The sequence below is a fragment of the Danio rerio genome, chromosome 22 (assembly GCF_049306965.1).
Source record: "Danio rerio strain Tuebingen ecotype United States chromosome 22, GRCz12tu, whole genome shotgun sequence".
NCBI classification, from domain to species: domain Eukaryota; kingdom Metazoa; phylum Chordata; class Actinopteri; order Cypriniformes; family Danionidae; genus Danio; species Danio rerio.
Window position 1 is genome coordinate 21,351,376 of NC_133197.1, and position 144,179 is coordinate 21,495,554.

The window sequence follows — 144,179 nt, forward strand, 5'->3', positions numbered from 1 at the left end:
TTCTTAGCAGCTGCTAATGTGTCTTGAAGGATTATTAGCACATATTATTATTACATCACAAGGCAATTTCTGGTCCCCCTTTAAGACCAATTAGAAACCACATAATTAGAAGCTTTTTTGAGCAGCGGTTACAATGTCTTAATGGTTTATTTGCATGTTATAATCTGCATAACATAGTGCGGTATCTGTATAAAGTACTTTTTGTATCACATTTTGGTATACTAGGTCTTTGTTAAGCAGCAGCTGAGATAAAGTATTTTAAGGGATTATTGTATTAGTTTCTAATTGGGTCCATCCTTGGACTCTGTAAATATAAATAAAACTGTCATGAAGTTGGATTAATAGTCTCAATATTGCCAAACTAAACTAGAAAGGTGTTTTGAAGAGCTAGAGTCATTTTCTCTATAAAACAAACATGTACCTCAGCAAGGGAGAGCAGGGAGGAAAGTAACGTGAGACGAAAGTAACAAAGTGATTTATTTTCTCATAGCCCTGACAACATCTCCATCAAAAACCGTAGAGATGAACACCCCACACAGCAGAATTTCTTTGGCCCAGATCTGGCCCACAAAATCAGGTTTTGCTTGGCCCACATGCCGCAGTGAATTACGGTACATGACTGAGCCAAGTCTGGCTTCCAGACAAAGGCTAAACATGGACCATATCTAAGTCAAGTCTCAGCCAAGTTAAAAACTCATAACTGGGTCTGAACTGGGCCAGATAGGTTGGTGTGTCACGATTGTAATGAAATTGATAAACCCATGAAGCATTGCGCTTTAAGCACCCTATGGGCATGTTTTTCTCAAAAGTGACCTGATTGGTCAATTTTTGTCTTTACTCAAAAATAAATGTAATGTATTTTAAATGTGTGTCAAGACAGGCCAAACTTACATGGCCCACATATTTTTAGCATCTTGGCTAATATAAATATAAAAATAAATTAATATAAAAATGAAAATTAATACTACATTTTACATCTGGCCCAAATCTTGTATGCTGCCTTAAAGATGGTGTCACCTCTGCCAAACCCGGGCCATGTTTGGCCCACATGCTGTATGCTAGTGCCGGATGAATGCCTCCTGTGCCAGCTTAATGCCAAATCTGGGCCAGAATTCTTTGCTACATGGGACGGGAGGTAGGGAAAGTGTTTTATCCATTTAACATCAGCTATGAAGGGTGCATTTATATCATCAATAATTAAGGGTGCTGGTGAAAGGGGTATAAAAAACGAGACAGGAAGAGGTAATTTGTTAAAAAAAATAATAAATTTGATTGCGTTAGAGCTTAAATGAACGTAATAACACAAAAAGAACATTACATACGCATATAATACAGCTGTTCTGTGTCAGTTAAACCAGTGGACTGTTGAAATTCAAAAAATTTTACCCAACTGGTTGAATTATTAAATAAATAACCCAATAAAGGTTAAACATAACCCAACAATGCACCAAATATTTGCCCAACTGGTTGAGTTAGTAATAAATAATAATAATAATAATAATAATAATAACAATAATAAGATCAAAGTGGTTTCCAATTAGTCCATCTTTAAAATTATCTGTTTTCTGTAATTATATGGATTTATTGGATTTATATTAAATCATCCATCAGGTAGAGTAGCTTTTAAAAGTAAACATTGTGTTTTGAGTTAACTTACATGCGTGTATATCTGTGAATATAGCATGTTTACCTTAGCATAATCCTGTTTTTGTAAGAGCTCAGACAGTGTGCGTTCCTATTCTGAAAAGAAACCCAGGCTTGGTGAAACAAGCACTGGCAATTGGGATCCGATTCTAAAACACGTCACAGGAAGAGCTTCAGCCCTGCGGCAGTCTAAACTAAACAGAATAGAGGTTTAAATCCTAGTTAATCTAGATTGAAGGACGAGGTTTACTCTGGGAACTCACTGAGGGCTATCTGACCATCAGTGCTGCGTTTGTCTACAGCCCTCACGTTGGCATAAACATCCTGTTTATACTGTGAGAGAAAAAGAGTGATACATGTTAGAAAACACTTAATGTTTTTGACACTCAGTGTACTTTTACAATACAAATCACAAATGGCATCATACATATCTTTATATTTTAATAAATGTAGAACCAATACATTATATTAAAGTAAAATTCTTCTGGCTGAGTCATATGAGAAGTTTGTATTGCTCAAACACAATGCAAGGAGATCAGATGTTATCTCAAAACTTAACTTGTGATATCATCAAGCTGGACCACAAAACCTAAACCGCAGATATAGTTCTTCATTTTGTTCACAGTGACAAATCCATTCATTATTTCCCCTAAACATCAACTTTAGCAAATAACTGCTTACATGAGCCTGTGTCATTCTTAACATGTGAAGACCAAGTGAAAAGTCTATACCTGGCTGATTAAATGACAGACATCATGATGTGGGACCATCTTAATCTAGAATATCTACTTTTTTTGGAAGGCTGCTGGGAAGTCTAATGTTGTCAAGTGCTTGCTTTGTCTACTCTACTTCATGAAAGCACACTTTTAAGACGCTTTCTTTTTATGTGGTGTTGCCCCCTTCTGGTGGTTTGGTGTGAAAACACAGACGGAAATTTATGGAGTTTGCTTTGGACACAATGTAAAATACAGTTACATTTCAAAACAATTGAGACAAAAACATTAGAATATTGCACACATCAAAAAAAAAATTTATTTTGATGTTATGATAAAGTGTGTGAGAAAAAAAAGTGAAATGGCCTATATATATATATATATAGTTATAATAATTGCTTTATTATTATTAATATTATTATTATTACTATGCAAGAATGAACATTTACAGAAAGACAATATGAACAAAGAGACAAAAAGGGTTACATAAATAAAATTCCAGCAAATTAAACAAGTTTAAATGATTTACATAAGTGTTTTACATGAAATATAATTGTCAGGGTCTTTTAAGGAGTTCACATATATATCAAAATCCTTTCTGAAAATAAAAAAGGAAGGGGGTTTCATTGAGAATGTACATTTATGGACGTAAATTTTAGCCAGAAAAGGCAATAAATTAATAATAAATTTACCATAAGAAGGATCTAAGTTCAGAGTCAGCAAAGAATACAATTTTTGGGGAAATACAAAAGTTTGGAAATCAGAATTATTTATTGAAATTGAAAAAAAAGTCAGCCCAAAACACTTTACAGTATAAGTACACCAAAAATTACCAATTTAATGTTTCGTCATATTGGGTACAAAATGAGCATTTAGAGGAAATACTGTTATTAAATTTAGCTAGTTGGGTATTTATTGGGTAGCATTTTTTGATTTTGATTGAGACTTTGACAGCTTTATTAGATAAAAATATTTTTTTCCAAAGAAGTCAAAACTGTTCCCAATCGCCGAATATATTATTCCAAAAACCTATGCAAGCAGGTAAATATTCAAGAACTATTAATAACTACGTAAACATCTTTGTTTGACATAGAACTGAGAAAAGTTTGGTCAACAAAAGGTTTGTGTTGACAAAAATAATTAAAACTAAAGAACCTTTGGGTCCAGGGATTGCACCAAACACAATTGCATATTCTTTGGGGGAAAAAGGAAAAGAAAACTGATGCATACATTTTTCATATGAGAAAGGGACACCACAGTCATTTGACTAACTAAAAGTATATTTTTATTAAACCAGTTGATTTTAAAGGGCGAAGCAGTGGCGCAGTAGGTAGTGCTGTCACCTCACAGCAAGAAGGTTGCTGGTTCGAGCCTCGGCTCAGTTGGCATTTCTGTGTGGAGTTTGCATCTTCTCCCTGCGTTCGCGTGGGTTTCCTCCGGGCACTCTGGTATCCCCCACAGTCCAAAGACATGCGGTACAGGTGAATTGGGTAAGCTAAAGTGTGTGTGTGTGTGTCTGTGTGTATGTATGTTTCCCAGAGGTGGGTTGCGGCTGGAAGCATCTGCTGCGTAAAAACTTGCTGGATAAGTTAGCAGTTCATTCGATGTGGCGATAAAGGGACTAAGACGACAAGAAAATGAATGAGTTATTTTAAAAAGAGATTTATTTTCATATCTAATATTTTATTATGTGTTTATTAAATGTAAGGGACCTACACATTAAAGCATGTTTATGAAAACTAGATAAGTTTAAATGTATTTTAGAGATGTCAAAATTACAGCACAACAAAAAAAGTAAACCTCCAACTTAGATAAAAAATTTTTTATATGGAATAAAACTCAAGCATGATGTTGGGTTGTTTAAAAACGTCTCAAACCACTTATTTTAATGAATTATTAAGTGTGGAAAAATCCACTAATTCAAATACTTCCATAGCCCAATCAACTAGCATAACACTTTTTAAAATTAGGTGGGTTTTACTGTTCCAAACAAAGTCTACTATAATTTTGTCCTGTATTCGACAGATTAGCGGATAGATTACCCCGGGATAATCCATCTCCTTTAGTAGCCTTTTGTGTGTGTGTTTTTATTATTATTATTTTGTTTTAAATTGAATGCTTGAAAAATATTAACAACAAATGTCATCAATCAAACAACAATAATCCAGGGGTTTTCAGTCATTTAGTCCAAGATAAGTGCCAAGTCCTTCATCAAAGTTCTTGTTCGTATTGCTTTCAATTTTGTTGATCTCTCAATAGACTCAAAATACATTTTGATTTCAATTTTAAATTAAAAAAAAGGTTTACACTTACAAAACTTGCTCTTGTGAATCTGAAATTTGACCAACAAAAAAAATAAGGTTTATGAAATAAGTATTATTTTCCTTTTCACATTCATGGAAACCAAAGATAATATTCTTATATGTAAATTTAAAATCTGCCTTCACACAATCTTTTATAAGATCAGGAATATTACACAAAAATATAATTAAATGAGGAAAATTCCAAAATAAATGAACGGAAGTTTCAGGATTCACTAAGCAAAAAGAACAGTTGGTGTTAATGTCATTCTCAAGCCTTTTAAGATTACACTTTTCTGGATAGCATCTGAATCAGTTTAAGAAAAGGCACTGTTTAGTAGCCTTTTGTGTTCTGATTTGAGAGAGTGGCGTCAGAATTCTGAAGTGGCCTGAACCTAAATTAATATTGTTTTATGCTTGCAGACTGGAGTGTTTTGCATGATTAGTCGTGTATTCCGATATTATTTAGGCGCCTTTACTGGTTTTCATAGAAAGGAACACATTATACATTATAATCACTGTACAGTAACTGAATCACGAGAAAACCAATGTAAAATTGCCTACAACTGATATTTACCAACATGAGAGTGTCTGCTTTCGTTTTTAAAGCTTTTTAGAAAATAAAACAAGTGATATTCAGTTAAACAGAAGTGATGACTGTAGACATGTGAAGGGCACATTGTAAAAGTCGTGTGTTTGCATAAACGACATTTGTTTAACGCTAACCAGAGTTGGTTAAACTTTTTTTAGTCTATGGCAGTGGTTCTCAAACTGTGGTACGTGTACCACTAGTGGTACACAGGCTTCCTTCTAGTGGTACGTGGAGGAATGAAATATGTCATGTACATGCTACACACATTTCAAAATTTATCAAAAATGATGTATATACTATGTCATATATGACATATAGCCTATATTTCTGAGGTAATCTGCCACGTTCTTTAACTGTGCAGAGTTGTAGCCGCTATACTGGGCCTACTGTGCTACTGTATTTCAATACTGCTCATTTTGGTGGTACTTGGAGAGACAATTTTTTCTGAGGTGGTACTTGATGAAAAAAAGTTTGAGAACCACTGGTCTATGGGTTTAATCGTACTTAAAGTTAACAACGGAAAGAGATTTATCAGTGTATACAGAGCCCCCTTGTGGTTTTCGTTAGTCAGCACAAAATATTGCAGTTTTGTTCATATTATTTCTGGTGTTTAACGATACGACAGCACGTGCAGGTCATTCATGTTCATGAAGCCAAGAGTATACAAGCGTTGTGACATGGTGTATTACCTTGAAGTAGCCAATTTAAAGATGTCAATAAGTAAACAAGTTCAAGGGTGCGGTGATCTGGCTTGAGCCAGATGTGGGCCAAAAAAACACAAACATCCATCACAGCTTTACAGCATCAGTTTAACCATTAGCCTGAACACTGCAGGATGGATCTATGCTTTTTTGTATTTTGTTGGCACCAAATTTGCACCCTGCCATCTGAATTTTGCAGACTCGTTAGACCAGGCAACCTTTTTACAATTGACTATTCTTTGGTCTAATTTTCTAAAGCTCATCTGCCTCAATGTTTGATGAGCATTTAGAGAAGTTCTTCTGCAGACTTTGTAACAGGTGCTTGCTTGAGTTACTTTTGTCAAAACAAATCTGGTCATTTTTATCTGAACTCTGAAGGCATCTTCAGCACATAACTTCCACTGACTGACTTAAACTATTCTTACTAAGTCCTACACTTTGTAATACATTTGTTGCGGTCTTAGATTTTTAAGTTGAATCAAAAAAAATTTAAATGATTCACCATCAATTAAAATGATGTAACACATGATGGTGAAATTTGAAACATGATCAACTTTTTAAAATAAGTTAAAGTAACATAAACAATATACAAATATGGCAAAATATGAAAGTTATGACATACATGTTAATATATTTAAATTTGACATAAATAAAACATGTTATTTCTCAGTGATGGGTTGCAGCTGGAAGGGCATCCACTGCGTAAAACAGTGGTCATCAAACTTATTCCTGGAGGGCCGGTGTCCTGCAGATTTTTGTTCCAACCCTAATCAAACACACCTGAACAAGCTAATCAAGGTCTTACTTGGTATACTTGAAACATCCAGGCAGGTGCGTTGAGCCAAGTTGAAGCTAAACCCTGCAGGGACACCGGCCCTCCAGGACCGAGATTGGTGACCGCTGGCGTAAAACATATGCTGTATGAGTTGGCTGTACAGAATGTACACTCATTTCATTTGATAAAGTTGACTGTTGGGTTTTACAGTGTATATATAAAAATTAAATATATTAGATATAAATATAGGAGGCGACACAGTGGCTCAGTGGTTAGCAGTGTCGCCTCATAGCAAAAAGGTCACTGGTTTGAGTCCAGACTGGATCAGTTGGCATTTCTGTGTGAAGTTTGCATGTTCTCACAGTGTTCGCCTTGGTGTTCTCCAGGTGCTCCGGTTTCCCCCACTGTCCAAAGACATGCTCTAGGTGAATTAAATAAACTAAATTGGACGTAGTGTATGTATGTGGAGTGGGTATAGATGTTTCCCAGTACTGGGTTGCAGCTGGAACAGCATACACTGTGTAAAACATATGCTGGATAAGTTGGCGGTTAATTTCGCTGTGTCGACCCCTGATGAAATAATATACAGTTAAAGTCAGAATTATTAGACCCCCTGAATTATTAGCCCCCGTTTATTTTTATCCCCAATTTCTGTTTAATGGAGAGATTTTTACAGCACATTTCTAAACATAATAGTTTTAATAACTCATCTCTAGTAACTGATTTATTTTATGTTTGCCAGGATGACAGAACATAATATTTGACTAGATATTTTTCCAGACACTTCTATACAGCTTAAAGTGACACTTAAAGGCTAAAGGTTAACTAGGCATGTTAGTGTAATTAGGCAAGTTATTGTATAATGATGGTTTGTTCTGTAGACTATCAAAAAATTAGCTTAAAGGGGCTAATAATTTTGACCTTAAAATGTTTCTTAAAAAATTCAAAACTGCTTTTATTCTAGCGAAAATTAAAACAAATAAGACTTTCTCCAAAAGACAAAATATTATCAGACATACTGTGAACATTTCCTTGCTCTGTTAAACATAATTTGGGAAATATTTAAATATTAATTAATTATTAATATTTAAATATTTAAATATTATTATTAGCTAACAATTCTGACTTCAAATGTATATGTTTATATATGTCCATACAGCATATTAACAAATGTAAAATCATAGCTAATGTACTGTATGTGAACATATGTGTACATTTATGTAATTCCAACGGTATTTCTTTTGAAATATTTGTTGCATTATCTATGTCACATATGTAACTGTAATAGATCAGATCATTTTATATGGGAAAAACTTATGTTGTCATGACTTTTTGATCATGTCATTGTTTTAACAGCTCAAAACATTTTTTACACTCAAAAAATGTTTTCAAACTACTTATTTAAAATGAGTTGAAGCAACACAATTCTTTATGTTTTTTGGGGACCACTTCATTGTTTTACGTTCAATCAACTTAAAATTGTAAAAAAAAATATTAAGTAAACTTAATTGATTTGTTTTGGGACAACATAAAAGAAGTAAATTAACTTAAGTGGATTGAACATGTGAAGTTTATATCATTTCATTTTCATCCGCTTATACGGGGCTGAGTCGCGAGAGCAGCAGTCTTAGGAGAGAACTCCAGACTGCCCTCTCCCGGACACTTCCTCCAGCTCCTCAGGGGGCATCCCAAGGCATTCCCAAGTCGGCCAGGAGAAATAGTCCCTCCAGCGCGTTCTGGGTCTTCCTCGAGGCCTCCTCCCAGTGGGACATGCCTGGAACACCTTCCTAGGTAGGCGTCCTAGAGGCATCTGAAACAGATGCCTGAGACACCTCAGCTGACTTCTCTTGATGTGGAGGAGCAGCGGCTCTACTCCGAGCTCCTCCTGGGTGACAGCTCCGAGCTCCTCACCCTGTCTGTAAGGGTGCGCCCTGCCACCCTGCGAAGGAAACTCATTTTGGCTGTTTGTATCGGAGATCTTGTTCTTTCTGTCATGACCCAAAGGTTATGACCATAGGTGAGAGTAGGAATGTAGACTGACCGGTAAATGTAAATCTCTGCCTTTCGGCTCAGTTCCTTCTTCACCACAATGGACCGGTACATCGACTGCATTATTGTTGCCGTTGCACCGATCTGCCTGTCAATCTCATGCTCCATCCTTCCCACACTCGTGAGCAAATCCCTACGATACTTAAACTCCTCTGGTGTAAGGACTTTCCTCCAACCTAGAGGTGGCAAAACACCTTTTTCCAGCGAAGCACCATGGCCTCGGACTTGGAGGTGCTGACTCTCATCCCAGCCACATCACAGTCGGCAGCAAACCGCCCCAGTGCATGCTGAAGGTCCATGTTAAAGCCAACAGAACAACATCGTCTGCGAATAACAGAGATGAAATCCTGTGAGGATCACATGCTTTGTGATTGCTTGTGGCTGATCTAGCATTATCCAATTCATGATTCATCAATCAGACGATTCCTAAGCCCCTATAAATACCCTGAGTTCCATATCACAGCCATCTTCATTTTGATGAATCCCCCCTTCCACCCCTACTCCTCCTCCTTTCTTAGATGGATGGCACGGTGACCAAATGGTTAACACTGTAGCCCCATAGCAAGAACATCACTAGTTCTAGTCCTTACCAAGCCAGCTGACGTTTCTGTGCGGAGTTTACACATTCTCCACGTGCTCACGGGGGTTTCCCCCGTGTTCTCCGGTTTCCTCCCACTGTCCAAAAACATGCAACTTAAGTTAATTGACTAATCTAAATCATCACCATAGACATGCTCATAGTAAGTAGTTATCTCCTGAGAGCAATTACTATCTGTTTATTAGTAACTACAACAGGGGAGTTCTCAAGATCTGCCTGAGCTCAAACTCCTCTCTTGCCTTGCAAACGGGAGGGAGTCCTGGGCTCGAGGATCTTATAAGTTCATGGCTGTCTCCCGGAACAGCATGCCAAAACAAGCTTTATAATCAATCATCAGCTAAGTGTGAACTCTTGAAAAAACAATTAAGTGGTCCCCCAAAAAACTTAAAGAATTGTTTTGCTTCAACTCATTTTAAATAAGTAGTTTGAACAAACAACAAACGTCATTTCTTGAGTGTAGAGATTTTTACAGCATGTGTGGATTCTCTTGTCCATGTCAACATGCCTAAATGCACTGAGTTGCTGCCATGTGACTGGCTCATTAAATATTTAAGTCTTAAAAAAGCAACTGAACATGTGCTCCTTTAAGAAAGTGGCTTGTGGGTGTAAATATGAATATAAGCTGCATTACGCTTTGAAATGTAAATTTCCTTGCTTATTTCCCCACTTGTCGACACAGACCACATCCTCCAAGAAACTGATGCACAGGTGTTTGTTGCAGACTCGTTCGTTTCTAATCTGAAAGCCGCTGTGTTGTTTCTGTTACTATCGAGCTTTGGGAAGTGAAGGACTCAGCTTATATAGAATATCAGGGGCAAAAGGACAACCTGTACTGATACACACACACACACACACACACACACACACACACACACATACACACACACACACGCAGATACATGATGAGTTTATCTACAAGCAACACACTCGCCACTCCCCTTCATTCTCTCCAGTGTCGCTCCATGTGTGATTAGTACAACAGATCACAGTCTACATGCTGTCCAACGTCAAAACAATATTGTCCGTGAGCACGTGCAAGTTCCTGTTATGTGTCTTTCAGGCCTTATCAAGACCTTTTCTTTAGGTTCATGTTTGACGTGCTTGTTTAAATGCTGTTGAATTTGCATTGAACAATACTAATCAGTGTCTGTTGGTATTACAATTTAATAGTACAATGCACTCTTAAAAATAAATCTTCTTTGATGGCATTGATAGTTCCACGAAGAACATTTAACATCAGTGGAACCTTTTCATTGCACAAAAAAATGTTTATAGTGAAAAAAAGTTATTTAGACTATTAAAATGTTCTTCACTCTATGAAAACTTTGATACTTAAAGACCTCTTCACTTGAAGTTTCTTGAGGAACCAAGAAGTTATTCTATGGCATGACACTCTTAAAAATAAAGGTGCTAGGAGGAACCAAAAAGATGTTTTCACAGTGATAATGACATATGGAATACATTTTTAGGTGCAAAGACCTAAAGTAAAACATAGTAAAACGTTTTATTGTTATTATTTATTGTCTGAAGAACATTTACCTAATTTAAATAACATTTCACACTTTATATGACCTGTTGTGGAATAAAAGGGTGTCAAAGAGTCTGTTGACAACTTTTATTTATAAGAGTGCATCATAAAAACCCATTTTTGTTTCTTCCTTTATTTTTTAAGGGTATATGCAGTTGCTTATATACTTAATCTAACACAAAGCTGCATAGTCTAATTAATATGTGGTCATTTACAAGGAATGCAGGTAATAACATATTAAAATCTACCCAAAATATCTGAAACTTATTGATTTGTTTACAGATTCCAATATACCCATGTAGAAATCTGATATGTCAATATATGCCAATTACATTTATGACATACAAGCTTATATTTGGATTTGCACAGTGGTTCAGTGGTTAGGACTGTCATCTCACAGCATGAAGGTTGCTGGTTCGAGTCTCGGCTGGGCCAGATGGCATTTTTGTATGCTCCCTGACCATGTTGGCGTGGGTTTCCTCTGGGTGCTGCGGTTTCCCCCACAGTCCAAAGACATGCGGCATAGGTGAATTAAATTAAATAAACAAAATTGACCATAGTGTATGAGTGCTTGTGTAAATGTGAGACTGTATGGGTGTTTCTCAGAGCTGGGTTGTGGCTGGAAGGGCATCCACTGCATAAAACATGTTGGAATAGTTGGTGGTTCATTCCACTGTGGCGACCTCTGATAAATAAGGGACTAAGCGGAAAGAAAATAAATGAATGAATAAATGTCATATATGTCAAAATATTGCAAAAAGCTTCAATAATATATATATTTTTAATTTCTAATCATTGGAATTACAATATATGTTCAATATTATTCATTAATTTAATATATTCTGTCATTGTTTTTATATTTATATATGGCTGTTCCAGTGGCTGGAAAAAGTAAACAGATTCAATAATTTTTTTTAATATGTTGTATTCATGACATATTTTATACATGTGAAATCCAAATATGAATTTGTTATGTCATGTTATGTCATTTGCATATATTTCAATGTATCAGATTTCTATATGAGTATGAAGTATTTTTATTTTCCATTTTACTTATTGAAACAAACTTCATTTTCATTAATAATGAAGTAATAAATCCAAAACATAGGTGAAAGAATGTACTGCATTCCTACAGTTATACTTTCATCCATTCATTTTCTTTTCAGCTTAGTTCCTTTATTAATCCGGGGTCGCCACAGCGGAATGAACCGCCAACTTATCCTGCACATTTTTTATGCAGCGGATGCCCTTCCATCCGCAACCCATCTCTGGGAAATACAGTTAAACTCAAAAAACTAATAAACTAATAAAACAATAGAAAGCAGAGCTCTGTTTATTTACAAAGATTGCTACAAAATGAGTACAAATTCCACAAAAAAACAACAACAACAACATATTGTATTGATGTATGTTTCTTGAACCAAAAAAACCTGCATATTATAAAGGATCATGTGACGTTGAAAAAGTACATTGAATCACAAAAATAAATTACATTTATCACTTCAACTTTAAAATAGCAAACATTATTTCCAATTGTTGGCTAATATTAGTTCACTTTGTTTTAGCTTTCACTATAACATGTATTGGTGACCATAAAAAAAATATTTTATGAATAGATGATTATTTTTCTTTTTTTTATTAATTTTTTTAAATCAAGTCTTAAACATTTGAGCAGTACTGCGGACGTTTATTTTTTAAATATGTTATTATTATGATTAATACGAAACATATGGAGCCAAATCAGTCTCAAAAATAAGATATTTACAAAATAAAATTCATACATTTGTCACATCACATTGACAAAATTAAATTTGTAAATTCAAAACACAATTCATAAATACAACACACAATGTGTGAATTCACAAGTAAAAATCATTAATAGTTTGGTCAAATGAACTGTATTTGTGTATTTTTTAATCGAGTTTTGAATTTAAGAATTGTATTTGCGTATTTATGAATAGTGTTTTGAATTTACAAATTGGATTTGTGTATTTATAAATTGTGTTTTCAATTCACGAATTTGTATTTGTGTATTTATGAATAGTGTTTTGAATTTACGAATTGGATTTGTATATTATTTATGAATAGTGTTTTGAATTTTCGAATTTGATTTGTGTATTTATAAAGTGTGTTTTATATTTACGTATTTGATTTGAGTATTTACGAACAGTGTTTTGAATTCAAGAATTGGATTGATGTATTTACAAATGGTGTTTTGAATTTTGAAATTGCATAAATAAATTTGTGTATATATATATATATATATATATATATATATATATATATATATATRTGTGTGTGTGTGTGTGTGTGTGTGTGTGTGTGTTATAAAAGATTTGATAGACCATATACAAAATGTGTAATTTTAATCAACGATATCTACATATTTAATGGATTTTGACCCAGAAATCAGCTTTCAAAGACACAAACTGAAATTAATTGCACATCTTTACACCAAATATGTAAATATATTCACATGAATTCAAGAAAGCTGTAATTTCATACATTCTTGCTAAATTGAAATGCATTATCCATTTCAGATTTTAAAGTATATATTTCTGCCCATTTATTACAAACAGCATCCATTTCTATAAACGCATTACACATGAGTCCCTATATGATTAAATAGCCCTGCTTTGGTGACTGTCATCAGTGTTAGTTAGTCAGATGTAAGTTCAATAGGAGTTCTACACAACATCCGGGCATTCCACCGCTTGCGCAGAATCGGAATGGCGGAGGTAAGTGAGCTGCGGGGCTCGGGGGAAGAACAACACAACGATTTAATCATTCAGCCGCCCCGGTACACTTTAACGGGCAGCCACGCATTAACGGGCAGCTTAAGACCGCGGCCGTTTGATCGTCCGACTCCAAAAGCGGGAAATATACGCGGTCATTAACGAGGAGGAAGTTAAAATGGGAGCACTCCTCAGCGTTTCGCCACTCTATCTGTCTCTCTCTCTGTACGCGTTCACGAGCGTTTAATTTGCCCGATCGAGTCCCGTACGAAACAACGGGAGCACTGGTGCTGAAGTGCGTCCCAGGTGCGCGCGGAGCGGGACGGATGGCAGGTCTAAAAGTTTCAAAACTTCACATACTGTCACTTGCCTCCTCGACTTCCCTAAAACTGTTTCCTTCTCGCACCGGTTTAGTGTCACAGTGCAAATGTTCAGCACTGACTACAGGAAAGCGCCTGTGCGACGACCTGCTGCAAACTTCAGTGTTGGTCGCGTACAGATGCGTTTAACGGTCGTGAAGAGGATAAACTAAAGAAAAGACAACATAAACAAGTTTCTAATAGTAAAATTCTAGATATTTTGAGTTGTGGGCGAAGTCTGGAAGTGTTTGTGAGGTAAACACTGACAGCTTTGTACAGTTTAGTGGTGAAATAAACTTTTTTTTAAAGGGAGGCTTGTTATTTGAGACAAAGATAGGCTAGATGATGTCTTGTAGTTGTGAAATTACAAATTAGTTCAGTTTATTATCAAGTTTGATACATTACCCCTCTGCTATTTTGGTCTAAACTATGTTTACTAAAGCATGTCTTGTGCTTGTGCTTTGAAATTAGAATGTTCTTATTAACGTTACTTATCTGTTATGTATTCTCTTTGAAACAATAACTTACTTTATATTACAGCTGTGCGATTTGGGGAAAATATCTAGTTGTGTTTTAGTTTTTTTTGACAGATATTGCAATTGCGATTTGAATAATGATTAAATTTAAACTTCAAGCTGATTTTAACTTAATTCAAGCTTTAGCTCAGTAATCTGTAAGCCGTGGCAACAATTCTGTGACAGCTCTTTAAATATACCTGCTTTTGTTTGGTGTATGTGACTTTGAAACCAAAATATTCCCATATTACAAATGCTGTTTTTTTATTGATATTAATTCGTCTTTTAATGCTTCTGAAGCATCATCATCCCACTTGTTAACTTGTAGTTCAGTTGAGCAATTCTGATTGGGCAGAACGAGTGTGCTCACTCAATTGGCAAGTCATTAAGCCCCGGTCAGACCACACGATTTTGGCCTATTTGCTTGACGTAGTGTGCTGTGGGTAGTCGTAAATGACAAATGTACGCCATGACACAAGATTCAATTGTATCTCATGAAATGTGGCTCAGTTCACGACGACCGATACCATGCCTGTGATGCCTCACGACACCATCGCAGAAAGTCTAGCATGTTTAATTTTCTAATTTTCTGAAGCACAGCCGGACTGGTTTTGAAGCACTTCAACTCTGATGTTATTCGTTATTCATGCATATATATATATATATATATATATATATATATATATATATATATATATATATATATATATATATACATATACACATTTCAAATTGCGATTTGATTTTGATTAATCCCACAACTCTACATTATTACATCATTTTGAACATAGTTCATGTACTATGTTTAATATGTTAGATAGTTTGTGAAGGATGGTCAAACTCTGAGAAGTGTAATGTTAATTAATATTATGGTGCTGATGAATGATTGTGTGCAATTATTTTCAGGGAATCACACAGCTGCAGTAGTTCCAGGCAGGTCTTGACTGCATTACAGTTCCATATCACTATAGGTGCGTCCCAATTTGATTTACGCACTGTTCTAAACTATTTTGTAGTGTAAATGGTGTACGTTGTGCATTCACACAAAAAGTTCTTAAAATAATAAGTGCGCTTTAAAGCAGCTCTATGTAATGTTTTCGACGTAAAAATGTCTCTAAAAATTACATCAGTAGAATTAATTTTAATTAAATGAAGTCTGCTGCAGAGGCTACCAGACCCTCCTCTTGTTGCCTGAAATAACTCTTGTAACTTTGAGTGAGTGACCCAGTGGAGCAAGGACATATATTGAATATTAAAATCACACCTTTTGTGATGTTGTATAAAAAATTTTGTGAGGTGCATGGGCAGATGTTTCGACATGGCTAATTTATCATTGACAATCATTTTATTATCCAATCAAGATAAAACCAAACCCCTAGAAGAAACCAAGCTTGTCCTTCCTCCATTATTTCTCAATTTTAGCATCCCTCCAACATATTTAAACCTGATTTTTATTTAAATTGGAGCAGGGGAGTCTTCTGATGCTGGGCTAGACACTGCACTCTGACCCCTATCTCTCCCCTGATAAGGGGTATAACACAAGTTACGGTGTTCTGATCCCTCTCCCAGACAGCATGCCAAGCAAGCATTTTTATTATTCAGTCAAATATCTGTAACTGTGAACTTGAGAAGTAAACATACATGCAAATATGAATGGCAGAAATTTATGCTAACATACTACTATTCTTTTTGTCACTGTTACTTTAGTTATTGGGAAACAATTAACAAATAATATTATGATATTTGTGGAACATAGTGTAGTGTAATACAAGCTAATTTACCTGGTTGGTGGACATGGTTTCCAAACAAGGTGTCAGCTTTTGCTTGTTTCTCAAAATGCGATGCCCACGGGGAAGTGCAGCTGTAGTTTTGTAACACTGGTTACAGACACTTGTTCTTATCAACCACAAGGGAAAGATGCGAGAGAAAGTTGCATAGTGTTGCTTTAAAAACCTGGATAATGTACTTTTTTAACTGCCAAATAGAAGTGTGTTGAATACTTCATGCATTCAAAGGTTGCAGCTTTGCTCATGTAGAGCAGTGTTCCCTAACCTTTTTATCACCACGGACCGGTCAACGCTTAAATATTTACAGCGGACTGGGAGGGAGGGTGGCGGGGGCGATGGTTCGTAGGTTGCTAGGTGACCATCAACCGTTTTTCTCAGAGGATGACAAACTGACATAACATTGCTGTCACTCTGACAAGACCGAAATGTGTATATTCCATACAAGCTGAAGCTGATCGGTCAGTTTTTTCAATGTGACTCGAGGTGTTCTCAAAGCATCTAAAAGACGTGAGCCTGCCATGCCACAGGCCATGCAAGCCGCGCAGATCAATTGGAAATAATGAACGTGTGAACATTATAAAAGACACGATATGCGAACGGCCCCTAAAAGGCTGTCGTCATTTGCGATCTCCAGCAGTTAGTCTTCTTGCACAGACATGGTGGATTCACCTGATTTGTTGACAAATAGGTTGCGGATCCATTTCTTGGCAGTTAACAGGTCCTTCATTGGACCCTTTTCCCTTAGCTAAAAAACAACTTTCCAGAGGGGTCTGTTTCTCACTCATTTTGCTGCTTGTGGGTTAAATATTTGGGCACTCAAATGACCGAGATATAAGAGAGAGAATATGGTCATTTTTTTCAATAAAAGTTTTTTCAAAATAAAAGATTGTTCAGACAGATAATAAATAAAACTGAAATAATTAATGATTTCTTGTGCGGCCCATTACCAATTGATCCAAATACCTGTACCGGTCCGCAACCCGGTGGTTGAGGACCACTGATGTAGCGGATAGGGAAGACGTATCAGGCACTAAGCTTGGGTTACTTATCTATTTTGAATCACGCATCGATTTGGTTGTTGCTCGAAAACCTAGTACTACCTATAGAGGATATTTGAGGATGAAAACCTGACAAATGTCTTGAAATACAACTTCTAAACCATGTCTTTAGGTGTGGTAACTGAAGTATAAGGGAAAATTTGATGATGGTATGTTTAATTATTTAAAAATAATGCACATCTGAGATTTTACATTCCATTCAATTCATCTTTATTTACTTTTTTACAATGTAGATCGTGCCAAAGCAGATTAACTTAGTCGAAGAAAAGAAAAGTCCATTGCAATATTTTAGATTATGAAACATTACAGCAAATCAGGCAGGCAGGAGAGTAGTGGTAGAATACTGGTGTATTTCTACTTAGATTAAATGTCACTGTTGAAGTTCAGTTTAGCTTAGTGCAGTTGCATTTAAACTTGTGTCCAAAGCGACTTACAAATGAAGAGGTATTCAATGATGTTACATGAAACGGTTCAGTTCAGTTTTGATCCTCTGAAGAGCAGCTCCACCAGCCCTAAACAAGCAAACCAGAGGTACCAGTGGCAATGAATCTAAACTTCACCAATTGTCGGAAGTGAAGAACAAACCTTGTTAGAAATCAAACTCAGTCAGGGTGACCAGTTCTCCTCTGGCCAAATGTTGTGGGCAGAGCTGCAGTCTGGATGTTGAAGACTTGAGAATGATGAGAAACTGCAGGTCAAAGTACAAAGGTCATAGGGCGAGTGTTTAACACAGAGGTTCTGTCTCTGGGGTCTTGCAGGAATCAGGCTTGTGCTCTTGGGTCACCAGTGACCACAACATCTGCTCTGGATACAGGCTGGATCCAAGATTATGTGAACCTTGTGATAATGAGAAACAGACTAACATGAGTGTAGATGACTTTCACATTGCTGAGTTTTGTTGGGAGGAGTTCTCAACTCCAGTTTTCCTGATTAATGCAGAATAACAATCCTTTAGAGGATTTGGATTTCAGAGTTATGCATTTGTGTTTTATGTGTATGCTTGCTTGTGTAAAGCGATTTGTTTTTAGTCTAGTTTTGAACTAACAGAGTGTGTCTGCCTCCCAAACTGTGCTAGAGTTTGCAGAATTTAGGTGCCAGATATGGGAATGGTCTATCCATACAGTTGATTTTGATATTACAGACCCTTTTGTCCAAAGCAGCTTACAAGCGAAAAGGTATTCAATGATTCAACATGAAACAGTTCAGTTCAGTACAAATGTCACTGTTAAAGGCTGATCCACTGAAGAACAGCTCCACCAGCCCGAAACAAGCAAGCCAGTGGCATAGAATCAAAGCTTTACCAGTTGCCGGAAGTGAAGAACATAATTTGGAAGCAATCAAGCTCAATTGGGGTAACTGGTTCTCCTCTGGCCAAAGGTCGTGGGCAGAGTTGCAGTCTGGATTTTAAAGTCTTGAGAACAATAAGAAAGTGCTGACATGGGTCATACACTCAAAAAAATGATATGTTGGCGTTAATTAACTTTTTTTTGTCCACTGGTTCCACGTAACCGAGTTAAGTTATCTTTAAGAAAGAATATTAATTTTAGTGAACTTAAGTTAGTTACATAAAGGTAATGTAATGTTGTTTAGTTCAATCAATGTAACATTTATAGTTTAGCTTTAATCAATGTAGTTATTTAAGTTCAATTATTCTAAAATTTATATTGTTATGTTTAACCAAATAAAAAAAACTGTTTCCGTTTCATTGAGTTTATTCAATAGCATTTTTACAGTTTTACACATTTTCCAGCAATCAAATGATTATCAAAATCTAAATATTGTCTTTATCTGTACATATTACAATATGTTAAAATATTAATACTATTAAAATAATAGTAATACAAGTATGAAGTAAATTTAAAACAATAAATGATTTACAAAAATATGCTTACAAAAGCATAATAAAATACACTTTTCAAAATAATACTTTTCATATATTACAAAAAAACATTCAAAAATAATATTCTGCCTTCAAATGATTTACAAAAATATACTTCGAAAAATTAAGTCTTCTTTTGTAAACTATGCTGTACCTTCTTTACACTGAAAAAGCAGATAACACTTCAGTTGTTCAAAGAAAGATTAACATTTTCAGGCAAAGTAACACGATCAGCACTACGCCTTAAATTAGACCAACCATCACAGAACATGCAATAGCTACACACATTCATCTCTGACATTTGCAACATTTCTGCACATTTGCACCAGACACTTTCTTACAACCACTCCCTATATCTAAAAAAAAAAAAAAAACACAAAAAAAACATTGTGCATAAAGTCTGCTTCACACAGGTAAGTGGGCTTGACAAACCACATGTAAAAGCATTCTTAATTCTTAACATTCTTTGTATAATTAGCACATCTTGGGTGTACAGACTCTTCTTGTTGATTTGCTGAATGTCTTCTCAGTTGTAAGTCACTTTAGACAAAAGAGTCTGCTAAATGTTAATGTAACTACTGTAGATTCATAAGGTGGTGTTGCACATCAAGGTTTGTGCTTCATCATGCCAAGCATCCTAAAAATGTCAGATAAAAAAATAAACATTTACCAACAGATCAAAGGTGAAAGGAGGAATTGGTTTAAGAGGAAAATACAAAATGTTTTTAAAAAATAATAAAATAAAATGTAAATTGCTTACCATGTACTCCCTCACTTAGGGGCTTTGAGGATGCATTCACACCTTTTTTCCACTGGTGATGTTCTAAATGACATGAAATGACAATTAGTAATTTACTAAATAATTAGTAGTTAAAATTACTAGTAATTTTTACTGTACATCATTTTAATGTGTGTATAGGCATCTAAAGGCATAGTACCTGGATGATCCACAGTCTCCTCAGCCAGATATGGGACTTTAGAGGTTGAGTTGTAAACCTGTGAGGGAGAAAATAGATGCGAGTGAGCAAATATTTGTAATAATAAAATATAATAATATAAATATATAGCATTTAGAATAATATATTTATAATAATAAAAATGAAAAAAATAAAACACTGCAAACTACTAAACTTAAAAGTTTAAACGTGTTAGATGACCAAACAAATAAGCTTACATTAAATATGTCATCATGCTAGATGTCATCCTATTTAAGTGTCACATATGCTTGTCAAGTTTTTTTTTTTTTTTTTAAGTTAACAGGCTTGAATAATAACAATGTGCCAACACCACCTTTTAATTAATATTATGTAAGTTATCAAAACTAGCATTCAAACTTGACAAACAGCTTGACACTCATTTAAAATAGAGACTATCAAATCAAAAATCAAATCACTTTTATTGTCACATTATCAGCAGCACGGGTGCTATAAGTGAAATGCTTAGACTATTCTAACATGACTATTCCTTACTACCATTGTTTGCAACTTTATTTTAGGGGAGTTAATAGTATAAAAGCTCACAGGAATGCAAAAAAACTACAAATTTATCTGTCATTAATGTGAAAAAGAAACAGGGAACATGGCAATTTCATAACAATACTATACACAAACACAACAGAGTATTACAAGGGAGTACATTAATGACTCAAATGTTGTCACAGCCTCAATATAAATACATAAAAAGTAAATAAAATCTCACCTGTGTGTCCACATTGGGCAAAGCTTTGTGCACGTTCTCAATTTGTACTGTAATCTTCATTTTTTGATTCCCATAATATGGCGCCGAGCTGAGAGTGATCGTTGTGGTTTGAATCTTCTTACTTCCTGTGTTGTTTTGAAACTGCGCATGTGCAGATATTACTCCACCTATTGACCAAAATGCAGTACTGCAGAAGCAACACAACTCCCTTTCGTTCATGTTAATTAAGCAAGCTGTTTAAATGTGAAAACTTACTTTTTCTAATTTTTTCCAACACAACACTTTTATTTTTAATACACAAACATAAGCAAATTGTTTAATTTCAATATAGTTACATTCTTTGGACCAACTAAAGCCATAATTCATTTTTTTTTAATGTAGGCTGGGTGTTTAACACAGATTTTCTCTGTTGTGCTCTTGGGTCACAGTGACCGCAACATCTGCTCTGCATGCGGGCCGGATCCAAGATTACGTGAACCTTGTGATAAGGAGAATTAGACTTACATGAGTGTAGATGCCGTTCACATTGCAGAGTCTTGTTGGGGGCTGTTCTCAATTCCAATTGTCCTGATTAATGCAGAATAACAATCCTTTAGAGGATTTTGATTTCAATGTTATGTTTTTGCTGTGGCACAATGGTTAGCACTGTTGTCTTACATCAAGAAGGTCAGTGGTTCGAGTCCCGGCTGGGTTAGTGGGCATTAATGTGTGGAGTTTGCATGTTCTCCCTATGTTTGTGTGGGTTTCCTCCGGGTGCTTCAGTTTCCCTCACAGTCCAAAGACATGCGCTACAGGTGAATTGGATAAATTAAATTATCCGTAGAGTATGAGTGCATTTGTGAATGCGAGCGTGTATGGGTGTTTCCAAGTACTAGGTTGTGGCTTGAAGGGCATCCCCTGCGTAAAAGATGTGCTGAAATAGTTGGCGGTTCATTCCGCTGTGGATTTAGATATTCAATGAATAACCAGTTCTTAAGTATTAATTAAACGCAGTGGATGTAACATCACCACATAGTGTGCATTATTTTTCCAACAATTCAATGGCTCGTCATCAATTTTTTTCTTCCATTAGACGTCTCTCTGGGTTACTTGATTGTGATTGGTCGACCAGAAAATTCCAAGGTTTACTTTTCCCGATAACAACCGATTAGACTAATAAAATGGGCTTGTCTGTGTATTATGATTCATCTTGACCGGTTATTGATATGTTTATATACATTTATGTTTATCTGTCAGTCCTCTGTTCTTGACTGTTCGGCACCATCTTATATCTGAATAATATAAATAGGTTAGCATAGACACTATTTGTTAAGACATGTTTCTTTCTGCAAGCATTACATTTAACTAAAAACATAATATTTACAGCTCAGATCAGCAGTCTTATTTAGTTTTGGTTAAAGCAGCTGTATAATAAGTGGGATAATGTACAAACAGCGAGTTGTTCTAACACAATAAAGCCTTTCAGACTTGTACAACAGCCCCTCGCTTTTTGTGTCGGCCGCTGATAAGCCTGTTGGGCTTTATTCTGTGAGAACAACCAGCTGGATGTGCATTATCACTTCAAATGCATGGCATTAATTATCCAACATATACCTTGGTCATTTGCCAAGTATTAGTCAAGTTAAAACTAGTATTATCCCTTTGCAGTGCTATATTTGACAGAATGTGTAAAAACCATGTTAGATCTGCCCACTTTGAACCAGACGCAAGCAGACAGCGATAGAAAAAGAGACTGTGTTTTGTGTATGACATGGGCATATCTAATGGCTAGTCCAACACGGAATCTGTGCGAGCAGAAATCCACGGGTTTTCGCAGATTTTTAGCACATCGAGTCTATTTATTATTTTATTTACTTTTGTAGATGTGTGTAAATTTACATTTTTTCAGTTAATTAATTTCAGTAACATTATTGACTAATTATTATTGAGATATTTTCTGTCTTTTTGTAGAGATATTATATATGAGACTTGCTTTGTTCAACTATTAAATGAATGTAATTGGATTTGCAATGGAAAAACTATATGAAAGTTAAAAAGGTGTTATTTTTTTTATTTCATATATCAAATTTTTAGTTACGATACTCCCAAAATCATTCCGCTTAAATCCGCAGATTTTTTACAAAATTCTGCACAGATATAGCAAAAAAAAAATGTCCGCAGATTCTGTCTGGCCCAACTAATGTGTTCATTTGTGTAGAATGTGTAAACTGTGTAGATTTTGCAAATTGCTCATGGTCAAACATGGTTACTGCTACTGTTTGTATATAGTGCGTGTATTTATGACTGTGAACAAGACTGACATGAACTACCTGTGCGTTAACTGATTTTTTTGGCAGAACTTTCAGTCAATAAGAAATGCAGTGTGTGTGCGGTGTATTTTGGTTTTATAACACGCTTTTGATTCAAATCTTTATATGTTAAATGGTCCTCAAATTAATCTCTAAGCTTCTATAAAGAATAGAAGTTAACAATGATTTAATGTGGTATTTTCAGTTGGTTCTATAGTTATCCTTTAAATAATCTTGTTATCAGTTTAACTATGTAACTGCTTCTTTCCAAATGTTCAAAAGCTGGTTGTTTGGATTTTTGACATAATTTTATTTCATCAGGTCAAACTGAGATGTTGTTACTAGTGGCTGACCCACAAATACTTATTTTTTTCACATGATCTTAATAGTTTGGATTTAAAAGGTTACTTTCAAATTTTGCTTGTATTTATCAATAAAATTTTAAGTTATTCTGAGTTATTTGTTTGTTGTTTGAGTGTTGATGATTGTTGTTTTCTAACTGAATTAATTTATAGTTATACTTACTAATAGGGCTGGACGATTTGGCCTAAAATCTAAATTTCAATTAATTAACATTTTAACTCGATTATGATTATTGAACGGTTATTTTAATTATTAATTTTATTTATTTATATATCATAGTTCACTGACAAGTTTTGCACATAAATATGCTCACATATTACAAGTCAGAGATTTTTGAGCGTATGATGCATTACTTGATTTTAAAATAATTGAAGTAAACACACACTATCTATTGTCTATGATTATTTATTGAACATCAATGCTGAACAACTGAAATTAAAACACATTGCCTAAACGTGGCTCTCTGGGCCGCCTACCAACGTCACCACTACCAAATCGACCAATCAAAAAGTTTGTGAAACGCATCTTTGTGTGTAAGTACATTTTTCTGAAAGGTGCGTGGGTATGCGAAGGCTGCACCAGACTGTACGTTTGTGCTTGGCAGAACTATCATATCAGAATAATATAATAAGTATAATTCAGCCTTAACAGAGCGAGGTCACATGACTTCACACACGGTAGGGAAAATATTTGAAAAAGTTTACTTGAAAAAATTTGATTGATTATAGGTTCTGAATGTCGATTTCAATTTCTTTTCGATTAATCGTCCAGCCCTACTTACTAATTAATTTTTGTTGTGCATTAGCAGTTCGAATGGGCTCCAAAGACCAACGGCACAGTCGTGTAGACATTTTCCACCAGGGCTATGTGGGGCCACTGGAGGCCCTTCCCCGGGCAACCACGTTCCTAGAGGAGGACAGGAGCCTGGTGGCTCTGCGGAGGCAGGCGGTGAAGATGGCAACCAAGTCCCAGGCAGTGAGTGGTACAGCGTCTTGCTATGCATTGATCATTTTGATTAGATCTTTGATTAGAAAAAAATTGGATTTATTATTTTTTTTATTTCCACAGGGTGGTGAGATGTCTCTTGAGCAACTACTGGCACTTTATGGGTACAAAATGCCTGATCCTGTCCTGCAACAACAGGAGCCGAATGAGCTGGCAGCCAGTCTGCCTGAAATCACACTGGACAAGGTTAAAATTCTTCTACAGTAAACACTTATAAAATGCTGCTTATTTGCATTTTTTAAATATATATGCAAGAGTTGGACAATGAAAATGAAACACCTGGTTTTAGACCACAATAATTTATTAGTGTGGTGTCGGACCTTTTTTGTGGCCAATACAGCATCGATTCATCTTGGGAATGACAGATACACAGTGGCCAGAGGGATTTTGAGCCATTTTTCCTGCAGAATAGTGGCCAGGTCACTACATGATGCTGGTGGAAGGAAAACCCCACTCCTATTAAAACACTCTAAAATGGCTCAATAATATTTAGATCTGGTGACTGTGCAGGTCATGGGAGATGGTCTACTTCACTTTTATGTTCGTTAAACCCTTCTGTCACCAGTTTAGTTGTGTATTTTGGTGCATTCTCATTCTGATACAAGGCACCGCCTTCAGAATACAATGTTTGAACCAATGGGTGATCCAGAATGGTTCAGTAGTCATTGGCATTGACTTGCCCTTCTTGCTCAAGAATTGGGCCTAGGGAACACCTTGACATTGCAGCCCAAACCATCACTGATCCACTGCCATGCATCACTCTGGGCATGAAACAGTCTGGATGGTACGCTTCTTTCTTCCACATTGTAACTCTCCTAAATGTGGGAAAGGCAGTGAAGGTGGACTCATCCGAGAAAAAATATGTTCCCTGTTGTCCACAGCCCGAGATTTTTGCTGCTGGCACCCTTGAAACCAGCGTTTGGCACTGGGATGAGTGACCAAAGGTTTGGCTATATGTTGCATGTATGTTGACCCTGTGTGGCTCCCGATGAACAGTTTTGGTGGAAACAGGAGAGTTGAGATGCACATTTAATTCTGCAATGAGTTCGGCATCTGTGGTTGTATGTTTTTGGATACAATTCGGGTTAGTACCGGGACATCCCATTTTAGATAGTCCACAGTTACTCCTGTTGGATGTAATTCGTCCTTCTGGGTAGTATGCTGGCATTACTCTGAATACTGTGGCTCTTGATACATCACAAAGACTTGCTGTCTTGGTCACAGATGCGCAACAACAGTTTGAACTTATAAACTCTGTCACCCATAATATTGTGTGCATTGCAATATTTTTAACAAAACAGTGCGATTACTCTGCTAATTAAACCTTCACACTCTGCTCTTACTGGTGAATGTCCAATCAATGAAGAAATTTAGCCATAAAACCTCCAACACTAAATAGTGTTAAAATAATAATAAATAATAACACTAACCAGTGTTTCAGTTTTATTGTTCAACCCCTGTATATATAGAAAGAAAAGCTTATAAACCTTTTTATTGCCAGAAAATATTAATTTCTTGTATTGTTTACCTTTCAAGATCTAAAAGAATTTTAGTTGTGGTTATACTATGTTAAAAAAAAACAGAAAACCCCTTTTATGGTGATCAAAGAGAGCAGCAGTGATTGTAGCACAAAGAAAGTTTTCATCTACAATTTCTGAATGCTACAGAAGTCAAAATTTAGTACAAAGTGTACAGGACATTTAATGGAATGACCCTAACAAATGTGGCCACAGGACATCAATAGCCTCACACAGGACATCAATAGCCTCATACAGGGAAAATTTTGCCATAATTTTTTTGTGTTTTTTGCAGTTGGGTTTAGATCAAGACTCTTGAACTTTCCATTTCATTATTTTTATTTCTTTCCTGCTCGGTGAACTACTTTACCCATTTTGCTGTGTGATGGGGTTCATTGTCCTCCATGAAAACTGCTAACTGATTGGGTGATGAATGCAGCAACTGCATGATTCAGAAGGAAATTTTGATAAACATTTGCATTCACTCAGTCATATATCTTTATTAGAGGCCTCTAAATTTAATCTGTGCTCTTTTAAAAAAAAGAAAAATATACATATTTATATTTTTATTTATTTTTTATTTTTTAAATATGTCCCAAATTATGTTTAACAGATCAAGGAAATTTTCACAGTATGTTTGATATAATACTTTTTCTTCTGGAGAAAGTCTTATTTGTTTTATTTCGGCAAGAATAAAAGCAGTTTTTAATTTTTAAAAAACATTTTAAGTTCAAAATTATTAGCCCCTTTAAGCTCGTTATACAATAACCTGCCTAATTACCCTAACCTGCCTAGTTAGCCTAATTAACCTAGTTAAGCCTTTAAATGTCACTTTAAGCTGTGTAGAAGTGTCTTGAAAAATATCTAGTAAAATATTATTTACTGTCATCATGACGAAGATAAAATAAATCAGTTACTAGAAATAAGTTATTAAAACTATTATGATTAGAAATGTGTTGAAAACATCTTCTCTTTGTTAAACAGAAATTAGGAGGGCTAATAATTCAGGGGGGCTAAAAATTCTGACTTCCATCTACTATACAAAATATGCATAAAAACTGCAACTGATCTAATTTTAAATTTAAATGTTTAAATTTAAGGATGTAGAAAAACTTGGCAAATTTGCATCACTAGTTTGATCCTGTTTAGAATTCTGGCTTTTCAATATTTTTGTAGGTTCAGATACATAAAGACCTGCTCTCTGGAGGGGAGGATGTGGACAACCATTCCTCTGCTGATGACCTCACACTCACCATCAAGTCCCATGCATCTGACCTCTTACAATGTCACCTAAGAGGTAGAACATCACACTATAATGCCTTAATTGTATAAATGTACAAGATGATTTCGCCACACTGAACATACTTTGAAATATAATTCTGTTTACTTTCTGTAAACCTGTCCAGGTGATGACAAAGACACTTCAGTTAGCTGTTCCGAAGATGACTCAGAAAGCACCTCCATCCCCTCCAGTGATGGCCGCAAAGTAAAACATTTTATTGTTATACTCATCTATGCTTAAATGCTGGTGAACAATTTTAGGAGCTTATACAATAGTAACAGTACAGTCTTAACTTGCCAATTTAAAAAAAGTATAAATTTGACTGGTCCAAGTAAAGAGCCCAGTGGGACACCATATTTAAAGGCAATCCAAATTAATAGTTTTCTTATTCAACTTGTTCTTAAAAATTGTATGTAGAAAGCGCAATCTTGAGTTTTTTAGTCAGCAAGGGCACATTAATTTGAAGGATATACAAAAGATTTTGAAGGATTCTGTGACACTGAAGACTTGAGCAATGACTGCTTAAAAATAGGCTTTGCCATCAAAGAAGACGCAGTAAACAGTAGTTTTAGCTGTAATGAACTTTCATAATATTACTTTTCCCAAATTATATTTTGATAAAAATAAATGGAACCTTTGCTTCAAATCTTTTAAAATCTTACTGACCACAAACATTAAAGGTCACCTATGATGAAAATCTTCTTTTGTAAGCTGTTTAGACAGTGTGTCTGTATAGTGTGTCCACAGTCATATTGGAATGATATAAAGACAATTAGTATATTTTTTTTAAATTTCCAAATCCCTCCTTTTTTTAGGCCCACTGCAACGTGATGTAGGAGTGCGGTTTCCCCGCCCACAGAATTGATTGACATCCGCGTATTAACATGTCTCGTAGTAGCATGTATAATCATATCAAAGCAACTGGGATTAAAAGATCTTTTTAGCGCTCTGTGATCATCAATCATCAGTCAAATGTGATCAAGAATGACTTTTACAAGTTTAAAGCGTTTTTAAAACAGTGCATGCCTGTAATGAATTACAGCAATTTTAACTTCTTTGTCACCACAGCCACATGTCGGTACAATTAGAAAGGAAGATGCTTAAATCCCGGTTTGTGGATGTTAAATCAGGTTCATTTTGTACATTAACGTAACATATATCCATACAACAGTGAACATTAACGTGTATCCTGTCACGTTTTGCCGTGCACAAACAGTGCAAAGTTAAACGCGATGTGTGTCTTTGTATGTTTGTTACATTGCAACAACATTTTGCGTGACTTATTGTTGCAGAAAGGCTTGAATTAACTCCACAACAAATACATCAAATAATCATTGGGAAAGTTCTTACTGTAGTATTTCTCTCAAACGTTACATGAGACTTGCTTTCTTCACTGTGCTGTTTATCTGATGCAGCCGAGGCGGTGATTGAGGCACACTGACAGGCACATGGGAATGGTGCTCACACCAAAGGCACAGGCAACTAAAACAGCTGTAATATGTTTAGAGCAGAAAATTCTAATGTTCTGAAAGGTATAATAAATAATCTGATGGGTGTTTTGAGCTGAAACTTTACAGACACATTCTGGATACACAAAAGGGGTAAAAAGGTGCCCTTTAAGTGTAAATAGAATTTAATTTTATATTTAAAAAAATGTCTGCTTAAATGGATAAAGAAAAAAAACTCATTACAGAAATAATTTTGTGCCATGTTTTGTTATCAGGATATCATGGTGGGGCCCCAGTATCAGGCTGTAATACCTTCTCTCTGTACACAAAGTTTTTATGAAAGAGGTAAGTGTGTTCTCTTCACTGATGTCCTTTGGATTGGCTCCAATGGCCTGTTTTGCATAACCGACCTGCTGAGTGCCCTGGGACCCATACCTATTTTGTTTCTGCTATCCCCAGCTTATGAAAATGAGGACCAGTTAGTGTGGACCCCAGACGTGATGTCCAGTCTGGCTGTAGAGAAATTTTTGCTTGATGCCCAGAGAAACGGGAGCGACAGTGGACCTACAAACACTTTGACCACTGGAGATAAAGTCAAAGACAATGAGCAGGTTGGGTTCAATCACACTTGTAACACTTATAATTGTTTTACTTGATAGTATTTAGTATTTACTTAATTTTCAAATTAATTTTAGCAATTAAATATTGATTGTTTAAATCCCCGGTTAGATCACACTATTTTTAATAATGGTTACAAAAGTCACTATGTCAGATTTAGCGAGAATTTAATAAAAACAAAATTTCCCTAATAAATTCTTAACTTGTCATGGGTAATAAATGAGCCAGACTACACGTTCTTTCATAATCAGTCATCCCTTGACGTCTACATTAAGCATTATTTCCCAAAGCAGTCACAAGTGTTACTATAATATATTTCTCATCTCAATTTCATTTTTTTTTTAAATCTTATTTCAATCTCAAGAAACACTGATGCTTGCAGACAACTAATAACTACATTATTTAAGGGCATTTGTGACGAAATGCATAGGAATAAACTTATGATTCCTTTTAATATTGAGATATTTTCTTCGAAATCTAAATGTATATTTTGCTGCCAATTCCTCGTCTGATCTTGCCGTGAGTGAGCCAGAGATAATAAAAGAAGAAGCAGCAGCAAGGAAAAATCAGATGCTTAAGACAATCTTTCAAATAATTACATATTTAAAAATTAGCAAATGTATAACTGAGATTTGTGATACAATCACAGTAAAGTATTCGTTAAATCCTTATTTTCCACAGAGCGAACCAAATCATACACCCATATAGATGAGTAGAGGACAGGCACAAACAAAAATATAATTAATATATTTTTCTTGGGAAAAATATAATTTAAACAAATTTCATTTGGTATAATTTTAATTTTAATGTATCTTTTGTTGGTCAGTTATCTATAAACAAGTATAACGAATAACATTTGAGGTGATCTGCTTCAAAATAAGTCTGCTTTGTGCGCCTTGAGAATTGCCTTGAGATTGTGTTGGTTTGTTAACTGAAATAATAATCTAGCCTAAATAAAATTGAATTGTAATATTAACAGTTTCAGAGAAGCCTATATTAAACTGTTTTTAATATTAATGACATATTTGAATAAGCAGGAAATCCTTTTGCAATGTATTCGCAACACTGAAAGTGTTCCCAGATTACCTCAGAAAAAGAAACTCTGTTGGAAGGTTAAGAGAACTCTGAAACTCATTGTGAGAATGAAAATGTCTGCATATTTGTGCCAGTCTGTCAGATACCATTGCTTAAAACACTTTAATATTTTAGAAAAGTAGTTTGCATGATTGATCATATCCACCCGTGACCCACCCATAAGTAAATATGCAGCCTGTTTTTGATTACCTCACCGGCGCATTAACGACAGCACCTGCTGATATAATAAAGAAATGATGTGGTCCTATTGCATAGTGTCACCCACTTGATGAAACCTGTCATGAAGAATGAGGAAAAAACTTAAACATGCTAGACTTTCTGTGACAGTGTCGTTAGGCGTCGCAGGCATAGTATCGGTTTTCGTGAACTATGCCATACTATACGAGAAGAAACGATTCAATCTTGTGCCACGAATCACGATGCCCATTTGTAATTTACAAATCCCCGCAACACCCTACATCAAGGAAATCGTGCCAAAATCATGTGATCTGACCAAGGCTTAAAGTCATTTTAGAATTTTCATAAAGTTTTTAAATTTAGTTTACAACAATGCTTGCTAGACAGTTTTTTATGTTAATTCATTTATATGGCAGGCCATTTTATGCAGTGCTTAACATATACACCCCTCAAAAGTCTCCCATTTCACATTATACATTACATTAGTCAGTACTGAAGCCAAATCTGGAGCTAATCTAACAAAATAACTTATGAGAACAGTCCAAAACTAGTACACCAAAATTTATGTTAGAGAAATATATTAAATAAAAAACATAAAAACAGCAAAATTCAAGAGAAATAAAAAATAAATACAATTTTGTTGAAATTCTATTGTTTGTGATTTAAATGTAAAAGTTTAATCTTTCTATTTCTAAACATGTTCAGTGACTGAAATATTGTTTTAATAAATATATTCCTTTAATGAATCTGGTTTGTTCAAATACACCCAAATATATTACCCATTATCACTGAGAAATGGGGTGTACTCGTTTATGTTCTGCTCTGTATATGTTTGAAGATACAATGTTAATTTCATTTCTGTAAAATAATAATTCTAATATTTGATACATTATTAAGTAGGGATGTGATGAGATCTCAGGCTACGAGATTTCAAGAGACTAAATTGCGACGAGATTTCTTGTTGAGGTGAAAAGTTGTTTCGTGAGTTGTTATGTTATGATAGAGATGAGGGTGAATTTAGCACTGAGGATTGGAGGCAGGATTGGATTAGAACGGCACATCATGTGCTTTGCACACAATGACAGGCTGGCCTCGGAGTTGTGCATCACTTGTTTGGGGCAGGTGAATGTGATTTAACCAATTTTTTCCTTTACCGGGTTTTAAGGGGTGCTGTTACCGGCAGCTACACACATTAACCACAGCTCATACCATAAGATGGAATAGCACTTTAGATATGCTTAAAGCCATATTCGTTGTAAACACTAATTACGAATTAAGATGGATTATTAAAGTGCAGTACAGACATGTAAACGATGTAATCAAACTGTTATCGTTGAGTAGGACTTTTTGCTGCATTTTGCGACAAGATAAGCCATACACACTTAGCTGTTTGACACTTTTCTGCACCCATCGAGGCAGTAAAGGACTACAGACACACACATCTCCTCCGAGTGCAAACACACACATGCACAGTGAACTCCTGAAGACGTACACCAGGCGTAGTCATTATCATCACTGAACACACATTTATGCTGTCCGGAAAAAAACAGAAGCTGTTGCTGAATGAAAGTGAAACTGCTGAAAAATGAAAAACTAAAAATGACATGATTACATAAATTATTTTTTTAAAAGTTCAATTTGTGGAAAGCAGTTCATTTTTTATGTGAACTTTTACAGGGAATAAGTTAGTCAGTAGAGTTTATTGCTAAATATTTAGCAGTGTTTGTATGTCCTTAATGGCACAATTCATTAAATAAATGTAAAATAACATTTATTACTAGTTGATTTAAAAAAAGCACCTGAATAGTTTTGCAATTTGTGATATTTTTTTCAGTTGAATAAAATATTTTCCATTCATGTATTTTATCTTTGAAGATTTGTTAAAAATACTGTTCAAATCTCTTCTCATCTCATTCTTGTGAACCCCATCTTGTATCTCGTCTCGTGGAGTAAGCAGCTCGTCACACCCCTATTATTAAGTTGTAATGGCCTAGAATAGAGCCCAGTGGTACGCCATAGATAATAATTATTGCTGGTTGGCCATTCTATGTTTTTGCAAAATAAATATGGCTTTCTTAACCGCATTTTTATTTATTTATTTTTTTAATCAATAGGCCATTTGTTGTGTGCGAAAAATAAAGGAGTGGATGCAAAAAATTAATATTTTCTTACAAATTTGTTTGTAAATATGTATGTGCATTCTAAAATGTTACAGACCGTTTTTCATTTGCGCTCTCGTATTCTTTGTTTAGTGATCTTTAGTGATTCATGTTTTGGTCTTTCAGTGATTACACTTAGTTTTCCATCTCTTTTGTAGGCTCTTTATGAACTAGTGAAATGCAACTTTAATGCAGAAGAGGCACTAAGACGATATCGCTTTAATGTTAAGGTATTCAATGGTAAGACCTCTGTAATTTTCTAGCTTTGCATTTTTTAAGGCAGTTACAATTTGTGCATTATGATATGTATATCTGGTTAATTTCATTGTACAAATATTCCAGAGGAGCTTTGTGGCTGGAGTGAGGAGGAGCGTCGTTACTTTGAGCATGGTTTCCGTGCCCATGGGAAGAACTTCAACCTCATACAGGCCAATAAGGTTACAAAACTGTCTCATAACACACATTATATCCTAGTAGGCATTGAGTTGTTTGACTTATTTTTTTAAGATGTGCCTATTAATGTGCTGGTCTCCCTTATTCACCCTCACTCAGGTCCGCACACGCTCAGTGGGTGAGTGTGTTGAGTACTACTACATGTGGAAGAAATCAGAGCGGCATGAGTATTTCACACAGCAGGCCACCAAGCTGGGTCGAAAAAAGTGCAATCTGCCATCTGGGAATATGTGAGTTTGTTTGTTTGTTTTTTAATTGCTTGATTTTTAAAAATCTTTTTAAGTAATGTCTCAAAGATTTAAAAGTAATATTTAAGTGACCTAACATTTACTATAATTAATACTTCCTCATATAAAATTGAATTAATTACAATTTCTAAAATATGTAGTTTTTAAAAAATTAAAACAACGATCTAATGACAACAATAGTGTGTGTGCGTGTGTGTCTGTGTGTGTGTGTGTGTGTGTGTGTGTGTGTGTGTGTGTGTGTGTGTGTGTGTGTGTGTGTGTGTGTGTGTGTGTGTGTGTGTGTGTGTGTGTGTGTGTGTGTGTGTGTGTGTGTGTGTGTGTGTGTGTGTGTGTGTGTGTGTGTGTGTGTCTGTCTGTCTGTCTGTCTGTCTGTCTGTCTGTCTGTCTGTCTGTCTGTCTGTCTGTCTGTCTGTCTGTCTGTCTGTCTGTCTGTCTGTCTGTCTGTCTGTCTGTCTGTCTGTCTGTCTGTCTGTCTGTCTTGGAGAGGGTGCAGATTATAGTTTTAGTTTTTCTACTAATATAAAAACTGAAATGTGAAATTAGAATGGTCTAACAATAGAGCCCTGTGGCACCCCATACCTAAAGCTCTTATTTTAAAGTTAGGAAATCTAATTTGTTTTTAACAAATATATGACTGACAAAAGTCTTGTCGTCAATCCCACTTGTAAGAGCGACAAATAAAAACTTGACTTCTAGTTGATCATTTGGAAAAGTGGCAGAAAGTAGATTTTTCTAATGAATCATCTGTTGAACTGCATCCCAATCATCACAAATACTGCAGAAGAGCTATTGGAGCCCGCATGGACCCAAGATTCTCACAGAAATCAGTCAAGTTTGGTGAAGAAAAAATCATGGTTTGGAGTTACATTCAGTTTGGGGGTGTGTGTGAGAGTAGATGGCGACATCAACAACCTGAGGAATCAAGACATTTGTGCTGCCCATTACATTACAAACCCCAGGAGAGGACAAATTCTTCAACAGGTTAGCACTCCTTCTCATACTTCAGCCTCCACATCTAAGTTTGTGAAAGCAAACATGGGCAAGGTGCTCCAGGATTGGCCAGCCCAGTCACCAGAAATGAACATTATTAAGCATGTCTGAGATAAGATGGAGGAGGCATTGAAGATGAATCCAAAGAATCTTAATGAACTCTGGGAATCCTGCAAGAACGCTTTCTTTGCCATTCCAGATGACTTTATTAATAAGATATTTGAGTCATTGCAGAGATGTATGGATGCAGTCGTCCAAGCTTATGGGAGTCATACACAATATTAATTGTTTTTCCACTGTAGCATGACTTTATATTCTATACTGTACATTATTTCTGATAAGTTACAAGATTTTGTCTAAGCAAAGTCAGACCTTACTGTCCTAATTAAATAATTAAAAATCAAGGCATAATTATGTTTTATTTTGGTAAAATAAGCGTAATCTTGAGGTATTTGCCTTTCATAAAAGTCACTTTTGATACCAAATGATCAACTAGAAGTCAAGTTATTATTTGATGTTCCTAGAACTTGGATAAGGGACAAGATTTTGTCAGGTAGTGCATATTTTAGTTTATATAACTTTACCATTTAAACAAGGTCATATGCGTTTTTATGTATCTCAATGATAATATTTAGTCTGTTGCATTTGATGTGTGAATGAAAATGATCACGTTTAGGAATTAACAAAGTTTGACATCTTTTAAATTCTGCCCATTTTATTTGGAAATTCCATCAATGAGTGCGGAAAGACAGATTGTAAAGGAAACTTAGTTCAAACGACTGATCATTCATCCTGTTTAAAGCAAGCTATAGAATTAAATGAATGTGAAAGAACATTTCACATAAACACTCAGTATTGTGTTTTTTTTTAACAGTGGAAAGATCTCACTAAAACCACTTGTAAATGATGTGCCACATAGCATTACATTTAGCCCAAGCAAGTCATTCAGTTTCCAAATATTTGGCAGAATTGATAGCCTAAATTTTTTCCTAGCCTGTTAGAGGTGTCTAGATTATTGAATTCATATGCTTAAATAGATCTGTCACGAAAACTAGTTATGAAAGCCACTGTATCAGCAAGATATCAGAGTTGCAACCTAATTTTACAAATAGATTTAAAGATGAATGTATTTAACTGATTCTAGTACAGTTAGTAATTACAATACCAATCTTAACCAAGAGTGTAGATTATTGATGTTTGCCTGCCATTCTCTGTCTGAACTGTGTCTGTAAAGGCTGCAATAATGTAATCATTTTGAGGAATGCAATTATATATTTTGAAAGGCAGGTAGGACATAGGCCTGTCACGATATCTATTTTTGTTATATGGTATATAGCACCAAAATATATCATGATAAACGGTATTATTGACATGGTAGGAACATTTTATGCTACTCATTATATAAAGCCAGAATGACAATATAACAGCATCTCAATGCAAGTCCACTCTTCCAAAGAGCACATAATATTTCATTCATTCATTTTCTTTTCGGCTTAGTCCCTTTATTAATCCGGGGTTGCCACAGTGAAATGAGCCGCCAACTTATCCAGCATTTGTTTTACACGGCGGATGCCCCTCCAGCTGCACCTCATCACTGGGAAACATAATATAGAATATTTAATTAAGTTATAGTCATTTTAACAATCTCATTAGTAGGCATTGGAATCAGAATGTGAAAAGGTATATCCTAAATAAATGTTAACTAAAAAGTGCAAGGTAAAAAGAACAGAAAACTGCGATATCTGCTACCAGATCTATTCTCAGTTATTAGACACGCACATGAAAATATACTGTAGTAATTTATAGTCAATACTATAGTGTTTTCTTAACCATACTGACACTGACAGCTCCAATAGAGATAGAGATGTGGCACAATCAGCTAAAATTGTGATATATATTGCATCACCAAAAATGATTGAGGTCATATCCATGTGTTGTGCGATAAGTCGATATTGATCATTGTGACAGGCCTAGTAGAACCAAACATTCTGATTGGGCAACATTTAGGATTCTACACCTTCAACAGAAAATTAAAATACAGATAAATACATTTAGACCACTCAGTTTAATGATTGCCATCATAATGTTTTATAAGCATAAAAATATTGTTACTAAAGACAATCACCTCATGTACATTAAATTGCAGCCCATAACATTATAATAATGTGCAAGTACTTGGCTCCCCATTAAAATTTACTGTTAAATGTTTTTTTTTAGCTTTAGAGAGCTGTCATTAAAACAGTAGCACAAATTGTTGAGGAAAATTGAGGAATTTGATATTTAGCTTTGCCTTGATATTCTGAAAAGATACTGAACTAGGGATGCTCCGATTCCTTGTCATCATAATCGGCCAATACAGAGTACCAATTCTGATGCTACAGGCTTTATAATGCATTAAGCACATTTTGAGTCCAAGTATGATACTTAAGTGGAGATCTTGCCCTACCTCAGAGAATAAATGATAGACGTTGCATATAATCCCTAAACATGTCACTAATAACAATTTAGTGCGACATGTCATGGTTAGAAGCAACTTCACAGAACTAAATAGATAAAACATTTAAAAACTCACTAATAAAGCAAATTGGAAACATTGCAAATCATGGAAGAAAAATTCAACATGTCTCAATGAAGTTACAAGTACATGAGTTAAAATGCTCACCCATAAATCCATTACTTCTTTACTTAGAAGAAATAGGTCCATTATCTACTGCTTTTTACAATTTGTATATTACAATAATTTATATTAATAAATATTCATTCATTTTCTTTTTGGCTCAGTCCCTTTATTAATCTGGGGTCCCCACAGCGGAATAAAATGCCAACTTATCCAGCATATGTTTTATGCAGCAGATACCCTTCCAGCTGCAACCTATCACTGGGATACACTCAAACACTCTCAATCACACATATACACTACGGACAATGTAGTCTACTCAATTCACCGGTAACGCACGTCTTTTGGACTTGTGGGGGAAACCGGAGCACCCAAAGGAAACCCACATGAACACGGAGAAGACATGCAAACTCCGCACAGAAATGTTAACTGACCTAGCCGAGGCTCGAACCAGCGACCTTCTTGTTGTGAGGCGATAGCACTACTTACTGCGCCACCGCGTTGCCATTAATAATTATTCAAGTTAAAAATTATTTACATTTTTATTTTTCCTAATATTTCCAGCCTAGATTTATTGAACTTGCAATTAGAGTTGTACGGTTTACCAATACTATGGTAGTATCATGATACTATGGCTCCAAAATAGTTTGTAAATGGAAGTTTTAATTTTTGACCACTTCATATAGCATTCGTTTGTTGGTAAAATGCTCTTTTTGTAACAAATTTTGTTTGGTATAATTTGTATCTTTATTTTAATGTTTTTTTTTTTTTCGTACAAATACATTTTAGGTGAGAAGACGTGCAAATACTTTTTTTTTTAATAATAAGGGAATTAATAATTCACTTCAAGTAGACTATTGTAACAAATAAAATATAGCATTTCTGACATTTTTCTTTATTTCATGCATTTGAGTTATGAATTGCAGTACTACTTAGAATCACAATACTTCAGTTGGTATGGTATCGCAAAGTGAATTAATAGTATAGTGACAACTGTACTTGCAATATTGTTGAAAACGCAGAACATTCAGTTCTGATATTTGAAATTTCAGTTCTTATGTGTTCTCTGCTTGTAAACTCGTAAACAAACAATTGTAATTGGTTCATGAGATTGGCCACATTAGTGAGTACTGATCGAGTCATGAAATGTGACCGATACCGATCTCTGGCCGATAAATCTGAGCAGTTGAAATCAAAATTATTAAAACCCCCCCCCCCCCCCCCCCCCTTTTATTTTATATATATTTCCCAAATGCTATTTAACAGAAAAGGACATTTTCACTGTATATCTGCTAATATTTTTTCTTCCGGAAAAGTGATAATTTGTTTTATTTCGGCTAGAATAAAAGCAGCTTTTAATTTTTCAAAAAACATTTTAAAGACAAAATTATTAGCCCCTTTTAAGCTATATATTTTTACGATAGTCTACAGAACAAACCATCGTTATACAATAACTTGCCTAATTACCCTAACCTGCCAAGTTAAAATAATAAACCTAGTAAAGCCTTTAAATGTCACTTTAAGCTGTGTAGAAGTGTCTTGAAAAGTATCTAGTCAAATATTATTTACTGCCATCATGTCAAAGATAAAATAAATCAGTTATTAGAAAAGAGTTATTAAAACTATTATGATTACAAATGTTGAAAAGATCCGAAATTGGGAAAAAATAAACAGCGGGGCTAATAATTCAGACTTTAACTCTATATACATATTTGTATACATATCTCATAGAGAGGATACTGAGCCAGATGGAGATACTGGTGATGTGGAGGTTGCCACACAGGGTTTGCCAGCCAGGTCTTCCATTCAACTCCAAACTCCATCGCCACCTACAGTCATGGAGCTGAATAAACAAGGTACTCTTTTAATCCTTGGATGTGATCCATACTCCATATGCTTAACAGTTCATTGCAGACAAGTTTCAAGCAGCTTCCTCATTTACACTCATTTATGTCCTACATAAATGCATTTTTGTCTTGATTTTGATCTGGATGCTCAGAAGGTTAGAATTTGTTTCATTGCAGTTTTCCATCTGCCTGCATTTTCCCATTGTCTTTGTGTTCTTTATGTTCCATTGCCTTTCATTTGGTGGTCTGATCCAGAGGAGAGCCTGAATTGTGCAGCTCAGTTTCAGGGTCGTCCACGCCGGAAACGCACACCACGCTTCCTGTTAAAGCCCTGAGCTTGCTGCTCACTGACAGCCTAAAACTGACAGACACACAGGTAAAAGCAGTGATGTAGAGTCTCTCTGGAATTGAGGAATCAGTTTTCATGCCACTATCTTAAACTATTTTATATAATTAAATAAGTATTACACTTGTTTTTTGTTAAATAGAATATTTCACTCTAACAAATGCATTTTCTCAGATTATTTCGTCAAATATTGATTTTATTTTTAATGTACAAAACATGTTTTCTATTTTTTTTTTCTGCGTCTCCATAACTTTGCATCCTGAAAAATTCTGCACTGTTAGATGCAATTACACATATACAGTTGAAGTCAGAATTATTAGCCCCCCCTGAGTTATTAGGTACCCTATTTAATTTTTCCTTTAGTTTCTGTTTAACAGAGAAAATATTTTTTTCAACACATTTCTAATCATAATAGTTTTAATAACTCATTTCTAATAACTGATTTATTTTATGTTTGCCATGGTGACAGTAAATAGTATTTGATACTTTAAGACACTTTTATACAGCTTAAAGTGATATTTAGAGGCTTAACTAGGTTAATTAGGTTAACTAGGCAGGTTAAGGTATATAGGCAAGTTATTGTATAATGATGGTTTGTTCTGTAGACTATCAGAAAAAATATATAGCTTAAAGGCGCTAATAATTTTGACCTTAAAATATATATATATTTAAAATGTAAATCTGCTTTTATTCTAGCTGAAATAAAACAAATAAGACTTTCTCCAGAAGAACAAATATTATCAAACATACTGTGAAAATGTCCTTGCTCTGTTAAACAATATTTGGGAAATATTTAAAAAAGAAAAAAAATTAAAGGGGGGCTAATAATTCTGACTTCAACTGTATATATAATTTAAAAACTTAACTTGGCTATTTATTTACGTATCATCTTACAAATTTACTAATATAGTTTTTATAATATTTTTTTAATTTGGTTTAAAATTATTTTTAGAACTTAGTAGAGGTATACATTTCATACCAAAACTTTCATTTTATTACTTTATTTTTACTTTTATGTACTGTGATTACTTTTTTATGTTTTAGAATTAGAAATATTAACCCTTTAACTGCCCCACCTAGAAAAGAAAAGTGTTATTTATTTATTTATTTTTACTAAATTTTAAGTTTTATAACCTCTATCAAATGGTTGATATGTCGGTTTATGGTGAAAGTACTAGAATTAATTTATATACTATAAAAATCATCTGAAAATATGATGTGTAAGACTAATTTATTAAAAAATATCATCAATATAAAACATTTTCGAATATTAAATCACCTTTATTTTTTGCCATAAAATATTTCAGATTCTCTTTTCTCATTCTTATTTTATTTCAGCTGGTTGCCGAGGCAAGATTGTACATTTTTTATTTTAGTAATTTTTGTTGTATGCTTTGTCAGTTTATTAGTTTTGCATTTAGATTCATTTTTAGTTGATTTTTAAATTTAGTTATTTTATTTTAGTTAGTTTCCAACAAAACATGGCCTTTCTTCTTATTATAAATACTTGCTTTAATTCACGATCATGATATCACACTTAAATCATATCTATTGGCATCACTGAGAATGTTTACATGGACACCAATCATTTTAATACGATTAAGACAATACTCTGATTAAGAGACGACCATGTAAACAGCGTTTTTTGATTCATTTAATTTGATTAAGGTCATAAACTTAGCAGAAATAGAATTAAGACTTGGATTATGCTGATTTTAGTCGATTATTGAAGTGCAGTACAGACATGTAAACACTGCAATCAAACTATTACCATCGTTTGACACTATTCTCTGCACCTACCAAGTCATTGAAGGAACACAGACACCTGCATCTTGAAATGCTGAGTTTTCTTTTTATGCAGCGTGCGTTATCAAATTCTATTAAAACTAAACTCCTCCTGCAGTTCATACTCGCATCCAATATCTCGTTTGTCACAGGGGGCATGCATAAAATGTTTCTTAATAGAAGTAAAAGTGTCAAACTGTTGTTGAAGTCGACAAATTAAAGATGAAGTACCCGACATGTCGATAGCATGGTGAAGCAATGAGATTAATCGAATCATGTGCTACAATATGTAAAACGGGATCATGAAAGGAACATTCAATAAGAAACTCATACTAAAATCTTAATCATATTATTGTCTTAATTAGATTAAGGCCAATAATTTGATTACTGATGTCCATATCAATGTAGTCAATGATTTAAAGATTGGAAGACTAATCCCAGTTGATTCTTTAAAAAAGTTCTTAGCTAAATTTGTATTTATTTATTTTTTACAGCAGAAGCTCATCATACATCTATTCCCTTTCTGATTTTTTTTCCACAGATCTGGACCATGTTTTCTTAATATGCCCATCATTTCTTGTTTTTTTCAGCTTGTGAGCGAAACATTGGAGAGATTGACCTGTGTGCAGGTTGTTGCTCTGGCCCACAGGGGGAGCAGTTGTTCAGCCAGTTTACTCTTCCTCCAGTGCTCCAGATGCCAGACGTGGTCTCCCTATCCACCCAGCTTTACTTCTCCCAAATCTCCCGAAGACACTCCGTCCCATCATCCCACCTGACTCAGGGCTCCTGGGAGCAGGGTTTTACAAGCTTCAACTCGGGTCTTTTGCTGACGATCCTGCACCTTCCTGCTCAGAGTGTGTTGCTTCACCGAAGCTTCAGTTTGACTTTTCTTTACCTTCCTCACCATCCGTCCTAGACTTTGGTGTGATTAGTAGTCCATCTTCCTCCATCTGCTCGACACAACAATGAAGGAAAAACATTCCACATCTAAGGAAAAGTGACGACTGTCGTTCACTTGGAAAAGAAAAATGTTCACTCTTCAGGAGTTTTCAGCATCTTTGGTCATCATTTAATCAGCTTCATAATACTCCAAAGTTTGACTTCTTTCTGAGGTACACGAAATATATTTTTTAAACTACTATTGTGTGTGTACAATAGAAGTCAATGGGGTCCATAATGCTAAAGATTAAATTACATTAAGATAGCATACATTTGGCAGCATATGGATTACTTACAAGTTTTTGTGCTGTAAAAATTTCAGAAAACATTGTGGACCCCGATGACTTTAATTCTAAAAGAAACTTTTGGACCCCATCGAATTTCATTAGAAGTGTTTGGACTCCATTAACATTCAGAAAGTCATACTGGTTTGGAATGAAATAGTAAATACTTAAAGTTTTTGTGTTGGCTATCTTTTCAATCAAAGAGTGTCATCAGCATTTCCTCATGACGTCAAAATCCATGTTGTCTTCAACAACAAAACTAAAGGAATGTGACTGCTGTTGTTTCCTCTGAAATTGCACGTGTTGCTCTTCAGTAAAACCTGAATTTAATGAGATGTTTTGACAAAACCCAAACCATATTTTTTCCGTACAATAAAAGTCATCAGAGTCCAAAATGCTAGCATACATTTTCATTTTTAAAAGAATCTTTAAGACCACGTTGATTTTTAGTAAAAAAAAAAAAAGACTTTTGGACCCCGTCAGTTTTCAGGTTTGGAATGAAATAATTCTGCTTTTTTGATTTATATTTCTTTGTTCCAGGAATCTTTTAAATGTTTTTCCGCATTCAGAACTGGTTGTTTTTAACTAAACTAAGAAAACGTGACAACTGCTGCTCACCTGGAAATTTTAGTGGACCCCACTGAAGTGCAATGTAAAAGAAAGAGCTTTGGGTCCATTGACTTTAATAGTAATGGCATATATTTGGCAACATATGGATTACTTTTATTCTACCTTTATGTTTATGAAACCTTTTTTAAAGAAACTTTTGGACATCATTAACTTAATTTTTTTTTTTTATATAATCTTTTGGACCCCGTTGATTTTTAGCATAAAAAGACATCAGGTTTGGAATGAAATGAGTAAATTGATTTACTTTTCTTTTTCCCATAAATCTTTTGAATGTTTCAAATGTTTCTCCGCATTCACAACAGGTTGTTTTCAACTAAACTAAGAAAACGTGACAACTGCTTCTAAACCTGGAAATTGCAGAAAAGCCTGAGAGAGAGTTTAGCCAAATAAGATAGCTTGACCATTAAAATGGCCTTGTGTTGTCTTTAACCTGTTGAGTTGTTTTAGCAGATTTTTGTCCATTCAAACCAAGTCAATGGGGTCCAAAACGTTTAAGCTCTAACAATTAGAAAAAGATAGCATAAAAATAATCCACACTCTACCAAAAGGGTACTAGCATACTAAATACTAGAGCTTTGGACCCCACTGAAGTGCAATGTAAAATAAAAAGCTTTGGGTCCATTGACTTTAATAGTAATGGCAAATATTTGGCTGCATATGAATTACTTTTATGCTACCTTTATGTTTATGAAACCTTCTTTTTTAAAGAAACTTTTAGACATTATTAACTTAATTTTTTTTAAATAACCTTTTGGACCCCCTGATTTTTAGTATAAAAAGACACTTTCGGACCTCGTCAGTTTTCAGGTTTGGAATGAAATAATTCTGCTTTTTTGATTTACGTTTGTTTTGATTATCCCTTAAATCTTTTAAATGTTTTAAATGTTTCTCCACATTCAAATCTGGTTGTTTTTAACTAAACTAAGAAAACGTGACAACTGCTGCTCACCTGGAAATTGCAGAAAAGCCTGAGAGATAGTTCAGTCAAACACATTAAATCACCCTTGTGTTGTTTCAAACCTGTTGACTTGTATTAGCAGATTTTTGTCCATTCAATGGAAGCGAACGAGGTCCAAAACGTTTAAGCTCTAACAATTAGAAAAAGATAGCATAAAGTAATCCACACTCTACAAAAAATGTACTACCATACTAGAGCTTTGGACCCCACTGAAGTGCAATGGAAAAGAAAAACCTTTGGGTCCATTGACCTTAATAGTAATGGCTTATATTTGGCAGCATATGGATTACTTTTCTGCTACCTTTATGGTGCTCACGTTTTAACACCAATGTACTTTAATAGTAAAAGGAAGCTTTTGGACCTCACTGACTTTCAGAAAGTCCTTCAGGTTTGAAACAAAATGAGGTAAAAACGTCTTTGATTAATTTGTTTTGTGTGTTATTGATCTCAAGGAATGTGTTCAAAAGTTATTCATGTCATTTACTCCATGTAGTTTTCACCTACTCATCTAAATGGGTGTTTTAGGGAACTGACTGTCTCTGTCAGATTACTACATGCAATGAAAGTGTTAACTACCTAATTTTAGGCTTTGGAAATATGCAAGGACTTAAATCCTGCTGGGATGTTCGATGGTCTCAATAAGGATAGTTTTGGTACCTGTTTGATAATAGTTCTTCCTGTACAGTAAATAGTTTCTTTCATTGCATGTAGCACATTTAAACTCAACTCTTTTTTTTTTTTAAATGGCTTATTTTTTTCAAAGAATAAAAGGTTTTACTCGTATCATCAGGAATGAACTACTAATGCAGTCATGTTGTGCTGTCGTTTGTTGCGATACCTGTTATGAGGTTCGAGCTTTCCCATTGTAGAAAACTTCTCTGTGCAATAAACACAAAAAGAAAGAAAAAAGTACAAGTTCCTCAGGGGCTTTGATCGTTTCCCTCTCGGTCTAGTCCGTCAGTACTTCAGTACTAAGTGTTGAAGAGGGTTTTTGAATGGTTTATGCCAATAAATGTCATCCTGATATTAGTGGTTAAGTTTCTCAGGTTTTGCTGCCAATTCATTTGCGTGAAGCCACAACTTGTCAGAACCCAGAATCTTTCTTCACTGTTTGGAGAAACTGGCACTGCCAAATCTAGCGTAGTGCCTCTTTTGTGACTTGACTTTTTGTAAAGCATCACATATCATCATCATCATCATCCTGGTCACATTAATCGCTCAGCTCAGTGTGTTTGCTAATTGTTTAGTCGGCTTTAAGTTTTGTGTGTAGTTTACACAAGGTTCAGAAGATACGAAAGGGAGACAAACACTGCTTTGACTTACTTTACCCTTTTAACGCAATTTATGTATTATCGCTCCTGTTATGATGATTTATTGTCCCTGTTATTATATTTTGTAAATAATAATAAAAATTTGAAAACAAATGCTGTCTTAGTTAATGATACACATCGTATGTGATACCTACTCATAAAAAAATTACCAAAATGTATGACTTTTGTATGTATCTTTGTATGGTTGGTAGCCTCATTTTAATACATTTTCTAAAATTTTTCATTTTCATTTTGTGTCTTTTCCAGTAAGTCAATGACAGATGACGTCAGAGATGACAGCTTGCCATGTCTCAGTACTGAAGCTTGAATATATTCTCTGTTTTATTTGTTATCAGATCATCAAGTGATGTAAATATAGGTAGATAATCATAATTATATTATCAATTTATTCGAGCTCCCGTAACATTTTAATGTGCAGTCTTGTCAGTGTCCACTAGAGGGCAGATGCTACTGTCAAAGCATCTTTCATTACCTTCAGTGTAATCAGCAACAGCCCACTAGCCTATATTAAGCATAGTATAGCCTTTCCAAACGTTATGGACTGGGTGTGCAAGCTAAGTTTGTATTGTGACATTTAAAATAGGTTAGGGTTTTCCTTAACTTCAAAAATGTAAAGCATATATTTTGTCATATCATATTCAAAGAGGTGTGCCATCTAAAAATATTCCCAAAGTACTCATGACCACAAAAAACCTACGCTGTCTACCTAACCAAAGCAGCTTTTGAACTTTAAATGATAAAACATTACTCTGAAAGTTTGAACAAACATTAAGGGGACAGAGCAATTGACAACATGAGGCAAACAATGTTATAACAATGTTCTAAAGCCTGTGTGTGCACATTTGTAAATATAACTTGTTTATTCATGGTTACCGCATTTTTATAAGCTTGATTTTTTTATTGTTGCAGTCAGCTTACGTATACACTCTAAAAAAATCAGTCATGACAGCATGTTTTTAGTTCATTGTAACTAATGAAACTAAGTTAATCATGTTCTAACTTAGTTACACAAACTGTTTAAGTCAGTTTAACATAATGTATGTTCAATAGACTCATGAGGGTAATTTGATTTAGCTTAAAAATTTAGGGCAAGCAAGATTTTTTTGTCGGTGTACATTTTCCCTGATCATCAGGCTACTTTATGAACATTTTAACAAAATATGTGGATTGTAAATTAGTGATTTAGGAGATTTTTGGAGCTTAATTAGGAGCCCCCTGGGATTTATTCTGGGACCATCAAAGTTTTGATTTGTTAGGTGTTAACATGGCAGCAGATAGATAGATAGATAGATAGATAGATAGATAGATAGATAGATAGATAGATAGATAGATAGATAGATAGATAGATAGATAGATAGATAGACAGACAGACCTAGATTACAGTTATTGTAACAGACAAATAATAAATCACAACATTTGATGTAGTAACAGATACTGATACAGATTAATGACAAATAAACGTAATTCAAATAACTGCCCGTGTTTAAATATACGGAATGATGTGCCATAAAATTATATGTGCCACATTCCATTGCCTTGCGCTTCGGCTCAAAGTACAATTTATGCGCATGCGCAACTCCACACACACTCTCACAGCTCAAGGTGTGGACACGGCGAGAGTGCGAGTGGGAACAGCTGGCGTGCTTTTGGAAAAGGAGTGGATACGTCCTCAAAAATCTACTGGAGGGGTGAACACCGGTCCGTTTTTACAAAAGCAATATGTACACCAACGTAAAACTGTTGTCACCCTTTGAAGTTTTTGATTTATAAAGACGATAAGGACTCGCGTTTCTCCGTCACCTATGAGCTGAAGAGTAAAGAGAAGTACGTACAGCGCAGGTAAAACAGCAGAGCCGGAAGAACTCGCATTACTGGTCGCGTTTGTTTTGGTTCTTCCAAGTGGATTGCGTTTGACATTATCTCATAAATGAGGTAACGTTAAAGTACTCGTTTTAAAGAGCAAACAAACTAAAGAAAACATGTCGGACATGGGGAAAAAGAAACTCTTCGTCCTGGTGGACGTGATGTGTGTTGTTGTAGGTAAGTGAGATTAACGTTTTATAAGTTTTAAAGTTCATTTCTAAACTTCCATGCAGTTATTTTAGCTTTTTGTACATACTTGATTGGCTCAAAACAAACAAAAATGTCGTTTGTTGACTATGTATTTGAATATATGGAAGTAAAATGATAACTATAACTATTTGAGATTTATTATACACTATTTATTTTATTTTGAAATGTATTGAAAATGTATTTGAATATAGGGAAGTAAAATGATAACTATTTGGGGTATAATATAAACTTTTTGTTTTATTTTGTCTTTGTTTGAAGCATGGGTGGCCAAAGTTTTTTTATGAGGGGCCAAAAAATATTATTGATAGCCGTGACCGTGAGCTGTAAATATTGCATAATATTGAATAAATATTGCAATTTGTTTTTCAATAAAGTTTCCTAATTAATTTAAAACATTACTTTGAATCATATTAACTAATGCAGTATAGCTTTTTAAAATGATACTGCAATGCAATAAAAACATAAACGGTCACATTTATAACACAATGCTGAATCTGCCCTTGCTTTGATTTGCTCACCAAGTCTCTGCATCTGTCTGGTGGCAGTTCATACATTTTAAACTAAATTACAGCATTTAAACTGAAGCATTTAATTTCAGTAAGCCTTTTTGTAGCTTAACAATAAAAAAAACTAATAAAAGGCCACATTAAATTTGAAATGACAATCTCTAAACCATCCCATCATTCCCTCTCGCTTTTCAGATGGGACGGTGGGCCAAATCAATTGAGGTAAAGTTAGTTTTATATTAGGGGCGAAGTAGTAGTGCAGTAGGTAGTGCTGTCGCCTCACAGCAAGAAGGTCGCTGGTTGGAGCCTCGGCTCAGTTGGTGTGTCTGTGTGGAGTTTGCATGTTCTCCCTGCATTTGTGTGGGTTTCCTCCGGGTGCTCCGGCTTCCCCCACAGTCCAAAGACATGCGGTACAGGTGAATTAGGTAGGGTAAATTGTCCGTAGAGGACAAGTGTGTGGATGTTTCCCAGAGATGGTTTCCGGCTGGAAGGGCATCTGCTGCGTAAAAACTTGCTGGATAAGTTGGCGGTTCATTCCACTGTGGCGACCCCGGATTAATAAAGGGACAAGAAAGCCGACAAGAAAATTAATGAATGAATAGTTTTATATTTACACAATCAGACTTTTTCATAATAATATAATTTCATAAAACTATTCTTTGCAAATTCTGAATGGGTAAATCAAATTAGCAGCTTAAATAGTGGTAATGTTGATTTGAAGTCATTCTTGCACGACCCATTCTTTCAGACTCAATATTTAAAGTTGAGAGGTAAACAATATAGGGACCGTTAAAATGAATGAATGTGTGAATATAAAACCAACTTTACCTCAATGCCAAATCAAAGGTTACCATTGGCCAACTTTGGCTCGCGGGCCCAAGTTTGAGGATCTGTCAAATAAAATTCAATTCAATTCAATTCAATTCAATTAAATTCAATCTCTGGTATAAAGCATGTCTGTGCATAAGCCCAATGAGATGAATATTTATAAAATCTTTATTATATTGTCCGTTTATTTACTCATGCAGTTACTAATTCTCTATGGTCTTTCTCTTTAGCATTATTGAAAGTCAAAATATGCATGATATAAGAAATTGCTTAATTATGGGGTCCTGCTGGGCTTTATACTGGGCCCCTTATAATTTAATTTTAATAGGTAATAACAAGTTCTAAATCCAAAAATGCCACAATAAAGTTAACAATTCATTTATTAGTTTTTTTCCTAATTTTAGTCTGTTTGTGGATTTAGGTAAAGTTTGTTTTACATTTGCACATTCAGACTTTCTCCTGTAATAATATCATTTCAGAAAAGTTCTCTTAGCCAATTTTAAATAGAGAAATCATACCTGCAGCAAATGACTCCCTACTGTAAGTACAAAATTGTTCATAGTCAATTTAATAGAGCTTATACTGTTTTTAAGTTATACATGCATGTGATTTCAGACAGAATATTCAAAGTGGCATGGCTAAAAAAATATAGGGGCTGTGTCACAATTCAAAACTGGCTGTGCGATTTTGGGAAAATATAATTGTAATTAAGATTTATTTATTTATTTATTTATTGACAAGTGATTTCATTTGCAATTGTAATTTTTAAATCAAGATTCAGCTCTATAATCTGTAAGTCGTAAGCAGGGCAGGCCCTGTACACTTTAAAAATGTATCAATATTTAAGTACTATAGCACTGTCGATGAAGATAATTGTAAAATGCAAGTAAAAACAATTTCAGCAGGGAAACTACTCAGACCACTAGCGGGTTGTGGGGGCCCCCTAGTGGCAGCGGAGTCCTAAGCGGCTGCTTAGTTCGCTTATAGGAAGCGGCCGGTTCTGGTCGTGGGAATGATTCTGAAACAGTTCCTAAAAATTAACTGTTTTTGTTCTGGGCCTGTGACTGAAACCAAAATATTTGCGTATTACCAATGCTGTTTTTAGTAATCTATTATGGTTTTAAAGACACCATCATCCCACTTGTCCATGCATTCCTCTTTGTTTTTTCTTTGTTTTTTTAATAGTCGTGAGCGTTCCGAATAGTTTGGTTGTGCAATTCTGATTGGGCAGAATGAAAGTGTGCTCGTACAGCCCTACTGTTGAAAAATGTATGAATGTGTGAAGCCACAATGATAAAGCACACCTGCTTTAGCTTTGCACCAGACCGCTAAATAAGCTTTGCATGCTGCCTCAGCCAGTCTGTTGACTAGTTTTTTTATATTTTTATGTATGTTATGTACTGGAAAAATACTTGCTTTACAATTGATTTTATTGGCAATGCTCAAACCGTCAAGTGTGTTTGTAATCATGAGTGAGAGGCCTGTCTCTTTTTTCATGTTTAAATATGTATTTAGAGGTGTGTTCTGTGTGTATACAAGCCTGGTTGCATTCGTTCTTGCTTCTTTTCCTGGATTTTGCAGGATTTGTGCACACATTCAGGAAGCTGAGTGTTTGTTTATGGAAATGTGATCCAAGCCTGTCAGTATTTCCCACAGTGTTTGGCAGCCCTTAGTCCCACAGAAATGTTCCTCTTTTGGCAGTTTTGGCTTTATTTAGGACTTTATGCTTGCAAACCAAGACAAACTCATTGACCGTGAAAGTCCTAACATAGTCGAATGTATCCATTACGGAAAGATTTGACTTGCTTCAATGCTGGAGTGAGTGTGAATCATCTTGACCAGTGCTTCCTTTAGGAAAAGTTGCATTTGAGCCTGTTTTCCTTAACCGCATGAGGTCACCGGTTGAGGATGAAGTTTCTGCACCTGCCCTTTGAAGTCCTTTATTGTGCCTGTGTTCTTCAACCTCCTGCATTGGATTTCGCAAGGGCTTGAATTTGCCCTAGGGATCATTCTTCAACTTCAGTCTCACTTCTACCATAGTGCAAGTGCCTCTATCTTTATTTGTAGTTATATACACATAATGTGTACTGGGATGGACAATAATATCTTGTCTAGTTTTAGTAGGGCTGTGTGTTAACTGAAATGAAATCGCTATCCGTAATTGTTATGCACATCTTGTCAGAGAAGCGTGGTTCTGTGATCAGTAGTAAATCTCCTCCAACAGCCAGGTGGTGCTCTTGTGCAGGAATGACAAATACCAACAAAGAAGAATCCCAGGAAATCCTCATAACAGATTTACTTCGAAGATTTTAACGCTTTTAGTGTTTGATTGTTAGTCATGTTGAATCACCATCTCGTTACTTTTGATTAAGTTGCCAATTTGTATGGATTCATACAATGTATACGATTTGCTCATCTGCCAATGATGGTTGGGTTTAGGGGCGGGGTTGGTTGCAACACCTCCTTTTAAAAATCATACATTTTTATATAACTGAATTGAATTAACTAAACAGATAAAACGTAAAAAAAAAAACATTTCCTTGTGAGATCACGCTGAATAATAACACAACCTAAATCAACTCAAATTTATTTCAAACACTTGACGGAAGTTATAAAGCGAGTTAGGTAAAAAATGTCATTATATGTGGTATTTTCACATACTTTCACCTGTAGCAAACGGTTATAACAGCTGACATTATTGTACAATTATTATCACTTAATTTATATTAATTAATTTATATTATTTGTATTATTATTATCAATTAATTTAATTATTGTCTGATTTTGAAAAAACAAACAAACAAACGATAAAAACTAAAGAAAATACAAAGAAAATATATAATTATAATTTGTACTTCAGTTTGAAATAAACCTGGTTAAGCTGCATAATAACAGCTAGAGTATCAAATATCTCTAGGTCTGGCAGGAGCACTTTTAGCTTAGCATAAAGCACTGAATCTGATTAGACCATTAGCATCTCACTCAAAAATGACAAGAGTTGACAATTTTACTATTTAAAGCTTGACCCTTTTGTTGTTACATCATGCATTAAGATCTTACTTTACATCATGTAAAGTAAGAAATAATAATAATAAAAAAACATACCACATAAAAAGATTTTTAAAACAAGTCATTACATTTTAATTGTTTCTTGGGATCCAACTGCAAATAAGTTGAAATTAATTTCACTAAATTATGTGAACAGCTAACATAATTTTAAAATATATAAGCACTTAAAAGAATTTCAAAAATTGTTAAAATGTACAGTTGTTTTAAGTTCTAAAATTCATATTGAAAACGTACATAAAAATAACATTGTACTGTAAAAGTAAAACATATCATATTTTAGATGTAAACACATACAGTTGAAATGTACAGAATTATAAGCCCCCATTTATTTTTCCCTAATTTCTGTTTAACAAAGATGTTTTTTTCAACACATTTCTAACCTAAATAGCTTTAATAACTCACTTCTAATAACTGATTTCTTTTATCTTTGTCATGATGACAGTAAATAATATTTGACTAGATACTTTTCAAGACCCTTCTATACAGCTTAAAGTGACATGTAAAGGCTTAACTAGGTTAATTAGGTTAACTAGACAGGTTAGGGTAATTAGGCAAGTTACTGTATAATGATGGTTTGTTCTGTAAGAAAAAATATAGCTTAAAGGGGCTAATAATTTTGACCTTAATGTTTTTTTTTTTTTATGAAAAACTGCTTTTATTCTAGCCGAAATAAAACAAATAAGACTTTCTCCAGAAGAAAAAAAATGTTATCAGACATTTTGTGAACATTTCTTTGCTCTGTTAAACATCTTTTGGGAAATATAAAAAAAATCAAAGGGGGGCTAATAATTGTGATTTTTAACTGTACAAAAATCAAATGATATATTTTCAGTTGTTTTGTCAAAATTTTTTTACAAATAACTTGGCTAAGTAAGATTTTGCAAAAGAAAAAGAAAAAACATGATTGTTGCTGTCTGGATGTACTCTTGGTCTTGTATATTTATCCATTGAGACTAATATACTGGACTCTTTGTCGCTTTCATTACCCTGTTTTTCAATTAACCCAGCTGTAAAGGTCAATAACATTTTATCAGTATCTTATTTTGTGTCGCCCATATTTTCATATGCTTGTGAATGGGTAATTTGGTTTCTGATTGATGCGCAAGAGATAAATGAGAGCTCAAAGTCCTGGAAATTTGACACACTTGGCCCTGAAGCAGTGAATGAAAGTTCACTCAAACACAGGTGGAATTATTTTAAATAAATATCAGCCTCTCGTATTGCTCTGTCAACAAGACAAAGTCAAAAAGCCCCAGACTCCAGCGGAGTTCAGCTACTGGAGAATTTCTCTAAATGTTTTTTGTGCAGTAATATTCTTTTCTCAGCCCTGTATTTGACATTCAATCCAGCCCAACACCCTTTGCTGCTTTTTTCCTTCAGTCTGAGTAAACTTTCCATCCTAACAAACACAGTCTGGCTTTTGGTTTATAGCTCACAGGCTAACTTTTGTTTTGCTCTTTCTATGCTGGAATTTATGATTTTTTTTCTTTTTGTATTATTAGTCATTGAATATTGACAGAACTATGAGCCACAAGTCAAAGTCAAATTTTAAGCAAGTAAAAGTGAAACTGGACTTTTTAGAGTTCGTACTTTGGCCTTAAGTTTATACACTACACCTTTTTCTCTCTCTCTTTTTTTCAGAAATTTAGTTGCAGTTTATGATAAGTGACAATAAAAGCCACAGTAATGTTGTAAGAAAAGTTCCTGCTAATCCTTTTGAACATAAGACAATGAAGTTCACAGCATGAAGGAATTGTGTTGAACCCAGCATTTGTTACAGTGTACAGGATTTTAAACTCTTCCTAAAACTTCTCTTCCCCAAAACTGTAGATTGTAGGGAAATGTTTTATATTCCAGGCCAAGTTTCGATTCATCTCAACAAAATTGTTCTAAAATTGGTCATATCATGAGCCCATTAACATAATGACGCTGTTCCATTTATCTCTGAAGCTTTTTTTATTGCTAAACACTACTAGCGCACTAGCAAACCTGTTTCCCACGCGGTGTTATAAATTTCTGTGGCTTCCAAGTGCATAAATCACGCACTAGCATTAGCGTGGGGAGGTAGAAGGCCGGGATGGATAGACTCGGGTGTATGCTAAAGAAAATCAGAAAGAAGGAGGGGACGTTTCTTCTTGAAGTAGGATTCCAGACTCTCCTGTGAGGTTGTAGGCTCAGCACATTGCTTCCAAATGAGTCAGACGGCCTTGCCAAAACTATAGCTCAGGGAGTGCTGCCGGCAGACAGACCGCCCTCAAAACTCTCACTTAAGGGGCGACTAGGTTGTATTTTCGCAACACTTATGATGGGTCTCCAAAAAAAGCCCACAAAGAAAGTCAAGAACATGTCATTTTCATCTTTAGAGGTGGAGGAACAGAACATGATCATTGTGGGTTTAGCCCGTATGAACTGACAACTGAAAACAAGCCAGAATGGAGCTGGTGTTGAAAGCTTAAAGGGATAGTTCACTGAGAAATTTGAGTTATTATTTAGCATTTTTTCCAGTGCTGTGTTCCCTTCTTTTGTATATTTTTAGTATAACTCTGTTTTTTTATGTATTAGTCAGAGATACAGTATCAAAAACAAAGAATCAACTCTTCCAATCTATCACCAGAAAACAAAATTAGTTTATTCAGTTTCTCTCTGAATCCAACAGTACAATTGTTTATTCTTCCATCAAAATAATATTTAGGGCAAAACACAAATAAAAATTTATATTATAATAATGTAAATAAAATAACATTATACTTAAAACTAACACATACTGGGCCGTACAGTACAGCAATGCAGAAAAATATATAAATACAAATATGCAAAAGGTACAGCAGTAATAAATAAATAAATGTAATTAATACAATATTTATTTAGCAATATAATATTAATAATACAATTAACAAAATTAATTAAATGTTAAATTAAAGTTGATAAAAATGTTAAATTAATTATTAATAAAATTAATTTTAAAAATTAAATTAAAAATGAAGAAGGGTAAAAAAAAACATAAAAATGCATATTTTCTCTGTGCTCTTCATTTATAAGTAAACCAGTGTGTCTTTTATATTTTTTTTTACCACAAAATGTTGAATCTCAAAAATAAAATGCCTTTGCAACCAGTAAGGGGTTAAACGATTCACAAAATTGGAAAGAGTACAGGGATACAGTTTGGTACATTTTAAATACAGCAAAAATAAAGAAATTTTTATTAAAATTAAGATCATAAAGATGACTTTTTATTTTGAACAATAATGGAGCTGTACTTGAGCCATCTTCTCTCTTCTAAGTAACATATAAAAACAAAAACAGCCAGGTCAGTCTCAAAAACAATGCACTTACAAAATAATATGTATGATGTACAAAATTCACTTTGTAAATTCAAAACACAATTCATAAATACAACACACAATTTAAAAATATCAAATTCAATATATTTTTGACAAATAAATTCAGTTAATAAATCGTGTTTTGGATTTACAATTCGGGTTTGTGTATTTTTGAATTGGATTTGGGTATTTACGAATCATTTTTTGAATTTGATTTGGATTTGTGCATTTACAAATGGTGTTTTGAATTTATGAATTGGATTCATTTATCTACTAATCAAGTTTTAAATTTTCAAATTGAATTTGTATTTTTTTAACCATTTTTAAACTTACAAAGTGGATTTGTGGATTTATGAATCGTGTTTTGAATTTACAAATTGGATTTGTGGATTTACAAATTGTGTTATGAACTTACAAACTGGATTTTGTAAATGTGAATGAGTTGTGGATGTATGAATTATATTTTGTAAATGTATTATTTCTGAGACTGATCTAACTCCATACCTTCTATTAAAAAGAAGTGTAATATTGTAGTAGTAATAAACAAATACAAAAAAAAACTATTTTTTGAATGTGGAATTTTTTTTTATTTTCCAACAATTATTCATTAATCATTCAGTTTGTAATGTGTACCAAACCAAAAGCCTCTTACTGAACAGTAGAAATACAATTACAAGCAACCAGCATCAACATTTTAACCCTTTCTTGAATGCATGAATGTTCCGTCAGTCACATTACATGTTCGTCGAATTTAGTTACCAGAACATTAGTTTCACTATGAAGATGTTTAGATTTTCAAAATTGAATGACTTTGCATGTAGTAAGTCATGTCCTAGGTTGCTAACGACACAAGGAATGCATAAAGGGTTCTAATCTGTTTCTGTCATACGCAGAATTACACAATTGAGCATTATATTAATTAACATCCTGATTCTTACCAGCTTTGTAATGACAGTAAATGGTGCCCGAGTTTTTGGAAGTTCCAACAATTCTAACATGCATCCATACATCATAAAAGTAGACCTTATTATTCCTGTTTAAGAATAATTTGTATGAAAAAAAAAAAACTGAATTATGGTCGTCAGATGACAAATACAAAAGCAACAAATACAAGAGATATATTTCATTTGATGAATTAAATCAGTTGAGACAATGAGTTGAAACTAATTGAGTGCTAACAAAGTCTCATGGAATGCACAAAAGAGCAACTGGCAAGGTCAGGATTTTTCTTAAAGAGGTAGCTCACCCAAAAATAAAAATGTCCTCTGTTACTCGCCCTCAATTGGTTCTAAACCTTTATGGATTTCTTCTGTTGAACACAAAAGAAGATATTTTGAAGAATGTTAAAAAAGCAGCCTTACATTCATAGTAGGAAAAAAGTAGGAAAGAAATCATACTATGGGTGTCAATGACTGCTGCTTTCCAAAATCTCCTTTTGATATACCGGAGTACAATTAACTATATGGATTAGAACCCAACCTGTCAATTAAAGTTAAAGGGTGTATTTCTTAATAAAAGGTGGTGAACCAATGTCAGGGTAAAGGTTTAGGCCGGCCCTTAGAAAACGGGCTACTCCCTCACAGGCTGTGGGCTAAACACAACCAAAAGCAAGATTTATAAAATGACAAGATTTTCCGTGAGGGTTTTCTTATTCTCAAGTCCTCTGCCATTGGAAATGTACCAACTCATATGTCCTTGAAACGGCAAGCAGAGCAATTCAGATTTACTGTAAATGTATGAGCTAAATGTCCTCAGAAATGAATTTCTTTGAGCCGGTTTTTTCATGGCAATGGGAAACTTTAAACTTTAGTATTATATTTTCAGTAAATATTTCATAGTAAAATGAATTTATAAGGGATTTTGTTTTATATACTGAAAGAGGTACACTACGAGGTACAGACCATCAACAGACAGTAAGGTATGTAGTAGATTGCGTACAACAGGTTTTTCAGCAAAGTTTTGATTAGGTTGGAAAATTTCGATACCTTACCACAGTAAAGCTATCAGCTCTTAAAAATGCAAATGTAGCTCTAAATTCTTTTATTATTTACTCCACTTCCTTAAACCTGTTTGAGTTTCCATCTTGTGTTCAACACAGAACAACATATTGCAAAGAACTGGAAAAAGCAGCTTTCCATAGTATTTTTTTTTTTTTTACCCTACTATATGGACATCAATGGCTGCTTTTTCCAACATTCTTCAGAATATCTTGTTTTGTGTTTACAAGAAGAATTTCAAAGTATTTTAGATTCATTTGGGTGTGAGTACATTATGGTAATTAATATTTTTTGAGGAAAACTGTGGTCCAAGAATAGCTTTGTAGTTCCTCCGGTGTTGTGAGGGGAAGGGTAAACCGTTTCAAGCAAAGATTGCCCTCAATTATCCCACATACTGTAACTGCAGCTTGAACCAAAAAAAGCAACACTGCATTTTCCCTTTCCATTTATAGTGTTTGTGAAAAAGAAGGAAGATGCTCCAAAAAAGAATTTGTGAATGAACAAGGTGGAGTCTATAGGAGAGGCAAGCTCATTTTTAACTGTGGAATGGGTACGGACAACATAAATGTCTTCATCTCTTAAGCAAACGCCAATTCTAATCTTCTACTCGCCTTTTTTAGCTTAGTCAAGTTATTTCAAGTTAGTTTTTGCGGTTCCGTTGAAATTCTGCAATGACCATCAGTATATTTCTATTATATATATAGCATCAGCTTTTAATGAGACTGAATTTCTTCTGTGGAACACAAAAGTAGATATTTAGTAGATTGTTCATGCTGTTCTTTCCCATACAATGAAAGTAAATGGTGGCCAATGCTATCTAGATGCATTTAGTGCCCTACACTCAACTTTTGCTGCTTGTTCAAACTACTTTATTTAAAAGGAGTTGAAGCACAGTTCTTCAGGGTGTTTTAGGGAACTCTTAATTATTTAATGTTCAAATTTGTACAAATGATGAAGGTAACTTAATTGGTTTATGTTGGAACAACTTGAAGGATTTGTTTGGAACCCAGAATATTTTACAATGTATGATTTACACCAGTGGTCCTCAACCACCAGGCCATGGACCAGGACTGTTTTGTGGATCAACTGATACCGGGTCTCACAAGAAATCATTAATTATTTTCATTTTATTTATTATCCGAGTCTGAATGGTCGTTTATTTTGAAAAATCTTTTATTTTGAAAAATTACTGTGTTTTTCTTGGTTACATCTCGTTCACTTGAGTGTCAAATTTAACCCACAAGCAGCAAAAACAGTACGAAACCTGCATCTTTAAAAGGTTTCTTTGCTAAGGGGAAAAGGCCCAATAGATTCGCAACCCATTTGTCAACAAATCAGGTGAATCCCCCATGTCTGTGCAAGAATATGAACTGCTGAAGCTGTAAATGTGCGTACGCAGTAAAAAATTCAGATGTATGAAACCCTGCATACGCCGAATCCCACGCATATTCTCTTTGGACTTCCGACTTAACGTAAAACTAAGCGCAACATGCACAAGCGCAAAACCCCTCCCTGCCTCCTCCCCTGTATTAATATGCTAATGACTCTACTTTGACAAAACCAAACGAAAAAGCAATGGCAAAAAGAGAAACTTTGAACAGAATGTGAATTGGAGGTGCGCCTATGTTTTGACACTATCATTCCTGAACCCGGTTCGAATCCGGGCTGTTCGTATACCGTGTCTTTTCTAGAGTTCACGCAAGTTCGTTATTTTCAATGGATGTGTGCGGCTTATGCACCCAGTTGAATAAATGTCACGAGTGCACCATGAGTCATGTGACAAGAATTGACCAATCAGCTTCATACTTTATATGGAATATACACATTTCAGGAGACTAATTATCTCAGACAAACACAGAACACGCAAACACTGCAGTGCTTTGTTATTTGCTCCATAAATTAAACTTGTATCAAAGTGACGGCAATGTTTTGTCAGCTTGTCCTCCTCTGAGAAAACGGTTGATGGTTGCCTAGCAGCCTACGAATCGAAACCACTCTACACCCTCGGTCCACATTAAAATAGTCAAGCATTGACCGATTCACAGTGATAAAATGCGATAGAATCTTGTAGTCCAGTCATAATCCAATTTGACATGTAACATGAAATGCCAAGGAATTTGGAATGTTTATGTTGACTAAATCAAATGAAATGAATCAAATCCCATCATATTGAGTACTATATTGGAAATTCCATTTTTCCTGTTAATTCTGCGTTTCTGTCTGCACGTTTCTGCATTTTGGAAATGTTATTTAAATTATGTTTCATTACAAAAACTTTGAGTAAATGACATTATTTTTTTGTTTTATTAATTTATTTTATTATTTTTTTAAATTTTGTATTCACTTGGATCTCCATTGCTCTTTCTCACATAGCATAAAGAAGAAGAAAAAAACAGTCAGTGAACTCATAAAAAAAGAGCTCATTCCAAAGCGAGGACCCTTAATGTTAAACAGGAAATTTCACTTCCTGTACCTTCAAATGGAAGTAATTTGTTTCAGGGAATGGTTGAAGGTTGACGACTGGAGGCTGTCGAGACGAGGTTCGTTTTTCAGCAGCGCAGCCTCAGTTTTTGCAGTGCGCTGGGTGTCAAATATGACTTTCTTCCAGCACATCTCACCCTCTCACTTCTAAGTGCCACTTCTGTCCCTGCAGTCCTGTTTCTTTGCGTAATTAAAATGGCCGCCAAGCTCGCACCTGCCAACCGAAGCTTTGAACTGCAGCCGTTTGAAGCTCTTCCACGCTGACCGCTTTTAATGTACCTTACACACTGACTTAATTTCTTGGACACAGAGTCTGGAAAATACATCATGAGCAATACTGATGGATTTCACTGGCGGCTGGCAGAATATACCTTTCGGCCTTTTTAAATGTAAAGTTGACAGATTTTAGACTCGCTTCTCCAGGTTTCCAGGTGTTTTAATTGTGTTTGGCATTAATCAATGACAACTTGAAATATAAAATAAAAAAACTACTACTCCTCTGGGTGAGATTTTCCATTTTTCTTTGGACCATAAAAATGTGCACATAACAAAAGCCTTTTTTATTTTCATAGTCTTGCCTATCTTTTTTGTTTCCAACATGTCTCAGGAGCTGAATAATCTGGAGAGGTAAAAGGAAAAGTGTTTTATTAGTCATTTATTCTGATGTGTTTGGAGGGTTTGCAGCTGGCGAACACACAGAAAGGGCCATCCAAGCTCAGCGCCAGATGTGAAAAGTGTCAGATTCTCAATGGAGTGCTAAAATATTAGGCATTGTTGGGGTCTCCCTCTCAACAGGATTGTCTGTATGGCTTGAGGGTAAGTTCCTTTTTCTGCATTGTTCATGAAAAATAGGGTATTCATTACTAGTTATTTTAACATTTTAAACCAGTTCGCTAGTGAATCATTTAAGGTCATGAACTATTCAACTTGTTTTTCCCCGTCAGGATTCGTTTTGTTTCGTCTTAAGTCTAAATAATGATCTAGTTTTATCATTTAGTAAATTAAATGTTTTTTTTTTATTGTATGCCCACATTCACAAAATATTAAAATCTAACTGTATAAATGTGTTACAGAGTGTACAGTAGGGTTGGGCAATATCCACCAATTTAGCATCGTATGATGTCTAATGTGAAACATTGCGATGCACGATGGTATCGTTGTCGTAGGTGGCGGTGAATTAATTATTTATGAATAAGTGATTAATTCATAACAAATTAATTATTTCTAGCCTACCATTTCAACAACCTGACCCGCATGGTCTATGTTTTACCCATAAACAAATGATAAATAAATAAAGATAAGTTACACACAAATACTTTGGCATGAACAGGCAGAGTGATCTCTGTCATTATAATGACGTCAACAAACTTGGTTGGTAAAAAAAAAAAGGTGCACAACCAACAGAAACCAACCAACCAACCAACCAACCGTATCTGAGGTTTTCACTAAAATTACAAGCGTGAAAGCGAAAGATTGAAGCAGTGTACTGACGCTGTGACACGTTACCTGATAGATTCAAAAGACCGAAGAGTCGTTAGATAGGAAAAAGATTAATTAAATATCATGTTTAACAACTAAAGTGAGACACGAACCAGCGGTACATCCTGCACTGCTCAATGCACCCGCTGAGCTGAAGCTGGAGCTCAGACGAGCGCATGACAGTGTGTGTCTGTGTTTGTGTGTGGTCACGTGGTGTTCGTTTTCAGCAAGTGGTACTCTTAAATTGTGGACGGAGGGCTGTTTAAAAATGCGAGGTGAAACGCCATTGTGGATGTGGATCGTTTTCGTTCAAAAATGCCATTTTAAAACTAAGACGTAGTGTAAACGGGGCCTGAGTGTGTATTGGGTTTGCAAAAGGAGGCGGGGTGGAGGATCGCGATTTCAGCACAGCATCGTGTTGTCTATTGGTGATGGACAATTCCATAGTCTATCGACCTAACCCTAGTGTACAGTCTTAAAAATTGAAAATAACGAAGAAAATAATATAAAAGAAATATAAATAGATAAAAATTACAATCACAATACAAAGTACAATCTCCCATTTTAGAGCAGGCTTTAAGTGGACATTAAACAAAAATTGTAAATAAATAACAAGGATCCTGTGTTAATTTAAGAGAGCTCTTTTATGTATTCCCAAAGGGGAGACCAAATTGACCAAACTCTGTCAGATTTTTTATGTTTGTCATGGGTAAGTTAATGGTAGAAAGGTTGAAAGATGGAGCCTGTGGTGTATACCAAAGTACCAAAATACATTTTTTTGTTAAATATACCAGGACATAACAGATTCAATAAATACAAAGCTGGGGTTATATCAAAATTTAGCTTGAGAGTATTTTCCAGTACCTCATGTATTTTCTTCCAAAATGGCAACATGTTGTCACAGTCCCAAAAACAATGATTTAATGTACCTTTATCTTTTTTTACATTTGAAATGCAAATATGTGGCACTGTGAAACATATTGGTGTAAGATATATCATATTAAAAAGTTTAAATTGAGCTCATGGATCCCAAGAGAGGTACGTTTTCGGGTATATATCATCACATACAATGTCCCAGTCATTCTCTTCAATGGTTTGACCAAAATCCTTCTCCCAAACAACCTCAAGTCCTAGCCAGGCAGAAATGCAATTGTTCAACAAAATGTCATATATCTTTGTTATCAATCCTTTTAAATGAGAGGCATTCAGTAAAAGGTGTTCGATCTCTGTTGTTTTAGTTCTCGGCTCTCTTTTGTCCAACTTTGGTTTTAAAAAATTGTAGATATTTATAAAAAATTAATTTTGGAACTTTGTATTGATCTGCAATCTGTTGGAAAGACTTTATGGTGCCCTCTGAAAATAAACAAGATGTTTGAGAGATGCCCAGTTGCAGCCAAGCTGAGAAACCAGTGTTTTGCAATGTTAAAGGCAAGGGTGAAGAATTGGCATGGATGAAGTGTACGTGTCCCCACCAATATCCAGCAATTACTGAAATGTCCCTACCAATAATTCAATCCACTTCAAAATAAAATAATGCTTATAATGCTTCGTTAACCCTTAGTAACCCACATGTGCACAAAGTCAAGTTCGCTACATGGTTCACCGTGAGGCTATTAACCAAGGCTGGACAATTAATCAGAATTCAGTTTAGATTTAGGCCTCCATGATGATGAAAAACAATAATCGGGATAAAAGTAGTAAAATTGTGTCACACCTCTCTAAATTTCTCTACATTCATTTCTCCTCAAAGCCCGACTGCTGTAAAATCATGTAAATTGACTTTTGCAGCATGGGACGTGATTGTTATTTTTATGATTAAGTGTTTATTTTACATTATTTAGTACTTTATTCAAGTGTTTAAAAGCACGAAACAGAATTTGTGCTGTACTGCATGCAGTAGGAATGTATGGCCTCACTAATATCATTAGCACATCTACGCTCTTGGTTAAAGGTATATCAGGGTTAAAAGGATTTTATCTTTTAAAACTCATCTTTGTTATTGAATTCTAATGTCTTGAATACATTACCTCAGTATGCATGGATTCATAAATCTTCTCATTAATCCTGCTCTTGTTTAATCATAACAGCTCTATCTGCTCCACTTACGCTCTGGTCACTCGTTTGTTTTCATTTGAGAATTATCCAGATCTATTTCTGTGTGTTTTAGCCTTTTGTCCAGACTCAATTGCTCAGTTTGGGTAGCACATGGAAAACACTCGAAACATGATGATGGAACGTGTTTGAAATGTTTTATATACGTCTATTGTACATTAAAATATGTAGCCTAGAAAACATTCTTTGTTGAATCACTGGAAAATGCTTCCTCTACTCGGTTCTTTTTACCAAGTACTGTTCTAATCAGTCAGTGAAGCTCTCTTATAGGCGTTTTACTAGGGAAATTCAATTGCAAATGTGATTTAAGCAATGATGTGATTGTCAGGGAAGCACAGTGCTGTGATTTGTAAGTAAATCTTGTTGAAGGATTCGTTTCAAACCCTCGACTGAAGTTATGTAGTGAGTTTGGAGTAAAAGCATGTTATTAAATACACACACCGGACACTTTATTAGGTACACCTTACTAGTACCGGGTTGGGCGCCCTTTTGCCTTCAGAACTGCCTTAACTCTTTTGTGGCATAGATTCAACAAGGTCCTGGAAATATTCATGCTTCATGTGCATTAAGTACACAGAGCTGTAATTCATTGAGGAGCCACACAAACAGCTGTCATTATCACAATATAAGTGTCTTGATGTTATTATTGTCAATTTGAATCAATTTTTTTTGCACCTTCTAATACACCTTTAGTGTTCTTGTGACAAATGCTTGTAGATTCATTAGTGTACATAACTGCAGTGCGTTTTCAGCGGTGAGTGGATTCTGACTAATGTGAACACCTCTGATTGGTTTCCTAAAAGCAAAGTTAAACCACTTCTGTTTTGCCAATCTATTAATATTTCACATTTCACCTTCAGCTGAATGAGCTTTGGCACATCTAACAGTACCTGTAAACCAGGCACAACATCAAACATATAAAAAACGTGTTTGTGTGTGTTTGTGTGTGTTTGTGTTTGTGTGTGTGTGTGTGTGTGTGTGTGTGTGTGTGTGTGTGTGTGTGTGTGTGTGTGTGTGTGTGTGTGTGTGTGTGTGTGTGTGTGTGTGTGTATATGTTGAAAAATACTTTTTTGTTAGGCATAAGAAAGTAGACTGCAATATTGTAGGTGCTCTAAAGAAGTGTTTCCCAACCCTGTTCCTGAAGGCACAGCAACAGAACACATTTGCAACCATTTCCTAATCAAGCCCTCCTGAATCAACTCATCAGAAAATAAGAGACTCCAAAACCTGAATTGGTCAGATTAGGAAGACATACAAAATATGTACTGTTGGTGTATCTTCAGGAACAGAGTTAGGAAACACAGCTCTAAAGTAATATTTAGTAGTAGTTGGAGATTTTTTTTTCCAGTGGGCTGCTTATGTGCATAATACTTTCACTTAATGTGCTTGTGTATCTTTAAGACGGCCCATGCAGAATAATGTTAAAGAGTGAGCCACATTTGTAAGTCTCGAGGCCCAAGTTTGATTTAATAGTTTCATTGAGTTTGATTAATTTATTAATTGAGCAGTTGTTTTTACCTGTGACTTATTTTGGCCTGGACTTTTGACCTAAATATAATTTTTAATCGTTTAAACTTTCATAATTGAGGATTCAGTAAAATCCAGCTTAAAAGTAATGGTTGTTTTCGGGCAGGTTTTAATCACTGTCCACTCTGAGGTGTGAAGTGTACTGTACGTATGTAATGTCACTGTATTTTCATACAATGTGTCTGGACAGTGTCATTTTAAGCACCATTATTCTTTGTTTTTGACTACAAAGACCCTTTTATTCGCTGGTAAGTGACTCTTAAGTGACTCTATTACTCTTTGTTATCATGACAATACAAAGCTTGATAGTGTCTCATATTTAAGCTATGATTACTTGTTTTGGATTACAAGGACGCACTATTCTGTCTGTGCCAATAGCCTCATGGGCACCTCGCTGACATATAGTTTGAGTCTATTGTTTGGATCTTGCCCAATTTCTTCCCCATTCTCCATGTTTACTTCCCGTCTACATACAAAATAATTAAACAATACTTTCAAAACAAAGGCAAAAATGCAAAATAATAAATGTATATAGACCTTTAGATTTAAAAAAAAGAATGTACAATTCTAAAACCATGTTTACGCGGCAACACTGTTTTCCAAAAAAAACAGAAAAGCTTTTGCATGACAACAGTTTACCTGAAAGTTGTACCGTTACTGAAACTAAAGTATAAAAATGAAATTTTGTCACAACAGTGAGGCCATGAGCGTGTGTATTACGTGTGTAATGTGCAAATATTTAACAACTATTGTTATTTTGTTCATCAGTTAGAGCCTTCATCTGTAAGAAAAGCAAATAATAACTTCACTAATAATTGATCATTTGGTATCCGAAGTGGCTTATATGAAAGGGAAAGGCCTTTAGATTACACTTATGTCACCACAATAAAATATGCTCATGCCTTGATTTTTTAAATAATTTAATTAGGACAGTAAGGTCTGTCTTTGCTTAGACAAATGTCTTGCCACTTAACCGAAATAATGTACAGTATAGAATATAAAGTCCTGCTACAGTGCAAAAAGACTTAATATTGTGTGTGACTCCCATGAGCAGGCATGTGCACACATAGGGCTCAACCTGTGCAGTGCACATGCCCTTTTTAGTCTTGAATAGAAAGTCCCTTGCTAAATGATCAAAAGTGCCCCCGCGACGTGACACACCCTCCGTCCCGCCCTTCATTAGGCGCGTGACAACACCGCTCTTGAGTACACGCGCTCAACCCCCCTGGCTGGCCAATCCTGGAGCACTTGGACCACCTTTGCTTTTTAGCAATTCACATTCTGCCACTTTGCCAAATGATCAACTAGACTTCGAGTTATTAATCGTCACTCTTACAACTGCGATATATGACAAGTATTTTGTCAGGTAATGTACAGTTGTGTGTGGAAAGCAAAAAAAAAAAGGAAATGTTTTTTTTTGTTGGGTGCAAATTTATAAAAATTATTGTGTTAATGCCTTATTATTTTAATTATGTGTAAGGTGAAATAACTTATTCAAATGAATGGTGCTCTCTAAACATTTATCAGTTTTTAGACTACATTATTGTAAACTTTGTACCAATAGTGAGCGAAGGACCTTTTAAACAAAAAAAAAAAAAAAAAATAAATAATTAAATGTGAAAAACAACACAATGAGTTCAGAGTTAAATACATATCAGGCTTCTCCGTCTGTCTCACTGATGTTCTAGTACAGTGGTTCTCAAACTGTGGTACGTGTACCACTAGTGGTACGCGGGCTTCCTTTTAGTGGTACGCGGAGGAATGAAGTGTACACACTCATGTACATGCTATATATATTTAAAAATTTATCAAAAATGATGTATATAATATGCCATATATAACATATAGCCTATATTAGATTACCTATATAGGTAATCTGCCACGTTTTTTAACTGTGCAGAGTTGTAGCTGCTTTACTGGGCCTACTACGCTACTGTATTTCAATACTGCTCATTTTTGTGGTACTTGGAGAGACAATTTTTTTCTGAGGTGGTACTTGATGAAAAAAATTTGAGAACCACTGGTCTAGTACATTGTAACACCACAATGGTATAAACGGCACTTGAGCAATTCTGGATTTGTGTGGGAGCATCCACATTTAGACAAACACAGTCAACCAGAAGATCCACAATCATATTTAACATTCTTGACTTGCATCTACTGGAAGAAACTAGGTCTTGAAAAAAAGTTAATAAAGATATGCAAATTAACTAGAACAATGTGCTATTATCTGCTTAAGATGTTATTGTCTGGAATATTGTTGCTGAGTCTCTTCATTTGAATTGAAAACCTGATCACAGTTACTTGTGACCACAGTGTATCATTTCACACACACACTGTCAACAATTTCCTGTAGAATCTACAGTAACTTACTGTAAATCAGTTACAGCAAAAATACTGTATTTACATTTACAGCACTATTTATTGTGTATATCTTTACTGTAAAATATAGTAATTTAAAATAAAATATACCGTAAAAATAAAATACAGTAATTTTCTTACCTAAACTTTAAAATACAGTAACATTCTGCAGAACTGCCCTACAGTAAAGCACAGTTTAAAGTACAGCACAAATACTGTGTAATTTACAAAAATTATTAACAGCATATTCATAACAAAAAGACAGTTTGTCTTGACTGATTGTGGAATCATGGGAGTTGTAGTCTTCATTATATCCAATGGGACTCCTGCAGAAATCATGTTCATTGAGCTACAGCAGTGTTTTTCAAAGTCTAAGACAGTGGGCCTCCCTTTTGACACAACTTATCCATTGGCGCCCCCCTCCTCCCAAACATGCACGCACACACACACAAAATTCTGGAGGTTTTCTTGCTATCTCATCATGCTTGGTTTCAAGGTGTCGCTGAAGTTTAGCGGGTCTCATGCTGTCATTAGCCAAAATATCTTGACAAACCACACATAAAGGTCGTGGTTCATCAGCTGGTCCTGTCCACTTAAATCCTAAACTCAAATACTGATCATCATATCGTCATCTTTTGGGTTTAAGCCCTGAACTTGAAGGCTTTGAATCAGGGGGTCTCAGAAACCGATCCATTGCATTAGCAGCATGATTAGCAGGCATATACCTTTATTGGCGGACTTGCCAAACAGAAGCGAATTCACAGCTATGGCCTTCTGGGTAAAAAAGGTTTTCTTATTTTTGATGTATTATTTTTTTAGCTTTGTTTAATTAAAACGTTTAAAATAATTAAAAATACATATAATAATTAAACTTAATAATTATATTTTTATTATATAATATTTTTTTCCCGCGCCTCCCCTGACATGCTTTGGCGCCCCCCAGGGGAGGCGTGCCTCACACTTTGAAAACCCCTGAGCTACAGAGTTCAAGACTTAATATCTCTAGATAAAATTGCTTATTTCTCTGGATATAAACATACTTTCAAACAATGGGAATAATGCAAGTACATAAGTCTGCAAAATATACACTCACTGGCCAATTTTTAGATACACCTTACTAGTACCGGGTTGGACCCGCTTTTGCCCTCAGAACTGCCTTAATCCTTCAGATTCAACCAGGTACTGGAAATATTACTCAGAGATTTTGGTCCATATTGAAATGACAGCATCACACAGTTGCTGCAGATTTGTCGGGTGCACATGCATGATGCGACTTTCCCATTCTACCACATCCCAAAGGTGCTCTATTGGATTGAGGTCTGGTGACCGTGGAGGCCATTTGAATAGAGTGAACTCATTGTCATGTTCAAGAAACCAGTCTGAGATGATTCATGCTTTGACATGGTGTTTTATTCTGCTGGAAGAAGCCATCAGAAGATGGGTAAACTGTGGTCATAAAGGGATGGATGTGGTCAGCAGCAATACTCAGGTAGGCTGTGGCATTGACATGATGCTCAATTGGCACTAATGGGCCCAAAGTGTACCAAAAAAATATCTGGTGTGGTCTTCTGCTGCTGTAGCCCATCTGCCTCACGGTTAAACGTGTTGTGAATTCAGAGATACCCTTCTGCTTTCCAGTGGTGGGAGTAACGAATTACAACTACTCACGTTACTGTAATTAAGTACATTTTTGGTGTAATTGTACTTTCATGAGTAGAATTTTAAGCCTGTAATTTTACTTGTACTTGAGTACAAATTAAGCTGAGCAATCTACTTCGTTACTTTTAAAATCACAATTCGTTACAGAGTACTGTAAATAAATTATTATTTCAGCCACGCACTGACCAGCATTTCGGTAGCCAATAAAAAAAGCTGATCTTAACGGACCAATGAAAAGCCTGGTACATTATTTGATCCGAAAAACAAGTTCAGGCTACTGCAGATTTACGTGACCGTCATCATACAGTCACAAAGTTATCAACTGACATATGGAGATTTAAGAGAGAATGAGGAAGAAATAGCAGAGGATGAATGCATGGCCACACCCGGAGGAGGTGTTCACCTACAGGTACATAGGGAAGAAAGGGGACAGATGCGCTGATGTGAATAGCTATGTTATCATCTAAAATGCTAATTAAATGTATGCCCAAAACTGGAATATCGCATAAAAGACTGCAAATAAAGCAGCTCTTCTGTCCATCAAGTCAAAGAGAACAAAATTGCCACCTTCTGATTAACTGGCGACAAATATCAAAACTAAAAACAGAATTTGCATCAGTAGGAGCAGCTGCATGAATAAATCTTCATTTAATAAGTGAATTGCGCATCAGAAGGCAATCCTGCACGCAGTGAACGCGCGCTGGCGTTTGAAGGCGCGAGACACGGAGCAGGCACTCTTGACAATTCTGGAGCTCATTATTAATATAATATAATACTGAAATGGTTGAGGTGGTTTAGAATGACCAAAACAACACTTAAGATGTTGTTAACACAAAATATATGCGCATTATAGCGTTTCCATCAACCGTTTTTATGTGCATATCCAAAAAGCGCAAAAAATAAGTGGATGAAACTGCCCTCTGCTGTGCCATCCGGCTTACACAGGGTTTCCGTGGGGTCTTAAAATGTCTAAAATATAAACATCTAAATTTTAGGCCTTAAAAAGTCTTAAATTCGCTGTTCTAGGTCTGAAATATGTTTGCACAGGTCTTATTTTTCCGATGTACATGTATCACTACTCCTAATGCTCATTTAAATTATTTTTTTGTTGTTGCTTGGTTTCGTGGTGGTGTAGTTCTTTATTTCACTAGTCCTATTGTGATTTGCAGTATTAAAACTACAAATAATACCAGCATGCAATAGCTCAGTGCGCGCGGCGAATGTGACGTCATCGACGTGTTTTTTTTTTTTTTTAATTGTAGTATTTACAAACATAGTACAATAGAATACATCTCACAACAATTATGAACATAATAAAAATAAATAAAATAAAATGAAATAAATTCTTTCATTTATACAATGCATAAACATGCCAGGGGTAGAACAAAGAATAGGTAAGATAATGATAATCATATAAAAAAAAAAAAAAAAAAAAACTTATTCAATCAAATGAAATTTACATAATGCCTCATATGTTTTTTTAGCTTTTCTGTTTTTTATGTTACATAATGTAGTACCATATTGTTTAATCTCCTTTATAAAATGAACACAATTTGGCTTAGCTTTGGCCCATTTCTTGACATGGATATGGTATTTTCCAAGTAATATTATTAGTTGTATAAGAAAACATGTTTTGGAGTCAATTCCATCTTGTACAAAAGCAAGTATGACATCATATAACCCAATTTGTATTAGTGTACCAAATGTCCTTGAAATAAAGTTAGAAACATCAATCCAAAATAATCTTGAGTATACACATTGAAAAAAAAGATGAGTAACAGATTCTTTAATAATTCCACAAAAATCGCAAAAGTTTTCTCTATCAACTCCAAATCGTTCAAATAATTCTTTTACAGGATAAATTCGGTGTAAAATTTTAAATGATACCTGTCTTACTTTATTACTTATAAAGAACTTATTTGTAAGTAACCATACTTTTTTCCACTCAATACTTCCAAATTTTGATGACCAGAAGACTGTTGAAGATGGTATTTGATTCTTTTTTAATACATTTCTAATATATTTATTACTACATTTATCTTTAAGAATGTTAATATCACCAATATATAATACATCATCACTTGTCTTTGGCTGTTGGTCCACATTGTATATTGAATTACGTAACAGTGATACAACTTTATTTGGTATTGCATCAAAAATAACAGCATAGTCTTTTGGTTTTACAGGAACTTTAAATTTTTTAAGGAATTCCGAGTATGAATAAAGCAATCCATGTTCGTCAAGTAATTGACTGACTGTACATATTCCATTGTCATACCATGATTGAATAAATATAGATTTCCTTTTGTACAAGATATCTTTATTATTCCACAGAAAATACCGATGAGGTGTAAAATTATGTTTATAGACCAACTGCCAAGCCAACAATGCCTGCTTATGAAAACTTGCCAATTTAATAGGGATTTTATCAATAGAGAAATTACATTTTAAAAGAAAATTTATGCCACCCAAAGAGTTAAATATAAAATTTGGAAAGATATGCCACAAAGTTTCTTTATTTTTAATGTATTCAATTATCCATTTTATCTTAAATACCTCATTGAGATCTGTAAAATTTAACACTTCAAGGCCTCCAAAGTCTTTGCTGTTATTTAAAATATCTTTTTTTAAATAGTGAGCCTTTTTACGCCAAATAAAATCATAAAGAATTTTATCCAATTCCTTAACAACATTTTTCGAAGTTTCCATTGACAATAATATATATACAGACCTTGAAATTCCTTCTGCTTTAGACAGCAACACACGACCATATAAGGACAGATCTCTCATTAACCACATATTATATCTGTTTTTGATCTTTTCAATGGTGGGCTTAAAATTTAATTCATTTCTTTGTTTCAAATCCTTGCTTATTATTACACCGAGGTATGTAACAGTGTCTTTTATTGGAATACCACTAACTTCTTTTAAGGGACAGTCTTTAAGAGCAAATAAAATAGATTTACTCTTATTCATCCTTAATCCAGAGACCTCAGAAAATTCCTCAATACAATTAATAACACTCTTCACTTCTTTACTATTTTTTACAAAAATTGTAGTGTCATCAGCTAATTGACTGAGTTTTATTTCTTTGTCAAACACTGAAATTCCTTGAAAATCAGCTTTTTTAATATGAGTAGCCATTACTTGTGCAACTAATAAAAAAAGAAAAGGCGATATAGGGCAACCTTGCCTTATCCCACGGCTCATTTTAAATCTTGGACAAGTCCCATGAGATAATTGGACTGAGCTATTACAACCATTATAAAGAGTTTGAATTGCATTTTGAAAAAAAATGCCAAAGCCAAAAAATTCAATAACTTTGAATATAAAAGAGTGTTCAATAGTATCAAACGCTTTATAAAAGTCGATAAATAATATTAAACTGTCCTCTAGTATAAAATGGTTATAGTCAATTAGGTCAAGAATTAATCTAATGTTATTTCCAATAAACCGTCCCTTCAGAAAGCCTGATTGTTCTTGATCAATTATCATATTTAAAGATTTTTTAATTCTTTTGGCCAACATCAGAGAGTAAATTTTTGTATCATTGTTTAGCAAACTAATTGGTCTCCAATTTTCCAAGTACAATTTGTCTTTATTAGATTTTGGTATTAGTGTAATTACTCCTTGTTTTAGTGAAGCTGGAAGCTCTCCAATTATAACTGATTCTTTATAAACAGCAAGTAAAAAAGGTGCAAGAATATTATCAAAAGTTTTATAAAATTCCCCTGTCAACCCATCACTTCCAGGAGATTTATTTTCTTTAAGGCTCTTTATACAATCTATTACTTCTACTAAATTGAAATCTTCATCACATGAATTTCTAAAATCAGAGTCAATTTTATTACTATTTTCTGATAAACTGCTAAGGAAAAGTTCTATATTAGTGGGTTGATTAAAGGAACTATATAATTTACTATAAAATTGAGATACATAGTTAGAAATCTCCTTAGGATTTTCATTGATAGAATTATTTATTATTAATTTATTAACAGATGAAATTTCCCGATTCCTTTTTTCTAGGCTAAAAAAATATTTAGTATTCTTTTCTCCGGCTTCCATCCATTGTTTTCTTGACCTAACAAATGCACCTTTTGCTTTTTCTTCATAAATATTGTCTAGATCGTTCTGCAATGTTGTAAGTTTTAATACATCATTGCTTGACATATCTTGGTTACTTCTGCACATAATAGAATAAATTTCACTAATTATCTTGTTTTCGTTTTCTTTTTTCCTCTTTGCAATAGACTTTCCATAGGATATAGCGAGTTTTCTTATTTCAAATTTAGTTTGTTCCCAGTATTTTCCATACATTTGGGTCATACATGCCTGTTTCCAATATTTAATAATTAAGGTTTTAATTTGAGCTTCAAACTCTTTACATTTCAGCAAATTATTATTTAATTTCCAGTATCCCCTCTTAACCCTGTCTGACTGATGGCCTGAAATACAAATTTTTATTGATATGCCCTTGTGATCAGTTAAAACAGATGGTTCAATATTCACATATTCTACTTTTTCTTTCATACTTTCTGATATAAGCCAAAAGTCAATACGCGATTGGAGAGATCCATCCCTATTAGACCAAGTATATGCTAAGGAATTTGTATTCTTATATCTCCAAATGTCAACTATATTTAACCTTAAACATACGTTGCTTAATTCATTTGCACTATAGTCAACTTTCGGGGGCAATCTATCTTGTTGTCCATCAAAAATAGTGTTAAAGTCACCACCCCAAATAACTTCAGCTGAAGGGAATTTTAATTGCAAGTTATTAATATGACCTTCAATATCTTGAAAAATTAATCCATTTATTTTTTTATTGTTGGTGGCATAAATATTTACAATAATAAATTGTACCTGGTTTATTTCAACAAGTAGAATGACCCAGCGGCCATTATCATCCGATTTTTGAGTTATTGTCTTCCCTAAAAACTTATCCTTTAAAATAGCGACACCTGCTGATCTATTTGAAGCGCCAAAAGAAAACCAAATGTCACAACCCCATTGACTCTTCCAAAAAGACACATCTTCTTTGCAGGCATGAGTTTCTTGAATAAAGCAAAAGTCAGCCTTTTTACTTTTACAAAACAGAAACAAAGCCTTTCTTTTTAGCAAATCTCGTATACCCCTGGCATTAACAGAAAATATTGTTATTGACATAACTCAAAAAAATATACAATCCTTAATTATAAAAAAAAAAACAATCAAGTGAACAAGTGAACAACAACCGAATAAGGTTTAAGAGTGTTGAGAGTGTATAACGGGTAAAAAATTCCCTCCGTCTTTGAAAAAACAGTCACGTTAACTTAGTCCTGAAATCCTTTTCGCTTTGATTAAAAAAAAAAAAGATAAATGACCTCCTTTGTTTTTTTGTTTTTTTTCTGTGTACCACAAAACAAAGTAACTATTTTTTATGGAAAATATGTTATTGAAATTATCAGTAACAAATATGTATACATCTAAAGAGTGAAAGGAAAATAAATTATATATATTTTAAAGAGGTCACATCATTAACAAAATTACAATGTAGCTAGAACTTTTTGTGTTACAAAAAAATCAGTGTCTAAAACCTATTTAGAGCAATTTATATCTTAATTTCTTTACCATCAACTATTGCCTTGATTCCAACAAAGAAGGCCTTTTTTCCCTCTTTCCTGGCTTTGTCGATTGACGGCCAAAGGAGATTCCGCGTAGCCCTGTCTTTGATCGTGAAGTCTTCTTTGAAGTACATCTTGTTCTTCTTGAGAAAGTCATTTCCCTTGGCTCCTTTCCATGTGAGGTCTCGCGCTGTTCTGGAAGTGAATCTTATTATCACTGGCCTTGGTTTCTTTCCTTTGCCGCCGTCTGCACTGGATCTTCCAACTCGATGAGCAATGTCCACATTACTTGCTACAAAGTCACGCTCTTGCTCGACGACCACCTCTTTGCAAATTTCCATTATTCGCGCCTTGACATTCTCATCTGGACGCTCAGGCATCCCTTCCAAACGAAGATTCCATCTCCGGCCGTAACGATCCTGCTCATTCATTCTGTCCTCCAATTCTGAGATGCGCTTCAGATTAGCTTCATTCTTGTTTTTTAACTCTTCGTTCTCCTTCCGAATGTCGAATATTTCTGAATGCACCGCCTCTAGGGCATCTTTCAATAAGTTGATGCTATTCGAATTTTCTTTAACCATGTCTTTTATTTCTTCAGATGATTGTCGAATTATTTGAATGATACTTTGCTGTACCTGGCTTAATGTGAGGTCATCCTTTTGCCACCCTTTTCGTTGGAGGTGCTTTTGATGGGGTATTCGGAGCAGAATCATTTTCTTCTCCTTCTTTGCCGTGACAACTATATGAATGAGTTTCACTAATGAGCCTTTTTTCCGTCGATCGCTGAAGTTCAATGTCCATCTTTACGGAGTCAGACGAGTCCATGGTAACTTTCAGGAGTTTTCAATACGAGTAAAAAAAATATGTAAATATGACTACTTAACTGTAACACGTTCTAACCACTGATATAAAACTTAAATATAAAGTGTGACTGATTAATTACATCGAAATCTGTAAGATACCCGCTTTTATTTTCAGAGCCAAAGCATGTGCGTCTAATCAAGCCGCCATCTTGCGCCGCCCCCACATGTGTCGTCATCGACGTGTTTGCGGAGGTTCACTTTGGATGCGCGCGACATGATTTCGGGTGAACAGTTCGCGCGGCGCCGCGCTTGATTTGAGTTGAATTTGAATCGCTTTGAAGAGATTTTGTCTGTAACAGTACGACTGCACAGACATCTTAACTATCCGACCATGCGTGATCAGCATAGAGATAACCAGATTCTTGGCTAGAAATTGCAACAGCCATGGAAAGGAAGTGTTTAGTTAAAGTTTGGAAAAACCTGGGGGATAAGTTTGTTACAACAAAAAAGAGGCCATGGCAAAAGTGGAGACCCAGGTGGTTTTAAGATTACAGAATATGTTTTTCCACCATTTATAGGTTTTACACTGATGTATCATTTTGAAGTTAAAGCAATGTAACAAAAATTAAGTAACAAATTAGGTATTTAATAACTGGACAATAATATATGAACCCATCGACTTACAGTAAACTGATGCCCAATTTCTAGGCTTTATTGGTGATGATGGACAGGATTGTTGGACCATTATTGCCTTTTCAGCTCATTAGTAGAGGACAGAAACTAGCCAGACAATAATGTATCAATTGTTGAGTGGGCAAAACATGTTTTTTTTTTTGCTATTATTCTTGCCAGAATAAAAAAAAAAAATAATTGTAGAGTAACCCATGTTCTGTTGTCATTGAAATTTAACCTTAATAGGTAGAACTGCAAGATATAAACAAAAATGAGTGATGCATCAAACTTTGATTTAAAAAATCTTGAATAGTTATAAAACTTTATAATCGTTAATTTTCTTTTTGGCTTAGTTCCTTTATTAATCTGGGGTCGCCACAATGGAATGAACCGCCAATTTATCCAGCAATTGTTTTACACAGCGGATGCCCTTCCAGCTGCTACCCATTCTCATTTATAACAGCAGACAATTTAGCTTACCTAATTCACCTAAAATGCATGTGTTTAGACTGTGGGGAAAACCGGAGCATCTTGAGCAAACCCAGGCAACACAGGGAGAACATGGAAACTCCACACAGAAATGCCAACTGACCCTGCCAAGGCTTGAACCAGCAACCTTTTTGCCTTGAGTCGAGAGCGCTACCCACTGCCCCACCCGTTACCCAACTTTGTAATCATAATAAATTATAAAATAATGAAAAATAATTATTTTTAAAATCTTGAACAATATTAAAGATATGACGTAGTCTTAAAAAGTCTTACATTTGACATTATGATATCTACAGAAACCCTTTTTTTTACAAGACTTCAGTCTATAATCTGAAAAAAAACATTATGGTAAGAAGACAACTTAATTTGTGTGATATTTAACTTATTAATAATATGTTTAGGCACTAGACAGTGTTGTTCTGTGGTTTCTGACGGTTCAGTTCGCGAATTAGGTAATTAACAAAGTTTATCCATAATTTGCAAGTGTTTTTTTAATTTATTAAATCATCTATTGATCGTACAGATAGAAAGGCATCATTTGAAATGATAAAAAGTCGTGCATTTGTGCATATTTCTGTTATCTTTATACTCAAAATAGCAAAACATTGTTTTTGTAAAATAATCATGGTGCGCAGTGGGTATTGCTATCGCCTCAAAGCAAAAAGTTTGTTGGTTCAAGCCCTGGCTGAGTCAGTTGGTGTTTCTGTGTGGAGTTTGCATGTTCTCCCCATGTTGGCGTGGGTTTCCTCTATAGGTGCTCTATAATTATAATCTATAATTAATGCTGTTTACACAGTTTTAAAAGTGTTTATAGTATCTTTAGATGTGTTATGTAAAATGTGTTTTACTGCCTGAATCTTGTCTGATTCCGCATTCAAGGATAATTGCCCCAATATCGCCAAGCTAAAAAAGTAATTTGTAATTTTGTAATTTGAGTAGTTTTTACGAAGAGTAATTTGTACTTTTACTTGAGTACTTTTTAACACCAGTACTTTTACTTGTAATTGAGTACAATTTCAGCAATGTAACAGTACTTGTAATTGAGTACAATTTTTTTGTACTCTTACCACCACTGCTGCTTTCATTGGTTGTAATGCGTGGTTATTTGGGTTACTGTTGCCTTTCTATCAGCTGGAATCAGTCTGACCATTTTTGTCTGATCTCTGGCATCAATAAGGCATTTGCACTCACAGAACTGCCGCTCACTGGATATATATATATAAATATATATATATATATATATATATATATATATATATATATATATATATATATATATATATATATATATATATATTTATTTATTTATTTATTTATTTTTATTTTTTTTTTTTTTTTTTTTTTAACCATTCTCTGTAAACCTTAGACATAGTTGTGAAAATCTCAGTAGATCAGCAGTTTCTGAAATACTCAGTCCAGCCTGTCTGGCACCAACAACCATGCCACGCTCAGTCACTTGAATCCCCTTTCTTTCCCATTCTGATGCTCGGTTTGAACTGCAGCAAATCGACTTGACCATGTCTACATGCCTAAATGCATTGAGTTGCTGCCATGTGATTGGCTGATTAGAAATTTGCGTTGACGAGCAGTTGGACGGGTGTATCTAATAAAGTGGCCTGTGAGTGTGTAAACCGCTTTTTACAGTTTATAGTCTCTGGAGTTGTTGAGTGCCAAACAACATCCTAGGTTTGGGATGAATATAAGCATTACAATCACAATTTGCAATAGTATTACAGCACACCGTGAGCATACAATAGGACCGTTTGTTGTTTGTTTGCTTTTGGCATCGGATCGAAAGGTTGAACCCGGAAACAATTGCTATTTTTGCTCGTCAGTTGCTGTGGCTTTGGATCATGTGAATTTTTTTTTTTTTTTTTTTTTTTTTTTTTTAGTCCATTTCCGAAAGTCCCAAGGACATTTTCCATTCATTAGAGGATCACGCTGTGGCTGATTCACACATGTGCATCTCCAGCCACATCAGTCCCCCAAGCAAGGCATTATGGGAGAGCTGTCTGGGCTGTGTGTTTATTGTGTGGCATGCAATGTGTTTTAGGTTAAAAGTGTGTGGTCAGGTGACTTCCTCATAGTTGTGGTATACATGTGTTTCCATGTGACTTAGGGAAAAAAACAGGTACTATAAATACTAGCTGCTACCATGGCTAAATTTCAGACAGCGTTCTGTGATTTATTAAAACAAGCTTGTATGAAAATGAGGGCTGTGTTTCATGAAACAACATGAACTGTTTCTGTATTTTATTTCACTTATTTGTTTGCTATTTAATGGCTTTGACAGTAACTACAAGATTTTAGAAAACATTTGTAATGTTAAAGTACACTATTAGTTAGTGTTATTAAATACTGCATTATGCATTTTATTTTCTTTGTTATATTTCAATGATACATTGTATTAATAGAATATAGCTTTTTTTATTTGATTAGCCTTAAAGGCAGTTACAAACATACTATTATATAATGTAGGTCAATATTATTTTAGAATTATAACAGTGTGCAAAAGTTATAAAGACACGCTTAAAAACATTAAATGGCACTTTTAATCTAGATATGGAACCTAATGTGGAAACAGCTATTTTTGATGTACCTGGATACAAAACATCATTGATCAAAAAAATGCTATTGCCTTTGCTACTTTATGAGCAAGGAGAAGAACTTGAATATTACTTGAGTAGAAATCGGCCGCCCCATCCAAAGCTTCAATGTGCGATCTGGTTTTATATTTGAAATTAGAGAAAGTTAAATATTTAATGAAGGAATTTGTCCAAAAATGTTATGAAACATGGCATGTGATCACATACTTCGAAACAAGGAAGACTCTCTTTTAACTTGTCTGTATAAACCAATTTGTGTAAACAGGTTTAAATGGGAGCACTAATATTGTTTAACTCTAAACGTATGTAGAAGACCACTGTAAACATGTCAGATTATTGATTTATTTTTATTTTTTTATATAATCGTATAGTTAATTTATTTGAATTATTTTTTAGTTAATATTGTCTGACTACAAATGTATGCAGTACTATGAAGTTTCCTTTTTTCTCTGTGTATTTTATATGAATTTAACTTGTTAGTTGATTTTATTTTGGCAGCTAGGGTTATTACGGAAAAAATGCAACCTTGATTTTACAAAATATTTTGTTACGACTTGGGAAAAAAATTACCAAAAAAATCATTTTAAAAAATAAATACATTTTAAAAAATAATAAATAAATAAATTATATATGTGTGTGTGTGTGTGTGTGTGTGTGTGTGTGTGTGTGTGTGTGTGTGTGTGTGTGTGTGTGTGTGTGTGTGTGTGTGTGTGTGTGTGTACATTTATTTTTATATTATTTGGCTATGTGTTTAAAGGGATAGTTTACCAAAAATGAAAATTACCTCCTCATTTATTCTTCCTCATGTGGTTTTAAACCTTTATGACTTTTTTTTCTTATATTGAACACAAAATATATTTTAAAGAATAGTGGCTGACTAGCATAGTAGGACAAAATTACTATTGAATTTAGTTGGTTGCCAGCCTTTTTTTATTGATTTTTTAAAAATGTATTTATATATTTTTTGTGTTCAACAGAAGAAAGAAACCGATTTAAAGAAATAGGTTTTAAACAACTGAAGGATAAGTAAATTATGACAGAATTAAAATTTTGGGGTGAACTGTCCATTTAACATTGACATTGTGTTGACAAAAAATCTCATACTTAATGTAATAGTAACACTTAAAATCAAAAAAGCGATTACTGTAAAGTTAAAAACTTTACAAAAAAAATTTATCAAAATATTTGATGACAGAATTTTTATCTTATTGTAAAAACATCAAGACATTTTCTTGTCTTGTCTTTCCTACAGCATCTCTGCCCTTTGTGGCAATGACTATTGCATCTCATCCGTATGAGCGAGGAATCTTCTGCCAGGACGAGAGCATTGGTTACCCAGTGAAAACCGACACCATCACTAATGTGACTCTGGCTGCAGTCACCATCACCTGCACCATCCTCATAGTGAGTCCCTTTTTCATTCATTCATTCATCTCCATGACCTCATAATCATCCCACACCAGTCAAATGTTGATCCTCACCAAAGTGTCCCTTCATGACTCCACACAGTGCACCAATCACAAGCCATATCTGCTCCTAAACCTCGTACCTTGTTTTCCTTTTAGATCTGTTCGGGTGAAGCATATCTGGTGTACAGCAAAAAAATCCACTCCAACTCCTCTTTTAATCAATATGTGTCAGCAATCTATAAAGTGTTGGGCGCGTTCCTGTTTGGAGGAGCTGTCAGCCAATCACTGACAGACCTGGCCAAGTACACCATTGGTCGACCACGCCCCAATTTCCTAGCAGTTTGTGCTCCCAAAGTCTGCAAAGGATTCGTGAACTTGAACAACTGCACTGGCAACCCTGCAGATGTGACCGAAGCCCGGTATGACTTCATCTTTTTTAAAGGGCTCATGAACTGACAAATCAAAAAAGTGGTATTATAAAAAGCATACTGTTAGATTCAGAACTCGCCAACTACTTGTTTGAAAACAACTTGTATTGAAGCCAATCTGCCAAAAATGGTTGTGGATAGGTGTGTGATGTGCTGCTTTATTGTAAAATAGTTTGGCTAAACTCTGTCTTCCAGATGAAGACTAACTCCTACTTTTGCATTAAAGCCCGTTTAGCTCCGCCTACAGATTTGCTGCAGTATATAATAAAACTGTGGCAAACTTTTTCAAGTAATCGATTATGAATTTTTCATAAAGCATCTGTTCTCTCATAAATTTATTCTGAGCTTTGTTTTTTACAGCAGATGGTGCTGTTAAAGGCTACATTTTACATGCGTTGTCCGAGTCGTATAAGTAGGGCTGGGTGATATGGCAAAAATGCTAACTCCAGCTTTAAAAGTTATTATCCCAACAATGACTGATGCTACAAAAATTGGACGGTTTATTTAATTACCTTTCATACTAAATTTTTTTTCTTCTTCTGTCAAATAAACTTAGCAGGGCTACCAACTCAAATCAATCGCTCCATGGAAAATACGCATTTTTAATGCTCCGCTGTAATTGCTGTATCTCAAACCTCTATCAACATTTTAATACATGTCATTATTTTAAGGTTTTGACTTAAGAATCTGATTTCACCTCAGCACTGCACTTCGTTTTTTCATCTCATTCACGGTGAGTTGAGGTGAGCGAGTGTTTTGAACTCCTCAGTTTAGTGAATAGTATCAAACTGGGACAGAAATATCAGCATAGGCTTTGCTAAATGAAGTCGTAAACACATGTCACAGCACAAAGCATAATTTATCCTTTAAATGTCCACGTTTAATCAATCATTGATGAGGTCTATTGATTAATAGGGTTACCGACAATCAATTGATCATCGAGTAAACGTTAACATCCCTAATATATTGGCTTATGCATGTGTATATTTGCGGTTAACCGACATAATGCTTGATTTCTTGCTTCATCATGGCAGTAACAAAAAATCAGTTGCCGTCACTACCCTAGTTGTCGCATAATGCTGCTGTGTGGTTGGCTCTTAGATCAATATCAATGTAAAAATGTCCATAGCTTATCATCATTATCAAAATAAATTTTATCGCAATTCGATAGGATATTGTTTATTGGCCCCTACGTGTAAATCAACTTTTATGTCACAAGATTAATGTACATACAGCTCACTATTAACACTAAATGGTTAATTATTTAATTAAAATTTGCTTAAATTAGAGGTCTGTATTCTGTATAAAGCAGATGTCATATTATTTTTTCCTCTCTGACACTTTTTCCCTGTTGTGTTGACAGAGAAAAGTTAAAAGTCAATGCAGTGGTGACTCTAGGGACTCTTTACAAGCACGTTATGACCCATTTAACGGCCATCATAATCTTAAATCCTTGAAAGTTTTTAAGATTTGGATATTTTTTTAATTTATGAACATTTATATGCATTTATGTATGTATTATATCATCTTTTGCGTCAAATTACAAAAAATGAATTACCGCTTATGCGAGGTGTTTCTAATGCACTGTCTATTGGGCTGAGAGTAAATTTGACATTATTCTCTTCTCTGGCTGCCGTCATCAGTCTCACACTATTTTATCCCTTTTCCTGAAAGCCTTGATTACACCATTGTGGAGTTTTTCTTTTATTATTTCAGCAAACAGGATTGTAAAAATTGTTTTTGTTGCACTCTGCAATTCACTGCACTCTAAGTTTACCCTGCTATGACGTCTTCTGCTATTGAGAAACTCTGTTAAAAAAAGGTCTATTGGATGCGACCATAATATCACACCACACAACTTGGAGGAACCATGTCATTACATAGTCAATCGTTTGATATGTTTTTATGTGTTTTTAATTACAATCACAGCACTGACTCACAGTGATGTTGCAGATGTTTACAGCTTTGGCCATACAGCTGTCTAAATATACATATTGTGTCAGTCATTCACACACCAGTTAGCCAGTGTGTTCCAGTGAGAGGGAAATTAGCATATTGCATCTAAATCATGATGTTATTTGGTACAAAATTCTTTGTGATATTGTAAATGGACCTCAGAAAGAGTAAATGGTAACAACAGTTACATGTCAGTGAATTTCCTCTCAAACTGGATGTGATTTTTTGTATTGTAGGTTGTCCTTCTACTCTGGTCACTCCTCCTTCGCGATGTACTGCATGCTGTTTCTGGCGGTGAGTATTATAGCAATTATGCAATGCTACCATTTTAAATAATGAGATCAAACAAACATTTGGGCTTTGGATCCTGTTTCTTCAACAAGTTGCAAATGGGGGCACATTCAGAAAACCTGTTTGAAAACTGTAAGTATTTCTGCAGTTATATTTGGTGTCACTGACATAACAAATTTAAAGATGGTCACTGTTGTTCCAACCCAATCTCACAGCAATTCATAATTTTTTCATTGAGTGGCTAATTCCTATGAATTCCTACAATCTAATTCGTACAATTGTGAACGATTTGCTTATCACCCAATGATGGTTGGTTTTAGGGGCGGATTATGATTTCACGCCTCCTTTTTAAAATCATACATTTTCAAACGAGTGATTTTTAATTCTTATTAGTTAGCCACTACACTGACAAAACGTAAAATACTTAAGTTGTCTCATGAGATCAGGCTGGTTGTTCAGCAAATTCTGCTATTTTAATACTGGGGATTAGGAATTAGGACATGGCACATCAACATGCTATTTAAAAAGTATTTTTTTCTATGTTAAAAGGATTTTTTGTCCTAACCATCTGGGACACACAAAATTTCTATTTTAGAAAGCTCTTACAATAGCATATACTACTAAGACAATGATCTCCTCAGGTACTGATTTTGTGCTTTATTTGATGTTAAATGCTACCAATGTGAGTTTATATACCATTATAGGTGCCATTTATTGCCATACTACTGAAAGCAGCAGCAGATGGTTTATTGTAGAACTTGTATGACTAGATAAAATGACCAGCAGACTGTTTGAAAATGGAAGTCAGAACTGACTCAATCAGCAAATGTCATGGTTTCCGGCTTTTCTCTTAATGAGTCAAACTCAGACTGGTGGTTATGAATATCAGAAGAGTTTACTTTATTGGAATATTTTCCAAAAAGCAGAGACGGCCTGGAGCAAACCCATCTCTAGTCTCTCCCCAGGACAATCTGATGTCCTTCAAATTTGCTGTATCCTTTATCCTTGCTTCCTCCCACCATTGTGTTTTCACAGCTCGTTTCTGGTTCAACAAGCTTCTCCAAGCTCCTGTTCCTTTACGACCCCAATTCAAAGACCCCTCTTCTTGTTGACCCTTAAAATGTACAGATCTTATGTATTCACTTTTTTTTTTTCCACATACAGTTCACATTTGGTAATCATAACTAATATATATGCTTCAAACATCTAAACTGGACTCTTTTTTTCCCACACAGTATGTGTCTTTTTAAATGTAAATGACAATTTCAACATATATTTTATACATTTCATGCTTTTCTGACACAGGTGGTTCTCATTTTATCCCCAAGTCTTCTCTCGTGCTCTTTTATGGCCCCTTTACCTTAACCTATCACCTGCTTCCAAAGACATATAATGGCAGATTCATAGGGCCCTCCACCGACCCAATAAAACATTTTTTTAATTTAAAGTTTTTACACAGGTTTAGAAAATAAAAATCTTCTTTACAAACCAACAACATCAGTCACTCAGTAGCCTATTTATAATGTTAAATTGGTTGAATATGTGTTAATTAGATTAAAAGCCTTTCGACTTGCAGTATTCGTTGAGAGTGCAGTGGCTGGTATTTAAATGTTTCTGTCATGTTGCATCTATGTTGGTGCGGACAGCCAAATTGCTTGTCGCTGGAATCTTGTTGTGTCCCATGTTGTTGGGACATGGTGTGAGGGTGAAAGATTAACACACTGGTTTTGCACTTGATTGTGAGAATGCCAAGTTTATAAACAAACCAAGAGGTTCTTTGAGCATTGCTACACTTGTTGTTGTACGTTCTGTCCTCAAAACGTATCCAAAATGTGCTACATTTGAGGAAAAGATGGAAACGATGAACAAATAGTGTAAATGTTTTGTTTTATTTATTTATTTTTTTTAATAAAAGTAGTACTAATAGGCTTTCTGTAGAGTTTGTATAGACTAGAACTGTTCATGAAACAATAAGAGAGCACAACAAAACAAACAAACAAAAAAAAATCTCTGAAATCTGCCAAAACAGGTTCATCACCATAGCGCAAAATGATTTCCTTATAAACTACAAAGCTGAACTCTTCATTTAGAGAGGCCACTAAGCTAATACTAAGCTGTTCTTAGCCTTTGTTATTTCCCTGAGGTCAAAGTCTTTTTTTCTTTTTTTTAAACTGTCCAATGTTCTTGACAAATTAAGTCTTTAATAAGTGTCTAATAAAAGAGACCTCTTTTTCTCTCTGCAGTTTTATGTCCAGGCCAGATTGAATGCGAAATGGGCTCGTCTCCTGAGGCCCACCATCCAGTTCTTCTTGGTGGCCTTTGCTGTGTATGTTGGTTACACTCGTGTGTCTGATTATAAGCATCACTGGAGCGATGTGATGGTCGGGCTCCTCCAGGGGGCACTCATTGCAATTCTAACCGTAAGTGAACTAGTTTTTGCATATTGCTTCAATATAGAATGACTTTCTGTCTTTTCTAACTAAAATGTAAAAAATTAAAAATAATTTAAACAAGACTTTTAGGGTGTGTTCACACTTACAGTATGTTATTCAGGGTTTTATTTTATTTATTTATTTATTTTTTGTCAAAAACTTAGATTCAAATAAATCGATTTTTAGTTTGGATGTGAATAGAGTCTGAGTTTGTTTGGCGTGCCCCAAAGATCAGATAGCAGTGTCCACAATTACTTAAGTCAATCACATTAATAAACCAAATGCATCAGAGTTCATTTTAAAACTGTAACTACAGAGGCATTCATATAGTGACTATATTTAGCCATTTCATTTTTTTATTGTCATTTAATAATTAAAAAATAATTAATTCTAACATTGTTATTTTATTAAAATTACAAAACACAACTGAATAGTGTTGTCACAATACTGGAATTCGATACCAAACTATACTAATGTTTTAAAAACGTCTATTTTCTGTGAACATTTAAGCGCTTTGAAGCATGTTCTCAAACAGTGCTGATTTGCCATTGTGTTCAACAGAAATGACTGAGATTTGGCTGTGAAGGTCATCAGTTCACTGAACTGAACAACGTTTACTGCATGTAACCACAGATACAGGGACACTTGAGCATTTCAAAGCCATGTCAATCAGCTGGTTTGTCTATAAGCTGACATACGAGCGATCTGCTGATGAATCGCTGCTTTAAAACAATCCAGTGTCGATGTATCTGTGGTTATACGCAGTAAACAGTGGTGAGTTCGGTGAACTGATGACCTTCATGGCCAATCACAGTCATTTCTGTTTAGCATGCGAACAGAATGGCAAATCATCGCTGTTTAAAAACGTGCTCCACAGCGCTTAAGAGTTTGTGGGAAATGGACGTTTTTGAAACTTCAGTACCAATTGGTATCAAATTTTAGTATCCTGACAACCCTAGTTTACAGCATTTCTGTCTTGGTCCTAATGGTCAATTAATTGCATGTATTTCAATACCTGCTACTTATTAGTGTGCCTTTAAATATGCGTGCCTCTATTGCCAAGTCTCTGCTAACCAGTGTTGGGTAAGTTACTTAAAGTAATGGATTACAGTTTACTGATTACTACTGAAAAATTGCAATCAGATTACATTACTAATTACATCATGTAGAAAGTAATCAGATTACTAATTACTTTACTTTAAAGTTGCTTTTAAAATACAAAATAAACTGCAGCTCTTCAATAATTTAATATTCACTGAAAAACTTTACAATGTGTTTAACACAGCAGTTTGACAAATTCAAAAGATTTAAAGAGATGGTTCGCCCCAAAATTAAAAAGTTCTCACATCATTTACTTAATCTTCACGTGTTCCAAACTTGTTTGTCCTTTTTTTTTGTTATTTTGAACACAAAAGAAGACATTTTGAAAAAAACTGGATATATGTAACCATTGACATTCATAGTAGGAAAAACACATTGCGCATTATGTCTACAATTGTGGAGACAAACTGTTAACATTGAAATGTTAAATACATGAAATCTGGAATACGTGAGCACGTCGCATCACTTGCATGCCACGTGCGCATCGCCCCAGATATCCATGCATAAGCCGCATGCCTCTGTTTTGAAACCACGAACTTGGAAACAACGCACAAAAGAAGTGATATTAGAACGACTCCTTAAGCAGCTACGCTTCTCTTTAGATTATCCGAAGTTACCTTCACTCCCGATTGTAAAAAGTAACGTCTGTATTTCCACTTGAAGAAGCAACTCCTCTCGTCAGCAGCCATTTCAGCTTGCGCTCTCCAGTAATTTAAAAGCGAATGTTTATTAGCTGACGTTGGAGCGTAACGTGATTTAAAAAAAAAAAAAGGAAAATTGTTTTCGAAAAACTATACTTGTAATGCATTTACAATGACGTTAGTTACTGTAATTAAATTACACAAATTTAAAATGTAATTCATTACTGCTTTCCCCAAAAATGTCATAAGAATACAGTAACTCATTACTGTGGAACGGGTTACACCCAACTCTGCTGCTAACAAAACAACTTTCTGATTACAAGAAACAGTGTTAATTTCATTGACAAATTTTTCATCATAATTTTAGTGACGAACATGTTTCTAACAATGAAAACGAGACAAGTGATGATGACGAAAACTGTAATAAAAATATACTGACATTTTTGTTGACTAATAAAAAGGAGACGAGAATGAGATTGAGGGACTTTTTTGGGAAATATCCAATTAGAATTAATATTGGTGTGTGTGATGCACAATGCACACGTACATTTAAAAAGTAACTGATCCACAGTACATCTTCTAAAGGGGCGTCTGTCTGATTAAAACTATGATGATGAAATTGCAACTGAGAAAAAAACAAGATTCACGTTTGATGTCAAGACGAAAAGACTGTAAATCGTATGGGGAGAAAAAAGCTGACAAAAACAACAAATCTAAAGCAACATCAGCATGCCAGGGAATCGTCTGCAGGGTAAACTTGATATGTTTTTATTTAGTATTTTTTATATTATTTAGTGTGTGCTTTTGCTTAACTGAAACAGTGTAGCCTCTCACTGACCATTCGGTTAATCTTAAATTCATGATCGTGGCATTAATTTAATGGGTATTTGTTTCCTCACGTGTTTCATTTTAGCTTTGGCTAAAAATTGGCTAATCCTGATCGCGCTGACTTGCCTGACAAAAAAAGTGTGCATCTTCGTGGACGATCTAATAACTCGTACACAATTATTCACTGTATTTTTATGGTAATGACTTAATGAAATATGACAAACTTTTAAAGCTTAATTCTAAAATCTTAGTAAAAGCTTTGAATGCAAATATGAAGTGACAAATTGACCTCCTATGTAAATGATGTATAATCTTATGTAAACTAATGTAACCGCTATGCCCATTTTAGTAGTAATGGAATTAATAGAGATCTGGTAGTTCCACTGTTAACTGAACCAATCCTGTTAAGTGTGAACTCACCATTAGTTGGAATTGTAGCATTTTCAAGTCATTCTCTCTCCTTGTCTCTTGTAGGTGCGATTTGTATCAAATTTCTTTAAGGTCAGCCCTTCCCCTGAATGCTCAAATCAAGAGAATGCGGTAAACGAAGAGCGAAAACCCAGTAACAGTTACCGCTATTCTGGACCTGTGTGAGAGAAATGAGGTTGAATACTCGCATTATGTCTCCCACAAACCACTGGACTGACGGAAGGAGGCAGAGTAAGACTGCACATGCTCGCAATGGTCCTCCTTGGAGAAAAAAAAAAAGCTTTAGTGTGTTTTACTTTGAGTGTGAAAGAACAGAACTCTTTATATCTATTTAATCAATTTATTTTAATCAAAATGATTTGCTGAGGATACCTGAAATTGGGGGACCGGATCTATTTTTAAAGTCTGTTTACTGTACAGAATCTTCTATATTGGAATCCTAAATCCTACAGCACTGTTATGTAAATAATGGTTCGCTTTTCTCATGTCATTTGACGAACTGAACCATAATCTGCGGTTGAAGATGTCGGAAATTACTGCTTGTTTGTAATTTTCCACAAACTATGCGTGCAATTAATTATGTAATAATCTGGACTGCAATTCTAGGTTAATGTCATGAAATTATTAGGATATTTTTTTTTTTTTTTGGTTCCCCTATGTTTAAAATATAAACGTCAGATACCACTACAGCATCTGCAAGCCTTTTATGCTCATTTATTTTCAAGTTTTGCATTTTAAAAAGAATTGCTTTATTGAACATTTTACTTTGTGAACTGTTGTTTACATTCCTATTAAATATTTGTAATAATCTGCTTTTTGGTTATTGCGCACCACATTGCCTTGTTTATTGAACGTTTTCAGGAATTAATGTTGGAAAGCATGCCAGAAAGACATTTTTAATGCATTTGTGTAAATAAGCAGCCTTAAATGTTTGCCTATCCAGTTAGCGTATTTTAATCCTAAGTACTGTCAATAGAACATATGTTTATGTAGGCATGAGCACACATGGGTCCAGATGTAAACCTTAATTTTACATCCTGTAAAAAACCTATCAGCCAGAAGTGGTAGAGCTCTTATCTTATTTGGTTTGCAAATGTTATTTACATTAGCCATGTTCTCTTCTAACTGCATTAGCCACTTTCCTTTTCAGTTCAGCATTGCCCTGGCCAAGCATCCAATTCTGACAGGGTATTTACACGTGACTATAAATTAGATCAATCTGTTTTCATATTGAATTAAGTTTTGAGGGTTCAATCAGACCAACAATTCCAATGTCATTGCCAAGATACTGATATTTAAACACACTTTTCTAATTACATTGTATTATGTCCATTTAAATATAATAGGGTATATGCAGAAGTATTTTAATTTGTCAGTAACATGGGTCAAAAGCTTCCTGCAAAGAGCTAAGAATGACCAAGAGGCGACACTTAATAGAATGTTCCATGGCAACAGCAGCGCCCAGCAACAGCCCCACAATATAGCCATTCTGGAGTGACCGTGATTGGCTGTCCATTGGATCTTATTTCTGTCGCGATGTCCTTTCCATTCAGACACTAGCAGAGTGCGGGTGTGCGTGGGACTGATCATGACTGAAGATGAGTGACCATTAACGTGTGAACGTTCTGGTGAATAATGCAATAATCGACCCTGCAATGGGGGATTCGTCGGCCGTTTGTTAAAGGACAGATCAGAATAGACTATTGATGTATGGGACTTTGACAGTACACAGCTCATGGATCAGTTTCTTCCTCCATTTCACAAGTGTAAGTAAGGACGTTTTGGGAACAACTGAATCGCGGAACAAATCATGACAACTGAGGCAGTTATTTTGATAGTTTTTTTTATTGTAATTAAAAAATACATTAATAAAACCCATATAATTATACTACACTGACTTTACCTAAATGTGTATCTTTCATTCTAACATTGTTATTTTATTAATATTTCAAAACTGAGATCTGAATTCTGACTAAAACAAGCAGCAGTAAGTTTCGTCACAAATTGACAAGACAAGAATACATAAAATGATATTACATATTTAATATAATTAAATTATATATGGTCTGTTCACTGTATGTTAAGAAATATTCCATCTATTCCAGCCTTGTGTTCCTAAACGTAGATAGCAAGACAAGAAAAAAAAAGTTATTCTATGGTTGAGTTTTTTTTTTTACCCTAAGTTGTTATTCTGCGGGTTTCCATCTGGCTTGACGCCTCTCTGCTCATGCAGGATTGAGCTTCAGAAGATGGCAAAGTATCAGTGAAAGCCATTCTATCATAATTCTCTTTTTTTATTGGTTTGGAGAAGATCGTAGGCTGGTTGTCATTCACAACACTGTCATTAGAGCTATTTTAGCTGTTTATTGTTGCCGTCTCCAAGAACTAATTTACAGAGCTTTTTTGTAACATTGGCTCAGTTTTTTTTTCTATCGTATTTGCTTTTTGTTTTGCACTCTCAATTATAGACATTTTGTCTTACCACAACCTTAAAATAGGCTACACAACACTGTTCAAAAGTGCAAAGTTGGACTCACCAGGATGTATCTTCAGAATTGTGTCGAGGATGTCATAATGTTTGCTTTCATTTGTAGTTGACTCTGAAGAGCTGTTGTTTTTATAAGGCGACATATGGAAGCAGTCAATACCTTTTTTTTAAGGAGCTGTGTGTAATCAACGTATTTTGTCTTTAGTCGATAACCGAGACTTAATTGTGTCTTGCGCGAATTACAGGGGGGTTTGACCACTCTAATTAACGCTTGATCCCCCCTGAAGGACATCAAAACAACACTGGTGGTTCAGCTCTTTAATACTAAGAAATAATTTACTCTGCTTTGTATTTGTAATAATAATGTTAACTATTAAAATTTATTTAAACATCTAATTAATAATATAAATATACATTTGACCACCCCTATAATGGTTCATACCACTGTAAATGAATAATCGCACCAATCAGTCTGTGAGAAAAAAACTCATTAAACAGTCAGCTAAAGTCAGTAATGAATAGTGAGACAAATACGCAGTCCTCACTCCTCCAGATCAGCTCATACACTTTTTATAGTTATGCTGTGAGCTCTGGACTCAACTCCGAGAGCTCAATTCACTTTATATATCACCATTTTCCTTCTGAAAACGGGTTTAACTGACCATTTATAGACCGTTTGTATGTGCGACCATATTGGCGATACTCAGATGTAAACAAACAACAATCTGAATGGTAAGATGAACATATTACTGAATACTCTTTCTGTTTATTTATGCTGTTTATACTATGGGGAAATATGTACAAGCTGTTCAATCATATAGGAGTTATTGATCAGGGGTGCATTTCCCAAACAACGATGTAACTCGCTGCTAAACTGTCATCGTACGATGCATCGTTTCCGAAAAGACAGATGTAGTGACGAGTGTTTCCCAAAACCTGTAGTTTCTCTGTCGCAGATCCATCATTTGAACCATGTTAGTTATAACATAAAAGGCCCATAAAGATGTTCTAAACGGGGTGGAGGAACTACTTCTTCAGAGAAAAACCTCATTATTTCTTTGTACAAATTATATTATTTTACACGCACACGCATTTAAATAAAATCCAATATTAGTTTTGGTAAAAACATGCACTCACTTTCCATATTTATTGAAATATATGTAAACAGCACATATAGGGCCTATGTTTCCTTTACAAATATTATTGAAAATATTACTCTATTCTAAAATATAAAATCACTTACAAAAGCTAACACCTATTCTAATATCATATTTAAATCATATAAATAAATAAATAATAAGGCTATTTATGAGAAAAATAAAATTTATATTTATTATTAATTAGGAAATGAACAAAATCCTACTTTAATAATAATATTAATGATGATGATGATGATTATTGTTGTTGTTGTTGTTGATGTTGTTGTTATTATTTTATAACCTCATTTAACCTACTATAATTTAAAGGTATTAACGTATGCTATATTTTTTGTTTTCTTAAGCTTTGGAGACTTAACATAAATTCCAGTTTTAAATCATAGCTTTTCAATATAGCTTTCGTTATGAGCTACGGCTGTGTTCAAAATGTCATCAATGTTTTCAAAGTGCACTGCGAAGGGAGCACAATAGTAAACATAAAGAAACATGAAAACTGAACTGTAAAAATACTTTGAAAGCAAATTTCACCCAAGAGTGATGACTTTGATGCTTTTAAAAATATATATTACAAGTTTAAATGTTCTAAATAAATAGGGCATAGGGGGCCAACTATTCTCCTGACTACAGCTCCAGATGTGTAGTTGCAAGTGCAAAAGTTTGTGACGCAGTTTGCAAATGTTCGTTGAAACGATGGATTTGGGAAACGGCTAATCAACAAACTATGTTTGTAATGACAGAACTTGCGATCTTTAAGTTGGCTAACGATGGTTTTCGGAAACGCACCCCAGAAAAGGGTGCAGTATTTTGACTAACAGCTGGTAAAAGAGCAGTATTACTGACGATATTAGTTAATATTTCACTTACTGCACTGAAATGATAAGAAAAATCCTGCTTCAGTTTGGCCACAAACACCCTTTATTCGTCCGCTTTTCTTTATTCTGCTTAATTTAAAGTTTTGGGGGTAAAGCGATATACAGTTGAAGTCAGAATTATTAGCCCCGTGAATTATTAGCCCCCTGTTTTTTTTTTTTTTTTCCTAATTCATGTTTAACTGAGAGCAGATTTTTTTTCAGCACATTTCTTAACATAATAGTTGAAATCACTCATTTCTAATAATTGATTTATTTTATCTTTGTCATGATGACAGTAAATATTAGTTGACTAGATATTTTTCAAGACACTTCTATACAGATTAAAGTGACATTTAAAGGCTTAACTAGGTTATTTAGTTTAACTTGGCAGGTTGGGGTAATTAGTCAAGTCATTGTATATCGATGATTTGTTCTGTAGACTATCGAAACAAAATTTAGCTTGATGGGGCTAATAGTTTTTTTCCTTAAAATAGTGTTTAAAAAATTAAAAATTTTCAAACTAATTTCGAGAGGAGCATGTGATATGATTGACTGCAGCTGGCCTCCCATCTACACTCATTAGTTAGCCAATCTGATCTATCCTAACTCACTATAAGTAGCCTCGCTAGATTTACTCCCTTATCTTCGTTTTCTGAAAACTATTAATATTTGAGTTCCTTTTTTAATATAATGCAGGTTATTTTTTCCCCCAAAATATATTTAATGTGTTTTGTTTAAACTACAGAACAAAATACTTAAATAAATAAATAAGTGAAAAGACAAATGTTTAACATGTGAAAATTATTATGTAAATAAGTTACATAAATTCAAATAATACCAGTACATAATTAAAAAAATAAATAAATAATAACAATGTTCAGTGCAGTTTTGTATCTTGCGTTTTACAGCTTTCTAGTGTTACTGTTTAAACAAATTTGTTAATTGTTGCTGAAATGTAAGACATCTGAACAATACTAGAAGACACCAACAAGGGTCTGAAAGCTCAAACATCTAAAAATGTTGCATGGTCCACATGGTTCAGAAAGTGTTGAAACGGGGTCCATGTTTTATAAAAATCTTGTCATTTTCCTTTAACAGTGTATGTCAGCTTCTCCAGAGCAAGATCATTTCTTTAATCCACTGGCCACAGGATGGCCCTTGATTTTATTTATTTTTTATTTTCCAATTTACAGCAATAACACACTTCACTTGGAGTAAACTAAAATCTAATAGTTTGTGTTTGCTTGTGTTTAGATCCAGGTTTACAGGGTATATATGAAATAAACATAATTTGGGATCCAGATGTACATTTTCCTCAATTAATTCACCAATCATGATAAGAATCACCCTCCAAAATGTTTGGATCTCATTGCACTCCCATAATAAGTGATAAAGTGTACCTACTTCTTCGTTGCATTTTGTACAAAGAGCAGGTTTTTAGCATAATCAAGGTTTTTTTTTTTTTTTTTTTTTTTATTTAAGTTTTTTATTGCAAAGAGAAACCATTCACAATATTTGTTAGACATTTTTACATCAAATTCTCCAAATTAAATGTCCTTATCAGGGTCAGAAAACTAAAGCAACACATCCCTTTACATGATCTTCCTTCATTACTCTGTTAAAATAGTTGGGTTAAAAATATCCCAACATATAACTCAACTATAGGTTATTATAGCACCTTCCCAACTATGGGTTATTTTAACCCAATGCATTGGATTATTTTGATTAACTGTTTTTTTTCCATTCTGGTTTACCAATGCTACTAGTACTACTATTAATATTATAAATATGACTGTGTAAAGAAATACCAGTATTCAAAAATATTGAAAATGCATTATTTCAATTTCATTTTAGTTCCAGATTCTTTTGTTCAAATAAATCAAGAATCACAAACAATGAAGAAAGAGCAGACGGTTATAAACTGTGCAAGCAGAAAATCATGTGCAGAATATGGATATCTTTGTGCTGTAGAGACCGTCCAGCAGCTGCAGCAGGCTTAGCTCAGTGTCCACAATGTACAATACATTTTAACCACATCCAAACACTTCTAAAAGATGGTCTTTGATGGTGAAACGGATATAAAAACCATGACACGAAGGTAATTTGTTAGAAAATAACAACAAAATAGTGTTGTAGCTTAAATAAACTTTATAGCGCAAAAACAACATTACGCACGCAAATTAGTACAGCTGTTTTGTGTCAATTAAATCAGTTGTTTGTTGAAATTCAAAATTTTAACCCAACTGGTTGACTTATTAATAAATAGCAAAGAAAGGTTAGAAATAACCCAACAAAGCACCAAATATTTAACTTAACTGGTTAAGTTATTAATAAATAACCTAATTAAGGTTAAAAATAACCCAACAAAGCACCAAATATGTTTAACTTAACCATTGAGTTAAATAAATAACTCAACGTTTTTTAGAAAAATTTACTACAGAAAAATTTAGTTCATCGGTTCCCCTATAGACCTTTTTCTTGGCTGCTGCATGGAGGGCGCCATAGCGACCAGCGACTTCCGGTAGAATAGTTAGAACTTCCGTTTACATCGTTTACAATAGGTAAATTGCACTCCGAAAATGGCGTTTTTAATGGATTACACAGTGTTTTTGTGACACACCACTTAGAAATGTGTATGTTAAAGCCGTTATAATCTGTCAGATGTGGTTCAAGTGTGAAAGAAAAATATTCCCCTAGTTCACGTGTCTGCCGTCAGAAATACAGTGTGTGTGTGTGTGTGTGTGTGTGTGTGTGTGTGTGTGTGTGTTTCTGGACACACACAAACACGCACGCGATACTTCATTGCATTATAGAGCAAACCAGATTACTGGCATGAAACTTAACAGGTATGTAAGTCATACCATCACGTTTGATTGGGCTGGTTTTATATTTAAAAGAAAGAGAAAATGTTGACTTTAGCGATGACGAGGCTTCATTTAAACAGCAGAAGATGCCATCTGACAACGAGGGGAAAGTGCCTCACAGCAGCTGTTTTCCATCCTATTAGATCGCATTTCTTTTAATAATCAGACCAGGAGATGATGGACAACAGTATTAGTTCAAAGATAATAAAAGCAGGTAAAATAGATTAAAACTATTGTTTCAAATCTGTCCAAATGTGACACTCATCAGCTGCCGACCGGAAGTTCCTAGCATTCTCCTTGCGCATACATGCAAAGCATAATGGGTAATTTTGCGTTCTAAGAAAAAGGTCTATAGCACATGTGTTTAGACTGTGTGGTAACTGGAGCACCCAAAAGAAACCTACGCCAACACTGGGAGAACATGCAAATTGGGTTGCATGGTTTTCCAGTACTATTTTAGCATCGCGATACTATGGCTCCAAAATACTGGCGGTGCTGCTGTAGTTTGTAAACGACAGTATCGTCATTAACAATCTATCTACAATAGATAATGTTGAATGTGGAAAAGTCACTAAAATGCTTACACATTTGTGCAACAATAAACCATTTTATTTGAATAGTTTGTGAAGCCCTTTAAGGTTGCAAAACTGCGTAGAATTCATGCCTTTTATGGTAGCCTATTGCACGTTTTCGAACCGTTCAGTTCGAAAGCACATCTGAATAACTTAATTTCTGTTCCTGTCCATATGATTTAGTAGCTACAACAACCGTGGAAATTTCTTAAAAGAACAACTCACGAAGTGGAATTTTGAATACATAATAAGACTAAAAAATTTATTTAAAAAAAACAAAATAATCCCCCTCCCCCGCCTCAGAGCACTGACAGGCGGCCCAGTCCTCGTACAGCAGTCTCTGCCACCTCCAGCCTGACAGCAGATCACCCCTCTGCGTATCGACGGCAAATGATTATTGGATTTAGCAGTGGCAGTGTGAAGGTATTTCTCTTGTACAGTCAAACCAATCTGCTTCTCCTTTATATTAACAATTTAATTTTACGGTTTATTCTTTTTTTGTTCACAATCACAGATGTTTTAAGTGAGAGTTTCAGAACTTGTTAGAGTTTATTACGTCTGAGAGATTACTGCACATTCACTGCACATCTACAATGATATACTGTATTCAAACAGCAATGAATTTAGTTAAATTGACATGCTTACATAAAGCGTAGTGCAAATATAAATACCCCTTTATTAACCATAGGCTGTCAAACAAACAGAAATGGTAAAACGTCATGACGTCAGTAATATACAAATTAACGTATGACGTAATCTAGCGACTTCTCGAGCAAAGCGTAGCGCCTTTTCATTGAAAATAGTTGGCAACAGTGAACAATCTGAAACCGGCAGATCTAGAGCACCAATAGACAACGTAACTGTTCATAAGACTGTTTCTCATCTCAGTTTCAAGTTTTCTCGTAAAATCTCTGTTTGTTTCTACAATTAGCCTAAAAGTAAAGTCAAATTAGATGCATAGTTTGACTTATAGTAACCAAGCTAATCAGGAATTGTAGGTCAGAATACACAAAATATCTATCAAAACACTGAAACATAATTACGTTTAATTAATAAATTAGATTACGCTGCGTAAAACATGTGCTGATAAGTTGCCGATTCATTCCGCTGTGGTGACCGCTGATTAATAAAGAGATAAGCCGAACAGAAAATGAATGCATGAATAGTAAATTAGATGTAATAAAATCGGCACATTTTTGACATTTGATCCTACCCAGATTATGCTGCACTGTATTGGAATGGTCCTGAGGTTGGGGTTAGGGATAAGGTAGGTTAGGGTAATCAGCTTATATAACACTACTACACATTAAAATTTACACTGGTAGCAAAATGTGATGGGTAGCATATTGCGTCATTAAAATGCGCTACCTACTTTTTGAATGGGAGGACAATCTGACAAAGTAGGACAAATCGACAGAACACTGGTTTCAGTTCCACCAGTGAACAGGCTGATAGCCTTATTGCCATGCCTTGACGGTCCAATCAGAAAAAAGTATTCTAGATATAATATTATTTTGTATTATTTAGATTATTAATATTATTTAGTAAATTAACCGGTAAATTGTATTTAATTAACGTCTACTCCAAGCCTACATCTATCCCCCAGAGTAACGTAAAAATAGTTTGTTATTGTACAGTGTCCCAAAAAAAGATGGGCATCCACAGTATCCCTTCAAAACCTTTTCCCAAATTATATGCTGACTTACTTTCCATACTATATTATGGCTATCCTAATTAAGAAAAATCTACAAACATTAAAAAAAGCTTATGAAGATATCTTGAACATTTCACCCTTTAACTGCCTGCTCTACCAAACGGTTGACCATATTTTGATTGTTTTACATAATGACTATTAAAGTCAATTAAAAAAAGACACACAGCATTGCTGGTTTACAAAAAATCAAACAAACAAATTCCTGTTGCACTACACTACTACACTTAATTTTGGTTTTATTGTAAAAAAAACAAAAAAACAATAAGAAAACATGTTAAATGAGAATCTGAACTATTTTATGGTACACTTCAATAAAAGATGATTTACTATTCAATAATGTTTTATTTTGATTATTTGGGTCTTACACTTTATATTTTTTTATTTTTCATATACACGTATTAATTCTGGTACATATCAATCATTTGGTTGATATTTTAGAAATTATGGGATGTGTTAAAAATGCATTGTGTGTTAACTAGCAACATTAGGAGTTAAGAAATGCAATCCAATTTTTTTCTTGGAGGGGCAGTTATATAGCAAATATTCATTCATTCATTTTCTTTTTGGCTTTCCGTTTAATAATCTGGGGTCGCCACAGCATAATGAACCGCTGGATAAGTTGGTGGTTCATTACGCTGTTGTTACCCCAAATTAATAAAGGGACTAAGCAGAAAAGAAAATGAATGAGTAAAATTCCAGTTGTCCAGATGGGAAATGTTAACACTGGCTTACAATGTGCCTTGCTATTATTATTAGTAGTAGAAGTAGTAAACTTTATTGTCTTTGACAGGAAATTTGTTATAGGCATCACCATATTGCTGCAGACATTCCATAAAAACAATATAAAATACAGTAGTTACAAAATGTATAATGCTAATTAAAATAGACTCTTGTAAAATAAACCCACTGAAACAGCTACAAAGGATTTCTATTCTATTATATATTATATTATTATAAATAAGCTAATCTGCATGTGACTTTAGTGATATAATTCATTTCTAAATGTATTTCTTCATCTATTTTCCCAGATTAATCAACACATGGTCTTGTATTCCCTTGCTTTATGGAATTAATAATAAAACAATAGTGTTATTTTTCACACACTGCAATCCTGAAACAAAACCATTAGACTAAAAAACACATACTTTGAAGACCATTCACACAAATCTTTTCATAAGCCATTACTCATCACTATTTCATGTTTTCTGCCCCCCTGTTTATTTTTTTCTCCAGTTTCTGTTTAATGGAGAGAAGGTTTTTTCAACACATTTCTAAACATGATAGTTTTAATAACTGATTTATTTTATCTTTGCCATGATGACAGTAAATATTATTTGATTAGATATTTTTCAAGACACTTCTATACAGCTTAAAGTGACATTTAAAGGCTTAACTAGGTTAATTAGGTTGACTAGGCAGGTTAGGGAAATTAGGCAAGTTATTGTATAACGATGGTTTGTTCTGTAGACTATTGGGAAAAAAATGCTTAATTTTGACCTTAAATGGTTTTTAAAAAATTAAAAACTGTTTTTAATCTAGCCAAAATAAAACAAATAAGACTTTCTCCAGAGGGAAAAATATTATCAAACATACTGTGAAAATGTTCTTGCTCTGTTAAACATAATTTAGGAAATATTTAAAAAATAAAAAAAAAATCAATTAGTGGGGCTAATAATTCTGACTTCAACTGTAAATATCAAATAATTATAATTGCGTTCTATATCATTCTTAATTTGCCAGAAAATGCTTCCTTCCTTTAAGGAAATGATGAAAGCAGTTTTTTTCTGACTCACATGTGGCATATATCCTGGCAAAAGCAAATAATCCTGGAGGGATCCGCCGGCTGACTTGAAATACACAGAGCTGAAGGCCTAGAGAGAGACAATACTACACTTCTTTCAGTCCAGGGGTCAGTGATGTCTGGCTCCTGGCCATACCCACCATCGGCTGGATGGGTTTATATATTTATACTCACTCACTGTTGCTGCTGTTCTCTGCGGCTCTGTGTGGAATTATTACAGGTAACACACATTGGACCGTTGTACATTTTGTGAGCTGCTGACAGCAGTGTAACAAGCCAAAGGTTTTACTTGAGTGAAAGGAAAAATATTCCAATTGTGTCTCTTTTGATTTCGTGACGACTTGAAGTAACTTTGATACACAAATGCGTGATTTAATGAACACCTGGCAACCGCAGTTTCCCTCATATTCTGAAAAATAACAACACTTTGACTGTTCATTCACACACATACTCGTAGTGGCTTAATAAATGTGGAATTTTAGACTTTTAGATCATTTACAGACACGTACGTTGTACATATAAGCCTCAAGGCCAGATTTCCGGCTAACTCTAATGGGACGTTTGGCTCCTGGTGAGGTCAAAGCATCCACTAGAGACATCTGGAATGGGCAGCAGTGGCTCAGGCCTGGAAAATACAGGGTCTGTTAACTTGCCAAATGGGCTCAGATAGGGTGAAGGGGAAAAATATGAGCACTATGGCTGGAGAGAAAAGAGAAGTTGAGTATTTTAAGATTCAGAAAGTTGGTGCTGGAGGGAATATGAAAGTAAAAAAGGACATAGAGTGCATGCGTGCAAGGAGATAAATATATACACTCACCGGCCACTTTATTAGGTACACCTGTCCAACTGCTTGTTAACGCAGATTTCTAATCAGCCAATCACATGGCAGCAACTCAATGCATTTAGGCTTGTAGACATGATCAAGACGATCTGCTGCAGTTCAAATCCAGCATCAGAATGGAGAACAAAGGTGATTTTAGTGACTTTGAACGTGGCGTGGTTGTTGGTGCCAGACAACAATTGTAGAATGGGGTTGGATGTGGTGCACAGAGAACCAATTCATCAATGGTGTGGAAACTGCATTGACATAGAGACACAGAGAGAACAGCTCAATAGCAAAGAGCAACTTCTTTAACATCAGAAGGCAATTTTAAATGCAACATCTGAAACAGTATAAAGGTTTGAGTCTAAAAATGTTTGGGGTTTATTCTGACTCCGCTGAACCCAAGGTACTGCCATGTTTTTTTGAGACTGCTATGCTGAATAAAAATCTTCATAGAGATTACTACGTCGTCCTCATTTTTTCTTACAGGCTGGTCTGAGTATTTCAGAAACTGCTGATCTCCTGGGATTTTCACGCACAACTAGGATTACAGAGAATTTAAACTAAAGTTTACAGAGAATGGTCCAAAAAAAAAAGAAAATATCCAGTGAGCGACAGTTCTTTGGGCACAAATGCCTTGTTGATGCCAGAGGTCAGAGGAGAATGGCCAGACTGGTTCGAGCTGATAGAAGGGCAACAATAAACACTCATTACAACCGAGGTATGCAGAAGAGCATCTCTGAACACACAAGCGCAAATCATCTCAGACTGGTTTCTTCTGGTTATTAGTAAGGTGTACCTAATAAAGTGGCCTGTGAGTGTATACACACACCATTCAAAAGTTTGGAACATTTCAAAAAAATGTCTTATCTGCTTATCAACTAATATTTTATATAATATATATAAATATTATGTTATTTACATTTTGAATAACTGTGAATATAATATATAATGTACATTATTTCTGTAATTTAAAGCTGATTTTTCAGCATCGATAATCTGTTTTTAGAGTCACATGATCCTTCAAAATTTCTTTAAAATGCTGATTTGCTGCTCTTTTTCGATCAGTTATTACTGGTAATCAGTCAGTTATAATGGCTCTTGTTATTACTAATGATACAAATGATACTAAAAAATGATCGGTTATGTTAAACCAATGCTGGGTCAGATATGGACAAATCCAACTGTTGGGTTAAAAAGTCACATTTTGGTTACATTTTTAAAAATGATAATAAAAAAGTGACGTTTGTCAAATTTTGACCCAATATTAGGTTACGACAACCTAGTATTTTCTAAAGTGTAATTAATAATTAATTTTTTCTCATGCTTTGAAGAATCCAAAGTTTAAAATAACAGCATTTTTATTTTCAAATATTTTAAAGGTCTTTACTGTCCCTTTTGATCATTTTAATGTATCCTTGATTAATAAAAGTTTTTTTAAATAATATTCTTTATCACATTTTTTCATCCAAATGGATGACAATCACCTTCAACGATTAATCTTCTTGATTATCAGTCATATTAGAATTACACTTAAGATTGAAATAATTATGCTGATAGTTATATTTTAAATCACATGAGTGAAATACATTTGAAGTGATAAAATAGAAAATGTTTATTTAATATGTAAAATAATTCACAGAATTTTTATGAGGTCCAAACATTTGTTAGGTGTTTCCCCCAGATTTCATATATCATATACTGACGTCTCCTGGACATTTAAAGTATAACACCTTGCTAGTCATGATAACAAGATAATGCTAATTATTATTATTTTTATTTTCCGGCGGGAGTTTTATTTTATGGATAGTTTAGGAGTCATTATTTTGTAGTCAGGCAACAAAAAGTGAATATGTATCTACTTTAAAATACAATTCAACTCTATCCGTGAGAGATCATATGCACACAATTTGCAGAACTCTGATTATAATCAGTTCTGTTTGACTATCGTAAAATATAGCAATATATGTTTTAAATGTTTTGTTAAAAAATAAATACTGCCGACTGTTTTTAATTAAATAAAAATATATTACATTTACTTTTAAATCTTCAAACTGTAGTATGGAGTATGTAGTAAGCAGTATGCTAACCCTCAAAACAACGGTGAACGGAACAGAAGCTCCTTCATGTTTACCGTTTTGCGGCTAATTTCGTTTATTTCTACCGGCTGTTTTCTGACTTTTCTTATTCGCAGGTTAATAAGAGCAAAAATATAGGTTCTACCGAGATTTGAACTCGGATCGCTGGATTCAAAGTCCAGAGTGCTAACCATTACACCATAGAACCACGTGCTTGAATAGGTGAGTCAAGGGAAAATATTTCTAAACACAGAACGTACACACATTTATAGGCAGACATTTCCCCAACAGAATTGCCTCTATGTTGTGTTCTAGAAATAGCATTTCATTAACCCTTGCTACCTCTGACAAACAAATCAGCTCAATTTTCTTAAAATGTATTCGAGATAAATAAAAATAAATAAAGACATTACAACATCTAGCGCGACACAACAAATAACCGCGAGCTAAGCTAACGTTAGCAAACTCGCTAGCTCGTTTTATACACGAGTTCTCGAGATTAAGCTGTACCAACTGTGATTAAAACGACGTGAAAATATGAAGCAAAATGTGAGAATTGCAGTTACACCCACGGAAAACATGTCAGTTCATAAAAGCCTCTTCAGTTGATTTTAATTGTACGCCCTGCTTTGCAATTCTGATATGTACCTGAAGGGGGCAGCTCGTAGCACATTTTACCGTTATTCTAGTGATTGCAATCTATATTAGAAGCAAATTAGGGCATTTGCAGTGATTAGAATTAACACACACGTGGGCGCACAAACACATTAGAAAATATCAATAAAATAATGAAACATTTGAAAAATGTAGAAAACATCAAGTGATACTGCTGTCCCTTTTGAAACAACAAACAAAAGATAATAGATCGATATCATTGATCGTATTTAATCAATGACTTTTTTAAATAACAAGACTAATTCAGGTGGTATAACATCATAATGTGATGCAATTTGTCAAAACAATATTTATTTAATAATAATTTGTGACATATGTAAAAAAAAAAAACAAGTTTATCTTGTAAGTCAAATTGAAAACATTTTTTATTCATTCATTTTCCTTCGGCTTAGTCCCTTTATTCTTCAGGAGTTGCCACAGCGGAATGAACTGCCAACTTATCCAGCATATGTTTTACACTGCAGATGCCCTTCCTGCTGCAACCCAGTACTGGGAAACACCCATACACACTCATTCACACACATATACTATGGCCAATTTAGTTTACTTAATTCACCTGTTACACATGTCTTTGGACTGTGTGGGAATCTGGAGTACCTGGAGGAAACACATGCAAACACGGAGAACATCCGTGTGCATCCTTGTGCAAACTCCACACAGTAATGCCAACTAATGATCATTTCTGTGTGGTCAACGTCTTGCTGTGAGGCGACAGTGCTAACCACTGAGCTCCATGTCACCTAAACATTTTTTTAAATATCAATTTTTTATTCACAAATAAATGTAAAATAAGTAATTAAAATGTTAACACACTAAATTGCCTACATTTTTATTCAAAATATAACCAGTTGGCTCATAAAAACTGACCACATATTTAACAAAAACAGCTTAAACCAACCTAAGCTGGTTAGCTGGTTTTAGCTGGTCACCAGCCTGGTTTTAAAGGTTGTTTTGACTTTTTCAGGTTTCCAGCCATTTCCACCCTGGTATTAGCTGGTCAGGCTGGGAGATGACCAGCTAAATCCAGATTGACCAACCTATCAGGCTGAAAGCCCAGCTATAACAAGCTATGTCTAGCTTAAACCAGGCTGGTCAAGCTCACACACACACACACACACACAAACAAATGGTTGTGTATTGGTTTTGTATTTAGAAACATTTCTTTCGTTATTTATATTAGACATCATTACATTATTTTGACACCTGTATACAGCATCTTTTATAAGTTGCAGTTTGCTGTGGTTTAGTTTTGGTAAAAACAAATTATATAATTATATAAATTATAAATTAATTAATTGTATATAAATTATAAATTATATAATATTGGTATTAGAGCTGCACAATATATCGTTTTAGCATCGATATCGCAGTGTGCACATCTGCAATAGTCACATAGCAAAGATATGCAATGTTGAGTCTGGATTATAGTTGAACATGAGCCAAAAATTAATTATTGTATTTATTTATTGTATTTATACAGAATTTATACGATTTATGCAAAAATGATTATTATTTTTTAACATTATCATTATTATATTATTATATAATATTATTATTATTATTATCCCACAGGAAGATAATTTAGCTTGTCATTTTAAAGAAAACTCTTAATTTTAGCTTATGTCTTCTGAAGTTCAAAACAAGTTCTTAATCTAAGAATCTTTAGATATTTAGTCTAGAAATGAGAAAAAGCATAAGAAAATCATATTTTGCATTGTGATTTTTTAAATTTATGTACCTGCATACTGTTAAACGTCCCAGAAAACTATTCAAACCATCTTGTGAAACTGTATTCATATCGCAACAATTATTGCAGAATAAAATATAAAATATCGCAATACCAAATATTGTGATGGTATTTTTTGGAAAATGTTTAATTTTAATAACAATATATTTAAGTATGGCAGCTCGAGAAGGTAATTAAATGAATGAATTTTCAATAGTAAAAATGTTTTAGAATTTATTTAAATAATTTTTACTACAACGTTACCTAATTGCAACCAAATTACAACATTGTAAAATGTTTCAAAGGCGATATTATGAATCCGTTAATCTGCTGACTCATAAAAACTGATCAGAAATGCAGCATTGGATACGAACGGGCTCAAATAAAGACAAAACTGACATGCATTCAACAACAAAATTAATACATCTATGATAATAGCAGACTTATCTCTATATGCAAATGCACCGTCTTGCTTTCAGGTTGAAGCATCTTTTTTTGTCAGCATGAATCATCTTAATTATGGCTTGAATAATTGCTGCGATGGAATTTCAAATTTCGAGGTTTGATATCCTGTGAAGGGTGCAAATGTGCTTGAACAATTGTTTCTGTGTGTGTGTGTGTGTGTGTTTGGATGCTGATGTGGGTCATTACCCCTTCTCTGCCCCCTGGGGAAAGCAGGAAAGAGGAGGAGGGATGGATGGATGGATGGATGGATGGGGGGAGAATTGGAGGATCCCAAGGGAGGAGAATCCAATAAATCAGCCTGCCGTCTCCGTGCTGACATGAGGCTTGTCTGTGAGGGATGTGTGTATGTGTGTGTGTGTGTGTGTGTGTGTGTGTGTGTGTGTGTGTGTGTGTGTGTGTGTGTTTGTGTGTGTGTAGAGGGGATCACAACAACAGCACAGTCTTGTCTAGCCGTCAGTCACCTCCACTCTGGCCTGGAGACACACTCTACGCTATAGACTTTCATTGTTGCTCATTCATTAGTTTTTCTATGGCTGATATATTTATTTAAAAGCTGATGAGTCATCAGTTTTATATTTATCTTGAGCACATTCATAGCAAGGTCACATTCTTTCATTAGTAGACATTGCGATAATTAGCAGATCAAGTCGAGTGCTTAGTGTCACACTTAGAGAGGTTGTTTTTCATATGTTAGAATGTGTTTTGTTTAATGTTTTTTTCCTCTGAGCATAAAATTAGTAATTAGTAATACAACTGTTTTATAGAGAAATGTCATTCAGGGAAACATTCGTTTATACACCACAATATCTTGGCAGGCAGATTTAGAACAACAAAATATTTGACGACACATTAAAAGACGCAAATTTAAAGGGGTGGTTTTTTAAAAGTGGGCCTTGGGCCAATCAATGACCTTCAGATTGCTAGGTTTTATCTATTTGCCAGCTAAATATTTAAAATATAGTAAAAATGTAATTTTCTTTGATTTATTTTGATAAATACAGGTCAAAATAAGTGTTGTTTCATTTTTACAGATTTGTTTTTCTAAAACTGAACAACACTGAACATAATTTCACTCATATTTTGATGTTTTATTGTCACAAATGAAAGTAGAAATAAATAAAATGGAAATAATTAAATGTATAAAATTATATATATATATATATATATATATATATATATATATATATATATATATATATATATATATAATTTAAAAAAATGTAAAGAGTTTGTCGTTTTTCGTTGTACATTTAAGAATTTATGTATATATATTCCACTGTGGGGACCTTGGATTAATAAAGGGACTAAGCTGACAAGAATGAATGAATGAATGAATATATTCCATAGTAAAGTGGACAAAACACTTTACTTTTTTTTGGTAAATGGTGAAAGTAGATAGAAGTAGATAGAAGTAGATAGTAGATAGAAGTAGATAGTGGTCTGGTGGTGGTCTGGTGGTGTAGTAGATAGTGCTGTCGCCTCACAGCAAGAAGGTTGCTGGTTCGAGCCTTGGCTGGTTCAGTTGGCGTTTCTGTGTGGAGTTTGCATGTTCTCCCTTGTGTTGCAGCTGGAAGGGCATCCGCTGCGTAAAAACGTGCTGGATAAGTTGGTGGTTCATTCTGCTGTGGCGCCCCCGGATTAATAAAGGGACTAACCCGAAAAGAAAATGAATTAATGGATCCCTCCTCATATAATGAGTAGACGTCAATGGGGCCTATCATTGCTGGACATTATTTGTATGGAACTTTAAACAGTGTGCACACATGAAGCTCAGTCAAAAACTGTTAAGTCTTGGATTATACTGCTTGATGTTTTCAAATCTTTTGTTTCTAACTTCTAATGTACAGCTTTTCTGTTTATGTGTACTTTATGTATCTCAATGTGTAATAGTCATTTATTTGAATGTTTTAAAACTTCTACTCTTTATTTGGTTTAACATTATTCTTGTTTTTTATAGCAATCTTCTGACTTCTGTTAATGTAGAATAAGTCTACTTGGGTGGGGGGTTTGTTTTAAGATATAGTCATATGGTGTATCCTCATTATTCATTAATTTTCTTTTCAGCTTAGTCGCTTTATTAATCTGGGGTCACCACAGTGGAATGAACCGCCAACTTATCCAGCATATGTTTTATTCAGCGGATGCCCATCCAGCTGCAACCCATCACTAAGAAACATCCATACACTCTCATTCACTACAATTTAGCTTACCCAATTCACCTGTACCACATGTCTTTGGACTGTAGGGGAAACCGGAGCACCCAGAGGAAACCCACGCAAACACAAGGAGAAAAGCCAACTGACCCAGTCGAGGCTTGAACCAGCGACCTTCTTGCTGTGAGGTGATCGTGCTACTCACTGCACCACTGTGACGTCATAAGCTGTATCCTTTCTATATTAAACAAAACTGAAGTAATAAAATCAATTGTTCACAAACCAAGTAAATGGTGAAACAGACAGCCAATCAGAATCAGTCTTAGAATTTAAAGTGATAGACAAAACTGTAGAGCACACTTCTAATTAACAGAATATATTGTCCATTGCTGTAAATGTACCCAGCAGGCACACAACTACATGAGACGTTAATATTAGTCTTGATTTGATTTATTTACTTGATTTGATTGATTTAGGTCATGACGTCAGGACGTTATTATGATGTGCAATAACGATGTAAAATGACGTTGATATTTTGTTGATTTTAGGTTGTGTTGGAAAGTGACCAAAATCCAACATCGAGCCAACATCTTAAACCAACGTCATATTGACGTCATATACTGACACTTATTCATCAGGTATGGCAACCAAAATCCAACATCTGATAGACGTCATAATGGTAACACCCACACAACGTCAAGCTGTAACATCATTAGACATTGGGTTGATTTTAGGTTGGACGTTGGCCTGATGTTGGGTTCTGACGTCAACCCAATTTTCATTTACAGACAAAATGTAACGTCCCGATGACGAGGGTACAACATCAATCTGACATCATATTGACGTCCTGTGCCTGCTGGCTATTGTCTATTGATAAAATAGTTTACTTTTCAGTTATAATTCTTATTGTAAACAGACTTTTACCCATTTTTGTTCATTAAGACCCATTAATAATTAAGAACTGTAACTATTAGCAATAAAAAAAACTGCTACTACTTTAAACGTTCAAGCTCTTAAAAAAAGGATGGAATTATTATTTTAGTATGGTTTTTACAACATCATTGTAGTCATTGTCATTGAATGGCCCTTTAGTCTTTTGGCTGTTAAGATTATTCAAAAGTGGATGTTTTTGCATCAGGTTTACATTTATATGAAGTGCTTTTCTTAGCAAGGTCACATTCTGCTAAGTGCATATATCGCGACAAATCCTTAAGCAGAGAGTCAAGTACCACAAGTGTCACGCCGAGAGCAAAGCACCAACACAAATGCAAACAAATTATCTCTCCGCCGCTGAATAAGTGACCATTTCGGGCCTAAATATAGTCCTGTAATTGGAGAAAGTGAAGACACTGCTGTCAGTTTGATATATGTGCACAGGTATGTTTGCAGTCGAGTGTGTGAAACCATATATCTAGCATGTGAACTGTTCGAGGAAAGGCGAAACTAAAAGCTTTGTGTTTGTGATAAAGAAATATTTCTGTCACTTTTTGTTTTTTAGAATATTCATCTTGTATGAAAATTTGATTGTGGTTTAAAAGCTATTATTTAATTCTTAAAGGTCCCGTGAAGTGCTCTGAAATGTGCATTTTTATTCTATGTTTGACATAATCTTAACTGGAAAACTAGAAAGGTTGGGACGTAGTGTAGCTCCTCTCCGTTAAAAAAAAAAACAGCCTATAGCATTTCGAATCATCACAGTTTTGCAAGTGAGAGTGGTTGAGCTCAAGCGCATCAAATGAAAAGCACCTGAAAGGGCGTGGGGCATGTATGATTTTAGAGAGTATTTGTTTGGTCAAGATTTTATGAGAATTGAAAAAATCGTTGATCGATTTAGGTGGAAATGACAAATTGTACATGTTTATATTTGTTTTTTATCTTCTAAACGCAAATTTTGTCACTGTTTTGGAGCACACTAGCTAATATCCAGTTAATCCTTAAAGATATCCTTAAAGATTGAAACAGACTGAAACAAAAAAAAAAATGTGAATTTTAGTGTAGTGTAAAATAGTGTAAAAATATTTTTACTGCATTTTTGACACATTTAAAAGCAATGGTATTTGTAGGGGAAACTTCTGAAAATTTTCTTCAGCTTAGTCCTTTTATTCATCAGGGGTTGCCACAGTGGAATGAACCGCCAACTTATTCTTCATCTGTTTTACACAGTTGAAACACTCATACACTATGGCCCATTTAGTTTTTTATTAATCTATTGCACAAACTGCATACAAAAATGCCAACTGATCCAGCGGAGACTCAAACCAGCGACCTTCTTGCTGTGACCGTGCTCACACAAATTTATTTTTTGAAATTTCTATCATCTCTGCATAAACTTGAAAAAAACATTTTTTTTTTGAAAATGATTGTCATTTTATGCTTTCTGTTAGTAATGGTGTGAGTACTTGACAACCAAAACAACTATGCTGGACTATTGACTTTATTCTAAAGAAGCGGAAGTGCGCTCATTTTTGCAATTGTTTTAACTTCCGATTCAGTTACCTATAAGAGAAATGACTAGAAAGAATAAACCACAGACAAGTTTGTAGTTTGCTCTACAAACAAGTGTTTGCATGACTATACAAACAAAGCAGAAAAATATTATAAGAACATATCAGTTTGCAACATCAAGCACCATAACAAACTGTTTTTAACGTCTAAAAATGAATTAAAAGTGAATGAGACCGGAAGTCTCAAGCCAAAAAGATTTAAATGGCTGCATCCTCTGGTATTTACCTTGTTCTCAGCTGTCGAGCGGGCGCTGCCATTTGAATCTTTCTGTCTCGCGACTTCCGGTCACATTCACTTCCATTCATTTTTTGACGTTAACAACAGCTCGTTACGCTGCTTGATGTTGCAATTTAATATTTTCTTATTATATTATGCTACTTGGTCTGTGTAGTCATGCAAACATTTGTTTGTTGAGCAAGTAGTTTGGCCATTTTCTGCCGTTTATTATTCCGAGTCATTTCTCCCATAGGCGACTGAATCGGAAGTTCTAAGACAATCGCGAAAACAGGCGCACTTCCGCATTTTAGAATAAGGTCAATAGGACAAATAAGGTGAATGGGATCATGTGTGTGCATATGTAGTGTTTGCTTATAAAAATGACATCGCCATCTACTGGAATGTCATGAATAGTAAACATAGCAAATGTATTACGAAATCATGACATAAAATAGGGAAATATTATGTTCTCGGAAAACCTATTATCTTATTTTGTTTTACCTTAGTACAAATTAATCCTAAAATGTGTTAGTTTTTATTTATTAGGATATTTACACTCAATTTTGTTTGTTTTTCCAACAAAAAAAAAAAAGTTTTTATGAGCTGTTTTTTTTTTTTCAAAGGATGTTTTACAAAATGTTATTAAGGGGTCGATCACACCAAACACGTTTTTTTTTTTTGCGTTAAGAGGCTCCTTTTTTTAATGCTTCACTAACAGCTGTGAGCGTTTTGCGTACTGCTTACACGCCCTGCACGTTTTAACCGGCTGCTGCCCCTCCGGTTTTTGCCATTTTGCCATTTTAAAAAAAGTGTTTGGTGTGATCGGCCCTTTATTTATTATTTCTAATTTCAATGTGATTTTATTTAAACGTTACTTTTTAAATAATTTGTACAATTTCTGAGTACTGCGAACAAAACTATCATAAACAAAAGTAGCATTTCTAAGAACTTGTCATTTTAAAGTCCACATGAACCGGAAGCTGCGACCGTGTTTTTTTTTTTCGTATTGTGAAATTTCCTAAAGAAACGTAAGATTAACTGACAAAACAGTGGCCGTGGCTTGTTTTTTCTGCTACAAGCTGAATGGATGTAGTAAAATAGGCATTTCATTCAGAAAGATCAGGAAAAGGGCTTTACAAGAGTTAATAAAACCTAACAGACACCTCCTCCTGCTAACCATTTCTTTTTCGGCTTAGTCCGTTTATTAATCAGCGGTCACCTCTGTGGAATGCCAACTTATCCAGCATATGTTTTACACAGCAGATGCTCTTCCGGCACAACCCAACACTGGGAAACACCCATACACTCTCATACACACACACTACGGCCAATTTAGCTTATTCAATTCACCCATGTCTTTGGACTTTGGGGAAAACCGAAGTGTCACCACTGTGTTGCCCCTAATTTGTATTATATGTATTTTATATCTAAATAGAAACACAAAAATTTTTAAAACACTCACACATGTGTATTTCTATGTACTTAATATATATACATAACACACACACACACGCGCACACACATTATGTATAAATATAATTTTTTTATTTTGGATGAGGATAGTTGTGATTATTTCCCAGTAATGTCCCTTTAAATATCCCCCTTTCTAGCCATCAGTTCTGAATACTAAAAGCCTATTTTCCCAGTAACATCTTGTTTTTTTTTTCTCTGGCTTTCAAAATGCTCATATCTGTGTTGTTGCAATATTGTGTGGGCTGCAAGTGAAAGTGAATTACCGGGAAAGATCATTGATCAAGTTTGCTACTTCTGAAGGACGTCTCTGGAATAAATAATGTCAAACACTTTCGAGAATAAAAACGCCTTTTGTTGGCTTTTCCTTGGCCTGAAAGGAAACATGTTTTAAGCTTCTCTCGCCTGTACGGAAAAGTGGAGATATTGACCATGACCATATACCTTATAAAAGTTCAAATGCTTATTTTTTTTCCCAAACACGCACACTGAACATCATATATCTTGCATCCTGCAGCATGACTCTAATATGTGGTTCGCTTATGACTATTTCCAATACATACGGACCGCTGTGGCCAAGAGACCTGCTCTGTGCATTAAAATTCATGGGAAAAAATGGCAATAATGACCCTCCCTCCCCCTTCCAGTCCCCATACATCCTCTAAATCTGTATCTCTCTTTTAAGCAGATCCCTCTACACTCCTCCTTCCCTCTATTTTCTCTCCTCCTCCGCATCCCTTCTTTCTGTTTTTCAGCCGCACTGCTGCCAGGTAGTGATTTCTACAGTGGGAAAATTGCTTTTTCAATATCTGCCTCTCTAATTATGAGCCCAGCTAAAGGGGTCGTGCCACTGGAATACTAATAAATGTCTCCTGCGTTTTTGCATTTCTTTACACCCAAAGGGTTTGCGAATTTATACTATTCATGTCACGACGGTGCTTGAAAACGGCTGTCGTTTATTTTAAAGATGAAATTTTGTGAATTATTTTTTATGTCGAAATGATTTAGGCTAAATCGTTGACTGAAATAGCAATGCTTACTTAGCATTTCTCAGATTTTACTGTTAAATGTGTATTTTGAACAGTTAATTAAGCGTAGATAAAGCTCCTGCATTAACATACAATAAAAAAAGCCGTGTCTCCTTAACTAACTTTACAATCTCCTCAACTTAGCCTTGGCTAGAGCTAGCAGACTAAATTTACACTAGTGTGTTTTTTAAACAGCATTTTGCAATGAAAATACAACAGCAGCATTTCCCAACTGAAAAGAGGTCATTTACAAAGCATTCAGTTTTCACAGGTCGAAGATCCCGGTGTAGTGTGTACAACTTTGTACATTTTTGTTACTTTGCAACTAACAAAATTGCAGTAGTTTAAACTTAACCGGCTTAAGCTAGCAGGCTGGTTTAGTTTTCGGTGAAAGTTAGCAAACTAGCTTAGTTTTTGGCTGTTTCTCAATATGCGTTCTTCATCGATCTTGCGTCCTCGTGTTCTCGTGTAACGTCATCATCAACTGCCAAAGTTCAGTTCCAAAACTCAAGACCTCAAAAACGGAGGATGTGTGAAAGTTCCCGGATGTGTTCCTGATATCGAGGATGCATCAATGCAGACTTGAGTGCAAAACTTGCGTGAGAAATCCTAGAAGTCATTGCGGCCGAATAAAGGAGGTGGAAAGTGCAGCATTTAATTTAGGTTGATTATTAAAGTTCAGAGATATAATTTATTTTTTCTCAGGAGTAAAGTGAAATAGTGAAAGTAAACATTACCATGAACATCATTCTAAAAGAATAAACACATTAGGGGTGTTAGTTTGCTGAAAATTGTATAAAAATCAGTTTTATTTATATTGTGCAACATATATTTGTAAGGTCTTTATGCATATTGGGAAAAGGGTAAAACAATAAATCATTGTATGAATGCTGCACTGTTGAAATAATTATCTGTTAAAAATGCGTGAAGGTCATCATGTGACCATTAGGAAGAACCAGTGAGGAACGCAGAAACTCATTTCTCACAGGTCGTATTCTGTTCTTGCGGTCTCCTGAGTTTGTTTTTCCGAGGTAATTTGGCAAGACCGGTCTTCACAAGAGCGCAAGTCTGTTCTCAGCGTTCTTGGATTTGAGAAACAGCCTACGGCTGAAACTAGCAGACTAATTTAGTTTTTGGCTTAAGTTAACAGACTAGTTTCGTTAATTCTGGCTTACGTTAGCAGACTAGATTAGTTTGTGGCTAAAGTTAGCAGACTAGTTTAGTTATTGTCTTAAGTTAGCAGAATAATTTGTTTTGGCTAAAGTTAGCAGGCTAGCTTAGTTTTAGGCTAAAGCTAGCAGACTGGTTTAGTTTTTGGCTTAAGTTAACAGACTAGCTTAGTTTTTTGCCTAAAGTTAGCAGACTAGCTTAGTTTTTTTCTGGCAAAAGGTAGTATAATAGTTTAGTTTTTGGCTTAATTTAGCACACTAGCTTAATTTGTGGCTAAAGCTAGCAGACTAATTTAGTTATTGACTTAAGTTAGCAGAATAGTTTAGGTTTTGGCTAAAGTTTGCAGACTAGTTTAGTTTTTTGCTAAAGTTAGCAGATCAACTTAGGTTTTGTCTAAAGTTAGTAAACTAGTTTTTGGCTAAACTTACTAGACAACTAGTTTGCTAATTACACACAAAAACTAGTCTGCTAAGTCGGGCTAAAGTTAGCGGACTAGTTTTTGGCTAAACTTACCAGACAACTAGTTTGCTAATTATAAAATAGAAATAGATTAGTTTAGTTTTTGGCTTAAGTTAACAGACTGGCTTAGGTTTTGGCTAGCAGAATAGTTTATTTTTGGCTGAAGTTAACAGATGTTTACTTTTTAGTTAGTAGACACTATATTTTTGAGTTTACATATAGCAACAGCTCTGGCTTTTTATTTGTTCAGTTTTTTTAAATACATATTTCATGTCAAATAAAAGTTAATGCTATTTAAAGAAATATTGAAGAGCAAAAATCACCTTTGAAGATTTTCATATAGTATATTTTATTTATCTACACTTGTGTCTCTCCTGAAATGGACTATTAAATGTATTGAATTCATATTTAGTCAAATTTAATAGGAAAAAAACAAACTTGCGATTATTCTATGCATTTGACCAAAACATTGGTATCTGTATCAGAATTGGCAGACTTTTTTAGTTGAAATTGGTATCATATCAGCCAATAAAAAGGAAAAATCATTTTGGTGCATCTGTAATGAACAGCAGAAGGTTTGCTTAAGGATATAAAAGGACTTAATGAAATCAATAAGTGTTTCGACCATGAATAAACTGCTTGTAAGATGTTGCATTTACCTCAGGAAACCTACCTAATGTGTACTGTTAGTTAGTAAAGAAAATGAATGAATACATTGTATTCATCATTTAGGGCCTACTCACACTATGCCATCCGTACCGTGCCCAGGCCCATTTCTCGGATCGTTTGATAACTGTGAGTGCGCTGAATCGGGCTTAAGCACGGTTCACTTGGGTGGCCCTGGCCCGGTTGGAAGAGGTGTGCCTGAGCCCGGTTCACTTGGAGTGCAAAACGCGCCAAAGCCCGAAACTGAAAGCGAGACGTGACTTTTAAGGGACTGTTTCATATGGATTTATTAATCATTCTTACTGTTCAGTGATCGCAAACTGCCGTAGTTTATTAAAGACGCAAACCCCTCACTGCACGACAGCTGCGCTCCTTCAGCAGACCTCCTCATTCCTGCAGCACGAGAGATTTATGATTGTTTATGAGCGCCAAAAGTGGCAAATCTGTTCAGCGAAATATCTGACTGCGTGTCCCCGCATCCCTAAGGGCTGTTTGGCGAAATATTTGACGGCATATCAAACGACTGAAACAATATAACTAGAGAAATCTCCACTGTGCTGCTGAGTGAGAGAGCGCTTCTCACTGAACAGCGCAGCAGTGATGACGTAAGCGTGCCGAAGCCCGTTTGTGGTGTGAGCGCGGGCCGTCGGGGAGATGGGAGGGGGGACAAGCGGGCTTTGGCCTGGTTCGAGTCAACTGTACCTAATGTGAGTACAGCCTTAATGTATGTTTGAATAAATCTGTCTTGAAAATCATCTTTGTACAAAGTAAAAATCGATTAATTCGGTAAATTACACTTTTTTCCCCAAAAACTTTTTAACTAAAACAATGAAAAATGCATTTTATATATATATATATATATATATATATATATATATATATATATATATATATATATATATATATATATATATATAATTATTATTTTTGTCTTCTATTTTATTCAATGAAAGTAATTTCATTTAGATTTGTGTCTTATCAGTTTTTCTCAAATGTTTTTTTTCACCCTATAATTTTTTTAGAGCATAAGTTCATCACAAGCATCAATACGTTCATCAAAAACGCCAATCCTAACACTGTATCCAAGATATTCCATGCAGCTTCCGATAAGATAATGCCTTTGTGAGCATATTAAGCTGTAGTCCCTGACCCAGAGCAAAACACACCAGAGATTTGATTTAGGTCACTCGCTGGATCTTATTGCCCCCTGAAGCATGTTATCTTTATAGCGAAGCAATGTTTCATGTGTCTTTCAGATCAAAGATCAAAAAATTAATGTCGGACTTACTATCTTAGGAATCAAGACAGATGGAAAAATCATAACAAAAAGTGATTTACATAGGAAATGGGTCTTGGTTTTAAACCACTTGCCGTGGGATTTCATTGTGGGCGCTGTAAAACAATGCAAAGCGATTTAAAGTAATAAAAAAGGAGGAGAGTAAAAAAAACTGCTTTACATCACAAAAGGAATTGAAATGTGAATTCAAATGTGTCCACCGCGCGCACCGAAAGGGTTAAATGATTTTCTTGGGCGCTCTGAGCGCATGACTGACGTTAGGGGTTCTATAATCGTGACGCGCACCAATCAGCGTTCGGTCAGCAAGCCCCACGTGGGGCGTTCTTGGCTCCGATTGGATCTCTCAGCCAGTGTTGATTGTGGCTGGGTCAAACCCCACGTGGAGATTTCATTCAATCATTGTACAGTTAGCTGCACCCTTATTTTTCAATCGAAGTCCTGTGCATAAAATTAGAGAACGTGAGAGGAACGTGTGAATAGCCGACAGAGACGAGCTGCTATATTTAAACCACATCACAAAATACGGCGTTTATATATTGTGCTCAGGAGATTTTTAGTAGTCTTGTTTAAGGTGATCATCACCTATAATTTATTACCTAAAAGCCTTTTTTTTGCATAAATCATCAGGAAAAAACATACACCACAACATAAAAGGTGAAACATAAAAACTAATATAACAAAGGTAAAAAAAAATAAACAAATATAAATAACTCCACAAAAAAAGTTTAGCATTTCTTCATCCAATGATTTAAAAAATTAACAGAGGAATCAAAAATGTGTTGTAATAAGTGATACATATCTCAGATTTTTGCTTTTTAAAAACAATTTCACAGTAGAAATAAAAAAGTTAAACTCGATACAAAATAAAAACGTTATGTGGGAAATGACTTAGCAAATTTCTGTTTGTGTATGTAATTTTTTCCCAATTAAATAAAGAAATTAACAATATATGGAAGACTTTGGTTGGATTTGTTTTCATAATAAAAATAATATAATTAAGATAAAATTAAATTTTTAAGTTTTGTCATGTTGATAATATTTTGGCTAGATCCTTCCAGAAATTGCTTACAATGTTGCATTCTAAAATAAATGACAAAGGCTCTCTTTATCTGCATTGCAGTAAACACAGATATCCTCCATTTCAATGTACTTTGATAATAACCTAATTACTGGGTAAATTGTGTGTAGTATTTTACAATGAATTTCCTTCCATTCCGTTACTAATGTGTTTGTTAGCATTTTGTTTTGCATATGACGTCATTGACGTTTGTGTTTGTGAAATTTTGTGGGCCTACCAACTTACAACAGGCAACTTGTAAACAAATGTGGATAACATGCATTGATATTCTCAGACGTTTAAAGATGTTTTAATGTCTAAATTGTGTTTGTAAAGGCTTAAAATATAAATGTTAAATTCTGAAGCCCAAACTGTAACATTTTCCTCAAAACAGAGCGTTTAAAAACACTCATATGAATATTTGAAATGCTTTATCTGCCATATCAAGTTTGGTGTTTAACAAGATGCAGGTAGCCATTTTGTTGTGATGTGACAAAAACATGTATGTGAAAGCTAAATAAGTCATTTTCATAATTCAAACACAGAATTTTTGAATATGTCCAATATTTCTCTTGAATATTTTGTGTATTTTAGTCATACAGCTTTACTTGATACTTTGCATATGTACTTGGCAGTTTTACCGTCGTCATATCAGAATATTAACATGAAATGTATGCAAACAATTCTTATACCATATTTTCTATCATTTCTCCTAATCACGTGTTTACTGTTGCCCCACATAGGGCAACATAAACAAATCAATCCATGCATTTTAGGGGTTCCTACTTCCACCGCAGCCTAAAATGAGTGTAACTTGAGAATTTAACCCTTTGCTTCTTGTTACCACAAGCCAAGCCCTCTCTCTCTCTCTCTCTTTTTTTTTTTTTTTTGCACGGGGGGGCATGCGTTTCTCTTGAAGAAAACAACTCGCATGTCCCATTGAAAAACAGCTGAGGATCCGAAAGGAAGGAGCGGATGAGGAGAGAGAGAGAGAGAGAAAGGGAGAGAGAGACAAGCAGACAAAAGAAGCTGCGGCTGCGTTGAGTGTCGCGTCTTGGGAGCACGATAGCTGGCCATCCACTTGGTTTCTTTATCATTTTCATTAGTAAAGCACATCAAGGGCGGGGGAGCTCTGAAGGCCGAGCGCGTGCATTCTGATATTTCGAGGTGCATCGTATTGAGGGACTCGATACCGGACTGGGCGCATCTTGTATCGCGCGATAAAGCAGAACAAAGGGAGTCTTGAGCGAGGAATGCGCGAGCCGAGCCTGGCGCCGCCGAAACAGGGCCAAATGTTCTTCTGAGACCTGGAGAAAGGCGCAAAGTCTCTCGAAACATCATTTAACACAGCATCGAAACAGACGATTCTCAAACCGCAACAAACCACGCTATTCACCATGTTTCCCCAGAATCGACCTCCGGTAAGTTGCCTCACTACTCAGTAAAATGACCGTCTGCTTGGTGCGCAATGCGCTTTAGTGCATATCATTGATAAAACAAAGTGTGTTTGTATCCTTTGTCTCATCATTTTGGCTAAACGTTCACGTGGATTGCAATTTGAGCAATTAAGATTGGATATAAGCGAGAGACCGTAAAATGTGCTTTTGAATTAGCCTGATTTCTGTCCCAAAAATTCAAGGTAAACAATGCATTAAATGAATTGAATTGTTGTGTTGGATACCACTTTTCCATTATGTTATTGTTGTACCACGTCATATTGTAGGCAGATCTTAGTACTGTTGTACTTCGTGATGAATTGTAGCTACTACAAGTTTTAGTAGAGCTTTTCATACATTTCATTTGAAATATCAGATTGTAGTACTACATGAACCTCCACAATGCTCGTATTGATTTGTTATTTTTACATATATATTTTTTTAACTTATGGCATGTAACATCTCCCAAAGAAGCTTGAAACTTCACAAGTATGAATAATCAAGATGCTTGGCTTATTAATAGGTGCATTAGATCTCTCATGTCTCAAAAGTTCTGTCAGAATATATAGTGTATGGTAAATAAGTGTTAGCCTGGTTTCTGTGTTCAATGTTTATATCATGTTTATGTGGTGTTATTTCGGCAACCATAGACTCTAGTTATCATATTGACGTTATTGACTGTTAAAAAAACATATTTGTTGACCACTATTTAATAAATTATTCATTTATCATTGAACACGCCTGACTGATTGAATCAAACTAAGTGTTAAAATCCTTCCTGAGATTTCCCTACAGTCACCGTGCACCCCTCCCCCAGCACCCCTAACCTTCCCCAAGAATGCTTTGACATTCATTTCCTAAGGGATGGAAATTAGATTCCACTGGGGTGTGCAATTTCGTGATCTGAAGGAGATGCACACTACATAGGTGAAGTATTTAGGATTTCCACCCCTCTTAGTTGTTGCTCTGTGGTGTCTATAGGCTGCTTGGTTCTTTTCTTATTTCTTCTTAGAATGAGCGATTGGTCCAACCTGTTTTTCCAGGGCACTCCGCTACTTCTGAATACGACCTCTTTCCACTCACCTTAAACAACCTGGGACATGAAGAGGTGGTTGGCATGTGATTCAGCCATGTTTTGACATTTTTAATAAGTGATCTTCTTCGGTCCAGATCATATCTTTATCTGTTAGTATCCATATACGGAATAAAATCTGAAGAGTGGCGTTTAATTAATTTGATTAAAAGCAAATATGTCTAAATGAAATTGGAAAAAGATCTTATGCATTAAATAAAGATGTTGAAGCAGACATAATCCACCCACACATTCCTCAACAAGTAAACAAGGTTAATATTTCAGAAAATTGTCACCTTGTTTAAAGAATCAGTATAATTCGAAACCGTTTGTTTGATGCAGGCAGAAATCTTTAACAAGGTGGCAAATTTCATGCTAATTAATCTGTCCAGCAGTATTTAAAAGTGTTTTTATTATTGAAAAGAAGAGTAAGTGGTTGCTGTCCACCATATAACTTAAGGCTGATAGGGAGAGTCATATCTAAAAACATAAGGACTTTTGTATTCGGGTAAAAGAGAAACAGAATGTTTGCACTTTTATTGCAGAATACAGCCTGGATTATTAGCATCTGATACTGGTCGTCTTGGCTAAAACAAGGCTGAAATTGGACTGTCAGTGAAAATCTAATAGACATCTAAGAATAGGTTAAAACTAGACTAGTCGTCAAATAAAAAAAAAATGAATGACTACACGCATAAAGTCCGTCTATTTGACTAGTCTAGTCTAGTTTTGGGCTATTCTTGGATGTCTGTTTACATTTAGATGTCTATTAAACACAAAATTGTTTGCTGGGCTGCATTACTACTTTCTTTATTATTAAATTGTGTGTAACTGAACTACCAAATGGAACATCTTAATTGCCAGTTTGAAATAGTGGGCAGTTCCTACTGCTGATTGGTCCTAATTCTGGCTTCTGGAGGGATCCGCTCCAGCTAAGATATCAATAAACAGTAAAGCACCAACATCCTTCCTGACACTCTTGCTCTCCTCCAGCCTACTGTTTTCAGAGGAATCCGAGTAAAATCAAGGCATGGCCCGTTCCGGCCATGGCACATGCCTTGGCACCCTCAGCCATGAATCGAAGCATTCTGGACAAGGTTTGCAAAAGTCATTGGAAGAAAGTGCGGAATTCCTTGAAACTGAAAGAACAAACAGGCTGCGGGTTACCTCATAAAGGAAGCACCTAGAGCAATTACCACAGCTGACAAGCCAACGTCGCGGCACCGCTAATGTATCCTGACAGCGGGGAAATTTGAATAACGAGCTTGCGGAGAGGGTAGAGAAAAGATGTGTGATGTTAATGAAACAGGTGCCTGGCACCATACTACACCCCACATCCCCTCCCCCGTCTAAGTAAGGGATTACTGGGGCATTCCTTAAAGCTCCATGCTGCCGTAGAGTATGGAATCAATGAAACAAGGCCGCGCCTAGGTCAGATTCCCTGGGTGGTTCTTTTAAATGCAAATGGATGCTAGTTGTTGACACTGTAGTCGAAAGATTTTATATGCAATCCCTGAACTTCAAATGTTGCAGCAGAAAGCATGGCCTGGTTGCTTGATTTTGTGTACACCTAAAGAGGTTTTTCATATCGACATCATATGGTTCAGAGATACAGAAAGTGCTTTCAGTTATTTTTAGCCTCAGTCTAATTTCTCTTGGTGAAGATGTTTGTGTGAATTCTTAACTTTTTGTTTTTTTAACAAAAGCATGATGATTAACAGACTCGCTGATTCTCAAACGCTTCGCTTGGTGACTACCAAGAAAACACACTTTAAGACAGGGGTGCTCAATACTTTTCCTGGAGACCAACCTGCCTGTAGATTTCTGTTGCAACCCATATCAAACACACCTATCTGAAGTGCTGTTCAGGTCCTAATTAATTGGTTCATGTGTGTTTCATCAGGGATGGAGCTGAACTCTGCAGGAAAGTTGATCTCCAGGAACAGGGTTGAGCACCCCTGAAAGAGAAAATACAGCTGTTTTTAAAGCACAGTTATAATTTACACAATGATCTCAGCAACAAGTTAAAAACTTTGGCAAATTCTAAACTGGGCTGTGTAGCTTTTCTCTGGGAATGGAAACGTCAAAGCTGTGGTCAGATCTTTTCAAGTGATTTGTGTGTGAAAAGAGAAACAGCTTTATCAAAGGTTAGGCCACTGTGTTGACAGGTTTTGGGATGTCGGTCATCATGGCTGGCCACAGCATTTCACAGACTATGTAGCAATTCTCGGATGTAGGCCATGTGGGAGTCTTGTAGGTCCCTCAGCCAGACCTCTGACAGAAAGAAAGAAGCTGTGGTTTGGATAGCTCAGTGGACATAGAAGCAGCAGTTCTCTCAGTGTGTATGGTTTTTGGAGTGTTTAGCAGTGTCTTCTTCATTTTGTGTCTGAATAAGTGGGTGGGCAGGGGATTTGGGAGATCATTATGGTTTGATGCAACATAACATGTAATTAGTGGGAAAGAAATGAAAACATTGCACACTCACACTTTCCAAGAGTCATTGTAAGTGTGGTAAAGAAATGTATTTGGACATGACTATAATGTATATACCGGGCTTTTCATAGTATCTAGACAGCTCAAGCTATAATTTTCAACAGACTCCAACTTTATCCTGAGCTGTTTCTCACTAAAGGTCATGTGAGAACTTCTTAGTAATTCGTTTATATTTAAAGTCCAAAATGACAGATTTAGCATAAGTTTGAAAGCATTACTCCCTTTTTCTTGTGTGACTTGTCAGCATCGCATAATGAGAGATGTAAAAAGTTCAGTCAACTTGAGTGTTCAAAGTTTTGCTATAATACAGATTACGGTTATTGTGTTTACGGTCATTGCCAAGACAAGAGTGGCCCACAGTACTGATAATGCCGGGTTAAAACCTAGTTGTGAAACTGTCGAGGTGAAGTGAACCGTTTATTGTGACAATCATCAAAGAAAGATGCACAGAATTTACAGCCGATTTAGTTTGGGAAGTGTGTTAGAAGAGCACTGAATCAAAATGGCTGCTGTATTGAGACTGGACACATGGAAAGAACCACAATAAAGGCCTCTAAGGTGATGACACTTTGTGGTTTCGGAAACCTGAATGTCTAATTAATGAACATTCAGTCTCCAAGAAGCTCCATGCGACTGGCCCTTTGGTCTCAGTCTTTTAGTAAAGGCCCGCTCTTTGTCAATTCTTTTTTTTTTCTTTTTTTTCCCCGGAAGTCTCTTTGCACCTGTACGCAAAATTCAATAAAAAGAGGTGAATATCAGAGTGAGAGACTGGGTGGGGTAGAGAGAGAGGAGATAAAGAGGAAGAAGGGAATAGAGCCAAGTGTCATTCCCCCTTCTTCCCGCCTCCCCCCGTCAAATGGCCTTCCTCCTCTTGTTCTCCAGACTCTTTTCTTTGGCCTGTGAGAAGTAATTGTAGTGTGTGTGTGCTCCCTGCTAGGCTGGAGCTGTGAGAGCCTGGGGATCTGGACAGCAGATTGAAATGCAGGGCTGGAGAGAGGAGCTCGTTAGAGACTCTAACAATGCGCTGTGTCTCCCATGAGCCACAGGCCGAGAGGCTCCATTCTCCCTCTGTAGTTTGGTCCACCCCCACCCCACCAAACATCTCCCCCCTAGTATTCCAAACCTCCTGCCCGACACAGGGTGACCCCTTTTACCCGCAGACACCCTACACGCCCACCCCCCATTGGATATTTGCTGCTACATCTGTCCCCATCCCTCGAAGACGAGCTTTAAGCTTAAACTGTCCATGTACTGTTTTAATTCTTTCAGTAATTCCTGGTTGGGTTAAAACCTTTTCTAGCGTTAATGCAGGTCACACATGCTCATAACACCCTGTGACACTTTGCCAACAGTTAGCCTCTCAAGTGTTTAGCAGTAAATGTGACCACCGTCAAAACCAAATGCTCCATACTAATTGAAGTAATGGGGCTTTATGCACTTTCACATTTGATCAATCAGGTCCCTTTTGGAGATTTAACCCTCTTTGGCTCATTAGAAAAAGAGCTTCTCGTGAGAAGTGCAAGGACCCCTGCGAGGTGGCAGTCACAAGCTTGAGGACCTCCATCAGCAGAGGTGCTTGGAGACAGATAGATGGATGGACAGGTTCTACTGTACAGTGCATAGGCTTTTGTTTGCCTGTCTATCTGCATTACCCTGAGGCCAAGCTCTTAATTGCTGAAGTTGCTGGAATTCAGTTTGCTTGGTGGGGTCCCACCATGATGGGATCCTCTTGCACTCTCCTCTAATCCATTCTTCATTTTAAACATAATGTCTTAATTCTAGCACAGAGCGTGGTCCCCACCCCAATCCCCCATCTTTACCATACCCACAGCTTCTGTGATATAGACATACATCTGTCTGTAATGCTTTATCCCTTTACAATGGGCCTATGTCATGGAACTACCCCAACCCCCATCCTCTCTCATTCTTTCGTTGCTTTCTCTCTCATCCTGGGGAGCTTGTCTTTCATCAGTGTCCTTCATGTCTGCCTTGTGCATAGCACACTATCTTGTTCACAGACCTCTATGCATTGGGTTCTTCATCAAGTTCATGCTGAGTGATTAGAAGCTGTTCTCTGAATCATCTGATTTTTGAAGAATGTATCATATCACAGTTTTAAGCAGTTTCATTGTAAGTAAATATTTTGTTTGTGCACACTTGGCAAATAAAGCTTATTCTGAAATAAATGTTTAGGTTTTAAGTCTGAAACAATGCTTGGTACTTGATCTATGCATTAGAAACAATCAGCCTTTCATGGGAATTTGCTTGCCAGGAGGTTTTGTGTGTTCTCTAAACACAACACCCATTCAGTTTAAAAACATTTCAAATGCTAACCCTCCTAATTTTCTCTACTCTAGGCTCCATTGCAACCTCCACCAGGATCCTCAGCTTCAGCTGCAGCAGCAGCAGCAGCTGCGGCCGCTGCTGCATCAGGGTCAACACAACCTCTGAAACTCACTTACCCTGAGACCCTAGACCGCATAAAGGAGGAGTTTCAATTCCTGCAGACACAGTATCACAGGTACAATACCCTTGCTAATACTCGCACTTGCTAAGCTCTAAGATGACCAGTGTCAATATTATTGAGAAACATTTTTCCCCAAGCCTGTAATTTAGTCATCCCATGGGAGCATATATTTTGCTGAATTCCTGATGCAATGTAATTGTAGGAACAAGAGTACCCAAAAAGATTGCAATGTGAATGTGTAGGCTGATCAGGTTGCTTTTTGGGGCTTGTTTTATGTTTACCCAAAGATGTTTGACTGCCCTGACCAGCTTGACTAAAATGGTAGACTTCAGCTGTAACTGCTGGTTATCCATCAACCTTCTACTCCATGCAAGGTCAGATTCTGGTTCTCATCGGCAGTTTTCTTGTAGAGTTCCAGCCTAAAATGCACCTTAACCTACCAATTAAGCTATTTTAGATTAATGAATGTCCACCCTCCAAGACCTGTATTGGACACCCTGTTCAATATGAGCTATTCTCTGGCTGTGACCAGCCAGTCAGTGTTTAAATTGGCTACCAAATAAAATGTTTTATCTGAAATTTCTAACAAATAGGACATAGAAGCTCAAGCTTTAGAAGGGGGAATGCCCATGACTTTCTCATAACACACATGTGCATTCATTGATTCGGTGGGGTTGTGTTTGATGTGCACTCTGAGACTCAGGAATGTGGCCAGACCAGGCATGACCCGTGTGGGATTTCTGGTAGGTGCTGGCATTCTCTTCTGCATGGTAGTCCTTGCCCCCTCTGTGCATTTGCACACCCCTCCTTATCATTGGCAAGCCTTCACACGGCTATGGCTTTGATTCCCCATGCCAGAATTGGCAAATCCACCCAGTACCCACATTCCTATTGTTAGGTCTCCTCTGTTCCTGTCTTCAGAGTTAAATAAGCTCCAAACATCCTCTGTACAAACAGAATTCAGCTATTTGGAGGGCTGCTGGTTTTACACGTAGATTTGCCTATAATTTGAACAAAAACTTTCCTAGAAACCAACATTTAAGCAGTCATCTTGCACACCTTTCTAATTAAATTTGATGCGTGATGGTGCTCTTATTTGGCTCTATATCAGTCCCCAATCATAGTTAAGGGTTGTTCATTTGCTCTTGGTTGAGTCATAATGCTCCATTATGAAAGGAATCTGACTCAAGTATGAAACAGAGAGCCAAACACCTGTACTTTTTATTATCAAATTGAAGTCGAAGAAATTTCTTGTTTATATTTGTTGGATGGTAAGAGCAAAACATAAGAATGAAAGATGTGCATTAGGTATGTAATTGAAGCGTTTAATTCATGCTGAAAAAGATTGATGGGAAATTTTGATTGTATGTGCAAGCCAGATGCCTTAGAATTTAGCTGAAAGAGCAGAATTTCCTAACAAGCTTCGTCCCTGTTTTTTCATCAGTGGTGCTGGCATTGTGTTGAAACCACACCATGCACTCAAGATTTACAATTATAATCAATACCACTTAGCATCTCGCATTAATCTTTAATTGAGATGCCCCAACTCAAAGTCTGGACTCTAATCACCAATTAGCAAACTGGATTTTCTTACATGCAGAATTCTATACCATTATTTTAAGTCAAAGGGTGATTTTTACAGTTTGAAGTAAAATTCTTGCTAGCTCAAGGACTAACCTTAATTAGTCCTTGAATACCACTTTTGAAGAAACACTATGTAAAGTCTTAATTTGCAGACCATCTTTAGGTCAGTGAACAAGATTAGCAGAAGTCTTCCCATGGTGCTTCAGATGCGGCATTTCCCATAAGCATTCTCCTGCCACAGGGCTGGAACTGCTCCAGGTAGAACGTGGCAGGCACACACGGGAGACACCAGACAGGCACAGACAGATCTCGGCTATACATGGCGTGGCTTAGATTTTAATTTTAGTTCTCGTAATTTGTGTCTGGAGGCTGATTGGTGTTGGATTAAAGGACAGGAAAGAGTCAGAGCTAAAGAGATTTGGCAAGATGAGCCGGGAAGAGGTGTGTTTGTGTGTGGGCGCTGGTCTATGGGAGAAACACACTTAGGTCGAGGTCAGGTTACAGCAGAGGGTCCAGCAGGAAATGTGAACTGGGCAGGAACTGCATAACAAAGAGAGCTGCTCCATACGGTGTTACCATGCTGTGTCGCTTGCAGCGTTACACATGTTTTTGCGTATGTCTCTGCGTGGTCATGATCGTGTGTTTAGGTTTGGGTGTAGAAGGCCTCTAATCAGCAGGCAGGAGGGTTTTAGACCGGAGGTTCTCATTACGGTAGTTCTTGTTTTGCCCAGCCCTTTCCAAACACACCAGCTCACCAACCTTGCTAATGTGTCCTCTGGGTTTGCTATGGCTTAGACATAAAGACAAGCTACCCACAGACAGCCACCCGCACACAAACAGCATTGCGCTAATACCCATTTTACCGTCTTTGTGCCCAGACATAGTGGACTTTTTAGTGGATTCTAGGCATCTTTATGATGAAATCTGGGGTTTGTGGTTTAGACCTACTTTGCTGGATACATCTGTATGTGTGTGGCCCGGCATTCCCCCATCCAGCGTGTGTATTTAAGCGCATGTGTTTGTGGTGGGTGGTTTGGTTCGCAATTGCATTTTAATGTCGATGTGTGTCAGACAGAGTTTATTTTATTTATTTATTTATTTTTATCAGAAAACTTTGCTTTTTACTTGTATTGATGAAGGTTTTCTCCATGTGGAATAATGCACTTGTGTCCGTTTTATTGGCATTATGTTTTTCCACCTTAATGAAAGCAGAGGAGCTTACTAGAGTTGTGGCAAATTCTTGTTCGAAAAATTGATTCTGCATTGGTTCTGATCAATTTCAAGATGCATCGCTATTTGCATGAACGCCGTTTGCTATAAACATTTTTGTTATTTGCTTAAACCACCTCAACTGTATTAGGGTTGTCACAATACTGGAATTCGATACCAATCAAGACTGAAATTAATGAAAAATATGTCCATTTCCTGCAAACATTTGAGCAGCGTTGAGCACGTTCTTAAAAAGCACTGATTTGCCATTGTGTTCACGTGATCAAGCCAAGAGATCGATGAGAAAACGAAACTGCTTGCGCTTTAGATTGGCTTGTAAAAAACTGAGGCTCAGGGTAGATTCTGCTCATCTTATTGGCTTTGTGGCTGTTCATCAAGACGACATCAAAGTTTGTTTGAGCTTGGGTCGACCATGGCTTGTTGTTATTATATGTATTTATTATTACGGTGTAATGTTTCAGCTGTGTGATTTAAAATGGCAGTTCCTTTGTTTTCATTTTTCTGGCTCTTGTGCAACCCCTTAGTTAGGTACCCTTAGGTACCCCTTAATTGTGCTAGGTACCCATTGCAAAGGGTACCTAAAAAAATGGTACGTTATGTTTCATTCTTAGGTACCTTTTGACAGTGGAAACGGCCATAAAAGCTTACCGAACTGTACAGTACCGTATCACTCAATAGAAACGAGCCATGAGTGTAACCACATATGCAAGCAGACTGGAGAGTTTTAAAGTCATGTTAATCAGCTGGTTTGTCCATAAGCTGACATAAGAGCGACCCGCTGACGAATCGCAGCTTTAAAATGGTGAACCGATGACCTTCACGGCCAATCACAGTCATTTATGTTGAGTAGTTAAACACAATGGCAAATCAGCGCTGTTTAGGAACATGCTCATCAGCCCTCAAATGTTTGCGAGAGATGGACGTTTTTTACATTTTAGTACTGATTGATATCGAATTCCAGTTTCGTGACAACGCTAAACTCTATTAATGGTTAGTTTTCTGTGTTATTTGTAAGGAATTAGACGCAAGCAGAATATGTCTGTTTGTAAAGCATACATTGCCATCTGCTGTTATAAACTAAGCTTACACTGCATATTCAAAATCTCACAATTGATGCAGAATCAATTTCTCTAACGATTATTTGCCACAGCTCTACAGCATACAAGAGGGGCTTTCACACATAAGGAACTACTGGTGAAAGCACCTAGCATTTTTGGTAATGTTGGACTGCAGGAATGATTTTAGTAATAGGAATGCCTTGACATTGGTGGGACTAAGTTGAGTCTTATCCTGTACAAAAGGAACTGAAGTGACTTAAGTGAGTGCTGATTAGCATGCTGAAAGACTGACAGTTTTTAATACATTGAACTAGAGCTGCACAGTTAATCGTTAAAAGATCGCGATCTCTATTTGACCCCCTAGACGATCTTAATCCAGCATTTCTACGATTTTGCCAATCATATTTTCAAGTTCAGGAGAGAAGAAAAGGCGGCTGCACGAGTATTTTCATTGTTTCACATTCGTTGCTCAGTGACATTGACACCTCCAAATGATGTTGAATGAGTCACATATTGTATTTATTAGGTATAATTCACCTAAAAATGTCATTTTTGTATTCATATAATGATGTTTTTGCGGCTGGGAAATCACACGTGACTTGAGCTGCGGACCGTAAGCTGTTATCACAGAGAGGGCGCGCGCGTCTATTATTAAGTAGAGCGCGCATGCCCTCTCTGTGATAACAGCTGACTACGTCTACTTTACTGAACTGAACCTTCATGTTGTGAGTAACAGGTAATACAGTTGTAAATAATATTTAGTTTGTGGCACAGAGTGATCGTTTGGGAGCCGCGCGCGAAGTATGAAAAAGCACTTAGCTGTCAAAATGAAACCAAAAGTGTGCACTTCATTTAAATGATAATATCGCATTTTAGAGTTATGATTACGGCAAGCATTTGATATGTTTTTTCTTTTATAGCGAACACACAGTTGGGCATGAAAATAAATGTTTACAATGTCAGTATAACTACTCTAGCCTATATATTGTTGAATATAATCTGATAATGGCAAATGTCTGATTTTACCAGTAAATAAATTTGTCTAATATGACAGATTGCAAGCAAATATCTCAAATTTAATAATTCAACATCATAACTATTATAAATAGAATAGAATTATTTATAAAAACCAGTAGACCTACACATTGTTATTATCGATGTTGTGCCATATATTTGTTTTTAACCATACCTTTATTTTACATATAAAGAATCGTGAGAAAATCGTGATCTTTATTTTAAGCAAAAAAATCGCAATTCTCATTTTAGCCAGAATCGTGCAGCTCTACATTGAAATTATTTACGCATTAGGGCTGCGTGATTAATCCGGAAAAAAAATAGCTATCTCGATTTGACCCTACACTCTACACTATATAACATTGAATGTAATGCAAGAGGAAATCTGATAATGAAAAATGTCTTATTTTACCAATGAATAAATGGTCTATTAATGTTGTCAAGACAGATTACAAGCATATAACATTTCTCCAACGTAATTATTCAACTTCAGAATTATGAATAGTTGTATTCTGATGCCATCACTTTACCATGAATTAAAAACCAGGGCAAATTTAAAGTCTATTCAAGTCCACCGTTCCAAGTCTATACACTATTTAGCATTTTAACCAACACATAGGCCTAATGTTATTATTGTTGTTTTGCCATATGTTTGAAAATTACAATAATAATAGCCTACTCCTATTAACCTTTACTTTACATCTACAGAATGGTGAGAAAATCGTGATTTTGATTTTAAGCAAAAAAATAAATAAAAAAATCGTGATTCTCATTTCAGCCGAATCATGTAACCCTAATATGTATAAAATGTTTGCCACTTGCTCACCATTTTGAATATAAATTTTCTTGATGTGTTTCTTCACTTAAAACCATTCATGTTTTATAATTGTTCATGCATTAAATTCTTTGCTCGGTTTTATCACTTTCACTTTCATTCTTGTGGAGACAGACTCGTTTGCAAAACAAAATAGCCAATTAAGAGTTTTGACACAGATTCTGAATGCTAATTTGGCCAACACACCCTCTAGTGCCTACAGTGCAAAGCTGATTTGGTGTGTTCTTGCCTTTTGCTATTCAGGTAGCCAGCTATAAGCATGCTAACCATTATTCTGTTATACAAACAAGCTTACCAGTATTCTCTTAAACTAATTATTAACCACCAGTTGTTGACCTGAAGAAAACTAATAATTTAGCTCCCCCAATGACAACACGGAGAATGCAATTATGCTGATTTTTTTAAATGTATTTGTGTCCATGTACTAGCGTAGAGCTCGTTTCAGGCTTCAAAGGGTATATGAGTTTATGTGTGTGCGGCACAAATGCAAATTTGCCACAAAGGCAAAACCTTCATCAATCCTTTCTCAGGCAGTAATGGGGTTTAATTTAGCTCTGAACTGGACTATTTCACTAACTAATCACTATGTGTGCGTGCGCTTTAAGCAGAGAGATGAAAAAGCACTGCGAGAATACAGAAGACACAAGGGCTTTTGCTAATGAGGCACAGGCATGGCAAATGAAGACGAGATCTGTAAGGAAGTGTCCTCACTTTCTCTAATTGGACTGATACTCCTCGCCGTCAGACTGAATATTTGCTTTTTTACTCCAACTTCTCATTCAGATGCTTCACTTTGAGTCATTATTATGAATTCGCTCTGTTGTGGTGCGCGAGATGATTAAAAGTGCAGTTAGCTCGTGTCTACATATTGAAGTAATGGTGCTGTGCTGGCAGGACGGTTGTGGCACAAGCTGCTAGCTGATTTGTTGCCTCTTTCGGTGAACATCTTATCAGCTGACTGAGGAATAGAGACTTTTTGTCTTTTCTATACATTCATGTCTTGCTGCTTGAATTCAGGGTTTAGTAATTTTTTTAGGGTGAGAATCTTCAGGTTACTTATGAGTCTATTTTTAATATCGGTTTGGGGAGTGAGTGGGATTTCTCGCAATAAGTAAGAAGTTTTTTGTGGCTCCATTTACACTAAGCTGCAATTTGTTGATCAGATGACAGGTAAATGGCACTAAATATACTCAAAACAGGATGTTTGCTCCTTGTTCGAACTACTTGCTTACCGACCTCTTTTCGGTGGCCCTTGAAACCGAATGTGAAGGAGAAGGACTTTAAATTTTACCCTCCAAAATGGCACTATTGCACCTGCACACATCATCATATGTCATCGCGATCTCTTGCTTCGTATGAGATCGATGGACGTGACTGCTGTAGTGATTACAGTTGCGTTATTTTTTTGGTATTTATCTTTAGGAAATTATGGAAGACAACCATAACATGCTATCAAAACGATCTAATGTGGCAATAAGATCATAACTGTACCGTGTATTTACACTGGCTATATTCATCCATGTAAACACACAAAAACAACACTAACATTATAGCAGACACTGTAAAAAGGTCATTCTCAGCCACTAGACTTTTCTGACAGAGTATTCGAGTGTCATCGAGTGACAAATGTGGAAGTATGTTGTGGGACTACTATACAAGAGTTATTATTAGCGATTATAGATAGCAAAATTTATCTGTTTTTTTTTTAACTGTAAAAACAAACTCTCTTCCGAAGGTATTAAAACATGTGCTTGTTTATTATAAAAACTCGTAATGATGACGAAAAATACATATGGCATTAGAGGTGTGAACCTACACTAGTCTCACGGTTTGGTTCAGTTACAATTATCATGCCATCAATTCGGTTCAATTCGATATTTCGGTGTATTACGGTGCATTGACGGTGCTTTCCATACACAGTTTTATATTTTCTTCACAGCAGCAGTTCTTGTATTAAAATGTATGAATATATTTATATTTATATACTATTTGTAATACAATTTTGTCATTTAATACAAACAGTCAGATATATAAACTGTAACTTTAAACAAAACGAGCATTTAGCAAATAATATAAACAAATATAAATATCCAGCTCAATTCCTGATCCTTGTCTAGTTCTCTTACACCCCTTTGATTGGTCACACCCTCAAAAAAAAAAAAAGGTTGCGATTGGCTCTCGCGCGCTGCGTTCTTCACAGATGAGTGATACTGATAAGCGGCAGGCGGCAGCGGCGATCACACAGCTGATGTATGATAGACACGGTGGAGAAAACTTTGCAGACACGCGCTCGTTTCAGGATGCAAAAGTAACGCTGTAAAACAGCCGAGAAGAGAAAAAAAGCCACGCCAGCAGGTCAAATGGGCCACTGTGTGTGTGTGAGAAAGAGAGAGAGAGAGAAATGGAGTAGGCTACTTTCATTCTCTCGATCTCAGTGAAATAGGGGCTATTGTTGTATATGTCAGTGAAAGACTGATCCAGCAAACACACACAGTGAAATTGTGCACAGTTTATGAGTTTTAAGTAGTTAAAGCGCTGTAAATACTCGCGATCGCCTCCCTCGCGACAGAGCGCATATGAGGTAAATGACGTCAGTAATTAAGTTAGTAACCGGATATGATTATTACTGAACCGATACCGAATTGTCCGCGACTGCATCGCAGTGCACCGAAAAAACTACTATGTTTGAGACCCCTATATGGCATATCCTGATTTTCGTGTGCAGCCATATTGCTGTTGTAGCTGGTGTATTCTGGAAAATGTTCTACCCCTTGGATTTGAGTGTGGTCCTGAAAAATTAGAATTTATTTTATTTAACAGGAACAATGCTCATTAATACACAGTAAAACTGTAAACAAGCCAGAGTTAGCCACAAGGGCTAATTTTCATCTGTTGCCCACTGCCAGATTTTAAAAGGCAACCTAAATAAAAAAAAAACATCATCACACATACAAAAACAGTAAAGTTACATATGACAGAGGGAAAACATGTAATAAGAATTTCTTAAAATGTTAGACAAAAGAATTACACATGATTACAAACTTGATTTGCTTTTAGCCATTACTTTAACTTGTATTTAAAAGTTGAATAATTTGTAACACCCCTTAAATCAATAGGAAGTGTGTTCCAAAAATGACTGGCTCTAACTGAGAAGACTGAATGTGCAAAAGTTGTACGTCTAAACTGCACAGCACAGTCTCCAACGGTTACTGGTCGTATTGCTTGACTATTGTTGTTCTTGTATGTCACAAACTCGCATAATGGAGGTGGAGCTATCCATTTAAATTTTTTAAAATCATACAAGCATCAGCCAAATATTTCATATTATCAAAGCTCAATAAATAATGTTTTTTGTATTATGTTACAATGAGGATACATAATAGACTTCTGATCAAATACTTTAAATGCCTGTTTATAAAAGTGATTCAACTGATTTTTAAACTGTTTTATTAGCGTGTGACCAACTAGTAAGACAATACGTAATATGAGAAAAAATCATGGAGTGCATAAAAAGTTTCGCTGCTTCATTAGTCGAGTAAGGTCGTTTATGCCTGAAGTTGGCCAGATTAAATTTAACAATTTTAGTAACCTTCTTGGCATGCTTTTGGAATATCAATTGTGAATCTAAAATTAGACCTTGATATTTAAAATTAGAGACAACCCTGAGCTTTTTTCTTGTAACAAATACATCAGGATGATCGGTAACCATCAGTGATTGTGAGAAAAAAAAAACATACAAACGGTTTTACTTGTATTCAAATTAAGATATGACTTATGATCTGTATACTGATTGACTATTACCAAAGCACACACATTGTTTCCTATTTGTTAGATATTAAGTCGTCCACATAAAAGCCTCTGATGAGAAGTTAAAAAGAGTGAGCTTTGAAAGGAGTACCTCATCTATTTCAAGGGCTATCTTTCCCTTAGCCCTACGTCTTCAAGCTAAAGAGAATTGGGACACCCATTCACTTGAATGCAAAAAACCAGGGCTAAGTGTAAGGGGAAGGGCTGAGGGGTAGAATTGGGATTGGGCATTAAAATAAGCTGAATCAGCACAATTGTTGAATTTTTTTGGAGAGGGACAACCTCATTGTTTTACATTCAACCCACTTACATTTGTGTAAACAATTAGGGCAACTTAAATGATTTGTGTTGAGACAAGAAGGAATTGTGTGGAACCTAGCATTTTTTACAGTATACTGGTGTCTGAAAGGTTTTGAACATATCTGCCTTTGAATACTTCTTGAAGTGTTCGAAAATGTATTTTCCTTATGCCGTTCATAGTAACTTACCTATAATTAAGACGTCTGTATTTGACCTTATGGCATTCATAGTAACCTTTCTATATTTAAGACATCTGTATTTGACCTTATGGCGTTCATTGTAACTTACCTATAACTTGACCATAATTGACCCCACCTTTACAGAATTTAGTAAAGCAGTCAAAAGTGGAAAAAGAGACTATGTCTTAATCATCTACTTATGGTCTGATCAACTTAAAAACAATTAAAATGTAAACCAGCGTTCTGTCAAGTTGTCCTACCCTGTCAGGTTTTCCTGCATCCCATTCAAAAATTAGGTAGCACATTTTGATTCTGAAATATGCTAGCTATCAGATTGTGCTATCAGTGTAAATTTTGATAAAGAGTGGTGTTGTATGAGGCTGTAGTATCTAGGGTTGGGTATCATTTGGTGTTATTTTGATACCGATGCTAAATTGATTCTTTTAAAACTATACTGGTGCCAAAACAGTACCTGAACCAATACTTTTGAGCCACAAAATTATGGTGGATGACACTAGAAAAACCTAATGGACCAAAAAAGAAAACTATTAATTTTAATTTAATAATATAATTATATTTTAAAGCAGGGGTGTCCAAACTTGGTCCTGGTGGGCCGGTATCCTTCAGAATTTAGCTCCAATCTGCCTCAACACATCTGCATGGATGTTTCTAGAAAGCCTAGTAAGAGCTTGATTAGCTGGCCTAGGTGTGTCGGATTGGGTTGGAACTAAGCTTTGCAGGACACCAGCCCTCCAGGACAGAGTTTGGACATCCTTTTGTTTAAAGTATACAATAATTCATATTTAAATATTTGAATTGCATTAATATATTTCTTTTGATTATTTGTTAGCATGAATGTAAGATTTGAATTATGCAATTACATTAGATTAGCTTACTACTACTACTACTACTAAGCTGTGGAAAGACTGTCATCAAAATGAGTGAACTTCATATTTTTTTTTAGGGTTGGGCCGATACGCGATGCTGAGCTGGCATGGCTGATCCTCTGCCCCGCCCTCATCGCAAACTTGAAAAATACACATTTAAAGACAGATTTGTACTTCTTTGCCAAGCGCACACATATGCTACGACGCAGCCTACGCGTGGACGCACAGCCTTTGCATTGGCTGTCGGCATTGCTGATGTGCACTTCTCAAAAAATGTAACTACACGTCGCAACAACACATAGCGCAAGCTCTGTGATTGGTCGGCTTGGAAGTGCTGATGAGTGTGGGCAGGATAGAGAGTCGCGCAAGTCCGTTGGAGCGATTGTTTAAAGTGTCAACTGTTCACAAGGAGCTCCGGATGAAAATTTTTGTTTTAGGCCCCACTTACTCTCGTATGTCTTGGTATTAAAATAGCATTTTAGAATGAAAATTATCCACTTCCACTCTGTGTTTTACCTAGCATTTCTGAACATCTCTCCGTCCGCTGAAAATGCACATCACATGACCACACACTATCATGCACACGTCTGAGCTCCAGAGAGCAGTGCACATCGGACAGTTTATCAAGGATGTACCGCTGGGTCGCATCTCATTATAGTTGTTAAACTTGATATTTAATTCATCTTGTCTCTATCTTGCGACTCTTTGGTCTTTTGAATCTATAAGGTAACATGTCACAGCATCAGTACACTGCTTCAGTCTTTCACTTTCACACTTGTACTTAGTAATTTTAGTGAAAACCTCAGATACTGTTGGTTGTGCACCTTTTTTCATCAACCAACCTCCCGCGATAAAAGTGATTGACAGGTGGTAATTTGTGTGTAACTTTTTCTTTATTTATTTATGATTTGGTTATGGGTAAAACATAGACCATGCGGGTCAGGTAGTTGAAACAATAGGCTACACATAATTACTTCGTTATTAATTAATTATTTAATCATAAATTATTAATTTACCTCCACCTATGACGACGATGCCATATTCCATCGCTATGTTTTACATAAGACATCGTATGATGCCAAATTGGCCGACATCGCCCAACCCTAGTTGGGGCTTGAGTCGTCTGAGTATGTTTACATGGACACCATTACTCCAATTTTAGTATGATTAAGACAATACTATGATTCAGTCTGGTGCATACCGGTTACATTATGGGTTTCGGTACCCAACCCTAGTAATATCATCCTTGCCCACCCCAATCCGTAACCCCAACCTCAGAACCATTCAAATACAGTGTTGATAGCATGATCTGACTGGTTGGGTAAAATGTCAGAACACTGGCTCTAACAGTTTATCAATCTAACAGTTTATCGAATTTCTTTAGCATGGTAATTTGCTGTAAGATGTGAAACTGATGATTCTTTGTGCTGGCAGAACCTGTCGCCGCTGTTGTTTATCCCATGTCGAGGTGTTGTGCCTGCGTTTAACAGATTTGACCTTTTTGAAGTTTAATTCCACATTAGCCTTGATTTACCTCCATAAATCCACTCCAGCCTCACGGCACGCTGAACTCTCTGCGCCCTTTTCCCATGTGGTAGACTTTAAACGATCGTATTTAAATCTCGTAACTATGTAAATATGAGCCTGGAACCAGATCCAGCATCTTTATCCAATGAACCTGACAATATTTGGAGCCGTCATGCCATTTTCAGCAGCTTCCCCTACGATTTTGCACAAGGGAACGATGTCTTTGCCACATAGCATAATTGAGGCCAACTCATTCCGGTGAGATGGAAAATAAATAAATAAATAAATAAATAAATAAGCAAGGAAGCAGAGACGGTCTCAGCGAAATGCACGCCGATAGATTTGTCAGTTCTCGGAAATCCTGCGACGGGGGTGACTTTTGCAGTGAGGCAATTCCAGTGTAATAAATTCTAGCAGGGGGAATGAATTTAATCCTCCCCAGCTCCCTCTCTCACTTCCTGCACCCCACGCCCATCATCCTCTGCGCTCTTCCTCACTCGCAGTGATAAATGAGTCAATTATCGACGGTTGTGCGCAGTCAGTGAAGGAAAGCGGATGTGCCGTTATTACCTGTTGCGGCGCCGTAATGTTGCAGTATTAATCATATTCTAATTTTCCCAGGCCCTCCCGCACGCTCGCATAAATCTGACGCCTGCAAACAAGTCAGTGTATGTGTGTGTGTGTGAAGAGCTGAAATACAGCCAGGAGATGAGTGTGTGTGCTGTTCAATCATAGTGGGTTCACTCTGGGTTTGTCGGCTGTCTGTCTGTCCTTGTGTCAGTCTCCGTTTTAGTCTAATTTGTCTGTCTGTTGATCGATTGTGACTAGATCTATCTATATCTTGCTTAATCTATCAGTCTGTCTGTCTTCATTTTCTTTTATTGCTTTTATCTTTAACTCTACATAGTTGTGTGTATGTCTTCTATCTCTGTGTGCTGTTTTATTTCTATGTCTCATTTCTTTGGCGGTCTCTGTGTCTCTTTAAGTTTGCCTCTATTTGTTGTTCTTTTTATTTGTCTTTCTGTCTGCCTTTGTCTCTTCTCTTCTGTCCATGTTGTTGTATTGCAGCTGTTGTTTTTTTTTTTATTTGTCGTTTTCCTCAACTGTCTTGTTTTTATATCTGTGTTGTATTCTTTTTGCCATATACGTGTATTTCAGTGCACTTTGTACTTTTTCTTCTCCAGTCTTTGTCTTCAGTCTTTCTCTTTGTCCTATTCTTTTGACTTTTTAGCTGTTTCTGTTGTTGTCTTTCTAAGACTATATCGACACCAATGCAACAGCAATGTTTAGGCCTCTCATGATTAGGCATGGGCCGGTGTAAGATTCTGACGGCATGATAACCTTGAATAAAAATATCACGGTACTGTGATTACTGCTTTTAAAATATATATATTTTTTAAATGTCTGGGTAAAAAACTAAAACTTTTTCCCCTTGTTAGCACAATATATTTTATTTTGAGAAACATTCAAAATATTTAGGAAGAATAAACATGTCAGGCTAAATGAATTATTGACTTCTGGTGTCTTCATTTGTTTCAAAAAGAGATTTTTTTTTTAACAATTTAAAACGGCATCTTTAGATATCTTTTCTGCTGAAGATACTGCTGTCCTAAAAAAAAACTTAATAAAAAATCATACACATCGTAGGAACGGTATTGCAGAAGATGTTGACTGTTTTAAAACCTTGACTTTTTCAAACCGCGGTATATCTTGAACACGGTTATCGTCCCATACCTAGTCACGATAAGGATTTTTTGTTGTGCGATATATTGTCACAGTTGTTGTGATGAGCGAAATTATTGTCATTTTTAGATTATTTTATGCCACTGATTTTATAATGAATACATAACGGCAAAATAATGCAAATAGCCAATAACGCTTTAAAATACTCAACATTCTAAAGGTTGTTTTGATTTAATAATTTAATGTTAAAAAGTTAAATGTCAATATATAATGGCTTTACCGTTATTTGTGAATTTGTAAATCTACATTGCAATGGCAAAAATTTGTGAGATCACCTGCAAATATTGCATGATAAGTTAATATTCTGATTATTTTGACAGGCCTAGTGATGTTGTAGGGCTGGGCAATTTGGCCTAAAATCTAAATTTTGAATAATTTAACATTTTAGCTCGATTTACGAGTAATGAACGATTCTTTCATTTATTTATTTAAAATTTTTGCCCTCTCTGTGCCACCCGCATTCGTCAACCCTACCAAGCTGACCAATCACAGAGCATGCGCTTGACGTGTAGTTAAATTTTTTTGAGAGGCAGTCACGGCTAGGGCTATGTAACCGTGTGAAGCCTGCGCCAGACCATTTCCTGTGCTCAGTGCAGAAGTGTAAACAGAGCGGGGTCAGCCCTGCGATGTTACACCGAACAAAATGCAACCATGAATGGAAATATTTTTCCCTTGTTTTAAATGTTTATACCACGTTTACACCCTGTTTTCAAAGCAATCTGCTTTCACACATCTACAAAAATGTCCACTAAATTACTTGTACCAGGACACTATTTGGTGCTGTAACCTTGTTAGTAAACAGTACCTGTAGTGAAGTGACGATGTGTTGTTGGCGGGTCAGCACTGGTGTGTGTAATATGCAGTGTGTGATGTGTCTCCACTGTTGGTTGTAATATGAAGTAAATCCACAAATTAGCAAAAAAATGGTTGTGTTGGCAAACACTTGAGCAACAACACTAACGGCCATTTCACACGGGGCTTCAGCGTCAAGGCTTAACGGAGGGCGTGCCTGAAGTTGGAACTGACATGATCGGCATAGCAGTGTCAGCCAATGAAATTAGTCCGCAATTAGCTACTGTCTGAGCTGGGGTATTTGCATAAAGCAATCTGATTGGCTGACGTTTCTGTTCGCACTTAAATTAAGAAATTTCCAACTTTTTCAGCGAGCAATGCCTCTGGAACGACGCCGGTGGATCTACAGTTCCGTTCGACAACACTTGACGTCACCCATTCAAAGTGAATAGGAAGTGTTGATGATGACACCCCTTATCAATGGGGCGTAACATGAACTCCACAATTGTGTATTTGTTTGCCCCTGCCTTTAATCCACACCTTCATAAGCACATACTATGATGTCATCGTTTTTGAAAGCTTTCACTTTCACCTGTTTTCAGATGTATGCATTTTCAATCACAAAAACGCTGTAGTGGTGAAAACGAACAGGCAAAATGCATTAAGGTTCCTGTTTTTGGCTAAAAAAGGTCCCCATCTATCCTTCTGTTTGCCTTTTCTGTTTGTCCATTTGACCTTTTAACTTGTATTCGTCTTATTATATTGATTAGGTATCTGTATATACAAGTATCTAAATTAGGTATAATTTATGATCTCATTATAGGCTACTGCATCTGAACTCTTCATATATATACTTATTTCCCCTGCTGTAGATAACAGACATGTATATAAGGAAGGAGCAAAGATCAAATTGAACACCGTCAGATAATCAAGACAACATATATATATATATATATATATATATATATATATATATATATATATATATATATATATATATTTATGTTGTCTTGATTATCTGACGGTGTTCAATTTGATCTTTGCTCCTTCCTTATATACATGTCTGTTATCTACAGCAGGGGAAATAAGTATTGAACACGTCACTATTTTTCTCAGAAAACATATTTCTAAAAGTGCCGTTGACTTGAAATTTTCCCCGGATGTTGGTAACAACCAAATAAATCCATATATGCAAAGAAAACAAATCTAATTAGTTCACAAATTAAGTTGTCTAATAAAATGACACAGGGAAAAAGTATTGAACACATGAAGAAAGAGGGGTGTAGAAATCTCAGTGGTTATTCAGGAACCCTCTGCCCTTCGTCACTGTAAATTAATATTAGCTGCTTCAGTCCAACATCTACATTAGCAGCATGATGAAGATGGACATTTGAGCAAGACAATAATTCAAAACAGAGCCAATGAAATGCTCAACACATGCTTTGTTCATCTTTCTGTGTTTTTCTTGCTTGCCTTGTCTTTCTGTCCTTGTTTTTTTATTCTGTGCTGCTTGGTTTGACTTATCAGACTTCTATATTTCTTTTTCTATATGTATCTGTTGATCCACATCTCTGCATCTTTGTTTATATTTGTGTCTTTTTCATATCGCTGTGCCTAAATGCATCTCTGTATATCTCTGTCTTATTAATTTTCTTTATTATCTGTCTGCCACATCTGCCTTGGCTTACTATGTATCTGATTGTTTTATTTCTATTCATTTTTTATCTTTATGCTTTCTATCTGTTTGTCTTTCATTTTTTCGTCTTCTCTTTGTCATTTGTTTTTCTGTCTATCTATCCGTCTATAGATCCGTCTTTCTGTCTGTCTGTCTGTCTGTCTGATTAGCTGCCTGTCTTTCGATATCCATCCATCCATCCATCCATCCATCCATCCATCCATCCATCCAATATATAATCAAATATAGTGCTTTAACATTGTGCACATATAAACAAATACAAAAAAAGAATAAGAAAAAAATGAAGACAAGTATAATTCAAGCAACCCCTCACAGCATCAGCGCCTGGTTGTTCATTTACAATTATATTTGTCTTTGGAAGTAATTTATGAATGAACACCCCATGGTTGTGAACTTGGACCCAGAACCGTTTAAATTAAGTCTTATTTTTTCAAACTAAGAAAGTGCAAAACATCATTGGTCCACTGTTTAAAAGATAGGGGAAGTGACTGTTTCCAATTGATTAAAATCAAGCGTCTTGACAAAAGTTGAGCTACGTTTTAAATGATCATTGTCTCTTTTGAATCATTCACCTCCACTTATTATGAATAAATAAAACGACATATCAGAGCACCAGAACAGTCCATCAGAATTTTATACTCGACCAATCCAACCAAACATCTCTTTCTCTCTTTCTCTGCAGTTTGAAGTTGGAGTGTGAAAAGCTGGCCACGGAGAAGACAGAAATACAGAGACATTATGTCATGGTAAGACAAACACACACACACGGCAACTTAGTTTTGCATCACAAGCGACACACATCCAAACAGCAGACAGCATCTTCCTTCAGCCCTCAATCAGAAGTCCTTCAAACGCAGCTCATCCATCACAGAGAATGAGTTTTCAGAGCCGCTGCCATGTGCCTCAGTGCCCACAGATATGGCAGCTATGTGCGGCTGGCATGCCATTTGCTCTTGGCAGACGGCTTAACCCCTTTTCTCTGTCCGTTTTCTTTCTCTCCCCCCTTTTTTTTCTTCTTGGCTCATAATTTTTTTAGTGTGGGAGTCGCCTAGCAACACCGTGGGCTCTTGGCAGTGCTGGTGAATACAACAGGCAGCTGTCAGGCCGGCTTCTTTCTTTGCCAGGGTCTTTCTATCCCTCCGTCTCTGTTGTGTTTTTACCCTTTTCTATCAGCCTCTCCTTCGCTTTTCCACTTTATTCTTGCTGCTTAATTAATTTACAATATTTTGACTCTTTCAGGCCAGTCTTTAGCAAGCTAGCTGCAGGGAGTTGTTTACTTAAAAGTCAAACTGTTTACTCGCCCTCACAGTGTGCTGTATTTTCTGTATTTGCCATAAAAAAGGGTGTTACACTTGTATTATAAAAGTGAGATTTATTTCTTAATATGCTTGTCATATAGTTTTTTTAATGTAAAATGTAATCATTAAAACATGACATGTTGCGAGTTCTTAATTGATTGAATGTGCTTTTGTTGAACCCATGAGTCTTATTTTTAATACTATCATGTTTAATTGAGGGGTGGCACGGGGGCTCAGTGATTAGCATAGTCACCTCACAGCAAGAAGGTCGCTGCTCTGGTTTTTAAAGACATGTCCTATAGGTGAATTGGGTAAACAAAATTGGCCGTAGTGGATGAGTGTGTGTGTAAATGAGTGTATGGGTGTTTTCCAGTACTGGGTTGTGGCTGAAAAGGCATCCGCTGCATAAAACATATGCCAGAATAGTTGGTGGTTCATTCCATTGTGACGACCCCTGATAAATAAGGGACTAAGCTGGAGGAAAATGAATGAATGTTTAATTGAAGGACTCATACAAAAATAAAAACAACATTACCCATGATGCTGTAGTGGTTAGTTTTGCTCCGCCCATTCTACTGAAATGCTATGAATGACGTAATTAAATATGTCACAGTACTGTACTGAAATATATGTATATAATAGGCTTGCTTGGTTTTGGGACTTGTGGAGCTACGCATCGTTGAATTTACTCTTCAGTGTTTCAACTTTCAGCAGCTAAAATTCAACCACACTGAAATGAACTAAACTTAACTTCAGCTCTGAAAACTAGCCTGACACAGTTTCAATTTACCAGAACTTTTACGTTAAGTTGCTTTGACACAATCTACATTGTAAAAGTGCTATAAAAATAAATACGAATTGAATGTATTTATTTATTTATATATATATATATATATATATATATATATATATATATATATATATATATATATATATATATATATATATATATATATATATAAGGCATATTTATTACTAAAATGTTTTGGTAAACAATAGCTTTACCTACATTAAAAGCTTTTGATTTGATTGTTCCACTTGCAATTCCTCATTGTATTGTTGTTCATTACATTATTTAGGTACACAGTGTTTGGTTAAATTTTCATATCTGA

At 35.4% G+C, this 144,179-nt stretch overlaps 3 protein-coding genes, 1 long non-coding RNA gene and 1 other non-coding gene across 19 annotated transcripts in view; 3 read left to right on the plus strand and 2 right to left on the minus strand.

The window, feature by feature from the left end:
• Window positions 1-13,551: 13,551 nt before the first annotated feature.
• On the plus strand, window positions 13,552-45,404 carry mier2 (mesoderm induction early response 1, family member 2). Of its 9 annotated transcripts, none has more exons than XM_068216336.2 (14): window positions 13,552-13,638; window positions 15,416-15,480; window positions 24,388-24,557; window positions 24,651-24,773; window positions 27,281-27,401; window positions 27,511-27,590; window positions 29,110-29,179; window positions 29,294-29,445; window positions 33,042-33,123; window positions 33,226-33,320; window positions 33,436-33,566; window positions 38,923-39,047; window positions 39,294-39,414; window positions 41,760-45,404. In XM_068216336.2, the coding sequence occupies exons 3-13, from the start codon at window positions 24,396-24,398 to the stop codon at window positions 39,371-39,373; spliced, it is 1,221 nt and encodes a 406-aa protein (XP_068072437.2). In that variant the 5' UTR covers window positions 13,552-13,638; window positions 15,416-15,480; window positions 24,388-24,395; the 3' UTR covers window positions 39,374-39,414; window positions 41,760-45,404.
• LOC141380321 (uncharacterized) lies at window positions 19,049-21,060 on the minus strand. Its single transcript, XR_012398172.1, has 4 exons — window positions 20,932-21,060; window positions 20,172-20,229; window positions 19,994-20,056; window positions 19,049-19,870 (listed from the first exon to the last, which is right to left on the minus strand). It is a non-coding gene; the product is annotated as an uncharacterized lncRNA (long non-coding RNA).
• A 1,497-nt stretch (window positions 45,405-46,901) lies between the features above and the next one.
• On the plus strand, window positions 46,902-89,222 carry plpp2b (phospholipid phosphatase 2b). Its single transcript, NM_199953.2, is given in 6 exon segments — window positions 46,902-47,351; window positions 80,152-80,303; window positions 80,465-80,727; window positions 82,929-82,986; window positions 85,227-85,403; window positions 88,460-89,222. Coding segments are annotated over 6 exon segments (831 nt in total). The 5' UTR covers window positions 46,902-47,290; the 3' UTR covers window positions 88,580-89,222.
• A 13,676-nt stretch (window positions 89,223-102,898) lies between these two features.
• trnaq-uug (transfer RNA glutamine (anticodon UUG)) lies at window positions 102,899-102,970 on the minus strand. Its single transcript has one exon. It is a non-coding gene; the product is annotated as a tRNA-Gln (tRNA).
• Window positions 102,971-118,584: 15,614 nt separating this feature from the next.
• Window positions 118,585-144,179, plus strand: part of tle2a (TLE family member 2, transcriptional corepressor a) — a 50,623-nt gene continuing 25,028 nt past the window's right edge. For 6 of the 7 annotated variants that reach the window (XM_005170480.6, XM_068216338.2, XM_009296271.5 and 3 more), the window contains exons 1-3: window positions 118,585-119,070; window positions 125,008-125,171; window positions 142,452-142,515. In XM_005170480.6, the coding sequence (XP_005170537.2) occupies window positions 119,047-119,070; window positions 125,008-125,171; window positions 142,452-142,515 (252 nt within the window). In that variant the 5' untranslated portion in view covers window positions 118,585-119,046. 7 annotated transcript variants of the gene reach the window in all.

Excerpts from the sequence above, each read along its gene's own strand:
- mier2 (XM_021469344.3), top strand. The coding sequence starts at position 24,396 with ATGGGCTCCAAAGACCAACGGCACAGTCGTGTAGACATTTTCCACCAG. Across the intron at positions 29,180-29,293 it reads ACAAAGTTTTTATGAAAGAG|CTTATGAAAATGAGGACCAG; the intron begins GTAAGTGTGTTC and ends TGCTATCCCCAG. Across the intron at positions 29,446-33,041 it reads AAGTCAAAGACAATGAGCAG|GCTCTTTATGAACTAGTGAA; the intron begins GTTGGGTTCAAT and ends TCTCTTTTGTAG.